Genomic DNA, 104,568 nt, shown 5'->3' with positions numbered 1-104,568 from the left:
AAATATATCGGTTATTTAGTAAATTTAAAAAGTACAATTTTTCTTAGAATATTAACTGAGGAGAGTATTTTCTTTTAAAGTTATTTGTGCCCAATTATTTTTTGGAAAATGGTAAACAGTGCCCCCGAGACACTAGTTAAGGATGCAAAAATAGTAATTTGGCATTGGAGTTTGTGCAGTCAACTTCTCGAAAGTTTAAAAAGTGTTATTTTCTTTTCAAAACTTTCTAATTTTGGTTTCCTTAACCAGTGCCCCGGGGGCACCGGTTAGCATGACCCTTATTTTTTATTCCTATAAACTATTTTTTTTTTATTTAAGACAAGGTTTTTTTTGACGCAATATTTAAGACAAGATTGAAAAGTTAGTGATACCAACATTTATAAAGTTAGTGATACCAACATTAATTCCTGATCACACGGTTCTGATTAAATGAGCTTTGAAATCAATCAAAATAATCTCAACTATACATAACAGATCGTACGGTCCAAAATCAAAATTACGTGGAAACTGAAGGAAAAAATACAACAGTAAATTTGCTTTGCGTACACACCGATAATACGGAGTAATTTTTTAAAAATTAATATAATTATAATTGTAAAAGGCGGTGTCATATCAATGTCTGATACCGACATATGTTCTTTACCGGAATACTCCCAACCAGACGAGAATATGTATCCTTACATAATAACAATTTTCTTTTTGTTCTTTTTTGCTTTTCCACTGTTTCAATGAAACATGTATCACCACAGCATGCATATTCACCATTATAGGCAGCTGCAAAATAAAAACACACAGAGAGAGTATATATAATAATAGAGACAAGAGACAAACAACACCTAAGGAAACAGCAGACACGCTCTTCCGACAATAACAGACAAACCAACTATCCTAAGGTCCCCAACATTCATTCATTCTTCCACATACTAACACACTTCTAAATTTTCTCACACCCCTTTCATCCCCTTATAAAACCCTTCTCCTCCTTTCCTCATTTTTCATCATCACAAACACACAAAAAACAGAGCAAAAAACAGAGTTTCATAAAACAGAGTAAAACAGAGTTTTTTTACCCACCGGCCCACCCTTTTGCTTACCTTGTTCAATTCCACTAAAGTTTTTTAATTTCGAATACCCTTTTGATTAATTTATTTAATTCCACTATCACAATGTTCAATCAAGAGAGGCTGATGCATTACCAAGTGGAACCATCATGGAACTACTTCATGAGGTTAAAAACAATGGAAGAAGATCAAATGGAGAGAATAATGAGGCTTGTTTCACAGAGTGCTGTTGTGATATTTAGCATAAGTAGCTGTTGTATGTGTCATGCAATGAAGAGTTTGTTCTGTGGAATGGGAGTGAATGCAATGGTTCATGAAGTTGATGAAGATCCTAAAGGGAAAGAAATGGAAAGAGCATTGATGAGGTTACTTGGAAATTCAACATCACTTCCTGTTGTTTTCATTGGTGGTAAATTAGTTGGTTCTATGGATAGAGTTTTGGCTTTTCATATTAATGGCTCTCTTGTTCCTCTTCTCAAAGATGCTGGTGCTTTGTGGCTTTAGATGATTTTGAATTTACTTTCTTAGTCATTAGAGTTGGATTTATTTATTGATAATGTTTACAAGCTTAATTAGAAAGAGGTTAACAAAATTAAGCACTGATTTATAATGTGTTGTAACTTGTTAGCTTGTTAGGAATTGAAAATGACTTGTGGAAAATAATATTTGGAATTATGTCAATTTTCTTGTGCATTATTAGTTACTAGTAATTTCTAGATTGTATAATTTAGATGCAGACAGACGCGCGCCTGTCTGGTCCGCTAGTAAAGAATAAGTGGCAATACTTTTAAAAAAAAAGTGTGAAGAAGAAAAGATAACATTATAAAAAAAGAAGATAATTTTAAGATTACTCAAAAAATAAATTTTAAAAAATATGCTAATATTGTGTAGAATGGAGCATGTGGAATTCAAAGCAATATAATTTTTGATAAACTCCATGTTAAACCCAATGATAAACATATTATGACCCCGTTTGGATTGTTTTTTTTTCTTTTTCAGTATAATGGTTGTATCAATGTTTAAGTAAATTAATAAAAAAATGTTTATCATAACAAGTTCTCATTTTTAAACTTTACTTGTTCCATCTACATAATATTAACATATTTTTCAAAAATACCTCCGCGAGATCTTAACACCGTTGGTAGGGACAACGTATTATATATTACATTAGTAGTGTTTATATCCTGGACACTCTACTTATTCACCCTTAAGGTGGAATTTCTAACCACTATACTATTAAACATCCACTTATTTTAAATATTATAGTCGCTATCAGTGCCAGCTCCAAAAAAAAATTAGGGCCTCAAAGTTTGTATTTTAGGTAGAGGTATAGTCCAATCTAAACAATCATAAAAAATTAAAAGCGGACTATATGTGTAGGTTTAATCTAAAAGAAGATAACACAATCCAAATTAAATAGATGAATGACTATTTTAGGTTTGTTATAAAGATGATTGACTAGTTTTTGTGTTATTGATGTTATTTTTAAATTAAATAGATAGTTATTCGTTGTAAAATTTTTGTGTTTTTATTTATTAGGAATCCATTTTTATTTTCCGATACGGGCCTCCATATTATCTAGACCGGCCCTGAACGCAGACAAAAAAAATACACCATATTTTCTAGGGACCTAGATTTATTGCCGTCAATAAATATATAGTTTCACGCTATAATTGGTGTTGATTTGAAATTGAACAATTTATAATTAAAATATAGTTTTATAAAATAAAACAATCTCACACACCAATTACTCCCTTCGTCCCAATTTGATTGACACGGTTGACTGTTGTGCATTGTTCACAGAAGTTGTTTTGACTTTACTAATAAACAAAAATAAATATTAACATATAAGATGTTGTTTGATTAGTCTGAATGAATATTTTCAAAATATCAAATTTTTATAATTTTTACTATTATATAATTAAAAATATTAATCGCTAAAGTCATACATCGTCATTCATGAAACAGTCAACTGTATCAATCAAATTGAGACGGAGCGAGTAATATATTTTCTACTTTCTAGTGCCTTGCTCAGTTGCTCTCCATCGAGAAGAATCGACAGTTATCTAGAAGAACTTATTGAAATAAAGTAGCGGGACCCACCCATACCACGTCAGCAGACGGTTAGAATCTGTTCATTCTTCTTCGCTTCTATTCCATTCTATTCTTCTCTTCTCTTCTCTTCTCTTCTCATGAAACTTCTGGAACATTCATATCAATCTTCCAAAACTAACAATCTCATGTCCTTTATAAATCTGCTATATCTTTCTTCCAATAACATCATAAACAGTAGCAACCTTAATCCTCTCAAAAATCACAAACATTATTATTAATACAACAAACAACAGAACATCATGTTTCAATTCAACAACAACAACACGAAAACACCAGCAACACCTTTCCCCTTGTACGGAACCCGATGGAGGAGTTCTCCTCGTAACAACAACAGCACACCGTCGAAGGTTGTTTCAATTCCGGTTCATTTCGTTGGATCAGAGAGAAACAGAGCCGATTCAGCAACGAAGATTCAGAAGGTTGTAAGAGGGTTTCTTGTGAGAAAGAGTTTGAAGAAGATGTTGAAGATGAAGGTTGAATTAGAGGAGATTGAAAAGAAGGTGAATAATGAAGAAACGGTGAAGATGATGAAGAAGGAGCAAAAGGAGAAGGTAAGAATCGGTGAAACCATCATGAATTTGCTTCTTAGGTTGGATTCTGTTAGAGTTTTTCATTGTTGTTATGCTCTTAGGGACTTGAGAAAGTTGCTTATCAAAAGGGCTATTGTTCTTCAAGAATTTGTTGATCAAATTCAAATGATGGCAACCGAGGTTGAAGATGAAAATGGTGAGGGTAAGTGTGATGGGGTTGAAGAGATTTGTTTGGAGAAGGAAGAAGTGGGGTGTGAAGAGGAGAATGAGGGTGGTAAAAATATTGCGGCTTTGGTGAATGGTATGGAGAAGGAAGATGGGGGGTGTGATGAGGAAATTGAGGGAGGTGAAAAAATGGATTCTTTGGTGAATGAGGAGAAAGATGTGGTTGGTGGTGAGGCTAAATTCGTAAAAGAAGAAGAAAATTGTTTGATGGAGGAAAAGGAAGAAGAGGGTGAAGATGAGGATGAGGAGAAGATGGAGGTAGAAGAAGAGAAGGAAGAGAGTGTGGGAACAAGTTTAGTGGAGGAGGGAATTGAGGTGGATAGTGTAGTGGTGAAAGAAGAGGAGGGTAAAATTGGAATTGAATGTGAGGAGGTTGATGGGAATAGGAAAATGTTGAAAAGGATGATGGAAGACAATGAGAAGATGATGGATATGATGGCACAATTGTTTGAGAGGAATGAAAAACAAACAAAACTTCTTACATCTCTCACACAAAGGGTGGAGCAACTTGAGAGATCATTTACTTGTGATAAGTTGAGGAAGAAGAAGAGAAGGAATGTTGATGTCAAACATAGATACTATAATGGTTGCATATGATGATTTTTTATTTCTGTTGTTATTCTTTTGTGATGTATTTTGTTGCCTCTCAACTGTCTCAAGTTGTTTGTGTCTATAATATTTTGTGGCCTTTTGAGATTTATAAACACATTGCCTTTTCTTTAATTTCTCTTAATAGAAAATCTGATATTGCTCCAGCAATTGTCCATATCTCTATGATAGCAAAGTGTTATGTGATTTTCAAGTATTTAAATTACTTAGTGTTACAACAGATTAAATTTAAGTTGTTAGGCAATTGTGATGGCAGCAAAATGGATTTTGCTTATAATATGTCCCTAATCAGGGTAGTTCAGTAAGACCACCACGATTGGACATTGCAGAAACAGGTCCATATTCAGAAAAATGCAATTAACATTAGTAATAAAATAATAGGCATGCTTGCTTGACTTATGAGAATTTTGATAAATTTAAAAGGTTGGAAAATACAACACATTCTCATCATTACTGCAATACACAACATTTTTTATTAAACACAATATAGCTTATATTGGTGGACAGTGGTTTGCAAAGGTTTTTTTGTTGAACACAATACAGGTTAGGTAACATTAGCTTACATTGAACACAACAGTCATTGTGTATTGGTAGGAATACCACATGATATGCGATCCTCAGAGTCATCAAAACCAAATAGGCGAATAGCCGAATAATGATGTTTAGTTCAAAGTTGTTGGAAACGAGTTTTTACTTTAACACATTTAGTCTAGCTGGAATCGGAACATAAACTCGGTTGTAAATTCATAGAGTTTACTTCATATTAAAATTATATTTATAACTTATTTAATTTTTAACTTAATTTGAATTAAAAAAATTATTTTTAACCTAAAAATTTAAGTGTAATAAATATTAATTAAAGAAAATATAAAAAATTAAATATATTATTATTTTTAAATTCAAAAATTAATTTTAAATATTAGATAATTCACACTTAATTGGTTTTCTCTCATTCTCATCAATTAAATATGACTATATCATGCATTTCAGTAACAAATATTGTTGTTATTGGTTGAAAATATACATGTTGGAAAGCCTTAATTTTCCTAACAAATGGCACCAACAACTATATACCTACAATATATCTTGTAAAAAGTAATATCATTTTTTTCATTTATTAAATATGATTCTTTAAATCATGGATGTCACGTAAAAATGAATATTATATATATTTTTGAACAATCAATATATATATATATATATATATATATATATATATAAATTTATTTTTTTTAACAATGAATAGTATATATATTGAAATATAAAGTGATTGTATCGTAAATTTTAACCCCTGTTATTTTATTTTTACGAAACCTCTATTACATTTATGTATCTACTATTTATCAAGTAACATATTATATTTCAATAATTGTATAATTTTTTTTAATATGCTATTAAAATATCAAAATCTAATTACTTGTATGTTTCGTCTCTTATATGTTTTTATCTATTCTTTTGTGTATTTTTCTTTTTTCTTTCTTATTCTCGCACATATGCATAAAGTAAAAGAGACGTTGTTTCCTATTGGTTGCTATAAACAAAAATTCATTTTTAAAATAATTGAATAATTGATATACTTATCTATAATATATTAAACTTTATTAAAATACGCACGAGTGTAAAAAAATATTACAATTCTAATTATTTATTATTAATATTATATTATATGTATTTTTAAAAAGAGTGCTCTTTATAAAAAATATTTTAGCTTAAAAACGTTCAAGTAGGTAAAAACATGCGAGTTTAAATGATTTTACCGATTTTATAGAGAGTTAAATCGTGTAAACTCGTTTTGACTTGCGATATTACTCAAAACTATTTTAACTTTGATTTACACGAAAGTCGTACCTAAAAACGTAGAATCAATAGAGTTTACGATTCAAAAAGAAATTTTAACAACTTTGGTTTAGTTAGAGTTTCAATCAGTTAGTTTTTTTTTTTTACAAAAGTTTTAATTAGTTAGTTAATTAGATAATAGCTCCATACAAGAGCATCAATTGTACTCATTTAATAGGCCCCAATACAAGGATCGAATATGCATATGATGATAATTAAACGGCTAAAATTGTTTTCATGTGTGAAATCAAGATCTATTACAATGTCAAACATTTAAATTAGGCTTAAATGTAAAAGGGGATAAAAGTGAGGGCTAAATTCAAGCATTTGAATCTAGGAGGGCCAAAATTAAGTAATTAGGAAACTTGGGTGGCCAAAACTGCATTTAAGCTTAATTACTTATTTGGTCAAACACGGATGAAATCCATTGCACCGTTCTTCCCATGTCAACTTCGGTAACCTTACTTGAAGGAATAACCATTGAAAGCGGACATGTTGTTAGATTATGTGAATTATGTTGTTTAGTATTTTTTATTTTATTTTTTATATAATTGAAGTGATCAAGATTATTTATAGTAAATGTGCTGAACAAGATTTTTATTTTTAAAAAGATTACTTTATTTCCCCAGCAATTCTATGACAAATTAGTAACATAGCGCAACTTAGAAGCTTTGTCTAAATTGTAGCCAAGCAAAAGTATCTATAAGTGATAAAAGAATGACATAATTGTAGCTAAATACTTATTTCCGAGAACATCAAATCCTAAAATCGAGCATTGAAGTTTATAAATTTTTCTTGCAGCTGATGCCTTAGATGTTCTAGCTCAAATGAAGAAATTAGAGGGTGATAAGCTTCCTAATGGAGAGGGAGAGAAAGAATTTAATCAGCAAGGTTTAGTTTTTGTGCTACCGGAACTTAAGTTGTTTGTTGTGCATATATTTTTGTTCTGTCTCCGATTTAAGTATTTAAAGATGAAATTGTGGAAAGTCAACATGTGAGAAAAACCAATAGAAATGACCATCAGAGTTTGTTTGGTTCGAATTAGATGGAGGAGAGTGGAGGTGAATGGATAATCTTGGCAAAAAAAACGTATATTAAATCATTTTTTATAAAAAAACATTTTTTATTAAATCATTTTTTTCTTAAATCATTTAAAAAAAAAAACGTTTTTTATTCTTGAAAACAAAAACAAAATTTTAAAACAAAATATTTAAAATGTCCCCTCACAATTTAATTTAAAATGTTCTATGAATTTAAAATATTCACTTTAGCAATTTAAAACGTTTTTTTAACCAATCAAATCTCTCTAATAATCGAGACTTTTTGTTTTTAATATTTTTTTTCTAAGAATAAAAAACATTTTTTTTATTAAAAAAAAAATTAATAAAAAAAAACCTTTTTTGGTCAAGATTATCCTCTCACATTCCCTCCCCTCTCATCCATCTACTTCGAACTAAACAGACCCGGAAAAACTGAAAAGAGGAAGACTGAAAAAGGTTTGCATTAATTAGGTGGTTAGTTAATCCTCTAATGATAGCTCTATATAAGAGTATCAATTGTACTAATCCTTATGGGAAAGTTAGATAAACTTAAAGCTTGGAAATATGCCATTGTATTTTGTCTCAAACCTTACTTTTAAACCCAAATGCAACGTAAAAAGATGGATATCGTGAGAAAAACATATATTGCCACTTGTTTAGAAAACATTGATTTTGTCAATTAGTTCGCAAAATTGCGTTCAAATTCCACTATGCTACCATGCTACAATAGTTGCAATAATATGACAACATTTTGTACTAAATAAAGAACCGCAGAACCGCGGAAACTTCTTCACTAATCAAAGTGATGTAGAATGAAAAGAGCAAAGGGAATGCCTTGTTTTGTATTTCTTAAGCTTATGCTATGGATAGAGACATACACATAAGTGAAACAGAAAAGAGGTTACCTACACATTATAAGTCAGTGCTTAATTATATTAATCTCTCTAATTAAGCATGTAAACATTATCACTAATTAAATCCAACTCTAATGACTAAGAAACTAAATTCATAATCTTCTAAAGCCACAAAGCACCAGCATCTTTGAGGAGAGGAACAAGAGAGCCATTAATATGAAAAGCCAAAACTCTATCCATAGAACCAACTAATTTACCACCAATGAAAACAACAGGAAGTGATGTTGAATTTCCAAGTAACCTCATCAATGCTCTCTCCATTTCTTTCCCTTTAGGATCTTCATCAACTTCATGAACCATTGCATTCACTCCCATTCCACAGAACAAACTCTTCATTGCATGACACATACAACAGCTACTTATGCTAAATATCACAACAGCACTCTGTGAAACTAGTCTCATTATTCTCTCCATTTGATCTTCTTCCATTGTTTTTAACCTCATGAAGTAGTTCCATGATGGTTCCACTTGGTAATGCATCAGCCTCTCTTGATTGAACATTGTGATAGTGGAATTAAACAAATTAATCAAAAGGGTATTCGAAATTAAAAAACTTTAGTGGAATTGAACAAGGTAAGCAAAAGGGTAGGTGAAAATACTCTGTTTTATGAAACTCTGTTTTTTTGCTCTGTTTTTTCTGATGATGAAAAATGAGGAAAGGGGAAGAAGGGTTTTATAAGGGGATGAAAGGGGTGTGAGAAAATTTAGAAGTGTGTTAGTATGTGGAAGAATGAATGAATGTTGGGGACCTTAGGATAGTTGGTTTGTCTGTTATTGTCGGAAGAGCGTGTTCTGCTGTTTCCTTAGGTGTTGTTTGTCTATTGTCTCTATTATTGGAGTTCTCTCTCTCTCTATCTATGTGAGTTTGTAGTTTGCAGGAGGTGGCTATAATAATGGTTATTACTCGAGGTGAATATGCATGCTGTGAAAGAATGTTGTGGATATTAGGGTACATTATGTTTTTGAAACAGTGGAAAAAGTAAAAAAGAACAAAAGAAAACATGGTAGTTATAGAGTATATTAGTCTAAGGAGTATGAGGTCAGAAGCTGATTTTTAGCTTAGGAAAGGTGGCTTTGTGTCTAAGATACAGCAAGTTAAAGGAATACAGCTGAAGTATTAGTAGTAGTTTATTTCCTATTTATTTTTTTCTTTTAAAATAGGTTAAAATTGTTTTTCGTGTTTATAAAATTACTAAATTTTGTTTTTTTTTGTATCTATAAAAAAATGTCATATTTCGATGCCTATAAAATTATTATGCATGTAGTTTTAGTCTATGGTATTAAACTAAGAATATTTTTTTAATGATTATTTTGTAGACATGTTAAAGACATTATAAAAAGTTCATTGAAAAATCCTTCAAAACAAATAAAAAAATTCATTGAAAAAAAAGTCAAAAATTGATTTTTAAATTGAGATTTTCGTTAATTTTATCTTTATTTTTTAAAATTTAGAAAAATTATCTAATTATTCTCATTTTAAAAAATTCTAAATTTTTGTAAATAAACTTTTTATATTATTCTAAACATGCTTAAAAAAAAAATTAGAATACCAAAAAATCACACATGTACTCGACCAAAACTTTAGAGTACCAAAAAAATTTACCTTAGACCCTAAGAGGGATTAAGGTTCACTGCTATGGTTAATATACGTAGTTTTCAATCTCGGTTATCAATTTAAGATTGAATGGCTTAAATTAAAAATTGTATTTTTTTATTTAAAATCATGTCAACCGTTGATATATAATCCAACGACAGATATTGATTACTGCATCCTGGTGTAACAACATTAAATCTTTTCCCCCTATGAGTCAATGAATTTTGCTTATGGAAGTATCAATTTTTTACAAAGGTATTATGAATTGAAAAGTGAAAAGAAGATCAAGTACTGTAATAGAAGAAGCCTGCAAAAGTGATATGTCCTTGTTGTCGACCAAAGAAACCTCCTTTGTTGTTCATTTTGTATTTTTTATTTTGTTTCTGACATGCATTACACCATATGCTTCTAGTAATAGTTGTATTATTCTGTCTTTAGCATTTGTTCATAAACTGCAAATGTGAATTCAGCATCTCTAGAGTCAATGTCAAACATGCATGCTTCCTTCCTTCCTTCATCCAAATTCGTTTAATCACTATCATCATCATTCACAAAAAGAACAACTAGTAGTACATAGTACAATGTTTACCTTAGTCCTTTTTATTTTATTTTAATGTTCTTTGCGCAACTACGTAGATTAATACTAAGATTCATTTAAAAAATTGATATTTTCAATAAATATTTTTTAATACATACTGATCAGAGATAATAATTGTGATTTTAAAAATAGTTGAAATTGAAATCAATTTTTTTATATAAATAATTTCATGGATGTAATTGATTTATATTGTAAAATATGTTTAGATTGATCGGCGTATATAAATTCACAGTAATTTTTAGTAAACCACGATTTTGTAAGGATGAGTTAGACTTAATATAAAAATTTAAGATCGTATTAGAGCCTTCTTCATGATTTGTTAGGCCGCCTGCTATCAGGTTTCTGATCGGGCCATCCACCATTTATATTTGTGCCCCAAGTCCAATAGTATTGGACACGAGAGGATGTGTTTAGAAGTCTGACATCAGTTACGAGATGACCTGAGTATGTGTTTAAAGTAGAGACAATTCTCACGTATAGAATTGGACTCAATACTCAATAGCGATGCGGGAGTAGCCAGAAGTCGAACACTTACAGAAATTATTGTTTTCTGTTAAAATAAATGTTAACTTGAACTGATTAATTTGAAATCAATTATCTCCATAATAATCAAAATGCCAAGAATATATTGTGAAGACATCTAGCTGCTTTCCAAATTCCTATTCAGCTATATGGCTAATGAAAGTGTAAATAAAACTGGCAGGAAGCATGCATGCCGTTTGCAGAGTTTGTTTGTGTGGTATGAAAAGTGAGAGTCAAGGCACATAACATTTTACTGTAGCAGAATGGAATCTCAATTAGTCAAGTCGAAACAAAACTAGTAGTACATTTATTGAAATAAGTTTTAAGACATGTTAAAAGCATTTATTTTAAAAAATCTAGTTTTGAAAGTGTTTTGTGTTTGGTACAATACTGAAGAGTTTAGGTTCAGTATGATTGACGTTGAGCTTGGTAGGGAGGACCACAGTTCGATCCCCTACAATTACGATCAGGAGGGGCTGAAACCACTTGATGCCAGAACTGACCCCGTACCAGATTAAACTGGTGGTGAAAAAAAATATTGAAGAGTTTAAAGAATTTAATCATATTTGTGGGGAAATGTACAGTACTATATATGTGTTGAGGAGTTGTGAGGTGTTGGGAGGTTGTATGCGTGGAGACTTAGGTTTAGCTGCGTGGAGTTTCGTATCGACTCTCAAGTCCTTGCGTAGATGCTTAGAAATGATAATTAGTGTACTTCTTGTTGGAACATCGTTCTCAAGATTCGGCATCTTCTTTAGATGGTGCAAAGTTAAGATTAGGCGTCTTCTTGTTGGAACAATGGCACTCCAGAACTACATAGATTTCCCCACCAACTCTACGAATCCCTACTATCTGCATCCAAACGAAAATCCGGTTTTGGTTATTGTTTCTCCTTCTTTAACCGCCAAAAACTTTCATTTTTTCCCAATTCAATGAGAATGAGTTTTCTTTTCCATTTTGATCCTCTTGTCAACATGGTATCAGAGTGTCCACTCGTGTAACAAGACCCCCTAGTTACTTACAGGACTATCACTGCAATAAAATATTAGTATATATTTAACAAAAAAATAAACTTAATAACTTTGTACTAGCATTTAAATAATGGAGAAGTTAATTTTGGATAATATGTAAACCAAATGGGTAAAATAGAGATGACTTACCAGTAGTAGTAAGTATAGGGAAGTAGTATGCATAGATTAGATTATGTTATGGAATGTTCACCTAAAGCAGTGACAAAGTGACAGTTGGTGTTGAAGGCAAAGGCAGGCGTGGCCTTCCCTCTTCAAAACCGCATGCCTGCCTACTTTCTCCTCATTCAGGCGGCGGAAACTGTACTTACGTAGCCACACTTTTTAGTTTCATTTGTCTTTTTGTGTTACACTTATTACATTGGAAATCACACATGATTTCTTTCCTCTTTCAACTCTTTTTTTATACACTTGTATTAACTCATCGGCACATCTCAACTTTCCTTTTATACTACTGTATTTTTTTATACTTTTTTATTTATTTAATTTTGGGTTTTTATTAACTTTATTTTGTGCTCGCCACAAACTACGGATTTCAGTGGGCTGATTCGTAATAATGCCAGTACGTTTCTTGAAGGTTTTTATGGTACCGCGAGTCAGTCAAACATTCTTTATGCTGAGATCATGACAGTGTTACATGGTCTGGGGTTATGCTGGAATAAGGGGTTCCATAATGTTGTATGCTTCTCTGATTCTCTGCTGTCAAGTTGATAAAGGAGGGTGTTTCAAACTATCATAGTTTGGCAAATGAGGTTCACAAAATTCAGCAATTATTCGGAAGAGATTGGAGGTGGTGATTGACCATACTCTTTGGGAAGGCAACAAGTGTGCAGACCTTTTGGCTAAATTGAGAGCTTCAGCGAATTCTCCTCTGGTATTGTTAACAGCTCCCCCTACCGAGTTGCTCAGTCTTATTGACGCTGACGCTGGGGGTGTGATTTTTATTAGGGAGTAGTCACTTTTGTTTTGTTTTTCTCTTTTTTTCTCTCTCTTGTAACCAAAAAAAACTTTATTTCAACTTCTCAATGTGTTCTTGTCAACAAAATAAAAAACATTTGAATGTGTTGCTAAAGGGTTTGTAAAGGTATCCCCTTGTTAATTCATTTTGGATTTATGATTGTAATATTTTGTGGTGAATTTTTTTTCTTTCCATAAATTTCCTGTTGTGAATCCGAAGAAACCACATCATGTTTGTTGTTTTATTCATTTGCTCCACACACTAAGGATTTTTGGTGTGGTTTCTTCGGATTCACAATATTTTCGGTGCACCCCCTTAAAATATAATAATGTAAAATTATTAGCAGAATCTATTTAAGACCAAACTTATGTACAGTGCCTTATACATAGTTTTTCCTGTGCTAGATACATGGAGGTGATTATTATTATTTAAAAATAGTTTTCTTTTTTTCTTTTTTATTAAAAAATATTAAAAACTACCTTTTTGTGAGAGGAACAGAAAAAACTGCATCTAAAACAATGCATATAAGTTTTGTCCATCTATTTAATAGAAAAATTTGAGGTGTTGGGTTGAATGAATTATTAGAGCATTCACGGACGTTTCACCTTTTAGCATTAAGTTAAATAAATAAACATCCTTGTACCAAAAAAAAAAAAAAACAAGAAGTTAAATAAACATCCTCATAGAGAAAATTTTCTCCTTATGGAGAAGGGTGACCATAGAACAACCCTAGTTACTTGGGAGACTCATTTAATAATTGTTTTTGAGGTAGTAAATTGGAAAGATTTCAAACTTATTACAAAATTATAAAGATCGAGTTATATGTAGATTATACTTGAATTGATCGAATGAGATGAACTGATATATATATATATATATATATATATATATATATATATATATATATATATATATATATATATATATATATATATATATATATATATATGAGAGGGATGATATGAGGTTCTATTATTTGGTTATTTAAAAAAGTATCGAGTGGAATTGAATATAATCTATTCAATTTCATTCATTTCCACTATTTATTCACGTAACTTCTTATAACTTTATTCCGGAGAATTCGAATTCAATTTCTAATAAGAATCATTTTTATCAGATTTGATTTACCTCACGTAGCTGAACTCTGGATTATCAGACCCCCTTTTCCTGATAACCGGAGGGTTAAAAACTTCTTAATCTATAATTTGATTAATATCAAATTATTTTTTCTTCCTTATTTGCAAGAAATTAATATTGTTTACTCATACCTATTGTATATGTTAGGACTTAAAACACGTGAGGAGAGTTCAACCCAAAATATTAGCCTAGTTGAGATTGAGAGAGTCTCATGATTTAAGTTACACATTAAGCACTTTGATATACTCGATCTTGGCCTCCTAACGGTACATTTTTTTCATTATCCTAATTGCTTTAAAATTACTTCTCTCTAATAATAATGTCAATTCCAGTTGAGAAAGATTCAGCTATACTAGATTCGAGAAAGATTCAGCTATACTAGATTCGTCTGCCTTTGATTCAGTTCACCCTTTGCTCGACTGTAGGTTGTTTTCATCTACAAACTGAAAATCTTTTTTGGGTGTAAACTCACCCGGCTGCTTCATTTTAGCGATGCATGATTTTTTTTTTTTTGTTTATAATTATCTGGTTCCTAAGGGAAAGAGGCGCGAGGTAAGTAAAATCTGGCCAAGAAATTGTTCCGTCCAGGAATCGAACCCGGGTTCTCCCGAAATTGTCCTTTTTGTGAAGCTCATTAACCACTTGAGCCCAATGACTTGGTTAGCGATGCATAAATTTAATTTGGAGCTAATGTGACATAAAACAGTTGAACAACAAGTCGTCTTGCACAAATTAAATTCAACCAGCACAAATTTCCTTCATCTTGAAATGATGATCATGCTTAAGAAATGTAAATTGAAGTAGGTTAGACATTATATGACTTGCTACTATATATATGGTCTTTGTTGCTTTTGAGAAATCATATTATTTTTCAAGCACATAATTTCTCATGAATGAAATTGTTGAGAATTCACTTATAATTGTTTATGAAATCAAAGTGATTAGTCACATTTAACTAAATTTCTCAATAAGTATACCAAATTAACTACTTTTACTTATAATCTGAACTAGAGACGGTAATAATCTAAACATGGCAATTATATTCTCGATTGTTAGATTAATCCAACGACTTACTAGTTAATATACAAACAAAAAAAAAAGTAAAAAAGGGAAAACAAAATCTTTGTTGACTCTTGTAGTATATACTTTGATAGATTAATTATCTGTAAATGTTAAACCATAGTATGGTTAATGTTAAGAAGTCTCATATTGGACATGAGTTGATCTGGATATGAATTTATAAGTAAGAGACAATTCTAACCTTACAAGTCGATTTTGTAGAATCGAGTTATGCTTGTCTCACAATTCTAAGAGTTATGGCTTTTAGTCTCCAGCTTCCAAAGGTGCAGGTGCAATCTTGGTGCTACATTGGATTATATAAATTATACCACAACTAGAAAATACAGCAAATACAACAAAAGCAAAAGCAAATATTACAAATAAAGAAATTCCAAATCCTGTCCACAACACATCTTGATTTTTTCGAGTTGATCTCTTTGGTACATTTCCAAATTCCTTTACGAAATGGCTCACTAAAATGCAGCAAAAACAAACCATAACTACACTAAAGAAAAGTGAAAGTGCAAGAATTACAATTTTTGACTTTCCATTTAACATTTCTTTTTGGTTTCCAAAGATAAATATGAAATGAATTTGAGAGAAAAGGAAAAGAAATTGTTTCAATAGACTAATTTATTTTTTTCATAGCAAAGGTGTAACAATGTTGAGAATATAATTATATATATATAGGTGGCCTTGGCACTATAGACTTCTTTTTTAATGAGAAAAAAATTATTGAAGCTAATTCCAGAGATACTCGTAACTCTCATCACAAAACAGGTTATTTTATAATATTTTTTTTTTTAATATTATTGAGTTTAATATGTATATATATTTTATGATATATTTAATATATATGTAAATGTGATGTATATTATTATATGTATAATGTATTGAGGGGGCAATACATCATAAGCATTTAGCGAAAAGGTGTGATGCACTAATTGTTTTGTGCTTGTGAAACGTTGATCAAATATATCCAAGAGTTAAGAATGATAATTTTTCAAAAAAAAAAAACGACAAAGTTAAGAATAATAAATACTATATACTATATGGATTGAGCCACAAACTTTTAATTACCATTTATTTTATATGATATTGAATTCTTATTTGATGTACTAAGCTTCAAACACAAGAGTTATGAAACCATGTAGTTGAGGTCTATGTGAGCTTAAGTTGGTAGCGGTCGAAATTTAAACTAACAACATTCCATTTAATATTTATGCGTGAAATTCTAACTACTAAACAACTTTAAAAAAAATCCACCTAGGTAAGTTTATACATTAATGAACTCGTTAAGAGAATCGGTATTTGAATTTTTGGAGGGTTAAAAAAATTAATACTCCATGGATAAAATTGTAACATTGGTTAACTAATATTTAAACATGAATTTTTTAACACCAAATTTTAATTATTTCCCTGCTGTGAGCAAATGGATAAGATGCAACTATGAACTAAGCAAATATACAAGCATTTCAAAGGTTTCTCTTGATTTTGTATAATACTATTTTTTTTGGGTCAAGAGATTTTGCATAATACTTTATTTGGAGGCTTTACTGGCTTTTCAATATTGTAAGATTTTAACTAGCATAACATATGGTTGTCAAAAAAAAAAAAACTAGCATAACATATAGTACTTATTTTGATTTTATAATTGCTATTTAAATATACATATTAAAGACTTTTTATGGTTATGAACAATTTATTTGAATTTAAATAATCTATCAACATAAACATTCGTGTGAGTGTGAGTGTTTAGAGAACTTATAAAAATAGTTTATGTTATTGTTCATAATTTTATTTTCAAATTGTTCCTTATAAAAAAAATCGAAATGAGTAATTAAGAAAAAACAAGTTAATGTTTACATACAAGCAATTTAGTCACATTAATTTATTAGATAAAAGTTTGTACACAAAACAGTTAATTAAGCATCAAATTACAACATTTTGTGTGAGAGTTTAACGATCCAATTAAGCACACGTTACGTTCCAGAAGTTAATCGATGTGATGATTTTCTTGCAAAGATGGAAGCCTCAAATAACGTTGCTAGAATGAAGATTTTTAATGACCCTCCAAATTGGTTTGAGTATTTTGTTTTTCTCTTATGGTTGTCATTGTTAACAATGGTGGACATGTGAAAAATAGAGATTGAAATGAGTCATAAGAAATTATATTCATTTCTCACTTGTAAGGTGTTTGTAATGTGCTTTCCAATCTTAGATCTATCCCAAAGAGTACTCAATGATTAAATCATGACCATCCAATGATTATCTCTTTGCCTTTCTAAGTGTTTCCCAAAACCCCTAACTCCAAAAATTGCAAACTATCAGAAATTGTAGGTTTAATTTTCATATCCTATTACACCACGCGCCTCACGCATCATTAAAAACTCAGGCATATGCCCTCACACACCACTTCCCTACGCCTCACGCACGAGAGAGGTGAAAATACACTGCAACAACAAAACCACATGCTTGAATATGCGCCTCGTGCGCAAGACAAAGATGAATCATGATTTCCAATAATAATAAAAACTAATCCACTTTGTTGATAACACGATACTACACTTTTCTTTATATCCACAAACTTCTACTTTATGAAGTGAGAATGACACCAATTACCGTTAGAGTTTTGAATAGTTTTCAAACATCGTAGATCATACAAGACACTTTTACACTTTAGAATACCTTTTAATATTATTGATTTGAAACAAATATGTATTCAAAATAAGGATGCATAAATTAAAGGAAAATTTTCATTAAACATCAATTAGGAACATCCTATGACTACAACATATATTATTTCTTTAGACACCAAATCAACTATATTAATGAACCATGTCTACAAAGTTTGACAAGATTTGCTCTTTAGGCCCCCCAAAATTGCTATAGGATCCCAAAAATTCCAAAATATCCTTGGATTTAGCCTCAGGCCCCCAATAATTCGAATTCGGGTCGTAGAACCCAAAACCGCTTAATTTCGGTAAATAGAAACCAAAAACGCTATGACCATGAATAATACTGGGCACTTTCTCAACCCAGATTGAATCTGATCTACCTAAAGTATATTGGGCCAATAAATGGGCCGCTTTGTTACAATTCCTTTTAGCAAGAGAATTTTCTTGGCATCTACCAATTTTCTCATGGGCGCTTCAAAATTACCAAATTACTATTGTCCGCTACTTAAGTAGTGAACGTGTAAAATCTTAAAAATTTCATGTTAGATATGTTTTTTTTTCCCTCAAATTTCTCATTTTTATACGTTTTCTACTTAAGTAGCGAACGTGTCAAATCTTGAAAATTTCATGTTAGGGTTTTTTTCTTTCTCAAATTTCTCATTTTTAACGTCGACTACTTAAATAGCAAACATGTCAAATCTTAAAAATTTCATGTTAGAGGGTGTTTTTATTTTTCTCATTTTTATAACATCAACTACTTAAATTTTTATTTTTTTGGTAAGGTAAAATGCTACTTAATAGCGGAAAGGTAAAAATAAAAATGAGAAGGATAAGTAAGAAACACATAGAGTGCCAAAAGAATCTTTCTTCTAGCAAACCAAGACATGATCTTATCAAAAGATGATTGAAGTATTGAATTGAAACAGCAGTCCCTATAGCAAATAAATACCATGATGTTCAGTACCTAAAATAAACAGCCGCATGTCACAAAATTAGAACTTAGTTGGTTGGTAGGTAATGAAATAAGAAAAAGAAAATTAAAATTAGAATAATTCAAGAATAATCAAGTTACAAAAACTATATTTACTTTACGGAGAAGAAATAAAAAAGATCAATTGGTTGGGACATCAGCATTTTATATGCAGGAGCCAGGGTTTGAACCCTGGACACTCCACTTATCCATCTTTAAAGGTGGAATTTCAAGCCACTAGGCTACCTGACCAAAAAAAAAAAAAAAAAAAAAGAACTACTAATTTATAAATGGACGGCTGCCAATTATATTGAATATTTGAGAGGGGAGGAAAATTCAAAAAGATACGAATGCTCCATAATTTCACGTCACACTCAAATATTTGTAGTGTTTTATGAAATCACAATCAAATTAAGTCGGTGACAATGATCCCACCAATAAATTGGTTGAACTTTTATTTTTGTCTAAACTAAATATGTTACAAATTTTTTTTTATCAAATTATTCAGCTCGTATGTAAAAATAAAAAAGAATTATCAACTCATCAACTTTTTTTTTCGGGTACATGAACTCATTCAACTTTATCCAGCTCGTGTGTAAAAATAAAAAAGATTTATTTGCTAAACTAGAGTTTTCGATTTCACTATAAATATGTTTCTCCTCCGAAAAACGTATGAGTTCTTCTTAGAAACAATACAATAAAAACCTTCTTTTTTCCTAAATAATTTTTTTTTTTAGTTTTTTCTTTTTCCATTCTTTTTAGCTTCCTAACAAAAAATATTAACTAAAACATATATATTTCTTTTATGGAAAATGTTAAACGGTGCCCCCGGGGCACTCTTTAAGCATCTTAAATAGTAAGTTTTTGTTAAAATTTTATGGAAATGTGTGAAGTCAACGTCTCGAAAATTGAAATGTTCCACTTTTTGAGTAAATTATTTCTTTAAATAGAATGCTTAAAGAGTGTACCGGGGGCACTGTTTAGCAAGACCATTCTTTTATATCATTTCATTCATACTATAAATTAGTATAATATACAAATTCAATCAACTAACTGATATACAAAAAATTGTAAACTATTTTTTTAGTAATTAAAAGTGAAAGAGTCTTTAAGCTACTAGGTCTGGTCTAGTGGTGAGGAATTTTGGTAGTACGTTCGATCCTCATCTCGTTGTAAACCTAAAAAAAAATGAATAAATCTTGTATGGAAAAGAAAGAAAAAGAAAAAAAAAAAAGTTAACAAAACATATCCTAACGCAATGGTATCTTTGTGGCGCGAAATGCGCAAACAAGACAAACAAACAAACTATTTTGAAGATCCCCATGCTATGATCCAACAAATTAAAATTAAAATAATAAAAACAAAATCATATGCTACTAGCCCACTTTGTCATCACTCCATTATTTTAATTTTCTAAAATATTAATTTTCATTATTATAATCTCAATCATTTCTACTATTTTTTTAATTCATTAATTCAATAGTACTTTTTTTTTTTTAATAAGCTAATCCAATAGTACTTGATTTCAATCCAAACCCTCAAAAACCAAATCCATCATATTAACGTGTCATTTGATCCATTTGATGTTCTTGTCGGATCTGTCACTCTCCATCATCATATAAAAAATAACATAATTAGGTTGCAATAATTTTCATTAATTTAATTATTACCCAAGTTGCTTTCTTCCAAAAGAAAGAAACTTTGATTAGTTTTATTGCATGTAATGAAGATTTTGGATTATGGGCACCATCAATAATCCAAAAAGATCGCATCTTTATTTTTTTGTTGCAGAGAATTGTCAAAGAAGGTTCTTTCTTTCACCCTTTCTGAATTAGGTTCTTTTGACGATTTTAGAAATTCATAATTTTGTTTTTAGATCTTGGTTTGCTTGTGTTTTGATCAAACCAGGTTTCTATTTTAATTTTTGGTTTTATAATGGAATTAGAATGATTTTGTCTCCTAATTGTGTTTGCAAATGAATTATAAGAAACTAATCATTTTTTCAATTTTCAATTTCTAATTTCTAATAATCATATCTTGTTTGGTTTGCTTGAGCAATTAGCTCTGTTTCTTTGCTGTCACTTGATTTCACACAGTTGAGTTCATTGACATGTTAATCTCTTCATTTATATGCTTCTATAATTAATCATTATTATTATTATTAGAAATTTATTATATTTAGTATTTTTAGATTATGCTTTTTTGTTTAGCTTCTAAATAGGAATGGTTGACTACTTTAGCCTTCAATTCAACTTGTGGCATGCTTTGATTTTAGACCAATCTCCCAATTTACTTAAGTTTCTTTCTTATTTTCATTTTTCTTCTAATTTTGCACTATGTGCATTTGGTTGACCTTATATATATATAAATATGATAAATGTTTTTTTCAACGTCAAAATTTCGATGTTTTGTGTATGTTTTTGAAATGTGTGTAAGTATTTGAGATAAATATATATATATGGTGTATGTATTTTGATGTTCAAATAACACAACTGGATAAATATATCGATGAAAATATGGTTCATGGTAGAATATAATGTTTCTTAGATTAGTTTTTTTGTTGAAATTGAATTGCCTTCGCGCTTTCCCCACTTTCTTCGTGTTGATAGAATTTCGAAATCATTTTCAGGGATGTAGAAGGTGTTGAAGTGTAGGAAACTCTAGAAATGGTTGAATAAATTGCGGTTATTGGTATTGTACTCGTAATCTTCATTGCCTTGTAAATTGTAGGAGTTGTTTCAATTTGTTGCAGACAATTTTGTTGATATTTTAGGAAGTGTTCGAGTTTCAGTTTATTGACTTAATCTTGCAGAATAGTTATTGTGAAATGGAGTCCAAAAATGAAACATCGAGCGTAATTTTAAAATTGATGGGAATTGATAAAGTTCCTTCCCAACATCATCCTGTTAGAAATAGACCGAAAGTGTTATCCGAGGATTACCTGCAGAAAGTTGCTTCTATTGGTCTTAGAAAGAAGCGTTCGTCTCATCAGCGTCACTCTTTTGGAATGAGAACCAGTGAAAAGGAATCCAATGATGTTTCGAAAGTAGTTAAAGCAATAAATAGAGACAAGAACCATAACCCGTCAAAGGTGGAAGGTATGCCACAGAAAACAAATAACGAGTCACAAATTGTTGTGCATCGAGAAGCAGGATTGTATGAAATATTGAGGCCTTCAAAATCTCACTTGGATCCCAAGGAGGTAACTTTCAACTCAAGAATTGTAGTTTCGAAAGTGAATCGTGGAAAGGAAGGAAATGGTGAGTTTAAAAGGAACATTAGATGTAAGGTTGGTTTCGGTTATAGCTTTGCCAGAAAAGTGCCAACAACAAAACCTTTCTCTGATAATTGTGGAACTGTGACTAAGGATGACTTGTTTCAGAAATATTGGGGTTTGAGTAAGAATGCATCTGAAAATGTGACAAACCAAAATTCAAAGAATCGAAATATCAATCAGAAGGCTAGCAGTGAGAAATTGCCATCTTTTTCCTCATATTCCGATAGTAATGATAGTAACGATACCGAGAATTGTACTGACCTGCATAAATTGAAGAAGAGATGTTACAGGAATGATTTGATTGAAAAGGAACATACGCTTTCTCAATTGTCAAGCTCTGACATTCAGATCTTGCAGCAGACATGCTTAATGAATGAAGACGTGAAGAACGATAAGCATGAAGACAGTAGCATGTCTAATAATGTTGCCAGGTCTCTTGATTCATCAATTAATATCTTGGTGTCTGAATCGAAGATTAAGGTTGTTTGTTGCTACAATAATAATCCAACAATGGTGCAATCTGAATCAACGGTATCTGTAATAATGTGCGGGGACAGTGATTCTTCAAGCTATGCTTCAAAGCAACAGGTATGATTTTCCTTACTCAAAACTGTTCAGATTTGTTAAATATTTTAATCAAGTTGTAGAACATTTAATCCGTTAAAATAATTGTTGTCAATCGTGGATCATGAAAAATAGTAGTTTGTCAAATTCCGCTATGGAACAATGCTATAGTGCCGCTATTTGACGATATTTCGTACTCAATAGCGTATTGCAGAACAATAGCAATTTTTTCATATATCACTATGCTATAGCGCCTTATTTAACTGCACTGGTTAAAATTTAGGTCATTTAAAGATTTAAAGTGTTAGATTTTGTTGTCTCATTCACTATTAAAAGATTGTACATGAATGTGTCATCTTGAAGTTAATGGAGATGTCTAAAGGTCTGACAAAAACAGGTAGTTGTTGAGGGAAATGGATCATGTGCAGTCAATTTTCAATGCAGTCATTTTATAGCCGTCCGATCACAATCGGACGATTTAGATAAATGCAGTTAATAAATACAGTTTTAAATCATGACCATCTGATCTTAATCAGACGGCTGTAAATCAAGTGACTGCACGACTGCACCAAAAATTTGAATGCATGGAATCCTGATCCAGTTGTTGAGCATCTTAGCATCTATACGTAAGATCTTATAGGACATTCTTTGTAGTTATGCGAAATGTGCAATTAGCTTTCATAGCAATTAAATCAAAATCTCATATTTATCTCCTAGGATCATTTTTCAATCTTAGCATATCTTTTAGGAAAAAAAATATTAGCATATCGTAGATTATTTCTTGAGATTTATTATTAGTTAGTGTATGTAGCTGTAGTTTAGCATTTATAGAAAGTTAGCAAATCTCAGGACCAAAAATCAGATTGTATCATACTATTCAAATGAGATTGTGAATCCTCAGTTATATTAAATAATCTGTTTTTTTTTATTGGATATCACTGTAATTTCTAATAGACAATTTTCTATTCATATGATTAATATAGAATGTGGATGATCTCTTGGTTTTTCATTGTGATTGGTTTTACTTATGTGATGTTATGTTCACATGTCGTGTATGATTTATTACTCATGCTGTTTCATATGATTCTTAAATTGCAGGAGACGCCGGAAATTCGAGAAAATTCTGTTTATTCACTTTGCACCGAGGCTGACACAGATTCACTTGGGACCTTTCAGGGGGCATATGAAACAAGTCCAATTTTAGTTTTGGATTCCACATTTGACGAAGACATTTCAGTAATCTCCGAATGCGGTGGTGCTGATGTATATGGTATGTCATGATCACCGTGAAGCTATTTGTGTGAAATTATTGTTTCATTCCTAGTATCTCATCCTTTTATTTTGGCATAATTAATTTCCAATGTGTCATTGTTTCTTGATTTCTTCAGATTCCTCGGAAGTGGATGACGAAGGACTTGATTTGAATGTTTCAAGTGATGAAGATTGTGAGCAAGAACCAGTACTTGATTTTGACGAGAAGAAAGATATAGTAGGGTTTTCTAGAACAGAAGAAAGTAGGGACTTCTCGTATGTTGTCGAGGTCTTAACCGAGGCAGGTATATCTAACACGAGCTTGTTCAAAGATTTTTCCACATGGCATTCTGCAGAATGTCCTATTAGCCCCTCTGTCTTCGAAACCCTAGAAAAGAAATTCGGCGAGCAGCAATTTTGGAAAAGATCCGAAAGACGGCTTCTCTTTGATCGTATTAATTTTGGGCTGTTAGATATTCTCCATCCTTCTTTATTTATTCCATTGTCGGAAAAGCCTGTGTCGAGAAGAATGAATGTTGAACCAAGCCAGAACATGATTGAGGATGAGCTGTGGGGGTTGCTTGTTTCACAAGAAAAGAAAGCCGGTAAGGAGTCAGTGGACAATATGCTTGGAGGGGAAATTAGGTGGATAGAGCTAAGTGGAGATGTTGAAGATATCGTTAGAGAGATAGTTAAGTTGTTAATAAAGGAGCTCGTAGATGATATGGTTAGTTAGGTTGGAGAATTTTTTAAAACTCTAGCGTGCAGTTATAGGATTCTTTTATATTCAAGCAATTCATGTGTCAGTATGAGTTGACGAGGTTGATTTTAAGTCGATTTTGTGAGGTTGATTTGGAGTCAGATTTTTGAGAGGTTTGAATTAGGATATAGGTATTTGATTGATTATTGATTCATGTGGTACAATATTTGTACTATTTGATTTGTTTCCAAAAAGAAAAAGAAAAAGGGAAAGTGCTTGTGATTTGTATTTCAATATACAACATTACTTTTGTGATGATCTTCTTGCATTGAACTTTGAATTGCAAAATTATTGCAACTTGTTATCTGTCATAAACAATAGTAGTGACTAGTGAGGGGTTTGAAAACTTGTCTGTTTGCAAAAGATTATATTTTGCCAATGATGACTGTTTGATGATGAACTAAATCTGAACCAAGCCAAACCAACTATATTTTAATGGTTTGGAGTTTCTCTCTTAAAAACCGAACCAAACGGACCGATTACACTCATACTAAATCTAGGTCCTTAACTAGAGTGTGCTTTTTTAGGGAAGGTAAGGGGTTCTATGTTGCTAGTTCTGAAGTTTGTATGGTATTTGTCAAACAGTTGTATTTTGGTGTCATTTTTTTCTTAAAACTTAGAATCTAGTATAAGGACCGATTAATTTTAGAGACATCAATCTCACTGTCCATTCACAGATATAGTTTCACTCTTTACGGACTGACCCAACATAAGAAGTGGCATCAAGAGGATTTGAATATGAAACTTTGAGACGAGCACAATCTAAGCCTTCTCTGTCAGGCCAACACATCTGGGTTTGTTTTGGTGTTCTTCTTAAGACTATATCACACAACCTATGCAGTATTGACACTTTATATTTAAATTTAAGGAGTATGAAACTGATTTACATTCAATCATTTATATATTGCACATGTATCCGACAATTTAGATTGAAGATTTCTCTATGATATCCGACATGTGTCAGTGTCTTATGTCCTTTGTATTAGTGTTTTATAGTTTAGAGTCGCAACTAGCTATCATTGGTAGGACCAGAAAATACCTTCATGTCAAAAGTCAAAGGTTTGAATGTTATTGAAATAATTACAGAAGGCCAATCAGCATGAATTGGAGAGCATGGTAACTGGTGACAATGTTCTTTTTTTGACGGGAGACTTGTGTCAGTTGGAGTTCACTAAAAATGTCACCTATACTGTCCTTAGAGATATTCTTGTCACTGTTCAAGAAAAAGAAAAAAGAAGAGAATAGTGATGACTTTATTTAACTTAACTAAGAAATGCAAACATAAATATGAAATCCATTTAAATGATTGTTTAATTTTTTATGAATGAATTAGTAGTAAGGTAACCAAAAAAATGAATTAGTAGTAAAATTTATACTATAATACCTAAAATATGTTATGCTCCATTGATGGGTGTGGTAACAAATATGTTTAGTGTAATCTTGGTGATGTCATTGATCCGAGGTTCTTTCAAGGCAATTCTGTTACAGATTGAGTTTTAGACAATTTGAACGGTCGTTTTTCTTCATTACGAGACTGACATATTTTATTTGCCGTAACTATTGATGTTTTATGGTTAAGGGGGAACAATTTTTTAATCAGACCAGCCTGACTATATCTAATGAGATCAAGCAGATTCAAATTCGGGCTGAGGAAATTGTGAATGGTTACAAATTGAGCTTTCATGGGTCAAATGTCACATCACTTGGCCCTAACGTGTATTAGTTCCTGGTCTCCGCTTCCTAAGGAAGGTGAAAGATAATTGTGATGGCGCGTCGGGGAATTATTCATAGCTATGATGGAAGTATGATGATGGCTTATGCTTCAGAGCTTTAGAGCATTTATCACGGTTAAGCTCTCACAAAGAATCAGGAGCCGAGGAAGGTGATTATGGAGGGCTATCAACATGATTCAAGATGGTGTTCCTCTGTCGAGTAGCTATTATCAGATTGTTCACCAAATCATTAACGTTGGTTATGTAATTGGTGACGTCAAGTAGATACATACATGTTTATGAAACTAATTTTCAAGTAGTAACCATAAATTAATTTGTTTATGTAACTAATTAAGATTGATTGTTGAATAAATTATAAATTATCAAAGGTTTTTAAGGTTAACATTGAAAAAACCACTAGACAAATTATAAAAGGAATCTTTATAACTACACACATCCAACACAGTTGTAGGGTAATTTTGTACACATGTCACTCCCATATTCAACCTTAGCAAATCCTACATGGAAAAAGACAAAAAAACTACTTCATTTGGCCGAAATTTGAAATTGTATTTACCTCCTTCATATGTTGACGAAATGGGCCAACATATACCAGGCCAATGCTATCCGGCCCAACTTGATCCAGTCCATTTCAGGCCAAACAAAAAAACTCCTTCCCCAAGAAGCATGTTTGACGCGTCTCTTTTCATTATTTTTCAAATCCATGCAACTTCTTCTTCTTCTTCTCAGAAGCAGCCGTCCCTTTCATTCTTAGCAAAGGAACAGTGTCAAGTCACTTTCATTACCAACAAATGTCTGACAATGTCCGACTATCATCAACCCATGGAAATTGAAAATCAGATTCTCAAATTTCAAATTTCAAACTCTCTCTCTCTCTCTCTAAACACCAAAGTTTCTTCACTTCATGAACTCGATTTTCCTTCCAAAGAAGAATCCCATGGATATTGCTGGGCCGATTTTCATTCTAACGGAGCAGGTAATTTCAAACTCTTACTCTTCGTTTTTTGAAATCCCCAATTTTCTTCAATCAACTTTAAATCCCTAATTTTCTAATCCCTCTTTTTATTTTATTTTTTCAAATTCTCTCATCAAATGGAAAGAATTTCATTCTGAAACCCGATTCGTGTTCTCCCAAAAGTGTAGGTATCACTCTTGATTTTCAGGATCTCTTTTCTTTCGTTTTATTTTTGTATTTAAACGATTCATGGGCTGTTTGCAGGTTATATATTTAAGCTCGAGTTGTTGTCTGGAAGTCTGCAGCAAAGAAGATGAAGAGAAATATGAAGAAGCAACACGCACCATGAAGGCAGCGGCAACCTCAAACTTATAAGTAAGGGCTTCCAGATCAATTCTATTTTGTTTTATTTCCTTCAATTTGATGTTGCTTCTTTGAGTGGTTATGTTTTCATTTCATAATTCAATTATCAGACTAATACCAATGATTACTTTGTTGTTTTTGTTTAGTTTTGTCTTTTCTATTTCCATTTGATAACTAATATGATATATGATATGAATATTTTAAAAATCTGTAGAACTCTGCATCAATTCCAAGTGAAACCTCAAAATGATGGTGGACACAATTTTTTGTTCAAGATTCAAGTTAAATTGTGTGAAGGGTATCCAACGATTTCGATCTCTTGTGGTAAATTCAAAGATTTGAGTAATCCAAAGGTATCAATATGATATCATTTAATCTTTACTTTACATTTACGATTACATCTTATATGATTAAATTAGAATATTAATTTACCTTCTGTTGATACTCTACATGTTCATTTCTAGATTTCATTTTTCTCTTCAATTGTTTGTGTTGTTTTGTGGATACTGTTTTCGTGATTCCTCCGTCATAGTATAACTACATCAATTATATTGTGATACTTTAATTACTTTTATTTTGATTAGATAGAAAGATTTATCGTCATTCTTTGAATTCCTTACTTTAGTGAGAGATGGTGAGATACATAGCTTGATTGTATTTGAAAACTACTCATTAGATAGATTTAATTTTTTACTGTGAAAGTGAGCACTCAAAATGTTTAATGAAATGTCTCAATATGAACAATTGATGACTTTGTGGTCTTATTTTTGTGCTTTTATATGAAATCATATCTGCATATAGAAAGGATATGTATTAATCTGTATGATATTCTTTTTTGGTTATTTTCACTCTCAAAATGTTAAATAATGACATAAGATTGTATTTCATTTTTTCACATTAATCCCTGTTCATTGTGTTTAGGTCTTGGATTTGTCCCTATTTATTGAATTGCAAATGATACCTCTATTCTTGGTTTAACATGACATGTCTATTAGAGATGCATTGCAAGTTTCACTTCTTGAAAATCCAGGTTTAACATGATACCTCTATTCTTTGAAAATGCAGGTTTCACTTCTTGAAATTTGCCGGAGTTTGAATTCTAAATATTGAAGATGTTAGACCAATGCAAGGAAATAATGGGGTATGATTTAGAAGAAAACAATAGAGAATATGCTAGAATGCTTGGATTATTCTGGTTTTTCAATGTCAAAATGAAATAATGATTGAATTGTCTTCAAATATCTGATTTTCATTTCAATTTTAGTTCATGGCTTGAAGGGAATTTCTATGGAAATTGATTTAATGTACAGTTTAGCATTGTATGCATGACTATATTTTCATTTCAAATATCTGATTTGTCCCTGTTTATTGAATTTCTTGTGGATTGATTCTATGTTCTCTCATTCAACTCATGGCTTTGTAGTATTATTTTTCACAGTTGGTAAGTTACTTATGCATATATTTATTTTTAGTATTAGTATTTTGTACTGATATTATACATGAAATGTTGATTGATGTAGAAACCAATTCTTATGTTAGTTTTGAGATGTCATTGATATTACATTTCATTGCATCAGTACTAGCTTTTATTTCACATTTCATTTCTTTTATGTGATTTTCTTTAATTTGAGTAAGCGACAGATGTATAGTGCTAATTAAATATAATTTTCAAAGTTGGATCCTTTACTGCTGTAAAGGCAGACAAACAGGGGTAAAAGCTTAATTGTTTTGCTAATGATAATTTTTCATGTTTCAAATCATATCATTTAAGAATTTTGCTTATTTATCTTTGTACTACAAATTGATTTTTGCATTAGTATTGTTGTTATCGAGGATTAGTGTTCACTTTGCTAGAGGAATTCACTATATCATGAATTACAATAGCATTGTTCGCTGCGATTGAATTTGATTGAAATTTGTTTCAATTGATTGTTTATTTGTTTCATTCTTTTACCTTGAGTTATATTTTCAGAAGTGGAGGTTACACTTCTTAATATCTTATTTTTCCGTCAAACAAGATGATTCATACGTTGACATCTATATATCAAGATGATTCACACCCACCACTTAACCTCTGCAAATCTCTTGGTAAATTAGTTCTTCATTGTATGTGTTGGTAATTGATTTGTTGTATTATCTGGTCCACACACTGTATGGCTGAAAAAATGTATTATGTTCTGAACTTATTTTCAGTTTCTATTGGTTAAGAAGATTACACAATGCAAGTATAGCTAAAGTGGGGAATATTTATCTGTTTATAAGATGTGAAGGGAAGCTATTAGCAAGTTTGAATATTCAGAGAATTTCCTGTTTCAAGTTTGAATGCAAGCTGTTTTTTTTTATTTTGAACACAAATCATACACTCTATTGATAGTTTATTGATTAAAGTGATGACATGGTGCCATTGGCCTTCCTTTACATTGTGTGAGTAGATATCTTGCTATAGATTTCTATGTTTAGCTTGCACTAGATTTTGTGATGCTATAGCAAGATATGAGTAGGAATTTCTCAAAGTTATTGAGTCACCATTGGTATGAGAGCAATTGTACACTAAGATAGTTAGTTTTGGTTGTAAGATTTTAGGTATTAATTCTAATTCTAAATTATAACAGACATGAATTTTGTTATCATGTGTTTCACTGCCATAATCTACCATGTTAGTTATAAGTAATCTGTTGGATTGTTAGTCATAAGATTCAATGTTTCCTCATAGTCATAAGATTCATTGTTTTCTCATTAATGTTAATGGGTGCAGTGTAGCTTCATAATAATGAAGCAGGTTGAGTATCTCTTTGAATTGACAATAAGATTGGCTGAATCACGGTGTACCATTTTAGTAAAAACTATATTTTGAGGTTCAACAAAATTATAGTGTTATCATGATTTTTATAAATCCAGTCTTTTCAAACATGTAAGTATGTAACAAAGCTTATCATAGACAATTCTGTTACAGCAGGACCAAATGGGGGAGAATGTGTTTAAATGGTTTTTAATTATGTTATGATATATCTACTACATTATATTGACGTGTTTAAATGTACGCTCTTAACTCCTAAACTAATAAACCAAAGTATATTATTAGACTAACTACAATTTAGCTACTGTTTGCCTCAGTTTTTTTAACTGCAGAAGCTATTTTAATCATAAAGCTAGAAATATTAGCTTTAAAACTAAAATTGTTTCGTAAATCTTACATTTTTTTAAAAAAAGAGGTTAAAAGTTTTTTTTTATTCTTATCATAATAAGATTAAAAGATATGTTTAATAATATATTATAATTTTTTTTTAAATATAGAAGCTGTTTTTTTTCTTTTCTTCTTAATAGAACTTTTAAAAGTTGTTGTTTGGCCTAACTTCTTACTTCTAAGGAAAAAGAAGAGGAAAACAAGATAGGCCAAACGGTATCTTAGTAATTCTAACTTCTATGTATTATCGATTTAATCTTATCCAAATTAGATTGATTGCAACTTAAGAATTCCAATTTTAATGATAAAATGGTTCAATATCATCTAATTACATTAATTTCCACTTAGAAATTTTAACTTCATAATACAACAGAGTAGTATAATTTAAGTTTTAGCATCAATAAATTCCAAATTTTATATCTCTAAAAAATACGCGGGGGGCTCGACAGGGCTATAAGATTTTATGTCGCCTTATTAAACACATGAGAGGCTGTACGATTTTGACTTTTGAATCTTATTTTGAGGTTTTTTTTTAATCATATCTCATCTAATTACATTAATTTTCACTTATAAATTCTAACTTCATAATACAATAGAGTAATATAATTTAAGTTTTAGCATCAATAAATTCCAGATTTTATATCTCTAAAAAACACGCGAGGGGCTCGGCAGGGCTATACGATTTTAAGTAGCCTTTATTATACACACGAGAGGCTATACGATTTTGACTTTTGAATCTTATTTTGGGGTTTTTTTTATCAAGTGATTTTTTTATTTTCTACTTTACCTTTTTGTTAATAGGTTCATTGTATTTTCTACATTACTCTACAATTTTATTTTGTTTTGCACAGTATGTTTAGGATAATTTCTGAACCCGTCTCCCAAAAATGCGGGGGCTTACCATAACCGTATTTTCAGTACTTCTGTCATTCGATAACTAAACACCCAAAAATATTGTAGCTTAACATCAAGTACTATAACATCACTATGCTATAACAATGTAGCTTGACACCCAATATTCTATCATATAATCAGTATATTTATCCCATATTTTGTACCAGAGGAATTTTATTCTTGAAGAAGACGTTCAAGCCGAAAGGTTTTTGGAGATAAACATCACTGATAGTCATGCAAATGGGAGAAATATCTTGGTAACAATATAGTTTTTTTTTTTAACATTTGTCAAATTGTTATATTTGAAAAATCTTATGTCATTATTTAAATATATAAGCTATTTGTCGCCCGTGCATTGCACGGGTCCGATTACTAGTCTCATCACGTTTTGGTGTAGTACTATCTTATGTTTACGTAGAGTAGAGACTAGAGACCAGCCTAGGTTTCCAAGGTCCACCCTATGTTTTGTCGTGCGTCGTATTAGCCTAGGTTTCCTGTTTTTGGTAATAATAATATTATTATGCCTTCTTATTTTATACTCCTCAAAATAGCCACTTATTGTCAAAAAATAAAATAGTGGACTCATAAAAATATTGGTCTATAATGAATCAACATTAGGCTCACTAACCCCTCCCATTCTTTTTATTTTTAGTTTTATAAATCTCATTCTTTTTAGCTTCTGTATTAAAAGGAAGAAGATTGGATTAGTATTCATAAGAAAAGAATTAGTCAAACTAAAACAAATGAACAATTCAGAAATATATAAGAGTTCATTCAAATATTAAAACAAATGGAAGATGAATGATCGTGGAAGAGACTATTGAAGAGAGAGAACAACTATAATTACTCCGGTTTCTTTTGTAAGTTAAAATTCCTTTGTTCACACTTATTAAGGAGCGGGGGCGGACCTACGTTAACCCTGGGATGTGCAACTGCACCCCCTCAAATTTGATAACTACACCTGTATATTATACTTTATTTATTTTTGCACCCCCTGAAAAATTGGCGTTGCACCCTACACTGCATCCTTCCTCATCATTATCACTCTGAATTTACATTTTTTATGGCATTTTATTTTTTTTATATTTATTTATTATTTTATTTAATATTTTGTTTGCAGTTAGTTACTCTAAAGAATTCTTGTTTAAATTGACAAAATGCAGCACTGGAGGATAGAACCCGTGTCCTCCTGTTAATAGATAAAAACATGAAAGATGAAACATATTGCACATTTGAACTATATATATATATATATATATATATATATATATATATTCTCCCTCCGTCCCAAAATATAAGCAAAAATTGGTCAATGAAAGTTGATGAATTTGGTTTAAAGTTTAGTCCAGATACATCCACTTTTGTTGACCTCCTTTTGCTTATATTTTGGGACGGAGTAGTATATATATATACACCACACTATAATTTAAATATTTATATTTTATTTTACTTTTGACTAAATTTATGTTTTAATTTACTGTTATATATAATTCTCGTTCTAATAAAATTAAAGAATTTTAGTTTTGGTTCATAATATTAAAATTAAAATGAACATAAATTAGTCATTATGGACTAAAAAAATAACCGAACAAAATTTAGGAATGAAAAACATGAGATTTTTTTATAAGGATGAAAAAATTTGCACCCCCTGACTCAGGGTCCTGAATCCGCCATTGTTAAGGAGTAGCATTTTTGTCTTAATTTCATGTGATATTTCTATTGAAATTCCTAAAATGACCTTATAATTTGCATTGGAACTCTACAATTATGTTTAAAAAGTAAAACAATTAATGATTGTACTTTTGGAAGAATAACTTTAAATAAAGTTAATTTTGGTAACTTTTACTTATATTTAAGGCTAAATTTTTATTTTGACTTTGTTTATTTATAAATAAGGTCGAAGAGAATATGATACATAGAGTGCATCATAAGATCATTTAGTGAATTTAATCTAGTCGTTCACACACATTTGTTCATCATAGATCAATTCATGTAAAAGTCCATTCTAAACGGACCCACATGTAATATTTAAAAGAACTTATGAAAAAAGTCTATCATATATTAATAAGTTATTTTCAACATTTGTTTTATAAATTTTCTAAGATAGCTTTAGAAAAATAACTTACAATTATTCAAAAATAATTTAACTTCATTTTTTGTTTTTAAAAAATAGCTTATACATACGTGCTTATTTATAATAAACACTTATGATTTAAGTTATATATATTAAGTTGTTTATTGAAACAAACATTTTTATCTATTTTTCTTTTTTTGAGGGAACATATTTATCTAGTTAAAATCAAGGATATTAAAACATGTGGTGTATATATATATATATATATATATATATATATATATATATATATATATATATATATATATATATATATATATATATATATATATATATATGCTTGATGTTTTTCTTGAAATAATTGTTTTAAAACCTAAAGATGTACCAGAAGTACACTTCATCAGAACAAAACGATCTCTATGGTAAGATAAAAAGACAAATAAAATTATAAACAAGAAGGCATACCATCACCAAAATTAGAGTCCCTCAAACACCATGAGAACAAGAAAATCCCTCAGAAAAAGAGAAGTAAGAATCAACCATGAGTAAGACAAAGTAAAAGAGAGTCTCTAATCCTCCTGATCCATCAAGACCCAACATATATAACATCCCAACAAATTCTATCGTTTCCAACATAAAATAATAAAATAAGATGAATACCTCACTCAAAAAAAAATGGTGAATACCTCCAATCCTTCTGCCTTATGTGCTATGTAAGAAAGTAAGAGTAAATAAAAAGAAGTAAGAGTTAAAAGAGAGAGTAGAGTGGTAGTTAAATTAAATGTTCCTTTCCTTCCTAGTACTATTCAAAATAATATTTGTGGGAATCACTTCACCTCACTTGGATTCGTCTTTAACATAACGTTGACGTGACATGGAGTTCTGTATTCATGTCGAATGCATCATATGTACATACAAGACAACATAGTAATTTGTCAACCGAAAATAAAAAAAAAAGACAACATGGCGAAAAAAACGGTATTTGCCGTATCATCATCATATGTATATGAATCATAACGTTATCTAAGATAAAATAAAACTACATAGAAATCCTTATTCTGCTCACATGGCATTCTTTTATTTGCTAATTCATTGACATGGATCACTTAGCTTTTACATAAGATAGACCATAGTAGCTTCGTGCTCCTTCCTAGCTAACTTCCGTATAATACAAAACATGAGAATCTTAATTATTTGCATTACATTTTTTTATTTAATTATTTTCAAGAAATATCTAAAATGACATAATATTAAAGAATAAAATAATACTCTCTTCCTATTCTTATTATGGAGTACAATAAAAAATTTACTTGTTAGATATACTTTGTCTATATTATGCATCAGATACATCTAACATTCTATGAATTTAAAAGATAAACTTTTTCTTGTAATAAGATGATGTAGAAATAATATTTTGAAAATCGTATATTAATTTATTCTTTTACAGTTAAAAATTATCATTTAACACAAATAACTGCGGTCCCTATATTTAGTGTAAAAAAAAGATAAAATAGACAAAGATATGTACATAAGATGAGGAAAAAGGCCAAAAACACCTTAGATAATAATAGTGAAAAAGTAGAAAATGCAGGAAATTCAAACGTAGATAATCTTATTATTTGATATGTCAAGTTAAGTTAAATTTCGCATTAAATGGAAGGATTATGGTAACATATAAGTGGGAAAATCCATAAAGATAATATCTTAAAGTATTGAGCAAATATATAGTGTTTAACTTTTATGATTGCACATTCAAATGTATTGATCCAACTCACTGAAGTTCTCCCTCAAGGCCTATCAGCGGTATTAATTAATTAGAGTTCAGTTCGACTTGATGCAAGAGCGGAAAAGAGTCTTTGTGTTGGGTGGAGGACGCAAAGAGTATTTGAGTGAGAGATGTTAGAATATGTTAAGTGTGATTTAATGTCATGCATTGGAAGAAAGTGTTGAAAGTTAAACAACATGTATAAAGTGAGAAAACACGTAAACTCAATTTCTTAAGATTCTGGGTGAAGATGTGATGTCCAGTTATATTATTGCATGCTCATAGTCCAATATCTTAATCTAATCAGTGAGGCTCCATCGCAAGGCTCAATATTTAACTTGTTCTCTTAAGACATAGTAAGACCCTTATTTTGTTTTAATAATTACTACTCCTCTCATAAAAATTGTCATATTAAATCATGTAACACTAGCTAAAAAGGAAATCATAAATTATCTCAAAACAATTACTGCTCCTCTCATCAGTCGATTTTATTATTTTAATCCAATAGTCATTAAAAAATATTTTAAAATATTTATGAGGGTTAACGTACTCCTAGGTAATTTTTCAGCCTGAAATTTTTTAGAAGTAACCCATATTAGAGATATATTTAAGTTGACACGTTTTAACATCATTCCAAGAGTTACTCGCAGTAACTTTTTAGCTAGGAGCACTCAACTTCTAAGAATTTTTTTTTCAGGAGTCCAAACTCTTGAGAAATAATTTCAAATAAGTTGTTTTTCGAGGTCTTTAAATTTTTTTAGAGATGACGAATTTACTGCATTTTCGAGAAAATTTCCCTTGAAAAATCAACACATTTCTTTGTAGTGATAGTATTAATTAAAAAATATATTATTTAAAAATATTAACTAATATTACAAATTAAAAATGACAACTAATTAATTTAGGACAATTTATTTTACAAATCTAACAATTAATAATTAATTATTATAGTACAAAGAAAATATATTACAATTACATTACAACAATAATAATTGAGAACCATATATATATATCATGCATGTAATACATAGTCATTAGGGAGGGACCACATACTAGAGACACGTTACACTTGAAAAAGTAGCTAGCTATATCAATGAAAAGCCTTAGTAATTTTGGCTTTTTGTTAAGAAATTGATGAAATATCATAAAACATAGAGATAAGAGATAGATCGTTTTCAAGAGGTAAATTAATTTTTAGTCGTTGGTTGAACCTTTGGAGGAATCTGAGATGATTTTCTTTAGCATCTGATTTGTCTCTTCTTCGGACATTCGCTCGTCTTTACTCTTTGATTTTGCATACGCCTCAAAAAATTCTTTGTTCTCTTTCTCCAGCTCATTCCAAACTGCATTAATTATTTTATATCATAAATTCATCTAAATTAAATGTACGGATGTAATGTGGTTCATAAATGTGACTGTGATATATGTATTTTTGTTGGCACGTGTATAAATATGTTTGGATGTTTGGATTTGCTTTGTGTGGAAGATATCATATATCATACATAAATGAAACAAACATGCTATTGTATACCAAGAAAACAAACAAACATGGTTAGGTTCATTTTTTCCTTAAACTTTTGGAAATAATAAGTGAAGCTATATACAACATTTATAGCTAGAGTAATGTAACATAATAAATAGCAAGTACTTATAGATATATATATAGGAGTATATTTTAATATGAAGGAAATACAAACAAATAATAAGATGCCATCGTTAACTCTTTATAATGTTAACTTTGAAAATCTTACCATATTTTACACCAAATTTCTAATAATTGTGTTTAAAGGTTCATCCAAATATAATATTTTATTAAAATCTATTAGAAATAGTAAAGTTGCCATCTAGACTAGGTTTATAGACTAGGTTTATATTAGTTGTCATATTCGTACTAAGAATAATGCTAGCAATACACTCTTTAACAAACACACTCCAACACACACTCTTTTATCGCTTGAAATTCACATGGGTCCCATAAAAAATGTGGTCCCATAAAGATGAATTCTTACTATTTTTAGTAAATTACCACATCTTAACTTCCCTTTTTTCATTTATAAAATTCACTATTTTTAAAAAAATTGTATAATAAGATCACTTTTGACCCATTTTTAGGTCATATTAGAACTTTAGATGCACCCGTAAATTGTGTGTTGCTTCTTAAAATGTATATTTTAAGAGAAAGAGAGCAGACTCTTTTTTAGTTGAGTTGCTTCCTTTTGCTTAGTACATAGAAGAGGACCTAGATTCACCGTTGTAACTGTTTCACGCAGTTACACGTAGTAAAGGATCTTGGCCATACAATTTTGATCGGACGGCTACTGTACAAGCAGTCAAATTTTAATTTATTTAATTATAATTATCCAATTTAAATTGGATGGTCAGAAACAGTTACTGCGTCAACTGCGTGACGCAATAACTATGTTAAATCCAAATCCCGGAGAAGGCCAAATATACAAGAAAACATAAATAACCCTAAAAGAGCTTATATGATTTTATTTTTTAACAGCAAAGATATAAGTTATTAATAATTTGGAAAAAGTACAAGGGGTGCTAACCCATAAAGGTAAGATAACTATATGTATTACTCACCCAAATCACCAAAGAAAACAAATAGGTGGGTCTTCAACGATTGATAATCTTGTGGATAGGGTGAAACTCTCATCTTAGAAATGGTTTCTTGATAAAAACCCTGATAGCCCTTGCTCTTTCTACGAGTGGGAGGTTCAACCTCGCTTGTGCTGGTCCAATAAAGTGAGGTGAGGATGCGGTGCTTGGAGGTTTTTGGCTCCTATTGAGTGGTATCTCTTGGAGTGTCCGCTCTTAGTTGGCTTTTCTCATCCCCTCTTTTTGGTAGCTGCTTTGATTGGTTTTGGTGGTTTGTTGCTCTCCGAATCCCTTTTTGGGTGTTTCTTATGTATATTTCTATTTTTTTTTTAGTATTTCTTGTACTCTTTACTCTATATTCTGGTCATTTTATTCGTTATATATATTTATCTATTTTCCATTAAAAAAAAGTGGGAGATATCCCAACAATAGCTTATAAGATTTGATTGAATGTCTTAGTTACGTTTGTGTTGAACTATTTTTACTTTAGTCTAAGGGTTTGAATATCTCTTATATTTGCTTATAAGTTATAATTTCATTTTGATTATCATAAAAGGAAAACAAAATCTCAAATAGGTATAAGTTACACTTAGTGCTTCAAATCCACTCCTTTTATTTTTTTGTTAACTCTTTCGTTCTTAGGAAATTGGGACCCTAATAATTTAAGGTCTATTCAAATATTGTTCTACTCAGTAATACTTTTTTTTTTATTTACTTACTTATTTGTCAATAAATCTTTAGTTATTTATTACAGAAAGAGTACGTAATAGATGAAGTAATATAATAAATTATTAAGGGTATTATAGAAAAAAGAGAAATTAAGGTATCAAAGGTAACAAAAATTATTGGTTATTTTGGTATATGTAAAAATTAAAATTAAAAAAAAAAACTACAATAAAAAAGAACCGGGGGAGTATGTTCTATATTTTTGTCTTTTTAAAAATATATTCATATCTTTCACATGAATTACAATTTTTTTTTTAAGAACATGAATTACAATATTAATTTGAAGCCCTAATTTTTTTTAATGGAAATTTGAAGCCTTAAGTTTATGGGTTGTGCAAGTTATACATGTGTTTGAATACCACATCTTATGAGCTAAAGTGAGATTCAAACCCATTTAACATTAATTAACAAATATTAATATATTGTTTTTGTTTTAGCTAGGATTGCAAATTTTCCATGAGAGAGTCGTGTGTATAGAGCTTCCAAAGGGAGAGTCTTAGTAAACTCTCAATACATGATCAAGCCTTTTGAGGGTTTTAATTAGTTTATCAAACAAATTGAACTATCTTTAGTTAATTAAAAGGTCGTACATATATGATAACTATAGGTATCATATCTCTCATGCTTAAAAAAAAAAATCTTATCTCTAATATTCATCTCTTCAATTTTGCATGACAAGAAATAGAGTATTAATTTTCCATGTGTTAATAACTTAAAAAACAAGCTGGGTTAGAATGGAAGAGTGTAATTAATTAAGAACATATATATATCGGCAGAAATGCCCCCAAACAGCCGACTCAGTTGGTGAGCTGAGAGATATCGAAAGACTACTGATCAAAAATTTCAAGTTCAAACTTCGGAAATTAACACAACCTACTAACATTTGTCTATCGAAAAATATATATATATATACCTGTGGAAGTTATGACTGGCTTAATATTTGCATGCTTTGAGAGAGCTTCCATGCATTCTTCCTTTGTCATGTGAAAGATCAAACACTTCTCAATCAAGTGTTGCACCTAATTTTTATACCAAGACATGTCAAACATCCATGAATATGACTAAATTATAAGACAAAAACAAATAATGAAATATTAAAAGAATACAAAAAAATTGAAACTTTAATTAACTCTTAATTACCATATGAATGTATGAAGCTGATGATGAAGAAGAAGAAGGCTCTCCCATGATCACAACACTAACAAAGGTTATTACTTCTTAAGGAAAATTAATATATTAGTGAAAAGTAAAAATAATGTGAAGCTAGGTAGCTAGTTATAGAGAAGAGGTGCAAATTATATGATTTGATGTATATGAAATTATGAATGTAAGATATATAATAAGATCTAATCTTTATAATCTTTAATGCAGGTGCAAAGACAAATACGGTACAATATAAAGTAGAGAGGGTGGTAAGGTGGGACCAATAGTCCCACGTGAGAGATAAATGATAAATGGCTGAGAAAGGATTAGAAGAGATTGTAAATGACTATTTTTTGTGATTTTGTGGAATTGCCAATAGATGTTTCTGCCTCCTTCACGTGATTTGTAGGACCTCTTCAAAACACAAATCCTCAAATACAGACAACAAACTTAGATCGTCAACACTTATATACATATTATTCCCCTAATGTGAGTAAATACACTGTATTTAGTTAGAAATGTTTTTAAAATATCAATAGTTAGTTGGTGAATCGGGGATTGGCGCTGAATTTGGTAGGGAGGACCACGGTTCGATCCTTGCAACTATGATCGGGAGGTGACTGAAATCACTTTATGCAAAAACGGGTCTCCGAATCAAATTAGACGGCCAAATGGGCCGGATACTATATGCAAGCCCGCCGTAAGGGGGTTGCAAGGTGAGCAACGGCATCGGGCCTCCGAATTTTGGAGGTCTTAACTCAAAATTTTATAACTGTTGGTCGATCAAAACTGTCTGAAACCGTTTAGACTATCGAACTGGAACCGGTTTTCTCAAACTACTAATTTTGATACATAGGGTTCCCTTGCAATCAAATCAATTAATGTTCATTCATTTTTTGTCGATTATTATACTACATCCGTCCTAATATATAAGACTTGTATGCAAAATTTTATTGTCTTATTTTACAAGACCCTTAAAGTTTAAGGTGTATTAATTAAGTTTTCACAAAAATACTCTTAATTAAATGAAGGGGTAAAATTGAAGGAGTAAACCAAAAGTAAATCAAAAATAATATATAATTGAAGGGTAATTTCAAAAAGATGCCGTATATTATTGACAAATTTAATACAATTTTTTTTTTTAATTGTTATGCTTTTTGTGAAAGAGGTCTTATATATTAAGACGAATTATATTAATGAAATCTAAAGGGCAAAATGTTGTGAATTTCATCAAACTAGTTGAAATTCAAAATGAATTCAAAGATAAATTAATTATGAGGTCGTGAGTTTACAATGTCTAAGTTCTATAATTCTAAGGGTATTGATGATCACATGTAAATACACATAGTTTTTAGTAATATATCTAAAATCGAAGAAAAAATTACAATTATTGTGTAAACCGAACAAAATATCTAACTACATCTTTCTCTTAGAAACTAACTATGTGAAAATTGTTACAGTACATAGATCATCCTCAACTATCTCACAATACACTCACACTCTCCAAAACAAATATTTAACTACATCTCACGAAAATGATATTTCCTTTATGTGAGGAAACAATTCTAATCAATGGGTGGTGGTGATGCTTAGTGGTTGCAACTGCAATGGTATTGAGGGTTTACCAATCAGTTAAACAAGATGGAGAGAGAAGGGAGAACAAAATCTTCAACAATAATGAGTAAATCTGATTTTAATTTTATTTTAATGAGGTGTAAAATTTTAATTGGTTGTGTGTAAGAATAAGTTTTTTTTTTTGCTCAAATGTAAGAATAAGTTGTTGAGTGAGTATTCATGCAAGAATTTCTCCTAACACAATAGTACAAAACAAAAAATGAGATATAAGCTTAAATGTTTTTTACTGGTGTATCTAAAAACAAATAATATAAGTCCAATATATAGTTTTCGTCTCTCCCTTGTACACTAAGCGATGTGAGACTTCTCCAATAGCTATTTTTTTTAACCTCCTTTATTTAAGAATTTGAACGATATGAGACTTGACAATCGACCCTAACATTATATTTCTCTTTGTATATATTTCTATAAAACTAAAACAAATCTATCAAATCCTAATTTCTATTCTTTCAAACTAAGTCCGTAATCCTTTTCCTAATTTCTTCATTATTCTCTTTGGGTCGATATTCTTTTTATTACGTGATAATGTTGTGCTATTGTGAAACTAACAAATATCTTACACCAAACATGTTGTGTGAAATCTCCGCAACAAAATGGTAGAGTGGATAGAAAGTGTCAATGCATTTTGAATGTTGGTAGAGCTCTTCTTTTCCAATCATATACAACTTGAAGTAGAGCCATGGGGCATGGTTTAGTAGACTCAATATTTGATTAAGAATTTGGAATGGTGTGAAGTGAACTCGCCCATTTGTTGTTTAAGTAGATGACATTGCTCTATCATTTTCAAACCAAGGACTAGGGTCAAGTTGTGGAATTGGAGCTACTAATTAGAAGAAATATCTCAACAATATTATAAGCATGAATAACTCTTCATGAGATGGTTGGTCCACTGGAACATGCATCGGCATAAGATTGATCTCAATTTAATTTTGTTTTAGATATTGCAGCATGTCTTGGTAGTTATTAACAAACCACAATATACTTCTTACAACATGACTTCTATAGACAATTTTTTTTTTGTTACATAGACAAATTTTGTTTGACGCTAAAAGTTAAATTTTTTTTATTTTTAATATGAGTCGGTGGCCACGACGACTTATCCCAAATGGTAAAAATTTTAAACTTAAACTATTTTAATAAAATAAAAAATTACACTAGTTTGGTAAAACAAAATGGCTAGACCGGCTAACTTTTACAAATTTGTGGGTTTGATCTCCTCGCTTTCATAAATAGCAATTTTGTCCCATAGTTTTAGGTCTTTTAGCAAAAAACTGACCCCCGCTAATTTTAATCACCAAATCAACACATACATGAACAGAGACGACTCATATGTCAGGTGGGTTCCATCATGTGTGTGAGTTGTTTTGATGGAATTAAGCTGACGGTGTACCAGACACTGATCCTTTAGACTCTTATGTATTTCGTGAAAGAAAATAAGATAGTGTATATCTATTAAGGGGTCAATAAATATTTAGGCCCATTGTAATCACATAGTGTATATAACTCTTTGAACTCTTCAAAATTCGAATCAGATTGAGATTATCAGATATTCTCTCGGTTTAAGCATAGATCCACTATATGTCTAGGAAAATAATTAATCACATTATTTAACTTCTTCACACCTATATAAATGTGTTATATATTTTCATTTGAAACACTGCAAGTATTAGAGCGCAATATGACCAACCAATAGAGTTCAGCAAATTAATCTGAAACCAAACAATGCATGTACATCATGAGCAAGCAATGAGATGAAACACACATAATTGTTAAAATATATATGATCCATAGTTTGGGATAGATAGTATTATTTTCTCTATTTTCTTTTCCATTAAGGGATTGATAGTATTCTATTATAAAGTCAGAGTAAAGCTCGCCAACTTATCAAGGTTTTCATAATCTAATTTTTACATTAACCCGTTTCACATGATGAAAACAAAAATAGACTTAATTGTATTTTTCGTCCCCTATGTATTGTCAAATCATGCTTTATGTGCCGGCTAATAAAAAATGAAATTAAGGCAAAACCGTAAAAAAAATCCAAAAAGGGTCAATAATGTTTAATTTTTAATTGAGGGAACCAAAAAACATGTAAAATAGGGGAAAAATATAATTAGGACTCGTTTGAATTAACTTATTTTTGAGTTTATACAAACAGATTATGCAATTTTTATGTATTATTATAAGTTTGTCAAGCTAGTTTATGATAAAATAGCTTATAAAAATACAATTTTCACTAATGTAAACTTATAAAATAACACAAAACCTAATCTATGCATAAACTCAAAAATAAACTAGAGCCCTTACCCTAATATTTTCTATGAAAGAGAATAATATATAAATGAAATAAAAAAACAAGAAATAATAAATAAAATAACAAAGAAAAATGACAATCCTATAGATTAGGAAAAAAAATTCAAAATAAGCAATATAAAAGTAAAAATTCAAAGAAATATAAAAAAAAAAATATTGAAGTTGAATTGGGGGTTGGGTTTGGGAGGCCCGCACATGTGAGTTCTGCAAAGTAAGCAGCGTCAACACACGGCCAGCCTATCACCCCTCCAAAAATTATTGCATCATGTTGTTAGATGCTGCGACCGGCTCCCACCGTTCGCTTTGTTTTCCTTACTCATTAGTTTAAGGCAAGTTTCATTGTTGCTTCTACCTTCTTATTTATAACACTTCATATTGAGTCCTGTTAACTAAATAACCGATGTGGGACTCTAAAACTTCATAAAACTATACTAGTTAAATTGGAACCGATGTGGGACTCAAAAACTTCAAACGCTATTTGGCATATTCATATGGGAACTCTTATTTGGAGCTGTGTTTCTTTTCTTTGCTACTATGGTCTATGTATGAGTAATTTTATTGACGGAGAACATCCCCAATGCAAATACCAATTCTCACCTTATTTTGAGTGTGTGAGAATGAGGCGTCAATATTGCACGTGTACCTTCTTGTGCTTGGCTTCATCCACAGCATAGGCGAAGGATCCGATATGTTGGTTATGTTCCAAGCTTGCTGGGCATGCTTCCAACTCGTGAGCAGAGTTCTAGCTCTATCACACACCGTCTGATTCGTTTTCATATGCTCCACAATGTGAGACTGAAGAGCTCTTGTTGGACTATGTCACACCGCTGCATAATTGAAAACTAATTATCTGCTACTGTTTTATTAATATCAATTCCTTCAGCCACGTTTAACCATAAGCTTGTATGCTGCCGGCACTGCACGCTCTTATGCAGATAAAAAAGACATGCATTCCTTACAAACTGCACAATTCACACACGTTGGTAAAAACATTACAACCAATCCGCCACAGAAGATTTTTCACTTTAGGTGGAATTTTTGCGCGCCAGATCAGGTTCCAGCTGCCTGTAATGTTGTGCCTTTCCCGAATACCTGAACGATTAATGCACAATTTATATGCGCTGCTCACCGAGTATTCCAGTCACCACATAAGCATATCTTTGTGTACAGAATGCAGCAGCGGGGTCTGCAGAATGCTCTGCTGTAGTGCCTCTGTCAAACATGCCAGAAATAAGATCTCTCTTTCAAGATTTTAAATTGTGCTGCAGTAGGTAGGTCATGCACTCTTATAGCAGCAACAGCAGGTTGTACATCATCTGGTTTGGATAGGAACATGCCTCCCGGAGGCTGGAGCCAATTTTGCTCTCGGACTTGTATTTTCTCTCCCGTCCCAATACTCCACTTACAACCTCCTTGCACCACAGAGCTTCCTTCAAATGCACATGTTTTCAGATTTGCAAGTATGCTTTCTGTACTGTTTAATTACGGATTTGCAAGTATGCTTTCTGTACTGTTTAATTCATTGTGTTGTGCATCAATGAATTGATTTTAAGGGTGAATTCAAGTTAGTGTAATCTTCCTCTGTACTGGTTGGATGGGTGTTATTTACCTCTGCACAAGTTCACTTCTTTGAGTTTGGTACGGTTTCATGGTGAAAGTTGTGCGTATTCATAATGTCCTGTGAACAATTATCTCATATATGGATTAATATGGAAATGTTGCTATGGTGGTATTTTAAAATATATTGTTACTGAGGTGCATTGTGTTGGACATTAATAATAGTGGTTCTTCTAAAGTTTGGTCACATTCATATCTCTACTATATGCTTATAGCCACCATTTATATCCACGCATCAAACCCATAAGTGTTGACTGTTGAGCATAAGAGGGTGTGTTATGTTGGAGCAATCCTCACCTTATAAATCAGTTTTGTAAAATTGAGTCAGACTTATCACAAAATTAGCCAAAGTGATTAGCAAATCTGATATCTTTAACCAAATTTTGATGCAAGTCATTAGCATACCACTGATAATAGCCTAATACATTTTTTATATTAGACAAATCTCTACTCTTAAGAACCACAAATCAATGGCATGAAACCAGGGTATGCTGGAGGTGGCCAGAGTGCCCCATTAAACCTGTCACTAACTTTTTGGCCAAACCAAATTGATTTTTAAGTAGGTCAAACACAATGGAAAGAAGAGTTGCATACCAGAACATAAAATACACAATATAAATTCATTCACAAAATTTCATTTAGTATATTTTACAACTTGCCAAGCAAATATTACACTTTCTTTTTACAAAAACATTATTATTGTTTAACATTAGCTTGATTACACTGCATTTCACCTATTCATTGCAAAACTATTTGAAAGAATGGCTAACTACACATTTTTACATTACAAAGCAGACTTCAATGTTCTTTTGACAACAATGGCTCTGATTGAGAATCTCTGATTGGGGCGAGTGGAGGCCTTCCATTACCAGACTCTAAGTCGGTAGGTGTACGACTTTCCTCTCTGGGTTTAAATAGTTGTGACAAGAAGCTTGGTTTTTCGTCTGATGTAGAAGAGCGTGATGATTGTGAACTTTCATATCCTGGTTTCAAGCTTTGAACATGCTGCAAGCAAACTTGAACAGCATCGTGTACTCTCACAAAGTACCACTCTTTCCCTATCAACTCCACCAGACCGGATTTAGACAACGTAAGCAGAATATCTGGGTTTGGATTGGATATTGCAATCTGCAATGAAAAAACCAAAGTGGATTGGTTGTAAGAACATTAACAGACTTATCGTGATAATTTGATGAATCAAATAGTCGTTGAAATTCCAAAATCTCACTCTACCTGAATGTCGCGTAACTTGTACTCCTGATACAAGTCTTTCAAAGCCTGAACAGCACTAGAGTCTATGTAGGTCACAGCTGCAGTCATCATAACCATAGCATAGAACAAAAGAGGCACAATTGTCATCATCATTGTTCATAATTGAGTTTATGGGCAAACATAAATTGAAGCACAGACACAAACACAGACACCGACACGTAGACACCAATAATAATTTGAGAAAATGACATAATTCAATATAATCATAAGTGTTGGTGTCATGTCGGTGTCGGACACCAACGTGTGTCCAACACCGGGACACGTCTAATCCGAGGAGTATTCGTGCTTCATATTATATAATAGAAAGAAAAAAAAAAACAATTAAGAACTTCAATACAATGTTCATGCGATTCATCAAACCGAGGGAGCTAACATATAACAATTCAAAATACAGCATAACTTCAAATGCATAGGATCCAGCAAACACAAAATTAAGAGTAATTACATTATTAATAAATATATGTAACTATATTCATTGGGTATCAAAATTATCATGGAAATCAATAAATGATATGATTAAGTGAAGTTGTGAGTTGTGACTACTATATTGCAGGTGTTCTTTAACTAAGATAACATTTCAACAACTACAAAATTAAAAGGAGAGAATAAAAGAGAAAAATAAGTTTCAAGGTGTAAAATCCTAGCATGCTCAGAAATATGTTGGTTCATAACAGTATTCAGACACATAAAAATACAGCTTATGCTACTTTGAACACAGGGTAAGCAGCACTTACGTGCCATCTCTATAATCACAAAATTGATTCTTTCAACCTCGGGACCACGTCTTGTATAACTATCAACAACAACTTCATATTCCCGCAACCTGATATAGTACTCTAAATCAGTTAAACAATAATCTAGATAGGAAATATGTCAATTACAACTCATCTATTGTTACCTGTCCTTTATGTAACTAATATTTGCAAAATAAATAGGAGCATCGATACGAACAATTACAATTCCATTGTATGTATATGCTTCAGGATATTGTTTAACATTTCTATACACAGTTGTCCCTGGCAAACGACCCAAAACAGCTGCAGCACACCACAAACAATAATATTAGCAAACAAACATATTTTACACTACATGCATCTATATATTTACATGCATGTGCACACACATCTAGAAACTAACACACTATCCTCAAATCCCATGAGAAACTAACAATGTATGAACTAACACACTATCCAATAATTTTTTATATCTATATGGAGACATCACCTTACTAACACTCTCTTCTCCACCTGAATATCAAAGAATCATGTCATCATTTATGTAAATGTTATTCAAGAAGATGAAAACCTATTTGTTCTTACTGATGGTTACCTTGAACCTGAAGTGATATCTCCATACAGATATAAAAACTTAAAGATATAGTGTGTTAGTCCATACTTCAGCAACAACATACATAATTTCTGAACATACAAAAAAAAAACTTACCAACGTGAGGATTTGCTGACTCGTGAATTACAAAAGCAAGTGAAGCTCCAACCTACAATTTCAAAACCCTTATCAAAATTGTGTGTCTATTACTTATTAACGTAACAAATGTCACCGTACTCACCCCAACAAGTACACCAATCTCAATACCAAGGAACAATGTCATACTGCTAGTAATGGTCCAAAGAAGAAAATCTTTTTTATCTACGCGCCACAAAAAAATGGCCTCATCATAATCTACCTGGAAAAATCATGTTAAACTATTAAAGTAAATGCTTTGATGTGGAAAAACTGATAACCACAAACTTGATCAGTTGAATTTAGAGAAACAAGATATGGAAGCTGACTAAAGTTTTCCACAATACATCATTTTGGTTGAATTAGTAAATTATAAAATAATTTGGGGTTGACAACAAGATATTCTATACAAACTAATATTTATTAATGAAACATGGAATTTATAAAATGGAGTAATACTATAAACTAAATAAAATATTTGTGCAGTTTCACATAGAAACCAGACTCTTTTCCAAAAAAACAAAACCATAGATTAATGTATGTTATCAGTACCAAATAAAATATCATAACAGTTTGAATTTTAAGAACGGAATCAAAGCATTAATGATAGGACGTAATGACATCGTTTGATTATTGATTAATGTAGCCAACCCCAACGGTGCAAAAGGGTGATTGTTGTAGATGTATACTTTCCACTTGCCACCACATAAAACTTATAATATTACCAATTAGTCAATGTTTGGGAGAGAACGTAGGGGTTGGAGTGATAAGGAGATCATGGTTTCAACTCCCTCCACTAACATTTTCATATAGAAAAAAAAAAACTACTTATCAATGTTTGACATGAAATTAATCACTCAGCACAACATGTAATGCTTACCAGACCAATCACAGCAGAGATTACGATGGCAGCAAGCGCAGACTGGATTATTGCAATGCAATCATAAAATTCAAAATTAGTTTATGTTTGGGTAATAGAATAGAAATAAAATATACAAAATTTAGAATTCAATAAAAACAAATTGAGAAACAGTTTAACAATTTTGTTACTCTTAATGTCATATATCCTATTGAATAATTTTGAGTAAATAATCAAATAGCTCCTCAATAGATGCTTAAGGTGATATAAAGATGGTTCTCTAAAAGATTTTGGGCATCATTTAAAGGGTGCCTTGGCACAAAGTTTAGAGTTGTTGCTGTGTGACCGGAGGTCATGGGTTTGAGCCATGGAATTAAGCTTTTGAAAATACAAGGTAAGACTGCCTACAAAAGATCCATAATAAATCTGGCCCTTCCCTGGAGCCCATTATGAAGGGAGATCCATAGCACCTGGTTGCCCTTTGTTTAACAACTTGGTCCTTAAATCAGTAATTATTTTAAACAGTGAAGGATCAAATTAATCTCCAAAATGGATCAACTTAATATTCCAGCTATCTTTCAATGATCAATTTGAGCATTTACTTAAATATCACTGTAGTTTTATGGATTGAATCCCAGCAGATGTCAGCAGTAAAATATAATAGGTGCAAGCAGAACTTCAATTTGAAAAGGAAATAAAAAATAGTCCAACATAGATAACACCAGGAAATAACATTTTCAAATGTGACATATGAGCTATAAACACTTGAAAACAAACCTGAGGTATGCTCTCAAATAATGGCGTCAGAAACAAAAGTGCACAAGTTATTATGATCCCTGAAACTATCCCAGATACTCCAGATTTCGCACCACTTTCATGATTAACAGCTGATCTTGAAAAGGATCCTACATAACGTTCAAAGGGGGAAAATCTATTCAAGATATATTTTCATCTCAAAATAAACATAATATTTAAATTTGTTGATGCTTTGGTACCCAAAGCCAAGTAGAAGTATGACCTGTAGTAGGGTATGCTGAAAAGAATGAACCAAGAACATTGGAAACACCAAGACCGAACAACTGTTCAATAACATTCACAAAGTATGTTTTAAAAACAAAACAAAAAACTGTCTTTCATTTTCCAGTAACTACAATCAATACTTGTAGCCACTTTTTAGAAAAGCAAACTGGGTACCAATTAGATTCTTGCGTAAATCAAGGGAGCAGATTTATCAATGGCAGATTACAGTGGCCAGCCAAAATCGGCCATATAAATATGGTTTTTTGGCCTATGGCGGCTGGCACATAATACGCCATTCCCTGGAGGACATTTGGCAACACAGCTAGGGAGGTGCCACTAATAGGTTGGAGCAGTAATTACTCGGATTTTCAGGGTGCGCAACCTCATAGGATATACTTATATAAAACAGAAACCATCAGGGATTTGTAGATGTAAATATATTTTGGAAAGAAATATACCTCTTGATTTGAATCCAACTCATACCCATTCTTTGCTGCTAACGCCTTTGCGATTCCTACTGACTCCTTTATTTTGAAAATTTAGCCAAATTAAGATCAAAGTTACCAATCTATGATTTCAATTAAAGGAAAACTAATTGGGATGAAACAGAGATCTTACCAGTATAGCCACGCCTGTTATAAGAAAAGCAGTTGGAATTAAGGACTCTGCGTACTCAAAAGCTCTTGGAACAGAAAATTTGGGGAGGCCCTGAGGTATCTCTCCCACCTAATTAAAAAACAATAATCTTTATCAAATTGACTTAATTGCTATCAGCTTCATTAAAATGTTAGTGAATTACTGACCGGAAACAGAAATAGTTCTCATTTACAAAAGAACATCCATGCCAACAAAATAAGTAGTAACTCAAAGATTAAAGCGATTTTCACAACTCACAGTACTTACAAAATCAAAAACTGAGCGATGACACCAGACAACACAGCAAAGATTTCTCAGTTAGGACGGTAAATTTAGGGAGGTAACCAGAGAAAGTGAATGGCCGCAACAATTTTTTTAGACCACACAATAACAGTAGACTCAAATGATTTTATATAGAGTTTTTCATTTAACTAAAATAGTAGTTTTTGTAATATATTGACGGTTAAATGAATGTCTAGAATAATCTTCAATGAAGGTGGCTTCTTCAAGAAAAACAAAGATAAACTCTAAAAAATCAATTAAAAATAAAATGTACAAACATAATTTGATACTGGCTTTGTTGGTTCAGTGCACCGGACATTAATCACATGTGATGTGGGAGATATTTTGACGATTTCTATATGCACTGGCACTATGGCTTCAAAATCATCCTCAATGTCACTGTCACTGTCAACCGAATACATGCCGAAAGAAAACTAGAAAGTATTCATATTAATATGTAAGTTCCTATTTTGCTGATTTAGTTCCAAACTTCCAATTAAAACCTAATTGAACTAATACTTAAAAAAAATGATGAACAACAATTATGAAGGGGTATAAGAACAAAAGGTTTTAATCTTATCTTATTATTTAACTTTTAAATCTAGTTTGTAGCTTCACCAAGAGTCATATGAACATGAATGTGTTCTAAAAAATATATTATAAATCCAAAAACACATCTCGTCCATTTGATTCTTACCAAAGAAATTGATGGCGGATGAAATATTTTTACAAAGAGTGTTCCCAGAACTACTGCTGTAAGAGGACCTGCAGCTCTCAAGAATCGCAAGTATTTCCTTGATTTTCCCTGGATATATAACATCATACAATGAACAGGATGTTGATAAGTGACATAAATATTTCACCAAACATCAGAGATAGATTCATACCAGGTGTTTCATGACAAGAAGTATTGCAAGCATAACTGATCCCAGGACAAAAGGGGGCCATTGAAACTACAAAAGGGAAAACCACCTCTGTTAAATTAAGGGGTTTGATAGGTATGGCACCAGAACAAGAAAGAAAAGACAGAAAATGAACATATGTATGATGATTTAAAAGCAATAAGAAACAGATCATCGCAATCTGAGTTTCAAAATAAGAATCTTGATTCAAATTAATAATTTATCAAATTTAGAGGGAGCTTTAACTTGTTAAATTGAAATTATATACTAAACCCTAACTTGTGAACATGCAGTGTGATAAAGTACATAAAAAATAATGTTTTCCTAACAAAAGCTTCGCTTGTAAACTTATTCTTCTTGAAACCTCGAGACATACAGTGCTTTAGGAGTTCCTTCTCAAACTTCATATATATCTTGAACAACTTAAGTCAAATATTTACGAGAAGGTAAACACTAGGTTCCAGAACCCGAGTTTTTGTCAACAAAAAAAAAAACCAGCTAAACAATTTAATTTACAGGAACCTATTTAAAAATGCTTGAAAATTATAGGTCCCTAGATATCAATTTAATTTAGTTTATATTATTTTGGTATTGCTTACCATTATTTTATATTTCATGTTTTCTGCATGGATTTAATGGCAGCAAAACTAATCCTAATCCTCTAAGAATGAGTTACATTACATGAGATCTATTTGAACGTTACTAATGCATTTATTCTTATTTCCTGCTCCATTAGAGTTTTTCAGCAAATTTATATCTTGTTTGTTGTGTAGTGTGACCAAGTTCTAGGTCTAAGCATGATGCGAAATGACCCATACAGGAAAAACACAATGTATCCATTTTCATCTATTCTGCACCCAACAAAACCTAACTATGTCTATCATCAAACTTTATCATAACTTCATTAGTCACCTAAATTATTTAGCTATCAGTACCATCTATAAATATTCTGGAATTACAAACATTAGTTTCAATGAGAAAATTTGCTAGTTAATCACAACTAGTAGAAGAAACTTCATTGGATAATTCATTTTTCAAATTTATTGCATACCTTATCAGCTCCAGCTATTATACTTTTAACTAACGGTATAATCTTGCTACTTCTGTCTATCTCATACCCCAAAAAGTACTTTGCTTGAGATAAACCAATCACAATAGCTGAAGCAGTTGTAAAGCCAGAGATTACAGAATGGCTAATGAAACGGATCAGCCACCCAAGCCTGAAAATACCAAAGACAGGTACGTATAGGTTAATCCCTTTCACAAGAAAAATCAGGCTTGATGCTGAGTGCTAAGTTATCAAAATCATATAACTGCTAGAAGAGTTTCAACCCCTCCTCTTGGTATTAAAATAAAGCAGTCTTCTTGCAATTTAAGGCATTGCAAATTTGCAATTATAATGAAAATACTACAGCAATATTTATTTGCATATTAATATAATCATTTGTAAGTGCTTAGATGCATGAACATTGAGGAGAAAGTACCATTAAACATTAGTTAGAGTATCAGATGCTCTAGGAGACAAAACACAAGGACGAAAAATTTGTTCCCGTGTTCATACCTAAGTTAAAATGCTATACTTATAATGATAAAAATAAGGAGTGGCAAAAATACCTCAATAGTCCCATTATGCACTCCAGTATCCCAACCATAAGGGCCAGTAAAATTGCCAACTCTGTGTATAATTCACTGGATGTATCAGCTACGCTGCCTAGAACATTAGAGACCAATAGAGAAACCAATGCTACCGGGCCGACTGCAAGCTGGCGAGAAGACCCAAATATGGCATACATAAATATGGGCACAAAACCAGAGTCTTCCTTGCAAAGAGAAAAACATTAATCACCAGATATTATATTACATAGAACTTCAGTATATATAAAGATTAATGACAATAGAATTAAACAACATGGAGTGTTAAAAAGGACGAAATGAAACTGACAAGAACAAAAACATAGAATTTCATCGACATCAACATGGCATAAAGCCATAAACAATATTGGTTTGGTGTTTAGATCAATGAAAGATAAGATTCATAAGTATAACTCAAAGACATGCTAGTTTAGCTGGTTTGGAAATACTATTTGGTACGATTCAAATCTAAAAATGTCAAAAACCAACAAAGGCATTATATTGGTCTAGTGCACAAACTCCTTAGTGCACAGTATCATTTCACTTATCTTGTTTCCCTTAATCCTTTCTTCCAGTTCTTAATAAAAATACTGTTCTTGGCTTCGAGCATACTTTTCCCATTTACTCAATAGTTTAAAATAAAATCAAATCACTAATCATTGAAAAAAAATTACGCAGTAGACTTAAACTTCACTCTTCAAAATTAAAACGACGACAGTTCGGAAATTCGCTTTTATCAAAAAAGTTAAAAGTAAAGTTAATTCAAATTATCATGAAAGTTAAAACAAATATACTATGGATTTAATGATCAATCATAATTGTCAGATCAATGTTTGACTTTAGTCGTAACTACTTATAAAGTCACATATAATTAATTGTGATTTGCTGATAATATAAAACTTGTGGATTTAATATTTTTGTACACTATCAATGAATCATAATCGTGAGTATCTCCTAAAAGAGATTTTAAATGCAACAGCACTAAAATATGAAGTACTGACACTCCTCATGGCTCAGATTAGGCGTGTCCGGTCAGTGTCCGACACAACACCGACACTCATAATTATATTGAATTATGTCATTTTCTCACAATATTATCGGTGTCCACGTGTCGGTGTTTCTGCTTCATGAAGTATACGCCTAATCGGAAAAAATTCATCAACAGCTTGGACAATTAAGCAAGCTTACAGAGTCCATATATTGGTTGAAGTCCAGCTAATTTTGCATATGACATCGACTGCATGAACAAGAAAGAACTAAATTAGCATAATAAAATAAATTAAAATTGAAAGTTAAAAAATGAAAAATGAAAACGGAAACATTTTCAGTTATTTTGTGATCGGAGAAAAACCGTTACCTGAGGAACAAGCATAACACCGACGGTAATTCCGGCCATTAGATCGACCTGAAAATACTCGCGCCATTTATAGATACGAATCCAACGAAAACAAGGGAGAAAAAACTCGAGCCATTGAAGCCAAGTCATTCCACGAACTTTTGAAGCCCACTGTGAAATCGCGACATTCGGCGGCAACGAAGAAGAAGTAGGATTGGTGTTCGGGTGTTGCATAGGAATAACTCTGATAGGACGAGTGGAAGAAGAGGAAGTCGTCGGCATGGATGCGGCGGAGGGAAGGTCGGAGTAACTGTGCGATGCGAAGGTTGTTATCTCCATGCGCATCGCCGGCGCATTGGTGTTTTGTTCAGAATTAGCGCGCGTGTGTGTGTGCGTGGCGCGTGGTTGTTGAAGAATCTGAAGTGAATGTGATGGTGGAGATTTGAAGAGGAACGAAATGATATAACAGAATGTGAGCCCACAAAAATAAAAAATTATATTTTATAGTTTTTTTTTATTTATTTTTGGCTTAAATGCACTTTTGATCCCCTATTTTTAAAAAAATGAAGTTTTGGTCCCCCTATTTTAAAAACTAACTTTTTAGTCCCCCAATTTTATTTTATTTTGAGTTTTGATCCCTCATTCCATTTTAAGGCTAATTTTGTTGATGTGGCATTGCCACTAATGCATATCAGCGTCCATGTGGACAAATTTAATATCCATGTCATTATTTGTTTTTAATTCAATAAAACTTATTTTATAAAATATTTTAATTATTAAAATTATAGTATTTTTTAAAAAGAAATCAATCAAAAAATAATTCAAAAACATCAAAAATCACACCAAACAATCCATAGCTCTCATTATCATCATTCACTTATCCAGTTATCCTTACTCTTCTTACCAACCCAGAAAACAAAATAATCATGTTTCATCATTATATCATCATCGTAAACTCGTTAAAATAAAAAATCCCAAAATTCACAGCCTCTAATTTATTAAACCTAAGAAAAAACAAACAATCACAACATGGACATGGTCCCTCTTTGATTCAAATCAAACAATTGCATATTGAAAGCAAGTTTTGTGTTTCAAGAACCTCCAACTATCATCATCATCATCCAACTTTATATAAAACCAGTCTAGAATTCAACTTCAAACTTAAAATAATTTCTGGGTTTTCATTCAAACTCATTCAAATATATAGTTTAAAGAGTATGAGTAATTTCTATTGAAACACAAAATCATCTCTAATTTCTTTTCGTTTTTAAAAATCCAGAAATTGTTGAGTTTGAACGGAAACCATATGATTGATGAAATCCATAAGGAAGGATTCTCTCTGACGGTGAATAAAATTCTAGTAGTTGAAGGCTTGATAATTAGGGTTTCAAATTTCATATTTTATAAGATTTAACAATTATTATTTCAGTTGAATATATAATTCTAATAATTAAAATATTTTATAAATAAAGTTTTATTGAATTTAAAAATATATAATAATGACATGGATATTAAATTTGTCCACATGAATGTTGCCACATCATTAGTTACAAGGCCACATCAACAAAATTAACCCCAAAATAGGATGGAGGATCAAAACTAAAAAAAATGAAAATAGGGGGACTAAAAAACTGATTTTTAAAATTGGGGGACCAAAACTTCATTTTTTTGAAAATAGGGGGACCAAAAGTGCATTTAAGCCTTTATTTTTTGTATTTTTTTATAGATATTTTTTGTATTTTTTTGAAATGAATCCCTAGAGTATAAATATGATAATTGAATTGTACAGTTGTAAAAAGGAAAGAAGAAACTTGGGGAAACCATGTTTACATTTTATAAATTATTTTTCTTGGTTTAAAACTTTGATTGAGATAGCTAATGCAACGTAAGCATAATGAAAATTCAACTTTTATGTGTTTGTTTAATTTAATTTTGTTTAATCATCACTTTAAACTTCATTCATGTATAGAGATATTCAAAACGGTTTAAATGAGATGATATATAGTTGTCTTGTAATATAATCAAAGTTTGGAGGTATATAAATTTTAGATGGACTTTGTTACATATTTCAATTTCAAGATCTATCAATTATTTAGCTAATGAAGACACATATAACTTAAGTTTCTACCATTGAAATAAAAACTAGCTACTCACAATTATTTACAATTTTTTATTGTGTATTACACTTACACATACTTTATTTTTTATAAAAAAAAAAAATACTTTATTTTTGTATAAACTAAAAATATAATAACATCAAAGAGTATAGAAAGCATGTCAATAAGCCGACTCTCCTTTAACATCAGGTCTATGGTTGAAACTTCCAAGAAATGTTCCACTCCCGCCTCTAATGGCAGTTCATATGATAGATTTATCAAGTGGAACAACAATAATTACTCTTTGTACCATTCTTAATGTTGACGGAAGTTATTTTGGTTCCTCGACTCGATCAGATTTTGGTGGAATCATTAGAAACACCTTCGGTTACTATTTGGCGGGGTTTTTGGGTTACATTCAAGAATCTTCCGATATTTTGTGTGCTAAATTGTATGATATCTATAAGGTACTCTCATTAGTCATATAGGCATTAATGAGCTTCTCTACTACTAAGATTATTTACATTGTATTAACTATTAACCTCATAATAGGACCCCAAATAAAGTACCATATCCATGTATTGTATGAGTTAAAATTCCAACCTAAACTACCTAAAAAAAATATACTCTCATCCACACATTCATGTCAATAATATGATAGTAATTTTCTATTGTATTCAAAGTCTATGTACTCCATAAACATTAGAGTTTAAAATCACCACGCACTTAGAGGTATCTCTAGCTTTTGGTCCCAAAGTGGAGAATAATATAATGAATTTGAGATTCATATCATAAGCTCATGGTGGAGACTTAAAGAGGAACATGATACATAAAAAATAGTATAACAAAACGGGACCCAGAAAAAAAAATATGGCATATTTCATAATTTAAAATTATTGAAGGGTACGGTACAGTTTTAATAAGAGGAAAGAAGAAACATGAGAAAACCTAATTTTCATTTTTATATTTGCGGGTACTAATAGATACCTATGTAGCAATTAAAAGATAATTATATATATATATATATATATATATATATATATATATATATATATATATATATATATATATATATATATTTACAAAAAAAAAATGATAATTGTTCTAAATTTGATTTAAGTACAACTCAATGTTGAGTTCAACATTATGTGACATCCAGTTCATGCATTTATGTCAAACAACCACAGAAGTTTTCACTTCTTTGTATATAACTCGACATTGGAATGATTGGTATTTTTTTTACATAAAGAATGATTGATATTATTTACTGTTAATTATAACTTTGGCTGTTATTTCGACAACCATAAACGTCGAGTTCGTGAGACTTACCCTCACATATGGTCTTGACTATGCGTTAGGTGCTATATATATTATTCTCATGCAAAAGCGACATACATCTCATTTTTTACTCTTTTAATTTCTCACTTCACACAAATACATTGTCGGAAGCATGCAGCTCATTGTCGTGAGATGTGTTTTTTTGATATTTTTAGGTGCGAGAGAATTTATGTGAAGAAAAAAGCACAAGTGAACTTCCTGACTGACCCACAAGAAGAGAGATCGACACTTCGGCATACGCATGTTTTAGTATATGGATGGGTATGAGGAAAACATACTTGTGTAGATTTGGCTGGAATTTCTCCACTTATGGGACTGAGGATTTGGGAATTTCTTGTAGGACAACAGCCCTCAATAAATTTTAATAGTTACTTATATAGGAGATCGGAGGAATAATATAATAATGCATATTGTTTTAAGATATTGTTTTCTCGATCTATTTATTTATTTTGGTGTGAAAGCTCTTGGTTCTTTTAGATGAAAAGTAAAACTATTTGAAGTTTATATCCAATGATAAAAGATTTGAATAATATATAACTTGATGATGCAGGATAAGTTTCTTTATATGGATTGTATTGCATTTAGTTGATTTGAATATGGTGTCTGTCGTATTAGTAAAAACGGCAATATATTTATTTGTGGACTGAATGAACCTGGATTTCTTTTTGAACTAGATACAAAACTACAGGACGAGATAGGTGATGTCCGAGAGAATCCAATCACACTATGGGGCTCATGATCACAAAAATATCGCACCAATAGTTTATTGAGTTTGTATTATTATTTTTTTCTTAAATTGTTATTTTAGTACAAGAAAAACTTTAGTAAATATTTTTAATATTTATTTTGGTAAATAATAATTTTAATAATGAAATTGTTAAAAAAAAAATTAATAATGAAAATTTTACTCATAAAAAATAAAACTTATATTTCAAACAATAAGCACGAACCTGAACTTCTTTTTGAGAATATATATAATAATGATAAGTTTTGGACATCATTTGTCAAACAAACAAAAAATGTTTTAGATACTTATATATGTTAGAATTTAGATAATGCATATGTCAATAATACAATACACATTTTATATGTATAGGGTTGGTTTCGAGTGTTTGAAAGCCCCGCTTGAATACTAAACATTAGCTTTAATCAAAGAAACATAAATTTTTTAAAGACAATCATGTTTTTATTTAAATCGTAAATAAGATAAAAGACACAAAATAATCATTATCATTGTAAATAATATAGAAGGAGATATCCTAATCTATGACAGTTTTAATTTAATTTAAAATAAATAAAACTAAATTAATGCAACAAAAAAAAATTGATAAGGTTGGAATTTAAACCAAACACCTTTCAGACAAAACATCATAATTCACCACTAATTTATTGATACAAATATGATATTTAATAAAACTTGACAATATATAACTATTAATGTGGAGTTTCAAAATTTTAAGGCTCTAAAATTCTCTCAAAATTTAGAAGTTTGATGTCATCACACATCTAACACTTGTTATTGGGTCACACCTAGATATGTACCGGTGGTGTTGAGTTGATTTATTTGAATAAGCTTGATAGCTACATCCACAAATAGTGAAAAACTAATAAATACTATTGTGACCTATCAAAATTATGCACATAAGTGGTGTACCTCATAATTCACCAAATGATAATTAATAAAACCATTATTAATAACTTCTTGTGAGTATAACTCAGTTGATAGAGATATTGCATGTAAAATGCATGGATCGGAGTTTGAACTGTCGTACTCCCACAATTTCACGTTAAAAAGTGAAATTCTAGCCACTAGACTACTGACAAAAATAAAAATAAAAAAACGTTATTAATAATTTTATGTTTTTCAATTTTTTCAAAAAAATTAAAAAATAATAATATTGTCACATAAGTTGATATCAACACAAATGCATATTGAATTATTCTTTACTTCAAAATGGGTCAAGGTGTTATTTAGCCAGCGATAACTAACAAGTTGACAAAACTACTAATTAGAAGAATTTTCAACATTTCAACCTCTTACATTACACATTATATACCTTACTACGGAATAGTATCATGATATACCAAACTACTTTCATTTCCAACATTTTTGAAAAAAAAATTACTATTTAATTAAAAATACCCATCCTTATGTTCGAATTAGACAATTAAGTTGAGTAAATGGTGTGGGTTTTGGAATCATCTTCTCCAAGTCAACCGGCCTCTCATGAAGTCATGCCTAACATGATGTTGAAGAGCCTTGAAGATGAGATATTGAAGTAGGTGTGTAATCCTTAATACACAATTTGGACCTACATAATCTTGTCCACACAAAAAAAGTTGAATCTAATAGATAATCATATATAAGTAAGATAATTAATCTAGTAAAAGATTTGATTATCCTCCACCTTTTGCTTTGATGTACTCCACCAAGGAAAATGAATTCCCTTGTGTTAAATTTTGCTCATGTTGAATCTTAACCACTAATTCAACTTTGTGAGGTAATGTAATTTTAGAGGGTAACTAAAATTCTTCTATTTAAATTATATTGCTTGAATGATAAATTTGGAAAAAATTTAACAAGATAGCTTTGGGGAATTTTTCGTAAAAAAAAAAAAAAAAAAAAACTTTGGGGAATTTTAAATACCACTTAAAATATAAGAATTTGAAATTTATTCTTTACTTTATACAATGTGAATCTCAATTTGATCCTTATATGTTTAAAAAATTTACACATTAGCCCCTATTTAACTTTTTTGATAATTTGCAAATTGGTCCCTATATTTTTCAAGTTTTGAAAATTGATCCCTCCATTAATTTACAAAAATGTAAATATGGTCCCCACAAATTTTTAAGTTTCGCCAATAATCCCTATAAATTTTCAAAATTTGAAAATTGGGTTCCTAAATTTTTTAGAATGAACAATTTAATTACTCTATCCAAACAAACAAAAAAATTAGAAATGAAAAGAATTCAATTGAAGCATGAGCTGTTCAAAGTTTTAATTACTTCATGCACACATACTTATAATTTGGTTGCTTGCTGAGTTTTAGGTTGTTAGCCTTAGCGTATGCTCGACCAAATGCTAACTTTTAGTTTTTTTAGAAAATTTATTTTATGGTTTTTACTTTTTAAATATATGAAAAATGTAGATATTGGATTTTAAGTTTTTAAATCGTCACTTTGAACTGAGACATCATCTCTTCGCCCTAAATTTATCTATAAGAAATAATAAATTAATATTGTTGGACTATTTTTTTTGTCTCGGATATTTATTGTAAAAATTGAGGAAAAAGTGGAATTCATGGAAAATATTGGGACATAGAGATTAGAGAATACTTAGGAGTATCAAGTAGATTCCTCATATACATTTCTGAAAACATATGTGATATTGTATAACCCACTTTAATAACTGTGGTATTTTTTTCTTTTTTTTGTCTATATGTCTTAGGTAATAAGTTAATTATACTGACCATAGAAAAAGTCTTTAGCGAAATTTTGTACCAATATCATGGTAATAATAATAAATAAAAAAGTCTTGGGCGAGTTCTTGTGACCATCTAAGTATTTTCTCTTATGACGAAGTTTTGGGTGGACAAAAACAATTTGATCACACTATTTAGCTACAAAAATAGAAACAATAATAAAATAATATCTATTTTTTGAAATAATTAAATAATATTTGTGTGTCCAAATGACGTGTCTAAATAACTCCAAATGCTTAATCTAGTGGCAAAAAAACAGGTCTTAAATATGAGAGGTTCCGGGTATGAACCGCGTTAGTGCCTTTAAAAGCATGTAAACCTTTGTCAGTGATTTGAGCCTTGGATTGGGGAATCATTCCCTCATACTAAATTTTTTGTAACAAAAAAGAAATTTGTCTGAATACTTGTGACTATAAAGTACTGTGAAGTAGCCAGACCAAGACAAGGTTCACAGATGAAAATTTCATTTTGATTGTATATAACATTAACAGAGCTTATTCTTCCAAAAAAATAAAAAATTAACAGAGCTTATTGCTTTTGATTTTGTAAGTTTTATTTTACACCATTCCTCATAGTTCCTCATTTCAGACTTTTCTCACTATGTCAATATTTGTGCAGGCCTATGCTAAACAGTAACAAATTAGAAATTTATAAATTCATTTCTTTGGTTTTTTTTTATTAATGGAAATCCTTGTAGATTTTGCTATACTATCAGTTGAATATGATGTTTTCTCATGGTTTAGAACCGTGATAATAGTATCAGTTAAATTACTCGTGTGTACATTCAAAATCATGTTGGGACGGAGGATCCGTTCGATCTCATTCTTTTTATTTCGTCTATTACTATAGTTTTAGAATATAAACATGATACTGTGACATTAGTTAGAGACGTAGGGTACACATATCGTCTATACACGTCATATAACACCCGGAACTTTAGTTACTAAGTACGAGAAATAGAGTGAATTTCCTTACATAACAGGCTTCACAACACATCCCAAATCCATTTCTACAGCTCTCATTAACTTGTCAGTTACTAATTACTAAGTATTTAAGTACACAGATTTATATCTACCTAAAATGGTTCACATTTACATCCGAGACACGAGGCGAAAAGTGCAAATGAAATGCACAAGTTGGCATTGCTTTTCCATATTGATTCTAAGAATGTGCTTGTGCATGCTCAGGTTTGTGACTGAACTCATAATCAAGATGAACAAAAGCACGCTCGATCTCTGGCAAAAGTTCAAGCTTCTCTTGCAATGATTCCCCAATATCATGAGCCTCTTGTAAAGGCATGTCAGCTGGAAGGACGATATCAACCTCAACAAAGTAGTGAGACCCAAATGTGTAAGCCCGGACGGTGTCAATGTGCCTTACAGCCTTGTGGTGGTTCCAGCAGAGGTATGTAAGTTTCTGAAGATACTCTGGTGCAGCTGATTTTCCAACTAGGGAATTAACGTTTTCCAACACAGTCATTGACCATGTGCGAATCGTGTACAAAGCCAACTGCAGAAGAAGAATTACACATAAGTATTACAGGTGCATGTTATATATTAACAGCTTTAAGATGGTGGCGTGTTAAATGTAGAAATAAGAAATGTTTCCAGCAAAATAGCATAAAAGAGATGTATCAAATAATCATATACTCGGTGTTGTCAAATGCAGAACGCAGAAAATAATGGGTTGTTCAATAGCCACCTTTTGATAATACTCTATACTTAATCACATATCACGGAAGAATAGCAGTTTGCCAACACTGCATATGATGCACAAAGTTTGAGAGGTTGCAGTAATTGTGATAAGCTACTTAGATAGTTACAATCATCTAACACTGATCTCCAGCAGTGAGAGATTTCTTCTTAAAGAACTTAAAATCTAGATTTTTCAAAATATAAGAGCATCACAGAGACTGAGAGAATATGGATGGCTACAGTTGTTGATGGATGAGACTACTGGAAACACTGTTTGTGTACTTTGGTTCATTGCCATCAATCCCTAGGAATGAATCACACTCGTCTATTGTTAAGTAAAGACCAAATAGGTAGCAGTTTTCAAGTAGGTATGACAACGAACAGTGTCCAAAAAGGATCCTGATATATTTGTACCCTAATATATACCCATATGTTAGTATTGTTTGTATCATTGCCACTGAATACCAACAGACCTCAGAGCTCTATACCCTGCAGTCCAGTTAACTTGAATATGGCCCCCCACTAAATCCTAATACATTTTTGATAAACTAGTAAAACATTAATGCTATTCTAAAATGCAATGCATAATGAAATATTATGTGCATGTGTCAAGTATGCTGCACAGTAGATACTATAATACCCGTGCATTCCTATGCCCATAGGTTTAAGCAAGTTCCTAATTAGTATAGTCTGTGAATATCTAACACAACATGGAACATGAATAAATTTTGCATATGCCAATTGGCGTTCCTATTTAATTGGGGTATAAATTAGAATAAGGAAAATATTTACTTACAATGATGGCACCGACAGGATCCATCCAATCATCAAAATAATTAGCCAAAAGTGCAGCAATGAGGCCAATGACATTAGTGATCACATCAAAAAAGTGATCCTGAGCATAAGCCTTAACAATCTCATTAGTAAAAGAGCGGCAATAAATCATCAGCACGAATTTCACCAAAGTTACTGAAAGCATAATACCCACAACCCAGCGCTCTTGTTCCTTGGTCAAGTTGAAGGTATTATCCTGGAAATGTTGTTAAGGCAAGCGCATTAGGGCCGGTTACCAAGAAATTAATGAGGTCCAACAGACTACTTTTAACTGTTTATATGTCAACATTGCCTCAAGAAATGTAGCAAAACCAACTTACAGAGTATATTAATGTGCGGAGAGACTCCAAAATTATTTGTAGTCCCAGAGTCGCCATGACAGAGGCAAAAACAAGAATTCCCTGCACGCAATTTTGCATTTAAATTTCAGCAAAAGATGCATTTATAATTGATCTATCAAACATATTGATACACAACGCTAAGTAGTTTTTCTTCTTGATATCTTATTTGATCCTAAAGTAAATCAATGGCAAGAAGACAAGATGATTAAGAAAATTTCAAACAGAAAATTAATAAGAGGACTGACCAAAGGTTGCATCCGCTTCTTTCCGATAGGGTACTGATATGGGTTTGGTGTTTGCATGGAAAATGCAGTGAACCATAAGATGAATCCAGAAAGGAGGTCCAAAAGAGAGTCTAAAGTCGATGCAATGATGGCTAGGGAACCACTTCTGACTGAAGCATAAACTTTGGCAGCAAAAAGAACCATGTTTGCTATGTTTGATATTCTGATAGCAAATGTCTCACTCTTAGCTAACTTGTCTCGTTCCTCCTGCAATCAACCGTATAGATATTCAGCCGAGGCATTTGACTATAGGATTTGATTTACGCACACACAGACACAGTTAGTGTATATATTGTTTACACTGTCAGTCAATCATAATTATCAAATTGCTAAAAGCATTTAACTTAAATCATAATTACTTCTGAAGTCACAAATATAATTGCTTGTGTTTACTAAAATGTAAAACATTTTACACGAACAGTGTATCAAAATTAAATTCTATGACTGTTTATCAATCTTTACTTAGACCTATAGAGAGCAAGAATGAGAAAATGAAATAGAAACCTTAGACATTCCAGGAATAAAACCACGCTCTGCTAAGGCATCCATTTCAGTAAAGCCCTCAAGCACTTCAACCTGCTGCTGATAGTATTCAGCAATATTATCTTCTTGACCTACAGACATACAAAACAAAAAAGAAACTTAAAATTGTAGTCACAAAATTACCTTTTGCATCAAATAGCAAATATATTGGCACTCAAAAAATACATTCAAAATAGATAGCTTGAAAAAGAAAACTAAACAAACATTTGTAGATGAGAAATTGTATTTAAAGGCACATTATGCTTAGAACTTCTACAGTTTTTTAATATCAGTTGATTTCACATCTCTTTGATGATTGAACTTCATTCCACGAACCATAAAAATTTCACGAAAAGATTCACAACCACAACAGTCAAGGTGATAAGAAAACATAGAATTAGAAAGCATATGACAAGGTTATAACAAGATCAAGGGCCAAACAAGCAACAAAGAAACAACTCCATTTCAAGAAAGGAAGCAAAAGTTCAGATGCATTCAACAAAAATGAAAATCTAATTAACCAAATATTTTCAGCTTCTTGCACTTACAAATCGGAGAAAAAATGAACTAATTAACAATCACCAAAAAATATATTAGTTTATAGTCCAAAAGTTTTGCATCTAGTCACTAAAAGAGCATGCAAAAGCTCCCTTAACTTAAATACAGCTTCCGATACACCAAAAACAAACATTAAAACTAAGATACAAAATTATCAACCGCAAAAGATGAAATTCTCAACAAAAAAAAAAAACACCTTTTCTACCTACCCAACTTCCAAATTCAAATACTTACTAAACCCGGTAGAAAAAAAAGGAACCACAGAACATATCATACTACTCACCATGAATTATATCCATTGATAGCATCTTTCACAAAACTGAAACAAGTTTTAGCTTGATTGCAAAGGGAAACGCAAAAAAGATGCTACATATATATAAAGAACCAAACAAAAATAAATAATTAAGGAACCAAACACCAAAACAGAAAAATTCCAACAGCACTTTCCTCATAATCAACCACAACCATTGATACAAAACAAATTGCATATTCCCATTCCAATAAACAAAGATTCTCAACTACAAAACAAAGCAGATTCCAAATAAAAAAGTAACTATTAATTAAACAAAAAAACAAAAGGAAGAATAATTTCCCGAGTAAATATCCGATTTGTCCCGAAACGTATAGGAATAGATCAACTTAGTCTATGTTTGTATTAACAGGTGAGTTTGACAGAATCACAAAGCGCCAACGTGATTTTGCAAAAGCTGCATTTTGAAGCTTCAACAAAATCACAGTGCGTCAATACAACCATGATTTCGACAAACTCACCGTGATACCAAAAAATGCACTTAGTCACTTAAGTTAACATTATTAACAATATTTCAAAATAATTCATAAAATTACAAATACATTAATCAAATTTGTCCCATCATTTACTATTTATAACGCGCATAACAACATTAAGTTGATAATAGCAAAAAATGCATTTGAAACAAAGTGAATAATATATCCTATGAAGCATGAACACTCTGTGTGTCCCAGTGTCGAACTCGGACACCAACACACATGATCACATTGAATTATGATTTTTTATTTTTTTTTTGAAATTATTATCGGTGTTGACATGTCAGAATCCCCGACTCCCTGTTGTGTCCGGTGTTCATGTCTGTTTCCGTACTTCATAGATCCAAAATCAAGGAATCTAATAAATACTTTACAATTCTATAAATAATGTAGAGACTAAGCTGATACTACACTTTCAAAGATTCTAACATAACTAATCAAACATTGCATATTAATATATTATCTAATATTATAAATATTAACCAATCTAGAGCTGAGACAAAATGTATACTAAAAAAAAATATTTTAAAATGCTAAAAATATAAATAAAATAAAAATTATGAAATTGTGAAATTACCAAGAACACCGTAACAGTCATGGATACCAGGAGAGGGCTTGGGTGTCTTTTCCGTATGTTCAGAAGATAACTGAAAAGACTCGAAGTTTAACCGCCATGACCGGTCACCATTATCGGAAATTGACAGCAAAGAAAGTTCTTCTTCGTTCTGAAGCTCCACCGTTTCCGCCATTTTCCCGGTCATTCAAAAAACGTCGTCGTTTTTACTTGACTGAAAGAAGAAGAAGAAGAAGAAGAAAAAAAAATGGTAGGTTTTTTTTTTGGTTGGTGTAATGCAGGTGTGTGTTTATAGTAACGAGTTCCGTATGGGTTTTTTTTCTGGTTTTTTTTGGGTTTGTTTTTGAACCGGAAAAGTTGGAGTGAATTTAGTGTGGTGTGTGAATGTTTGTGGAAGGTGAGATTTGAGAGTGCGTGGAGTGGACGTGAGGGTTTAATTGGTGGAGATTGGTGCGTGGTGGAATGAGAAGGGAAGAGCGCGTGAGGAGAGGGTGGGTTGGAGGATATTTTTGTGTGACGGAAAGAGTTCTTTGAAGATGTGGCTGTTTAGATTGGAGCCACATGAATCTGAACCGGTGGGGGACCTTAGTTGCATAAAATGAAAGAAAAAAATAAATTTCTCTTATATTAAGAACTCGAAGGAGTATCATATAATGTGTTTTAAAATACATACCGTACCACATTCGAATTATGTGGTAACATATATATAATTGGATGCATGTGTAAAATAATTTTATATTAACAAGAGCACAACAATTAAACTAAAAAATAATACTTCTCTATATTTGTTGGTTTCATTTTCGTTCATTATATAGTTTTTGTTCTATTTTAGTCCTTTCACTATATTTTAGTCCTTTTAGTATAATGGTGTTTGTTGTTGTTGTTCCATTTGAGATGATGAAATTGGGAGAATCAAATGAGAACAACCAAATAAACCCTTATATAATCTATGGTGGGGATGAAATTATGTAGATATATGTGAAATTCAATGGAAGTGACTTAGCTCATTAGATTTGATAATAGTGAGATGTGTAATTAGAGATAGAAATAAATGAAGAAAATGAAAGATTTAGTAGTGTTCTTCATATTTTTCATAAATGGATGAAGTAGAAGATGAATGATTTTGATGAAGAAGATGAAAGTTAATATTTTTAGCTTAAAATTAACTAAAATGACTAATGAAAGTATATTTAAGGGGCCAAAGGCAAAACAATACAAAAAACTAGTTAAAGGACCAAAATAAAATCAACAAATAAGTTAAGAGACTAAATTACATGGTAAAAATACTATTAACCCACAATATAATCTTAATACTATACATTTGAGGCTTATTTTCTAAGCTCTCATTTATTGTTCATTTTCAAATGCTTTGCTCACATTCATCCTCACACAACCATATTAAAAGCATACTTTAAAAAGGAAATATTTCAAATTCAAATAATAAAATTCCAAACATACAATTATAATTATAATTAGTATAATATAAATGAAATATAATAAATAAATCACAAATATATAACACATAAATAAATAAATTATATTATAAAATATTATATATTAAATTTCGTGAATAATCGATATTCAAAGTCAATTTATTTTTTTAATAAATTTAAGTAATAATTAACCAAATTTGTTTAAATATTATAAAAATATAACCAAGTTTAAATTAATAATATATATTTATATTTCAAATAAAGTACATATTTATGAAAGATTATGGAAGAAAAAAATTTATTCACAAATTTTTTTTTCATGATTTTTTTTTCTAATAAAAAACGAATTTAAATACTAATTTTCATATTTAAATTATTATTTTATTATTATTTCAAAAGAAAATAATTTTTAAATCGAAATTATTATTTGAAAATAATTTGTACATTAATAGCATTAAATTGACTTCAATATTTCGAGATTTTTGGCTTTTTTTGGCTTGCTTAGAAAGTTGTTATAATTTTACTACCTAAATTAAAATTTTCATTGTTGTCAAATTTTGCTTATAATAAAGTCATTGTTTGTGTCTTGATTCAAATTCAAATTTCGTATCACAGATTTATTCAATATATAAAAGGTAGTATAAATCATGTGCATAGAACATTCCTAAAATATAATATTATATGTTGATTTATTTTTATTAGGGTAATTTAAAAGGAAACATTTAATTTCAAGTGATTGATATTGAAAAAATAAAGAAAAAAATTAAAAACATATTCTAAAAATTGTAGTCGGTTTATATATTTTATATAAATAAATTATTTGTTAAATTATTTTTATAATTAAAAGTAATAATCACGAGATTATTTAAAAATTATAATAATTTTTTCAAAGTTAATTTTAGTATTGCATTATAAGCATTTAATTTTCATGAGATTTTTTGCTTCTTTCTAATGTTTGTGTGTTAAATATTAAATTTTCTACAAAAAATCATAAGATGACATTCACCAAAAAAGGAATCAATATATTTGTTATTAATCGGTTTAATTACATATTATGGATAAAGTTACTTATATACCCATGTTTTTCCCTATATAAATGGTCTTTGGTTGAACATTCAAATCACACATTTTCCATCTCTTTTCTCTTTAGCTATTTTCTTTGTATTATTTTCAATTTTTCTATTTTCAATTTTTCTATTATCGATATTCTTCTTAATCTATATATTCATCATTCTTTTCACTTTTTGCAGATGTGGAACCCAAAAGAAGAATATAAGTGATATGTGAACTAGGGTTAAGTGATTGTTAATCATAATATATGAGTTTTAAGTGATTGTTAATCTTTCTCACAAGTATGAATGTAAATTAATTTTAAAGGTGTATTGTGTATTTTTTTTATATATAGAAAAGATGTAATATTTCTACCGTAAATATTATTTTACAGCTTAAGCAATGTGTTGCTTTGGTTTGAAAGATTATGTTATTGCTTTAGTATAATTAACTTTCATCTTTTTATTTATTATGATTTTTCTTTAAGAGTCTCATACATATATATCATAAGAAAAATTATAAAACGATGTTGTCATGAAAATGTGTTGTGTATATATAATAAACTATAAAATATTTTATATGAATTTTCATGTTATAAAATGAATTTGTTTTTTTTTTTAATGAATTGAAATAAATAAGCGAAATAAAATTTAAAATATTTTATAGGAATTCTCATACAGGATGTAACAAAGTAAAAAAAATATATTGAATTGAAACAAATTATATTTTATATGAATTCAAACTAATTTATAAAAATAAATAAATTTTAAATATTTTATATGAATTTTCGTGCAATATATGTAACAAAGTAATGTTAAATAAAATTAAATAAATAAACGAATTTAATTATAAAAATATATAATATTAAATGTTTTCTTTGTTAATTTTTTTATAATTGAATGAATTTTTATTTTTCTCATACATAAATAACATTAAATTGATTCCATGAAATTATTGAATTCCATTTTTTGATCCGAAATTATTGGCTTCCTTTAATAGATTGAATATTGAATTTAATGAATAGATCCATCCCGCAGCAAAATATAACACAGAGGAAAGGCAGTAGAAGACAACAATGTTCACAACACGTTAAAAACAAAATATTTTCTGTCAACCTGTGCAATCGGTTACCCGGTAAAGAAAGAAAAGAATTTTAAGTTTCAATGCTCCATACGTATGACTTTCACTAAAAAAAGTCAAACATAACATTGCGTTTAATTTGCATACTTAAAAAAGAAATAATTCAAATTGTTATTATCACAAATTTGTTTTCCAATAATTTGAAAACTTGAATAAATTAATTATTTTTGGTTGCAGGAATTTTTTTAACAAAATACAAGTTTAATTTTTTGTGCTTTTTTTTAAAATATGTTTTTATTTTAAACAAAAATTATTATAGTAAGGAAATAAAATGAATGAATTTATTTGTTGTTGTTGTATATATATATATATACATATATATAATCCTTTATGGTAAAATAAAATATGATTGTACCATATTAATTTTTTTTCCTATTTTGAAAATGTAGTATCCCGTCCAATGATCGACTATTTAAGGGGATCAATTCTACCGTTCACTTGTGGGGGTCAATTTAAAATTAGAGTTTTTTTTTTTTTCTCCGAGAGGAATCAAACCTGAGCCCTTTGAGATGGGCACACTTCAAAGTCTCTAGCCAACATCATTATGTGAGTTTGTACTATATTAATTAATATTACTAAAGAAATACCGGAAACATTTATAATTTATGTGCAATTTTTTTATAATTTAGATATGATTTATATTTACTACCGGAAACCATCAACTACACACGCTTAAGATACCGTGCAAAGTTATTTTCTTAAATAAATTATTTTTTTTGTATAAAAGAAATTTCATTAATACCGGTAAAAAAATCTTTTATATAGAAAATAGAAATTTTAACATCATCACAAACTAAATGCATACTCACCATCATCTCTTTTGATATTTACTAGACCAATAAGAAAAAAATTCTAAATAAAAAATCAACAATGAATTAGTAGCAATCATTTGTGTATAATTTAATTTTTACAACGTCTATAATCAACAATGAATTATCTGTACTTTTCGTTTAAAACTTGAGGTTGACACAAAATCATTTGTTGGAGTTTTGAATTAGCACAAAAGAATAGTATGATATATGTCTATATACAACTATACTACCAAAAATTATACAACCACACTTTTTAGTACAATATACAAACTCGAAATAATTCATTCATGTTACTAACTCGACTCATCTTAAATTTTGAATTATTATAATCTTAATCTTAATCTTAATCTTAATACTATACATTTGAGGCTTATTTTCTAAGCCTCATTTAATGCAAATTTTCAAATGCTTTGCTCACATTCATCCTCACATATTTGTATTTATTGCTCAATTTCAAATGTTTTGCTCACAATCATCCTACAATATTTGTATTGAATATAGATATTTTAAAAAGGAAATATGTTAACTAATTTTTTTTCCGAGATTTGTCACAGCATCTGTATTATGACCAAGATTTGTCACTAATTGTAGGATATACTATAAAACAGGAATATATGAGATTGCTCACTAATAATATGTAGTTTTTTTTTTTCCGGAAATTGTTATTAATTATTTATATAATTTTTGTTTACACAAAAAATTCAAATAATCAAATATATAATAATATAATAATATATAAAAAGGAATTGATTATTTACATTCAATACAAATTGATATTGATAGGCATAATTTTTTTTTTCGGCAATTGATTATTCTATATATTGACATTCATATATTTGTCCATTTAATTTAATTTAATTGTTTTTTCCGGAAATTTGTCACAACATCTGTATTATATTGATAGACATAATATATAGTTTTTTTTTCGGAAATTGTTATTAATTATTTATATAATTTTTTTTACACAAAAAATTCAAATAATCAAATATATAATAATAATAATATATAAAAAGGGAATTGATTATTTACATTCAATACAAATTGATATTGATCGGCAAATATGTAATTATGTTTATAAAAAGTAATATTAATGTGGTGATCCTATTTCATAGCAATCAAAGCTGTCAAATTGTGGCAAAATAGTATTAAAAAGGAAATATGTGGGGAAGATTGTTGCTTATAGTTTTTATGCTTTTTTTTTTTGGATCGCAAATATGTGGGGATGGTATGGATAAAGTCATTGTTTGTGTCTTGATTCAAATCATGTGCATAAAACATTCCTAAATTTTTATTAGGGTAATTTAAAAGGAAACATTTAATTTGACCAAATTACTCATATGTCCTTTTTTCACTATATATAGGACCTTAATCTCAACCCTAAAACTCATCATTTCTCAATTCTCTTCACTTTAGTTATAGTTATATCTCTTTGTTTATTTTCATTGTTTTTTATTTACTTGAATTTTTAAGAAAATGCCTCCAAAATATAATTATATTTCTGAAATTTCTCCATCCAAAGAAACATGGAATGTATTGGTTAGAATTGTTCGCATGTGGTTTGTTAAAGATATGAATAGAGATGTGCTGCCATATTCTTTAGAAATGGTTTTGATGGATAAGAAGGTTTATTCACATCTTGATTTTCAATTTATTTTTTAAATTTTTTAAGCAATCATATCTAATTTATTTTTTTTGTGTGTATTCTAGGGTGAAAAGATCCATGCAACAGTTCGAAGAACATTAATTTACAAATATGAAAAGGAACTCACTGAGGGCCATGTGTATTCCATAAGCAACTTTAGTGTTGCCACTAATGTGGGATCATATAGAACCACCAATCATGCCTATAAAATTAATTTTCAATTTGGAACTAAAATCAAAAAATTTGATGACAAGTTGATACCTGCTAATATATACATGATCAGTGAACCTCATAAGATTTTTAATGATAACTATGATACCGATTATTTGATAGGTTTGTCTATAATATATACTTAGCATAAAATTAAATAAACTTTCGTTTGTCTATAAAACTAAGACTTTCGTTTGTCAATTATTTATTTATTTTTTTAATAAATAAATAATGTAAAGTACTCCAAATTTTTAACCCAATACATCAAGTTTTTTTCTTTTATTTTTATTTATATTTTGGGATGGAGAGAGTAACTTATTAATCTTTATGTTTTGTTTAGTTATCGATTTAAGTGTATTCTACGTGGCCATTATGTGGACAAGCTGATTAATTTTTTAAAGTCTGATGCATCCGACAGTACATGTGTTGTATTGCTTTTTGGAAGGATGAATTTTTGGAAAGGTATCACATAACCCTCACCGTGTAATTTTAATAAGGCTTCGATGCTTAAACAAAATTCAACATAACTAAATTATAATTCAGGTATACCTACTGTTCAGAATTTCGGACAATATACAAGGGTGTTATTCAATCCAAATATTGATGCCGCTGCAGAATTGAAGCAAAGGTTTATAGTTTTCTCCTATTTACAGTATATACACGGAGTAGTTTGGAATGCATTTTATGTTCACTTAATAAAATATGTCTTTTATATCTATAGAATGCTGGACAGAACAATTTCTAAGCCTCATTCGATATATGCAATAAATGAAACTACAAAAGCACATGTATTGGATCAGTGGGTGTACAAAACAATTAGACATACTCTATCAACCCTTGGTTTATGTGCAATGGTAACCATTACTGATATTGATTTGTTTGTCTATTTTCATTTTAGATTTATGAAGTTGTACCTAAGTTGTCACAATTAAATATTGCAGGGGTCGGTGTACGCTATATTGGGCAAAGTAGAACATTTGGAACCTAACTGCGATTGGTGGTATTTATCCTGTGTATGCAATACCAAAGTGATTCCTTATGATAATATGTATTATTGGAGAACATGCAGTAGACGTGTTTTAATTGTTAGTCAAGGGTAAACATTTATTTTTTAAAATTTATATCAAAAGAAAATGTGTTTATTTATGGGTCATTCTAATATATCTAATGAAAGCATATATTAAGTTTAATTTAATAGTACTTTATGCTCATAAAATACAAAAATTTTAATATGAGATGTGTGAGCTCATGTAGCACAAATCCGTTATTACTTTAAATGAGATTCACCGTTTGATGATATATTTTTGTTAATGGTGTCAATAAATCGTAAGTTTGATTTCCTAAAATTTGACCATTAGTTTAGATATCACGAAAAGAAATTATATGAGTTATTTGATTTTCTAAAAATCGACCATTATTTTTTATCATGCGTTTTTTGTTACTCTATTCATCATAATTTTTATTTATGTTGTAAACAAAAATAAGTAAATTTTTAAAGGTTTGCCCCCGTGCTTGGCACGGGTATCATACTAGTAAGAAAAATGTTAAACGGTACCTATGAGATACTAATTAAACATACAAATAAGAATAATCAAATATGAAAATTCACTAAAAATACATGGTAAAAATACTATTAACTCATAATATAATAAGAAAAATGTTAAATAGTACCTATGAGACACTAATTAAACATATAAATATGGAAGTTTTATCTTTTTAACATTAACTTTATCTTTAATTTCCTTTTTAGTATGGTTAACAAGTGTTCGGAGGCATTGTTTAGCATGAGCCATATAATAACTCTAAAAGGAAAAAAATAAAAAATAGCTAATAAATCAAGTTTACTAGATCATGTAAAAAAAAAACAATTTACTAGATCATATCTTTGTGGTATCGATTTTTTTTTTTGTCCATCTTAGAATCCATCATATCCAGCAACCTTTGTTATAATAAAGTACCAACGTGAAATTAACATTAGCTGTGGATTTAATATTATCAATATTGATACAATGAAAATTTTATATGAATTGAAGTTGCATTGGTGAAAACTTAATTGATGTACATTATGATCTAAATAACTCTTTACATAAATCAATATATCGTTCTTGGCCTAAAGGAATAAAAAATCATAATTTTCATTTTTTTAGAGGCTAAATGCTTGATATTAACATTAATGTATTCGTTTCTTGATTCAAAAAATGTATGGTTTATTGACCCGTGATGTTTTTCTTATGCAAACATCATAACATGCATAAGTGTATATTTACATGATAACTCCGTTATTATACACTAAAAGTGACATAATTCAAGTGAATTAGAGGATTTTTTGATGAGTTTTTGAGCTTAGAATAAAAGAAATTGCATAAGGAATTGAGTTGGTTTGCGCAGGAAGGAACAAGAAAAAGTTGTCAAAAAGTGTTTCCGAAGGCCTAAACAAGGAAAAGCTGTCAATTTATAATTGATCAATTTATTTTTAGTAACAAATTATATGATATTTTATAATTGATCAATTTATTTTTAGTAATAATGCGGGTAACGGGTATGGGTATGAGTACCTAGGTATCCATAGCGTATGGGGACGGGGGCAAAAGTTGTTACCCATGCGGGTATGGGATGGGTACAGATATTTTTTCAATCTGCGGGTATGAGGATTGGTACTATAGTACATGTACCGGGCAATGGACCAGAGTGTAATTTGTTAAGGCCCAACCTAGAAAGCCCAAAATATCTTCTTCCCCTGATTTCCATCATTATTATCACACGTGAAAAACATCATCACCATAGCTTGGAGAAGAAGGAAAAAGTTTGGAGAAGAAGGAAAGGAAACCACCTACTACCCATGAATTTCTCTACAAGCAAGACAATTACTTAAGAAGCAAGAGGATATTTTTTGCCTATAAATAGGGTCTGTTTCAAGAGAAGAAAGATGTCAATTTTTCATTGATTCTACGTACAAAATTCATTCATTCTACACACAATTCTTTCAATCTTGTAAACAGAAACAATTTTTTTTCCTGATCATACTTGTATCAATTATCAATCTTTAATAATACAAACCCCCTATGTTCTTCACCAGAACAGTACCCTACCCATACCCTACCCATTGTCATCCCTACATTCAAGTCTTAATTTTTTTTTTTAAAAAAAATCAATATATTTAAAACTTTTGTTTTGGTTTCTAATTTTTTATTCCTTAACCATTGCACTATAAATAGTCTAAAAATACATACTCCCTTTATACTAAAATATAAGTCAAATTAAGAAATGTAATTATTTTTTTTGACTCATTAAAAAAATGTAATTATTGTTGTATTGAAAAGAGAAATTATGAGTTAGTTGTTTACAAAATTGTCCTTAATTAATGGTTAGAGAAAAATAAATTAAAAAAAAATGAATGAAGAGATAATAATAAATAGTTAAAAATATAATAAAAAAAATAATATTAAATACTTCATTGCTATTATAAAACGATTTATAATTTTCTTTCTGTTAAAAATAAAAATAAAAAATATTTTTTTGTTGGGTGATTTATAATTTGGTACTAAAAAAATATATGAAAAATAAATTCCAAAAAATCTACCAAAATAATATTTTTTTTCTCCTCTTCCTTATATCTCTCTCACACTGACACACACACACACAAACACATAACTGAACACAAACAAAAACAGTCACATGATTACTATGTTTCAATCCAAACCCAGAACCCTCTTTTCACCAATTTTGTCACTTTTTTTCTTATTCTTCTTCTTGTTAATTACCTTTGCTTCTAAAATCAAACATCATGATAATAATCTTCACAATCATGATGAATCACTCACATATCTATGGCCACTCCCTTCACAATTCACTTCAGGAAATCACTCTCTCTCCGTTGACCCTTCACTCACTGTTTCAGTCATTGGAAATGGTGGTGTTGCTGATTTTCCAACTCTTAATTTCGCTTTTGATAGATATAAAGAGATCATTTTTAAGCATACTGGTTATGGATTTGGTAAAGGGTTGGTTAGAAAGTTAAGAGAAAGGATTGGTGTTGGTGTTGTTTCTTCTTATAATATTGTTATTTTGAATATCATTGTACATTCAAATATTGAGGAGGTGATTTTCATTTGACTTTGTTTTGATCAATTTTGTTTCTTTTTGGTTTTTTATTTCTGGGTTTTTGATGGGTGGGATTTTAGTTGAGCTGTGTTATTTTGAAAAAAATGATTAGGATTTTAGTTTGTTAATGTAGTTTAAGTGTTTGTTAAAATGCATTCAGTTGATGGTTAATGGATTCGACAGGATTTTGCAACTTGTTGACTATCTGCTGAACACAATTAACCACGATTTTTAGGTGTATATTTGAGCATGAATCGTGGTTATTAGATATCGTGCATATTGAACATCGGGAAATCATGTATATTTGAACACAATTAGGAGGGTTAATGGATATTGTAAATTTGAAAATTGTGGTTAATTAGGTTTAGTTGATTGTTATTGAGTTGCAATAGCTTTTGTTATATTCATTAACCATCGATCGAACTTGATTAACATCATATTTTGAACTACATTAATCATCAAATTTGTTTTCGAAATATCATTTCTGATTTTGTTTTTGAGAATTGGGATTTGTTTTTCTTCCTTTGCAGCTTAAACTTGGCGTGGATGAAAGCTATACCTTAAAAATTTCTACAGCCAATGAGTCTTCTGTTGCTGGGGATGCTACCATTGAGGTGTGTTATGTCTCACTCATTACAGTTTGTGGATTCTTTTTTATAGACGAGTGCCCTAGTGGCCACACACTCACACGGGGAGGGGGAAGGGTGTAAACCTGGGTTCGAACCCCGACACCTGCATAAAACATCCATTGTTCAAAACAAAAAAAGAACCTACATAAAACATCCTCACAACCAACCACTAGATTGTAACAACAGGGACACAATTTATTTATTTTATTTGCACACATCTACCAAAGTATTGGATATTCAATGATGCCTTTTACTTTGTGCCTTTTCCGTGTTAGGAGCAATAACTCGATCCGGCAATTTCCTTATGCTTCCAAGTTAACATTTTATCTTATAGTACCGGCATTAGCGATTTAATTAAGTACTCATTACCCAAAAAGAAGACTAAACTGATTCAAGAAGAATGAGATAGAGTTATGCTTTGTTTATTATTTTTGGACTCAACAAATTTAAGTAAAATTGAAATGGAATGTTGGTTTTCTCGTTCTAGATAGTTGTTATTTATCTTATTTTGTGATTTTTCTTATTGTAGGCAAATACTGTTTTTGGTGCATTGCGTGGATTAGAGGTATGTATAGAATTTGCAACTCAATCATAGAGAGCAGTTAGTTAATGCTTGATGGCTTTATTTCTTGTCTGAATACTGGAACTTTAGATACCAGATATATATAATTTTCTATGTCACTTGTCTTTACTTAAAAATGTCATATTTTTATTAGTATATCTTACGATTCATAATAACATTCAATTCACGATTTATAGTTACTTAAAGCGAGTTCTTCTTCTACTGAACTATTGTTTTCTTTGCATGATGCACCAGACATTCAGCCAGCTTTGTTCTTTTGATTATACAACTAAAACAGTAAAAATAAACAATGCACCTTGGTCCATCCAAGATAAACCTAGATTTGCATACCGCGGTCTTATGTTAGGTGAGACAGAATATTTACAATGAGAAATTTAATATTCAGTGAATGATATTACACACACTACGGTCAAAGGATATTGATACAGATGATTTTTTTATTTATCTATTTTTTCAGATACATCGAGGCACTACTTACCAATCAATGTAATTAAGCAAGTTATTGAATCTATGTCCTATGCCAAACTTGTAAGATAAATGTCATAAGTTTCTTTCTTTTTCCTTCCATGTTTTTTTTTTTACACTTGAAAACCAAAGACGCGTCACCTAACTAGCACGTCTTGCTGTTTTTTTTTTTGTTCACGCAATGCTGAATATATAAAAAAAATTATACTTTGTAGAATGTTCTACATTGGCACATCATAGACGAACAGTCGTTTCCTCTCGAGATACCTACATATCCAAATTTATGGAAAGGTTCATATACAAAGTGGGAGCGTTACACAGTAGAGGAGGCATATGAAATTGTGAAGTAAGACTCTCCTTATCCAAATCATCTTTGCTTCAAATTCTCCAGCTTAAATAATCCCGAACATGGTTCTAAATTGCGGTCTGCAACAGCAATTGCTTGCACAACATAATTGTTTTAGAGGTCCTTCCAACGGCATTGCAACCGCAAGTGCAGCCACATCGACCACATTTGCCCACATTTTACCGCAATGTAAAGGTTCACAGCGTAACCACAACTTCAACCGCAATTTAGAACCATGATCCTAATATTGTAAATGTGTTGCTAACTTTTCCATGGTAACCAATTTTGAACTGGAAATTGTTATCTGTAAAATTGTATTAACAACTGAAGAGATGGGGAAAGAAGTATTATCTGGAAAATATGTTCTTATAATCCTAAATGATATTATAAGGGTCAAATGGTTCATGATGATCTTTTCCTTTTATTATGTCGTTACTTTCCAGTTACTAACTTATTATCTTTAAATTCACTTTATTTATCTATCACTAACAAATATTGTAATTTCTTTTCATGTTTCACCATGTGGTGATCTAAAGCTTTGCCAAACTGAGAGGTGAGGTATTTTGAAGTTTCTGCTACATAATATCCTCAGTATTTTGCTTCATATTTTTTGTTATCCTTTTCAGTTTGTCTTGTTCATCTTCTTGATATCATGCAAAATAGGTTTATTATAAGAATAAAAGTAAATGTCATATTTTTATACGGCAATTTCTGATGGCTATTTAAAATAATCTCAACGGTCATATGTTTAATGAGTATTTGCATATTTTATCACAGGCATAAATGTGATGGCAGAAATAGACGTTCCTGGGCATGCAGAGTCATGGTAAAACACACGCCTTGATCATTTTTTTCTCATAAGTATAGCATGATAATATGATAATCATTGGCTTCATTACTGTGACACATAAAGGCCCAATTGTTTTTGTACTTTTACAATTTATTATGCATATTTCTTTTGAGTAAGGCCTTATTTACCGTATAAAAAGTTGTAATCTGTAATAACATTAAATGTTTCCTTTGAAGGAAACTAGATGATTGCTATACGGAGTAACATTGAACTCACAATTTTGTTTATAATCAATTTAGCACCACTGACACTTCAGTCTAAAGGCATGTCTGGTGTCCGACACATGTGGTTGCATTCGATCACATTTTTTTTTTCAAATTATTACCGGTGCCGCCGTATCTGTGTCATTGTTATGTCTGGTGTAGGTGTCAGTGCGGTGGTTCATAGTTTATAGTAGCATTCATTACAAGCATCTTAAGTTTTTGTTGTTGTTTTCTGTGCAGGGGTGCTGGGTATCCTGACCTTTGGCCATCACCTTCCTGCCGGGAGCCACTAGATGTTTCAAAGAATTATACTTTTGATGTCATTTCCGGTATTCTGTCAGGTGAATTTTCCTATAAACCTTAATCCCTACACTACATTTAATAATTTCTTCTCTAATGAACATTATTGATTATTTCTTAAATTAATGGTAAAGGTCTTAGGAAGATTATGTTGAAAACAAGTTGAATATTGTCAGTAACTTGAGATTCTTACATTTTGGTAGAGAGTAGAGATGCCATTTGATGATAAGTTGCAAATCACTTATTTTTTCCTCCCTTAGTTCAACAGTCTTTGATAAGTTTTACCTTGGCAAAACTACACCAGGGTGGCGATGGAGTTAAATAGCCATGCAACAAGTTAACTATATTTTTTTCTTTCTCTTTTAAATTTTGCAGATATGAGAAAGATTTTCCCGTTTGAGCTATTTCACCTGGGTGGTGATGAAGTTAATACAGGTCAGTATGAGTGTTCCTTCTTGCAACTTGCCGAAGAGTAATTTGATTTTAAAGCTTAAGCTGTTACATAAGGACTTAAGAATTTTTTTTTTTTTTTTTTTTTTTTTTTTTTTTTATCATTATCACAACTTAAAAGTTGATCTCTAAAGTGATAAATGCAATATGAGAGTTATAAATAAATCTTCAATGCTGTTGGATAAATCTACTACCTTCCTTGTTTAAAATCTATATGCTAATGGTGCTTCATTTTCCCTTGTTCATTTTCCCTTCCTTGTTAGAAAGCATAAACCTTAGAGGCCTCTTGCAGGCCACTCAAATTTTTTATGAACTTGACGAACTTGATGTGCCGTGTTCCTTCATATCAGTATTTTGTCTCTTCGGAAGTGGTTTTATAACCATGGCCTCGTAACGTTCACAATATAATAATTATAATGAAAATTAGACTTTAACTGATTAAGGTAATTTTGAAGCCATTTATATTGATACTAATTAATGCGGATTTATGTTTTGTTTTGACAGATTGCTGGAGAAATACTCCTCATGTAAAGGAATGGTACTGATTTTAACCTGTTATACTAATACATTACCTTCTATAATGACTATTTTTACTGCTAAAGCTATTAACTTACCTTCAATTTTGGATATTCAAGTAAAATCTGTATGCTTAATGAGTTGGCAACAATTTTGACTATTTATTGCAGGCTTCAGAAACACAACATGACTACTAAAGATGCCTATGAATACTTTGTACTGAAGGCTCAAGAGATAGCCCTTTCAAAAAATTGGAGTCCAGTGAACTGGTATGATCAGTACATATACATATCTGACTAAAGAAACTATTTTATGCCCTTATTTTGTCCTTGATGGTCATTTCACCCTGAGTAACCTCCCTGCCCTTCCTGTTGAAAACTGGCTATCAAATGCCATTTATAGTTTTAATATACATCAGATCAGACAATGTGTAGCACTGACACTTCAGATTTAATGCGTATTCGAGTGCCTGACACTGATATGATACAAGCACTTGTGATTACATACAATCACTTCTATTTTCTCAAATTATTACTAGTGTCGTATCGTGTCTATATTGGTGCTTCATGGGGTCTCAGTATAATATCTGACCATATCATGGACTATAACTATTCTATTCGCAATATCACAATCTTAAAATACATATACATATTTTGTTTATAAAAAAAATAAGATTCATATACATATTTGACATTTTTTTAAGAATAAGATTCATATACATATTTTGTTTATAAAAAAAATAAGATTCAATTCATCATTCACTTCAAAAACTTCATTGTTCTGTTAAGAATTATGATTGGATAACATTTTTTTTTTGTAATTTCTCAGGGAAGAAACCTTCAACACATTTCCATCAAAGCTTCATCCTGAAACAATAGTGCATAACTGGTGAGTTTTTATTTATACAAGTAGTTTTATCACGGTATGAAACTCAAATGTCCGAGTTTGCAGAATATAATATTTAACCTAAATATTGTAGGTTGGGCCCTGGTGTTTGTCCAAAGGCTGTTGCAAAGGGTTTCAGATGCATTTTCAGTAACCAAGGTGTCTGGTATCTTGACCATCTCGATGTGCCTTGGGATGAGGTCTATACTGCCGAGCCACTAGAAGGTATAGAGAAAGATGAAGAAAAAAAGCTTGTACTTGGAGGAGAAGTTTGTATGTGGGGTGAGACAGCTGATGCATCTGATGTTCAGCAAACAATTTGGCCTCGAGCTGCCGCAGCTGCAGGTATGCATGTCTTGCCGGTTCTTTTGTATTTTACTATCTCCATCCCTCTTTATAAGCACCTTTAACACTAGATTTGATTATGCAAAATTAACTGCATGTTGTTTCTGACAGAACGCTTGTGGAGTCCGATAGATTCCACTTCTGCACAAAATGTTACCTTAACGGCATTGCCGCGGCTTCAACACTTCAGATGTCTATTAAATGGACGAGGGGTTCCGGCTGCTCCTGTGACAAACTATTATGGTAGAAGGGCACCTGATGGTCCAGGCTCATGCTATGACCAATAATCTGTATCATTATCATGTTTTATCTGTCTTTGTGTAGCTTGTTGTAAAAGTAACTAGTATATGTCTACTTTGCTTCGTTGATGAGCTCAAATTTTCATTTGGTGCTCAACTGCTTGGCAACAGTCATATTGTAATGCTTATTGTAATATTAATATCTTAAGAAATGAATTCAAACTTTCAAAGGCTACAAGGTTACTAAGTTAGAAATATATATTGCACATCATGATAATAATATAAACCATAGGTTATACTACTATTCAAGCATATTTATTCTGTGATGTCAAATTGATATTCAGAGTCTATCAAAATATGATTCATCCAACGTTGTATAAATCTATTGAGGGGACTCGGCCTACAATGTCGAGTTCAAGTCTTTCGGTCCTGGCTAGTCATTCTAATGGTCCACGAGCGAATCAAACTGTAGACATGTTTGAGTGAATGTTTGCCAAATGTAACGTGATTTTAACTGAAGTGTTGATTATGCACTTGTTTGATTTTGTGTTCGATCTGTAAATCTCACGTTCTAATACTATTTTCACCGCGATTTCAAGAAGCTAGACAACATATTCAAACTTCTATCTCATTAGTAGTCAAAGATCACAACACGTATAATAAATTATCGACAAAATTTTGGTGAGGATATGCTTTACATTGCTCTACTTCCTTTAACCTTATACTACATATTAATTATAGTTCAATACTTTGGATGAAAAATCTTTTGATTTATTTAAACGACATTGCTAGATTTTTAAAGATCTGGTGACTAGGAATCTTGTTATTAATGCTACATCTTAATTAAGAACCATCCACAACCCGTGAATAGATAAGAGGACCTACAATTTATCTGAGAGTGGATCAACATTTAAGGAGTGTTATGACTCATTAGGTGTGTCACATAGACCACATGTTATACATGTTCATGTCCCTTGTATTGTAGTCTTAACGATTTGTACTACATTGGCTTGGTTTGTAGGTGAAAAACATCACTTACATATATTTTTTAGGTCAACAACCGAACTTGTGTTTAGTAGAATAAGTTAGACTCTTACAAGTCACAATACAGTAAATTATGTTTAAATTTTGGTTGAAAGATGGGTTCACATTTATGGTGTGTTTGGTTTAGAAGAGAAGTTGTGAAGAGAGAAATAGGTGAGAGAGAATGATGAGAGAATAGAGAAATAAGTGAAAAATAGAGTACGTAGATTTGATGTATTGTTTGGTTGGAGAAAAAGAAGAGAGAAATAGAAGAGAGGGAAGTTTGCTTATTTTTTAAAAGACATAAATGACCTTTAACTAATTAAAAGTCCACAGCATAAAAATGAGTGGTAGGCTGGTAGCACAATTTACAAGGGAGACAAAAAGAAGGGTAATAATGGAAATATAGGAAAATATGATAATCTCTACACTTTCTTCCCTTTAATAAAGAGAGTGAAAAAAAAACAGTGGGTTCGACAAAATTCTTTCTCTCTTCTCAATTTCTTTGCTAAACCAAAGAGAAGAAAACATCTATTTCTACTCTGTTTCTCTCTTTTCTAAATCATCTTTACCAAACAGACCCTTAATGTCTGATAATGTAGTAGACTTTTGATATGTAATTGGGGGCGACTTCTATGGTTCACAAGTGCACTAAGTCTTGCACGGTGGACCACTCTTAATAAATGTTATAACGAATACGAATTTTATAAAATCTATCGTTGGGTTGAAAGTTTATATTATATAGATCATCCATGTAAATTTTTTAAAAAATTGAAATCATTTGATGTGTTATTGAGACCACCAAGATTAACGGTTTATGAATTTTTATGAAATACCATTAATCTTGGTGGGTCTCAATAACACATCAAATGATTTTCAATTTTTTTTTAATTTTTTGTATGGATGATCTATATAATATAAATTTTCAATCCAACAGTGAATTTTGTTAAATTCGTATTCCTTGTAGAGTTATTGGCAAGTGGTGCACCGTGCACCACTTGTCTCGCTCTTTCATTTTAGACAAAGCCTATAATTGGGTATTTGGTTGTAATTGAGCTTGAAGATGAGATTTAAGCTCATGGGGTGGGTGTTGAAGTTGTTTGGAGTATCACATTGCTTATGTTCCTATGTTGTTGAGTGTATAAATGTGTTTGGACACCCTCATCTTTCGAGCTAGCTTTTAGGACAAGATTTAAGATCATTTAACAGAGTGAACTTATGAAAGGAAAAAAATTAACACATTTTTTATGTCGTATCTCATTTAATGGAAGACTCTCAATACACAACTTTCACACTATTGAATATTTATAATTCGAGTTGAGTGACTTAACAAATCTTGAATACATTTTGATATCATTTTAAGAATTTAAATTGTCTCTAACTCATTTTTATAATATGCTTGTAAGGTGGATGATGTCTCCGATTTATAAACATATTTTAGGTCATATTTTATTCAAATACGAGACTCTCAACATATATAATATATAAAAATTATGAATCATATATTCAAAATAAAAATAAAAATTATCACTAGTTTTCTTGTCTCCATATAAAAGCTTCAATTTTTTATTTTGTAGTTAGCAATTACTACTATTTAAAATTCTGAATTCAAAACTGTGATATATAAATGTAGTGAAATTATTCATCGGCTTGTACACCTATAGCATAATTAAGTTCTTAAAGGAGTTGGTTGAAGCTAAAATAGCTCAAGTCAGGACAATGTTGTTAATTTATAGAAAACATGAATATTATTTTTTTGGTAAGAGAAAAAGTTAAATTTTAAATAATGGTGATTATTGTTGGTTGATCGATCATAGTCCTTTTTTTTTCCTTTCTTTTTTTTCCATTATCAACAAAAATTGCTTCGGTGATAAGCACCCATCAGAACTCCGCAGTTAAGCGTGCTTGGACGAGAATAGTACTAAGATGGGTAACCTCCTGAGAAGTCCTTGTGTTGCATCTTTTTAAGAAAAAAAAAAGCACTTAATCTATTCCCCATAAAATTATGAGTTCAATTTTTGTTGATTTAATGGTGAAAATACACTTGTACATAATATGTACAAGATTATTTTACTTGTGTGCACATTAAACAAAATCTTTAAAACAAAGGGTTTTAGTTAAAACATAAAATAAAAATAGAAGTGCTCTGTATCCATATGAATTTTAAAATACATAAGAGAATAATAAGTTGAAAATAATGTCTTAGAAAATGTATTGTCCCTTTTGTTAAAAAATGAAAGAGACAAAGGCATAATGACCCATCATCCTATCGTTTTCTTAATCATCATCATGAATATCATGTGAATATAGAATTTATAGTTTGTGATGACAAGATGTCATGAAAGTCAAAACTCAATCAATATTGTATTTGGAACTACTAGTAAATAGCTTCCGGTGCACACTACAAGTATACTGTAGAATTTTATTTATTTTTTTAGAAAATAAACTTATTTTATACTCCCTTGTCCCGAAATATAAGAGAAAATTGATCAACGAAAATTGATGTATTTAGTCCAAATTTTTAACCAAATACATCAACTTTTGTTGACTTATTTTCCCTTATATTTCGAGACGGAGGGAGTATCATTAATTAGAAATAACATCAATAAATAATAATACAATTTGACGTTAACTCTAACACTTGAGATTAATTGTATACATAGTCGTTTTAGTTAGTTCATTAACAACTACGTTAGTTTGCCTTTTAGAAAATTCAACCAATGAGTTTGAACAATCAACATGAAGTTTCAAAATATACTTTAACAATACAACCAAAATACGATAAGTCATGAAAAAAAGCTTATTAAAATTGTTTGTCACCACCTTTGCATTCGGTTAAAAAATGACATTGTTCAATTCCAAATCTTTAACCGGCTTTATAACTTGTAACAATTGATAGGCTTCACCTTCTTTTACACTAACAATGGAGAATAACATAAGGTTTTAGCTTAGACAAAACCTCCATTATGGTCTCGAATATACATTTTGATGAAAGTTGCATTTCTACCTCGTTAGCACAAGTTGGCCGAGTAATATGCTCATCATCTTCTTGTAAAAAAAAATGCTCATCATCTTAGTTTCGCACAACTTACTCCGTTGACATTTATTTTAATTTTTGCATATATTTAGGGTTCATTTAGTTTTTTTAAAACAAATAGGGTCCATTTAGTCGGAAGAAAAGAAAGTGAAAAGGAAAAAAAAAATATATATATGAAAATCAAAAAATGAATTTGAACTGAGATTTGTTTTTATAAGTTCATGCATTAATTTTATTTTCTGTATTTTTCTTCGTTTCTACTTTTTTTTCTTTCCAACCAAACAGACGTTAAGATCGTGCTACTAAGTTGAATTTTTTTTGCTTCGAGTCGTAGACTTCAAATTTGATTTCTTGGTTTCACTTGGTGACTATGGTCATCATGTGGGCCTCTCTATCCCCTTGAATCTTGATACATAACTATGAAATAAGATTTCTTTTGGATAACACCTCAATATATGGCTAATAAGAGTTGAGATACACTTGACAATTGGTACAAAAAATTTATGTATTGATCTAATCAGTCTCAATCATTTTTCATTGTCCACTGTTTGTCTTATTTATAATGGAAGACTTTTGAAGCCATAATGTGAAAACGTTGTATAAATAATTAATGCATTGGGTCCGTAATGTTAAATATAAACATATAGTTTTAAATTGATTTATGTAAATTGTACATGCTGAATACATTTTTTTAATAAAAAAATAGTTGAAAATCAAACCTACGACTCCTAATATACTACTCAAACCCTTCATCATTAGATTAAATTTAGTGGCTTACATGTCGACTACTTTAGTAACACTAATGTTTAGACTCATGAATCTATAATAAAGCTCTTACATTTGAAGAATATTTAAGTGAATTTGCACATACATATAATGAAATTATAATTTTTTCATAATAGAAAAAAATATGTTAAAAATTCATATTGTAGAGTATTATATATGCTACATATTTACATGTAGAAATGACAATGTGGAGCATTATTATAAAATTTACATGTGGAGGTGACATATTGTAAGTATTAAGGCTGGATGGTTATTGGTTAGTGTCCTTTTATTTTATGGATTTAATGGATATGCATGATCGGTGTAAAATATTTTTACATATATATCCAATAAAAATCCATCAATTTGCCACATCACCCCACTCTTATATGGTTATTTTAAAACTACTTATATAATATGGAAGAAATATTATTTCTTATTGAACGTCGGTGTAAAATATTTTACGCTCACGATATATGTGCATTAAACTCTTATTTTATTTATTAGTATTCAATTTATTATCTATATTGGTTAAATTATTTTCTTGACTTTTACGATCACCAACGTTTTACAATCTGAAAAGATCACCTATAATATCTGTCATGTGCTTATACAAATATATGTTTCAATGACTTACTACAAATTAACCTAATCAAGCTTCACATGATCAACCATTTTTGAAAGAAACACAAATATCATTGAAGGATATATTTGGAAAGGATTGTTGATTCAACTATTTTTAGGTAAAAATTTAGTTGTTTTTAATGTTTTTCTTATCAGAGATGATTTTATTTAAAAGATATTGGATACGAGTATTTTTCTTATTTAAAAAAGCATAAAACGTGCCTAGAATGAAAAAGAACAAAGTGTCAAATAATTTAATCTAACCAAGAACCGGAGGGAGTATGTATTAAAACTATTAGTAATTTATAGAGACAACTAATAATTAAAGGAATATTTTTATATTGAAGTCTTTAACATGTATCCTTAAAATATAATTTCTCATTTCTTTATATTCTTTAACGTGTGTCTTTAAGACATAATTTATTATTTTTTGTATTTAAAGTGTGTAAGTCTATTTACTAGACAACTTAAAAAAAAATAATGCTAAATGATGTATCGATGCGTTTTTTTTTAATTAACCTTCTGATTCTCAAGGTAAGTGGTCTTTGTAATCCAGAGTTCGGCCGCAAAGTAAGTACAGTCTAACAAAAAATTGTTTTTGTTAGAAATCAAACTTGAACTTTCCAAATAATTCGTCTTAAAATAAGCGCATTTTTTTTTTTGGTCACGAAGCTCATTAACATAAGAAGAACTCATTAAGTTAAATATCTTAGGTATATCACGTATAGTTGAGTCTTTGCTCATACTTGGAATTTTTATCTTTTAGACCTTTGACTAAAAATCACCTCTCCCGCTCCTGATTTTAATTAATGTTTTTATTTTGAAAGGGGTTTTGATTAATGTTTTAGATATTACTTAATATATAAGCAAAGTTTACCTTTTCATTGTTTAATTAATATATATGGTCTAAAAATCAGATATATTAATTATACAATAAACTTAAAAAGATAAAATTTGCTTATATATTATTACGGTGGGAGTACTAAATAAAGAAAAATTTGATAGGAGAGATCAGATTTATGCCAAAAATAAACTTTTTAAAACATAAAAAAATAAATCTTATTTTTTTTTTACAACCTTATTTATTAGTTTTCTATAGATAACCAATATATATCCATGTAAGTAAGATTCATATTTCAACACTCCACTTGGTCTGGTGCTAATTTGGGTTTTTGAAAAATGTTCTTTTCAATGTCTCAATTTTGATTTTACTTGGTGTCAATTTTGATGGACTTTGTCTCATCGAATTAGTCGCTCCTAAAGTCGATTTCAAAAAAAAGAAAAGAAAAAAGTAAGATTCATATTTGACCAAAAAAGAAATTAGAAAAAGCCCTCCAAACACAAAAGGAATAAAATTTAATTACTTTTGACCAAAAAAAATGACATGAAAATAATAACACTCTCTCACACAATACAAGTACTATTTAGATGACTCAACCTTTCCCCTCCCTCCTATAAACACCACTTCTTCTTCCTTGCTCATTCAACAACTCAACACCCCTTCTTTTCCCAATTCCAATTCCCTTAAAAAAGATAAAAATAAAAAAACACCTATCTTTCAAATCCCAAAATCACCCATCTTCAAAATTTATAAAATTATTACAGCAAAAAATAAAATAAAAAATCCTTTTTTATTTTTATTTTTATGTTGTTTCATTTTATATTTGATTGATTGATTGATTTTATTTTAATTTTTCACTTCAAGATTCCCAAATCCTATTTTCATTTTCATCACTAAAATTTCTATCAATTTATCTTTTTTCTTTCTCTTTCAAATGCTTCATCCTTAGATTAGATTGCTTCAATTTCACAAAATTCTCCTCAATGCGCACCGTTTTGTTCTATCGAAGAAAACCTAGTTTCTAGGGTTAGAATCTAGTGTTAGGGTTCACAAAATCTCCTCAAATTCTCTCTTCTCTTTCAACAAGTTTCCATCTTTGTTCAAAACCCATCAAATTGTTGCGATTACGAACCGATTTGGCATGGTGGGTAACGACGATGCTCGAGCTCCATGCCACCTTTCAAATTCCCGAAAAATGTTTTGGCGCTCTGCTTCGTGGTCTTCCGCTCGTACATCCGCCGCAAACCCTTCCGGAGAATCGGAATCGAATTTCTCAGATCCCAATTCCGGTGTTGAGAATACCAACCGGAGATTCCCTCCGCCGCCGTTGACGCCTAGGTCGCAGCAAAATTGTAAGGCACGGTCGTCGTGTTTGCCGCCTCTTCAGCCTCTTTCGATTGCTCGCCGGAGTTTGGATGAGTGGCCGAAAGCGAGTTCCGACGATATCGGGGAGTGGCCACAACCACCTATTACTCCTGGTGGGAGAGGTAATGGTAGTAGCAATAGTAATAGTACTAATAACAATGGTGAAAGATTGAAACTTGATTTGTCTACAATTCAGCAGAATAATAATCCTGATAGTAGGAATAATGGTGGACTTGTGAAGAGAGATAAGATTGCTTTTTTCGATAAGGAATGTTCTAAAGTTGCTGAACATGTTTATCTTGGTGGTGATGCTGTTGCTAAAGATAGGGAAATTTTGAAAAGAAATGGGATTACTCATGTTTTGAATTGTGTAGGTTTTGTGTGTCCTGAGTATTTCAAAGCTGATTTTGTGTATAGGACTTTGTGGCTACAAGATAGTCCTAGTGAGGATATTACTAGTATTTTGTATGATGTATTTGATTATTTTGAGGATGTTAGGGAAAAGAATGGGAGGGTGTTTGTTCATTGTTGTCAAGGGGTGTCCAGGTCGACGTCTCTTGTTATTGCTTACCTTATGTGGAGGGAAGGACAGAGTTTCGATGATGCTTTTCAGTTTGTGAAGGCGGCGAGAGGTATTGCTGATCCGAATATGGGGTTTGCTTGTCAGTTATTGCAGTGTCAGAAAAGGGTTCATGCATTCCCTCTTAGTCCTAGCTCTTTGTTGAGAATGTATAGGATTGCTCCTCACTCGCCGTATGATCCTTTGCATCTTGTTCCGAAGATGTTGACAGATCCGTCTTCGTCTGCTTTGGACTCTAGGGGTGCATTTATTGTGCATATTCCTTCGGCGATATATGTTTGGATAGGTAAGAAATGTGAAGCTATCATGGAAAGGGATGCTAGAGGGGCTGCGGGTCAGATTGTCCGGTATGAGAGAGTGCAAGGATCGGTTATCATGATTAAGGAAGGTGATGAACCACCATATTTTTGGGATGCTTTTTCGAAGTTTTTGCCTTTGATGGACATGAGTGGTGGCAGTAAAGAAGAAAGTAGCAAACCATGTCTTAAGTATTTTCCTGGTGACAGGAAAGTTGATGCATATGATGTGGATTTTGAAGTTTTTGGAAAAGCCATTGTGGGAGGTTTTGTGCCTCCATTTGCATCATCAGAGAATGAACATGAAACACATCTTCCTGCAAGAGAGAGTAGTTGGAGTGTTTTAAGGCGGAAAGGTTCCTCTCCTAATGTGAAGGAATTTGTCTCAGCCCCTAAGTTATCCCTCCCACGGGTTTATTCAGATTCCATGTTGTGTATTCATACATCACAAATTCAACAATTTCCATCACCCTCAATGTCGTCAACATCATCAACTTTATCATCATCCTCTTCACCCCCTTTTGTCTCTCCAGATTCTGTTTCTTCTGATTCCAGCACTCACTCAAAGTTTTTGTTAGATTTGTCCCCAGATTCCTCCACTCTAGTTTCTCCAGTATCTTCATCTTTGTCTAGCTTTTCTAATTTGTCCCTCTCGTCAAATTCTACTTCTCAACCAACGTCTAAGTGTACAGATATTGATGGCGTCAAGTTATCACATCCATGTTCTCAGGCTGCCTCCTTATCATTGAAAAAACCATCAACTTCCATTGCTGAACGCAGAGGTAGTTTATCCAAGTCTTTGAAGTTGCCACCCCTAATGAATAATAACACAAAAACAATAGATAAACCATCAACTATTCGTTCCAGTCGGGAACATGGTGTTCTTGCTAACAACAACTTTAGCTGTGTGCAAGATTCAGACAGTATAGATTATTTGTTTGATTCTACCAACCATGTCAAAGGTGAAGGTACGAATTGTGAGCTGGCATCACGTCCAGGCATTGTTGATAGCGCAGGCTGCAAGGAATCACCACTTCTCAGGAACTGTGTTGAGCCTTTGGGACATAGTTTCTCAAGAGAAGATTTGAACTTTACCTCATCAAGGGGAGCTAATGAGAGTGGCTCGTTACAGTGTAGTAAGACACGAACTTTAGTATATCGCTGGCCCAGTCTAGAAAAGATTGAGACTTTTGGTGCAAATCATTTGGGCTCGGAGGCTGCTTTTGTCATATTCTCTCCAAGCATGCATATGCATACAGGAAACATTTTGTATATTTGGGTAGGGAGTTCTTTCAAACTGGATACTTCACAGGCTCAGTTAGATAGTGATAGACAGTCTGATTTTCTTGGAGCAGTTGACTGGAACCAAATTGGTTGTGATCTCCTTGCTCAGTTTGATTTGCCGAAGAATACAGTCACTAAGGTATATTATCCGATCTCCCTATCACCTCACACTGTAATCAATTTGCATCAATCATGACATGCATATTATATATAATATAAATGGACTGCTCCGAAGTTGTTGTATAAATGTCCCGCAGTTCAAATCATATGAAATGGAATTGATTTCATGCTTTTTTGGTAAAAAGTTGTAGTATTTTCTTCGGCTCCCAAAACAGGAAGTCTCTCTTTCCCTCTTTTAGAGTTGAATTATTGACGAGTTAATGTAAGAGGCAGAAGATATTTGATTGGCCTGCTTTTGGAATGTATATATCTACAAACCACATTCTTTTTTTTTTACTTTTTGAAGAAATACTCAAAAAAGGGTGAATTTGATGATCAGCTTTAATGATTTTAAAGGCGATAATTGTAGTTCACAATCAGTCTTATTTATTGCGGCAAAGACGTGGAAAACAAAAACCCTTCAGCATCCTTCCCTTGTGTTGATTTATGTTATATTCTTCCATTCGTTTTTTTCTTTATTTCCACTTAGATTGAATTAAGCTTTATGCACTGGATTGTTGCGAATGCTTTCATTTCTCATATTGATAATTATTCTATTCTTGAATAGATTGTTAAAGAGAATGAAGAACCGCAAGAGTTCCTTGCTTTGCTGAGTTCATTGTAGCACAAGTAGTACTAGGAGAAACCTGGGTTCAAGTAAATTTCGCAAGCTTTCCTTCATCTGCAGCTGTCTCTATGTGTCAATTTTGAAGGCTCTAATATGATTTCCCCTGTGAAAAGAAATCCAGCGAGGTAACAAATGGCTTCCTCCTAGCAGTTATTATTATTATTTCTGAGCATTTAGTTTACTTATATTGCTTTATGTTGACTAATTTATCATGATAAAAGTTGGTTATTTATATATTTATCTACTGTTTGTATCAACTGTTAAATAACATTTTTACACATTTTTTCTCTATGGATGAATAAGTACATCTAAGTTAGATGTAGCAAATGTTGATGGACTGATTGCATAAATGTCATGTTGAACAATTTGCTCTGATTCTGTTTCATGTTTTTCTTTAGTATCCACGCCTTTACTTTGATGAATGTTGCATTACATTAATTGTGTGATTGTTTCTCTTCTCGATACCATGAAAATCATCAGTCTCAGAAGAATACAGTTGCATTAATCTTAGTTTTTTGTTATAGATAGTTAAATTGGTTTATAAGTTTTGGAAATAATACATTAAATCTCTATGGAAAAGGAAAACCTTTTAAAAATGTTACTTATTGTTATGGTATCTACTCACTTCATCTCATATTTGTTGCTTCAAAATATGGGTAGAGTATTAACTGCATTTTTCTGATTATGTCTTCATTTATTTATATTTCAACTACCTACTTTAATTGGTCATTCCACCCATCTCCTACTGCAATAAAGACAATTCTAAAAGAGTTATTTTGCCTTGTAAATGAAGTAATTGATGATTTTCTTTAGACATCTATATGTCTATAGACATTAAGAGTGTGTTTGGATGGAGGAAAGTTTTGAGGTAAAATAATTTTAAATTTGATCCAAAACTTTTCAAATTTATAAAAGTGGCCCAAAATGTTCACAATGAAATTTCTTATTAATCCATTATTAAAAAAAATAAAAATCATATTACTATATTCAAACACACATTTTAAAATGAAGATAATTCAAATACAATAATTTGAATTGCTTAGCATTTCAAATCCTCTAAAATTTGTAATTACTCCAACCAAACATACTCTACGAAAAATATTCAACTTTCCAATGTCAGCCATTCATAAATAACAATAAATAATAGATTGCACAAACACAAGAAGTCATCAATTGAATTGCAGCTGACAAAACAGACACTTGTATTTATTAATGTTCTGAGCAATGGCGGAGCTGACCTTCACACAGTGGTATCACGGGAATTGTGTGAAGGTCACCCCTGCCACTTGCAATTCTGACGTTTTGTGTTTGTTCAATATGTTGTTCATTGTTATTTATGAATTGCTGACTTTGGAAAAAGCTAAATAGGGACCAATTTGCAATTTTAAAAAATATTATAGAGGTTGATTTGAAAATTTTGAAACATTTGGGAGGAAGGAATTTCAAATTCCTAGCTTTTTGATGTCACTTGAAAGTCCTTAAATTTAACTTTGACAAAACACTTCGTAAATTCTCATCATTTTTTGGGAAAAAAATTCAAATTAATCATCCAAATAAGGGAATTTTGATAAAAGAATTTAAATTCCCTCAAAACATTACTTTACCTCAAAACATTCCTCCATCCAAACACACTCTAAAAGATAAATAATATTGTTTCAAGCATCAAAAGATTGCTGCCTGTTAGAAAATGTGCATGAATGAAAATTCTTTTGGATAGTTTTGGAAATTAGGCCATTGTGTGCGCGTGCCCGTGGTCATTCACATATGCATGCATTATGATGACTAACTATTTTGTATGTTACTTGCAGGAGGTTGCCATTCAATGGGTCCAATGTAGCTTGGCTGATTCTACATTGCTTTAACATTTTCAACCTAGACATTTATTTGCAACATACTGATTTTTATTTAAATATTCTCATGTTATTTAAGGAGGAAAATAATCTCAAATCCTTCATTAAATGTATCCCTTATTGAGAATTTATAAATTGATAGAACAGCTCAATGTTGTATAAGTCCTTCATTATAACAAAATCACATAGTTTTAGTTGCACATTGTATATTACTGAAACATGCTTGTATGATAGACATCTATGGCAATTATTATTTTAGAAGTACTTTGCTATGTCATTTATGTGCAGACTACTAGTAATATTGAGCTGATCCAAGGCCAGAACTGAAGTGGTTAGGCTGATTTTTGTGAGTTTTGATGCATGCTCGAATTTTATTAATCAAATAGGAAAAATGTAGTAATTTAAAAATCCATTTAGAATCCAGTTACTACTTGATGATGAAGTTTGTTTGAGGAAACTCTAGAGGGAGCCCATTGATGGATGGTTTTTTATGATCATTGATTTTCAAGTAACTTGTGTGAACTTAGTTCGTGGTGGAGGTTTTGTTCATTTGAGATATAATGAACACATGCAAATTTGAAATGGATGTAGTCTCCAATTTTGAAGTTGTTTTGGGTGCAAAAACATCTTTCATTTGTGTTCAAGGTAAGAGTATGGTTGAAGTGAATAATCAGTGATAATGTTGGTATCAATTTTTTCCCCTTGTTTTTCACAATGCACAAGAAATTGAAAATCATTTTTGTTGATGTAGTCATGAATTTGTGAATCCAAAATCTGTTTTGTGAAGGTTAACATTACTAGGGTAATAGTCATAGTTAATATAAAAAAATGAAAAAAAAGAAAAAAAAAATGATATTATCAATTTTCTTGTACTTACTAAGTAAGATTTTTTTGTAATGTAGTGATCAAAATGAATTGTTTGACCAACAACTGTACTTCGACTATAAAAAATAGGAATTTCAAATTTGTGATGTAGAAGTAATTTGAGAACATTTTTTAATTGTAAAAAGATTTCTACCATAATAGGAAATTAAAATTTCAGTAGGTCCTTCTATGGAATAATATTTCTTAGTTTATTCCAATCCTTAGTGAATAATGGATGACAATAGTCTCCACTGAATAGAAGTTGATGAGATTTTTCGTGCTCATCTATTAACTTTCAAGTATCTTCAAATTCATAGTTGTCAAGTATCTTAAAGAAATCTGGATTGATTTTACCATATCACGATTCAAAAAAAAGAAGTAACAAAATAGTTAGTTACTTCTTCCGTTTTAACAATATCAAAATGGATAGTGTTAACAAAATATAATATATAAATTTGCTAACCTCATTTATAAGATATATAGTTAAGAAAACTCCTAAAATTTCACCTTCAATGACATGTTTACTTGAAGTCATTGTGTGATATTTGAAATTTAGAAATGAAGTTGAAGTTTAGTTGAAATGTTTTTGATTTGTATTGCGAATATTGATTGGTTTATAAACTTGAAAAAGTAACATGGTGATAAATTGTGAAAAGATAAAAGATTCACTAATGGAAAAAGAGATAATATTCATTGTTTTGGTACATTTATGAACTCGAACATGAAACAAAAAATTCGAACCAATTTAATTAATTTATTGTCAAATATTTATTTAATTATTTAATTAGGCAAAAAAAATATTTGTATATTAAATTAGGGGGTTACTCAGCAAATTTTGATGATTTTTTTTTTAGTATAGTGGCTAAAAAATTCACCTAAATAAATGAAGTATCCCGGACTCGAACCCAATTTTACACATATAGTCTGATGTCCCTGTCCGATGTTCCTAGAACTAAGCTAACGGGACCACATATGATATTCTCAACAAAAACAAACCTAACCTTTAGCTTCATCAGCAACACCAATGACCAGAATCAGAGTTTCAAAGCTTCATGGATTTCTCAAAAACATGTTCGTTCCTTCTTCTTCCACAAAAACCATTCATTCCCTTCATCAATGCACACAACCATCTTCAAACAAATCCATCACTCCATTTCGCAACAACACTCCCAAGAAGAAGAAGAAGAAGAAGAAGGATTGTTCACCTTATTCTCCTGTTCCCACAGAGTACATGAGACACATAATTGGGAACATTTACAAAACCCTAAAGTATTCATCTTGGGATTCCGCTGAACAAGAGCTTCAAAATCTCCCTTTGAAATGGGACTCTTATACGGTAAATCAGGTTCTGAAATCACACCCACCAATGGAAAAAGCATGGTTGTTTTTCAATTGGGCTTCTCGTATCAGAGGGTTCAAACACGATCAATTTACTTACACAACCATGCTTAATATTTTTGGTGAAGCTGGGAGAATTTCCTCCATGAAACATGTTTTTAATCATATGCAGGAGAAAGGGATTAGGATTGATTCTGTTACTTATACTTCCATGATGCATTGGCTTTCAAGTTCTGGGAATGTCGATGAGGCAATTGCTTTGTGGGATGAAATGAAATCAAAGGGTTGTTACCCAACTGTTGTTTCTTATACTGCTTTTATCAAGATTCTGTTTGATAATCACAGAGTCAAGGAAGCTACTGGTGTGTACAAGGAGATGATTCAATCGGGTTCTGTTCCGAATTGTTATACTTATACAGTTCTTATGGACCATCTTATTGGTGCTGGTTAGTAATGCCTTCAACCTGTTTGTTATATTGTCTACGAGGATAAAAGTGTCATTTTTTGTAGGTTCTTTTATATCTAGAAATGAACTTATGCAGTGCACTTTTTGACAAGTTGAATTGAAAAACTTCTAACTGCTATATTTTATGATTTGTTCTTTGTTGTTTAGTCTTTTGTTTATGTAAAGTTCAATTCTTGCTTTTGTGGATTTTAGGAAAATGCAAAGACGCTCTTGAGATTTTTGAAAGGATGCAAGAGGCTGGAGTTCAACCTGATAAAGCTGCATGTAATATTCTGATTGAGAAGTGTTCTAAAGTTGGTGGTACTGTGTTCATGACCCATATACTTCGGTATATGAAAGAAAACAGTCTTGTTCTACGTTACAATGTTTTTGTGGTAGCAATGGAAGCCTTGAAAATTGCGGGTGAGAGCAATGCCCTTCTAAGGCAAGTCAATCCACACTTTTATTTGGATTGTAGCTTTAGGAAGAAGGCAAATGACAGTAACACAGTCATTGCTGATTCTTCTGCTAGTATCGATAAAGAGCTTTTATATGTTCTTTTGAAAAATAACAATCTTGTTGCTATTGACCACTTACTTCACGGGATGATGGATAAGAAAATATCCTTAGATAATAAGTTTATCTCAACCATTATAGAGGAAAATTGTAATTGTTGTCGACCTGATGGTGCTTTGTTAGCTTTCAAGTACAGTGTAACAATGGGAATAAGTATCGAGAGGACAGGATATCTTTCTTTAGTGGGCTTGTTAACCAGATCAAATAAGTTTCCCAAACTGGTAGAAATTGTTGTGGAAATGACTAGAGCAGGGCATTCTCTCGGAATTTATCTGGCTTCACTTTTAATTTATAGGCTTGGTTGTGCTAGGCAGCCATCTATTGCCATGAAGATTTTCAATTTATTACCTGATAATCATAAGTGCACTGCTACATACACTGCTTTAATTAGCATTTACTTCTCCGCTAGGAGAGTTAATAAGGCACTTGAAATTTATAAAATCATGTGTCAAAAAGGAATTTGTCCAACGTCAGGCACATATAATATATTAGTTGCTGGTTTAGAAAGAAATGGCAGATATTCTGAAGCAGAACTTCATAGGAAAGCAAAGAAGAGTCTACATTCTAATTTTGGTTCTCAGGAAAATCTTTCCACAGAGGGAAAGATATGTGACCTTCTCTTTGCTGGGGATGTAATACTTTGATTTTGATGCACTGAGAATCCTCATTGTTGATTCAAGCTTGAGGGAATGGTGAATAGTTGCTACTGGAGAGTGACATATGCCTACATGGCACCTGCTGTTTTCTTTTCTCAAGAAATCATGGATGTTTTGATTCAAGATCATGTTTATGAGAGATCGATGCCAACGCGGTCTAATTGTACATTTCTATCTTCATTTGCAACATCTTGCAGTAAATGCTTTGGAACAGATGAACTTGAGCTTTATGTTCTTTAGGAGGACAGTCATATGTTGCATAAAATAAGAACTCTATAAAGGATGTTCCCATGCAGATGCTCATAACTTTGTCCCAGTTAGAGACAGGATGCGTGGTTGTTAAAATGTGGGAGGACAGCTATAGACACATCCGAAAAGCCCCCGACTTAAGCATGATTGCTTTCGAAGTATCTCCTCTCCTTCATGGGCACCCATGGTATTCTTGGAAACAGGTCTAATTCAATGTAAATTTTCTTATGTATTGTCCTACGTAGAAGCTTATGCCCCGTTTATTTTCTAACAACAATTTCAATATTCATTTTCATATCTTACTTTGTATGTGGGTGGCTGTGATGACATTTGGATGTATATTTCTTCTTTTTAAACAAGCCCTTAGATGACAATATTGGCTTCACGGAAATGATTGTTTTTTTATCATTACTGTGCAGTGGACAATGCAAACAAAAATGAATCCCAAAGCTAAAGCCTTTAAGACGGCCAAGGCTGTGAAATCAGGTGGGCCAGTGATTAAGAAGAAAGCAAAGAAGATCAGAACAACAGTCACATTTCACCAGCCAAAGACATTGTCGAAGGAAGGGAACCCTAAGTATCCCCGCATTAGTGCAACACCAAGAAACAAGTTGGACCATTATCAAATTCTTAAATTTACTTTGATTACAGAGTCTGCAATGAATAAAATCGAAGATAACAATACACTGGTCTTTATTGTTGATCTCCGTGCTGATAAAAAGAAAGTTAAAGATGCTGTGAAGAAAATGCATGACATTCAGGCTAAGAAAGTGAACACTTTGATCAGGTAATGAACATGATAATGTGTCTAGTTTTCAAAATGTAAATTTTAATTATTGAACTTGTTCCCCGGTTAACCAACTGAATGTAGTGCAATGCAACTAGTTGCTTTATCTGTTGGTTATGTCTAGTAGTTAGCAAATGTATGTACTTGTAGCATTAGACATGAATATGCTAAAACTATGAAAATAACCTAAAAAATGTGTTTCTATTACTTTTGAATTTAGAGTGCTTCAGTATATTAGTATTGTACACAGTATAATACTAAACAATTTACCTTTGATATACTCCTAACCACATTTCTTCTTTTTTTGCAAGCCTGATGGTACTAAGAAAGCCTATGTCCGGTTGACTCCAGATTACGATGCATTGGATGTTGCCAACAAAATTGGTATCATCTAAGTTGAATTGCTTATTTGAGCAGAGCTAATCCTTCGATTCTAAGATAGTTGATATATATCCTGTATTAAGACTCCTTTCTCATCCTTATACATTACTACTCTGGTGTATTCAATTTTGACAACATTTTCATGACATCAATTTATATTTTGAAGTTACTCGTTGCATTTGCTTTATAATTTAATTACTGTTTTGGTATGCAAGTTGTTAATCACCAGAAATTTATTTGCAATGTATTGTTCTTGTTCTTAGTTCTCATGTTGTCAAAGTCCATGGATTGAATAATCTGTTAGGTTTTTACCAATATATCTGTTAGTTATTGAACTCATTTACTATGAAAATCTGTTAGGAACTTAGGATGGCATATAAGTAAGGAAAATAAGTCAGAAGCCATTCATTCAATCATGACTTAATGCCATTTTTTTGGTCTTTTTATAGTTTGAAAAACCAGACATAGTCAGGTGCCTACCGTATTTGCAAATTTGGTAGGGGCCGTTACATGTCTCACACATAATACTCGGGAGATGGTGTCTGATGATGAATATGGGTTTCCCATGTTGTCTGATAACATCTCTTGGAACGGTGTTCATCGTTGCCCAGTAATATACTTTATTATTATTTGAGTTTCATCTGGACACCACATCACAAATCCTGTCTACAGTTAGGATTTATGAATTTTTCATATTATATGCACAAACAATATGTAACTATTGCAGGTTCGTACAATGGTGGCTAAATAATTTGCCCTCGTGTGTTAAGATGCATTAGTCGTAAATTTTCGGTAGGTTTTTTTAGAGGTCTATTTAGGATCTCCATTTTGTTGGGGTATGAATGAGTTAACAAACCTCAATTAGATTCTACGACAAATTCACATATTGAACTTTAGGCAGACTTTTCTCAACTCATGGATTCGGTAGAATTTTAGCATGAAATATTTTACTTCTGGTTTTGGTTGTTATGTTCATAGTAATATATTATTTTAAACCTGTCATGCATTTTGCATTATATCATTGTGATTGGCTTTTCTATACTTATGAACTTCATTTTGGAAAAGTGACTAAATTACCCTTGAACTTAGTAATTTAGTAGATAACATTAGTAAAAAAAACATGAAAAATAGCATGACTTGTACCGTTTGAATTAGTCACATTAGTTGCATGTTATTTTCTTATAAATACATTAACAACAACAACAATATTATTATTATTATTATTATTATTATTATTATTATTATTATTATTATTATTATTATTAAAAGTTGTAGTTCTACTCTATGAAAACTTTATTTTTGTCCAAAATATGTTGTAACTTTTTTCTTTTAATAAAAGGGTCGAAGTTAACCATTTCAAAGTAGTACTCTCTCCGTTTTTTTATAAGTGTCAAGTTATAATGATAACACCAAATTAAGAAAATGTATTGTTGCATCTTATCTTTCTATTATACCCTCATCTTAATTCACCAATAAATTCCAATTTTTTTGCACTCTTTCAAATAAATTTATTGTTATACAAAAAAAATATTGTTATACAAATTCTGTTTAAATCTGAATATAACAAGGAAGGAACAAATTTTTCTATCGTAAAAAAACTTTGTTTAAAAAAAAACTTTAGTTTTTCAAATATATAAAACAAATTATTGGAAAAGATAAGAATAATTGATAAAGGGTACAACTGACAAATTGTATCCTTAAAACACAAACTGAATAGTTAATTAGAAACGCTAAATCTGATAAAACTGAACACTTATAAAAAACGAAACTGAACACTTATAAAAAACGAAGGAGTACTATTTGCCAAAATCACGGGTCATAATTTATTAGTTTTCTTTTGGTAGAATTACTTTTTGCTGTCTTTGAACTTATTTTAATTCTAAACTATTGGAATAGTCTTTTATTTTTTTATTTTTTTGTGTTAGATATTTTATTTTCAGAACATTAGCATCATTGGCAAGTTTTGAGATTTATGATGCTTATTTGACAAGTTGAAGAGCATTTATATCCCTATATTTGGGTGAGTATCAAAGTTTTTTTGTGTTAATTCTCTAGTTCTTAGGAAAAATGACTCTAATAATTTGGAATTTGGTTACGAGACAATTAAAGTTTGATTAAAAAATTATTCTATCGAGGGATTAAACTTAATTTTTTTTTACCAATTCATCCTTTAATAAGGATCATTAACTACATTTGATATCTAAGTTTGTCAGTTTCATAGTAACTATATATCATTATATTTTAATTAACAATAATTTCTCAACTCAATGTTCTTCTTTGAGTTAAAAAAAAAAAAATCTTGGAATTTTATTGAACGTAAAAGATGTTGGACTTTTATTGAGTTAAACAATCATTATTGGACTTTCGAATAAAAAGTTATTGATAGCTTCTCTTCCGCTTCCCATGTTTCTTTTATAGTCTCCAAAAATCCCATTTTGCCCTTGAAAAAAATTCGGAAGGCAGAAACCGATGTTTTTCGAAGTTTTTCTAGTGCAAATTCAGGAAAAATTCGACAAACAGAAACCGAAGTTTTTTTCAAGGCAAAAAAGGAAATCTCGAGGGGAAAAAGAAACATGGGGCCGAAAGAGAAGCTATCAAAGTTATTTTGTAATTTTATTTTTGAAAAAACTACCTGTATAGCGAACAACCCTTTACCACTGATCACCGATACATATACAGAGTCAATCACCTACTACAATTTCTTATACAAACTACAAAAATATTGAGATAAAACCACAACAACCATATTAACTAAATCTAATCTAAACAGATTCCTGCTCCTGTTGTTCCTGTTGCTGTTGTTTCTGTTTTCGTAGCGCTAATGGACAGTAAAAACGATTCTCGACGTGATGGCGGGTATTACGACGGCCGACAATGATGGCTCCAATTGCATATGAATTGAAATACTCATACTTTTGTTCAAATATATCAAAATGCACTCCAAAAAATATTATTGATAACAACATACCATAGTTAC

General features: G+C 30.9%; 10 protein-coding genes, 2 long non-coding RNA genes and 1 other non-coding gene across 20 annotated transcripts; 7 read left to right on the top strand and 6 right to left on the bottom strand.

The window, feature by feature from the left end:
• Window positions 1-1,109: 1,109 nt before the first annotated feature.
• LOC123891535 (putative glutaredoxin-C14) lies at window positions 1,110-1,632 on the top strand. Its single transcript, XM_045941417.1, has one exon. It carries the CDS (start codon window positions 1,167-1,169, stop codon window positions 1,563-1,565), a length of 399 nt encoding a protein of 132 aa, XP_045797373.1. The 5' UTR covers window positions 1,110-1,166; the 3' UTR covers window positions 1,566-1,632.
• A 6,538-nt stretch (window positions 1,633-8,170) lies between these two features.
• On the bottom strand, window positions 8,171-8,961 carry LOC123891534 (putative glutaredoxin-C14). The gene has a single exon (XM_045941416.1). It carries the CDS (start codon window positions 8,829-8,831, stop codon window positions 8,433-8,435), a length of 399 nt encoding a protein of 132 aa, XP_045797372.1. The 5' UTR covers window positions 8,832-8,961; the 3' UTR covers window positions 8,171-8,432.
• Window positions 8,962-11,328: 2,367 nt separating this feature from the next.
• Window positions 11,329-16,015, bottom strand: LOC123891533. Its single transcript, XR_006803146.1, has 2 exons — window positions 15,429-16,015; window positions 11,329-12,054 (listed from the first exon to the last, which is right to left on the bottom strand). It is a non-coding gene; the product is annotated as an uncharacterized LOC123891533 (long non-coding RNA).
• A 4,196-nt stretch (window positions 16,016-20,211) lies between these two features.
• Window positions 20,212-24,981, top strand: LOC123891532. Of its 2 annotated transcripts, none has more exons than XM_045941415.1 (5): window positions 20,212-20,681; window positions 21,504-21,565; window positions 21,687-22,739; window positions 23,814-23,985; window positions 24,104-24,981. In XM_045941415.1, exons 3-5 carry the CDS (start codon window positions 21,702-21,704, stop codon window positions 24,700-24,702), a joined length of 1,809 nt encoding a protein of 602 aa, XP_045797371.1. In that variant the 5' UTR covers window positions 20,212-20,681; window positions 21,504-21,565; window positions 21,687-21,701; the 3' UTR covers window positions 24,703-24,981. The 2 variants fall into 2 exon arrangements, with proteins under 2 accessions (XP_045797371.1, XP_045797370.1); XM_045941414.1 differs by having other exon boundaries at window positions 20,218-20,681; window positions 21,504-21,593.
• Window positions 24,982-26,899: 1,918 nt separating this feature from the next.
• Window positions 26,900-30,444, top strand: LOC123891531. Of its 4 annotated transcripts, none has more exons than XR_006803143.1 (6): window positions 26,900-27,435; window positions 27,560-27,598; window positions 27,679-27,789; window positions 27,992-28,130; window positions 28,843-29,865; window positions 29,971-30,444. It is a non-coding gene; the product is annotated as an uncharacterized LOC123891531 (long non-coding RNA). The 4 variants fall into 4 exon arrangements; XR_006803144.1 differs by having other exon boundaries at window positions 26,905-27,598; window positions 28,843-28,918; window positions 29,750-29,865; XR_006803145.1 differs by lacking the exon at window positions 27,560-27,598.
• A 6,145-nt stretch (window positions 30,445-36,589) lies between these two features.
• Window positions 36,590-40,389, bottom strand: LOC123891530. The gene is made up of 3 exons (XM_045941413.1): window positions 40,165-40,389; window positions 39,938-40,043; window positions 36,590-37,037 (listed from the first exon to the last, which is right to left on the bottom strand). The coding sequence occupies exons 1-3, from the start codon at window positions 40,210-40,212 to the stop codon at window positions 36,889-36,891; spliced, it is 303 nt and encodes a 100-aa protein (XP_045797369.1). The 5' UTR covers window positions 40,213-40,389; the 3' UTR covers window positions 36,590-36,888.
• A 3,908-nt stretch (window positions 40,390-44,297) lies between these two features.
• LOC123893403 lies at window positions 44,298-44,448 on the bottom strand. Its single transcript, XR_006803499.1, has one exon. It is a non-coding gene; the product is annotated as a U12 minor spliceosomal RNA (small nuclear RNA).
• A 1,885-nt stretch (window positions 44,449-46,333) lies between these two features.
• On the bottom strand, window positions 46,334-55,600 carry LOC123891529 (sulfate transporter 4.1, chloroplastic-like). Of its 2 annotated transcripts, none has more exons than XM_045941411.1 (17): window positions 55,154-55,600; window positions 54,985-55,033; window positions 53,779-53,980; window positions 53,216-53,384; window positions 52,150-52,215; window positions 51,960-52,067; window positions 50,963-51,070; window positions 50,803-50,868; window positions 50,343-50,403; window positions 50,102-50,229; window positions 49,346-49,387; window positions 48,572-48,688; window positions 48,448-48,499; window positions 47,903-48,041; window positions 47,739-47,827; window positions 46,966-47,042; window positions 46,334-46,860 (listed from the first exon to the last, which is right to left on the bottom strand). In XM_045941411.1, the coding sequence occupies exons 1-17, from the start codon at window positions 55,475-55,477 to the stop codon at window positions 46,531-46,533; spliced, it is 2,127 nt and encodes a 708-aa protein (XP_045797367.1). In that variant the 5' UTR covers window positions 55,478-55,600; the 3' UTR covers window positions 46,334-46,530. The 2 variants fall into 2 exon arrangements, with proteins under 2 accessions (XP_045797367.1, XP_045797368.1); XM_045941412.1 differs by having other exon boundaries at window positions 53,779-53,927; window positions 55,154-55,233.
• A 7,373-nt stretch (window positions 55,601-62,973) lies between these two features.
• LOC123891528 (metal tolerance protein 11) lies at window positions 62,974-68,239 on the bottom strand. Of its 2 annotated transcripts, none has more exons than XM_045941409.1 (6): window positions 67,648-68,239; window positions 65,709-65,818; window positions 65,166-65,411; window positions 64,900-64,980; window positions 64,542-64,775; window positions 62,974-63,560 (listed from the first exon to the last, which is right to left on the bottom strand). In XM_045941409.1, exons 1-6 carry the CDS (start codon window positions 67,829-67,831, stop codon window positions 63,213-63,215), a joined length of 1,203 nt encoding a protein of 400 aa, XP_045797365.1. In that variant the 5' UTR covers window positions 67,832-68,239; the 3' UTR covers window positions 62,974-63,212. The 2 variants fall into 2 exon arrangements, with proteins under 2 accessions (XP_045797365.1, XP_045797366.1); XM_045941410.1 differs by lacking the exon at window positions 67,648-68,239 and adding an exon at window positions 66,568-66,720.
• Window positions 68,240-74,168: 5,929 nt separating this feature from the next.
• On the top strand, window positions 74,169-75,031 carry LOC123892103. Its single transcript, XM_045941943.1, has 4 exons — window positions 74,169-74,393; window positions 74,475-74,559; window positions 74,653-74,785; window positions 74,873-75,031. Exons 1-4 carry the CDS (start codon window positions 74,378-74,380, stop codon window positions 75,029-75,031), a joined length of 393 nt encoding a protein of 130 aa, XP_045797899.1. The 5' UTR covers window positions 74,169-74,377.
• Window positions 75,032-77,558: 2,527 nt separating this feature from the next.
• LOC123891527 (beta-hexosaminidase 1) lies at window positions 77,559-84,073 on the top strand. Its single transcript, XM_045941408.1, has 15 exons — window positions 77,559-78,029; window positions 78,563-78,646; window positions 79,191-79,226; window positions 79,479-79,590; window positions 79,702-79,772; window positions 79,925-80,055; window positions 80,592-80,608; window positions 80,833-80,881; window positions 81,349-81,449; window positions 81,784-81,843; window positions 82,363-82,396; window positions 82,545-82,643; window positions 83,203-83,262; window positions 83,354-83,604; window positions 83,716-84,073. Exons 1-15 carry the CDS (start codon window positions 77,607-77,609, stop codon window positions 83,889-83,891), a joined length of 1,704 nt encoding a protein of 567 aa, XP_045797364.1. The 5' UTR covers window positions 77,559-77,606; the 3' UTR covers window positions 83,892-84,073.
• A 6,577-nt stretch (window positions 84,074-90,650) lies between these two features.
• Window positions 90,651-96,556, top strand: LOC123891525 (protein-tyrosine-phosphatase MKP1). The gene is made up of 3 exons (XM_045941405.1): window positions 90,651-93,797; window positions 94,386-94,570; window positions 96,254-96,556. The coding sequence occupies exons 1-2, from the start codon at window positions 91,275-91,277 to the stop codon at window positions 94,440-94,442; spliced, it is 2,580 nt and encodes an 859-aa protein (XP_045797361.1). The 5' UTR covers window positions 90,651-91,274; the 3' UTR covers window positions 94,443-94,570; window positions 96,254-96,556.
• Window positions 96,557-98,101: 1,545 nt separating this feature from the next.
• On the top strand, window positions 98,102-101,760 carry LOC123891526 (pentatricopeptide repeat-containing protein At2g01390). 2 transcript variants are annotated; one of them, XM_045941406.1, is made up of 4 exons: window positions 98,102-98,943; window positions 99,156-100,626; window positions 100,843-101,210; window positions 101,522-101,760. In XM_045941406.1, the coding sequence occupies exons 1-2, from the start codon at window positions 98,184-98,186 to the stop codon at window positions 100,160-100,162; spliced, it is 1,767 nt and encodes a 588-aa protein (XP_045797362.1). In that variant the 5' UTR covers window positions 98,102-98,183; the 3' UTR covers window positions 100,163-100,626; window positions 100,843-101,210; window positions 101,522-101,760. The 2 variants fall into 2 exon arrangements, with proteins under 2 accessions (XP_045797362.1, XP_045797363.1); XM_045941407.1 differs by having other exon boundaries at window positions 98,142-98,943; window positions 99,156-101,210.
• Window positions 101,761-104,568: the final 2,808 nt, after the last annotated feature.

This window comes from Trifolium pratense, linkage group LG6 (assembly GCF_020283565.1).
Source record: "Trifolium pratense cultivar HEN17-A07 linkage group LG6, ARS_RC_1.1, whole genome shotgun sequence".
Taxonomy (NCBI): domain Eukaryota; kingdom Viridiplantae; phylum Streptophyta; class Magnoliopsida; order Fabales; family Fabaceae; genus Trifolium; species Trifolium pratense.
The sequence above is the reverse complement of the archived record's forward strand: the minus strand, read 5'-3'. Positions and strand labels throughout refer to the sequence as shown.

Coding starts and splice junctions, on each gene's coding strand:
- LOC123891535 (XM_045941417.1), top strand. CDS start 1,167: ATGTTCAATCAAGAGAGGCTGATGCATTACCAAGTGGAACCATCATGG.
- LOC123891534 (XM_045941416.1), bottom strand. CDS start 8,831: ATGTTCAATCAAGAGAGGCTGATGCATTACCAAGTGGAACCATCATGG.
- LOC123891532 (XM_045941415.1), top strand. CDS start 21,702: ATGGAGTCCAAAAATGAAACATCGAGCGTAATTTTAAAATTGATGGGA. Junction 22,740..23,813: donor GCTATGCTTCAAAGCAACAG/GTATGATTTTCC, acceptor CTTAAATTGCAG/GAGACGCCGGAAATTCGAGA. Junction 23,986..24,103: donor CGGTGGTGCTGATGTATATG/GTATGTCATGAT, acceptor TGATTTCTTCAG/ATTCCTCGGAAGTGGATGAC.
- LOC123891530 (XM_045941413.1), bottom strand. CDS start 40,212: ATGGGAGAGCCTTCTTCTTCTTCATCATCAGCTTCATACATTCATATG. Junction 40,044..40,164: donor CAGCTTCATACATTCATATG/GTAATTAAGAGT, acceptor TATAAAAATTAG/GTGCAACACTTGATTGAGAA. Junction 37,038..39,937: donor GCCAGTCATAACTTCCACAG/GTATATATATAT, acceptor TAATTAATGCAG/TTTGGAATGAGCTGGAGAAA.
- LOC123891529 (XM_045941411.1), bottom strand. CDS start 55,477: ATGCGCATGGAGATAACAACCTTCGCATCGCACAGTTACTCCGACCTT. Junction 53,981..54,984: donor TCAACCAATATATGGACTCT/GTAAGCTTGCTT, acceptor TTTGCAAGGAAG/ACTCTGGTTTTGTGCCCATA. Junction 52,216..53,215: donor TAATAGCTGGAGCTGATAAG/GTATGCAATAAA, acceptor TCCCTTTTGTAG/TTTCAATGGCCCCCTTTTGT.
- LOC123891528 (XM_045941409.1), bottom strand. CDS start 67,831: ATGACCGGGAAAATGGCGGAAACGGTGGAGCTTCAGAACGAAGAAGAA. Junction 65,412..65,708: donor TTATTCCTGGAATGTCTAAG/GTTTCTATTTCA, acceptor GGTTGATTGCAG/GAGGAACGAGACAAGTTAGC. Junction 64,981..65,165: donor AGAAGCGGATGCAACCTTTG/GTCAGTCCTCTT, acceptor AATTGCGTGCAG/GGAATTCTTGTTTTTGCCTC.
- LOC123892103 (XM_045941943.1), top strand. Junction 74,560..74,652: donor GCTGCAGAATTGAAGCAAAG/GTTTATAGTTTT, acceptor TTATATCTATAG/AATGCTGGACAGAACAATTT. Junction 74,786..74,872: donor CCCTTGGTTTATGTGCAATG/GTAACCATTACT, acceptor TAAATATTGCAG/GGGTCGGTGTACGCTATATT.
- LOC123891527 (XM_045941408.1), top strand. CDS start 77,607: ATGATTACTATGTTTCAATCCAAACCCAGAACCCTCTTTTCACCAATT. Junction 79,591..79,701: donor ATACCGCGGTCTTATGTTAG/GTGAGACAGAAT, acceptor CTATTTTTTCAG/ATACATCGAGGCACTACTTA. Junction 82,644..83,202: donor AATTGGAGTCCAGTGAACTG/GTATGATCAGTA, acceptor GTAATTTCTCAG/GGAAGAAACCTTCAACACAT.
- LOC123891525 (XM_045941405.1), top strand. CDS start 91,275: ATGGTGGGTAACGACGATGCTCGAGCTCCATGCCACCTTTCAAATTCC. Junction 93,798..94,385: donor CGAAGAATACAGTCACTAAG/GTATATTATCCG, acceptor ATTCTTGAATAG/ATTGTTAAAGAGAATGAAGA.
- LOC123891526 (XM_045941406.1), top strand. CDS start 98,184: ATGACCAGAATCAGAGTTTCAAAGCTTCATGGATTTCTCAAAAACATG. Junction 98,944..99,155: donor GGACCATCTTATTGGTGCTG/GTTAGTAATGCC, acceptor TGTGGATTTTAG/GAAAATGCAAAGACGCTCTT.